Source organism: Suricata suricatta, chromosome 5 (genome assembly GCF_006229205.1).
Source record: "Suricata suricatta isolate VVHF042 chromosome 5, meerkat_22Aug2017_6uvM2_HiC, whole genome shotgun sequence".
NCBI lineage: Eukaryota > Metazoa > Chordata > Mammalia > Carnivora > Herpestidae > Suricata > Suricata suricatta.
Genome location: NC_043704.1, coordinates 82412757 through 82556935, shown reverse-complemented (window position 1 = coordinate 82556935; position 144179 = coordinate 82412757). Strand labels below are relative to the sequence as shown.

Here is a 144179-nt window from a genome sequence, read left to right as displayed (position 1 = left end):
TTTTGAGACAGGAAACGAACAGGGCACGGCAGAGAGAGAGGGAGACACAGAATCTGAAACAGGTTCCAGGCTCTGCCCTGTCAGCATAGAACCCAATGTGGGGCTCGAACCCACTAACCTCGGGATCATGATTGGAGCCAAAGTCGGATGCTTAACTGATTGAGCCACCCAGGCACCCGCCCCAAATTACTTTAGAACCAATATATTCAAAAGGAAACTCCGCCTCTATAAACAGCTCCATTTCCTGACATCCTCAATCTTTTAAAATTAATTTTTAAATTTACATTCAAGTTAGTCAGCATATAGTGCAACAATGATTTCAGGAGTAGATTCCTTAAGGCCCTTTATCCATTTAGCCCCTCCCCCCTCCCACAATCCCTCCAGTAACTCTTTGTTTGTTCTCCATATTTAAGAGTCTCTTATGTTTTGTCCCCCTCCCTGTTTTTATAATATTTTTGCTTCCCTTCCCTTATGTTCATCTGTTTTATATCTTATATTTCTCATAAGAGTTAGGTCATATGACATTTGTCTTTCTCTAAATTCTCTTAGCCTAATACCCTCTAGTTCATCCATGTCGTTGCAAATGGCTGGCATCCTCAATCTTTTGTAGGGACCACAGTTCTTTCAACCACTGAAGTTAAAAAAATCAAGATGTCATTTTGGAGTTCTCTCTCTCCTTTATTCTTTCCATCCAATTAAAAACCAAGTCGGTCAAATAAAAATGTTTTTCATTCCTCGGCCCTCACCTCATGCCTGGATTACAGCAACATTTCACTTAACTCCAAACGTTTTAACATGTTGTTCTTTCCTCCTACCACTTTTTCTCAAATATTCAACAGTTCCTCAAATGTCTTTTCAGAGGGCCAAAAATCTCTTCCTAATTCCAATACCACTCCTTAGTTCATCCCTTCTGACCTGGAATACTCTATTTTCTAGCAGGTCTCATTGCTTCCAATACTGCCCCACTCCAATTCATCCTCCACATTTTATTAAGCACAAATGTCATTTTCCTGCTCTAAACCCCACAATAATTTTCCATCCTTCCCTCAAACTCAGCAATTTTACTCCTTTGTTCTGGTACCTCCCTTTGTTAACATTTTTATGCCCTTCAGAATTCAGTTCATTTATCTCCTCCAAGAAGCCCCGGGTAGGGGTCTCCTTTGTGCTCCTAGAGTCCCAAAGCATCCTGTATAGACTCTTTTATGTATGTCAACTATTGCCTCTACCACAACTGGACAATTAATTTTGTATTCATTGTACCTCTACCACTAAGTCCAGCCTGTAACAAAGGACAATAATTATGGTAGAAGAACCAGGTAAAGAATGATTGTCAGTTTTATTATGAATAACTGAAACGAAGATGGTAGTATTCACCAAGACAAGGGGAATCAGAGGCACTGAAATAGGAAACTGGAAGATAAGACATGAAGAATTTCATCTTGGGCAGTGTTCCAAATGCTTGTGGTCATTTATGGTCAAAATGCTTGTGCTCTATTCTATTTTTTTTATGTCTTTATTTTATTTTGAGAGAGACAGACAGAGAGTGAGTGGGGGAGGGGCAGAGAGAGAGGGAGAGACAGAATCTGAAGCAGGTTCCAGGCTCTGAGCTGTCAGCACAGAGCTTGACGCGGGGCTCCAACCCACGGATTGTGAGATCACGACCTGAGCCGGACGCTTCACCGACTGAGCCACCCAGGCGCCCCCTGTGTAGCTCTATTCTAATAGCTAAAGAATTGAAACTTCAATTTCCATCAAAAGGGGAAAGGATAAACTGCGGAATAGTCATACAATGGAGTACTACTCAGCAAAAAGCAAACTACTGATCACACATCATGGATCAATCTCAGAAACACTGTGGAGCAAAGCAATGTTTATCTTTCAGTGATGGTTCCATAGGTGTATACATTTGCCACTATTCCTTGGGCCATACACACTTAATACTTACACACCAAGTATTGTTAACATTTGTAGGATACCTAAAGGGTATCCAGTAGGCATCTGGAAACAAATGAAACTCATAAAAATGGCATAGTGACTATTATTGCTATTACTTGCCGAGTATGCTCTTTCTTAAACACTCTGAGTTCACCCCACAACTTCTCAGAAGTCACATGGTGAGAGGATGGGCAATAGTGATAAAGTAATTTGCCTCCAAATCTTTAATAATTCATAATTTATACTCCTAAATAAGTGCTATTCCTCTCAAGGAAATCTATTTCTGAAAAGCAATGAACTTATTCAAACACAGCCAACGTTGCTTTAGCACTGAACTTCCTTCAGAACCCTGTTACCAGCATTATGATATCCTTTAGCAAATACTGTTAAACAGCTAATCCCAAATCTATGTCTATTTCTTCTTCTCTTGCCTTTTTCTGCAGAGACTAGAAAAGGTAAGTTCCTTCACTTTTCCAGCCTCCTTTATGGGAGAAGGTTGCCATATTACAGAATTCAGACGAAATGAGAGACAAGAATTTTTTTTAGCTCCTCCCACTCCCAAGCACTGAGTCAGTTAAGCATCTGACTCTTGGTTTCAGCTCAGGTCACAATATCTTGGTTTGTGGATTCAAGCACCATGCCAGGCTCTGTGCTGCTGGTGTAGAGACTGCTTAAGATTCTCTCTCTCCCTCTTTCAATATAAATAAATACACTTAAAATTTTTTTTAGGTACCTTCTGGGAAGATTTTGCTTTTCTGGTAAAAATGGGCATATCACTAAGGTCACACCCTTCCCCCTTCTGTTTGCCTTGAATAGGGATGTAAGTGCCTAGATTTGGGGCAGTCATCTTGAATGCCAAGAGAAATGTCAAGCGATTCAAATACTAACTTTGCCGTTTTTGACCCACTGAGCAGACAGTAGCCACTTACCTCCATCTACTTACACTAACTACTCCCCTCATTTAAACAATAAATTTACTTATAGTCGAATGCACTCCTAACAAAAATTTTAAAGGGGCAAATGTTGGGACACCTGGGTGCTCAGTCAGTTGAGCATCTGACCTCAGCCCAGGCCATGATCTCATGGTTCATGGGTTTGGGCCCCACTTCGAGCTCTGCACTGACAGATCAGAGTGTGAAATCTGCTTCAGATTCTGTATATTCCTCTCTGCCCTTCCCCTGTTGACACACTGTCTCTCTCTCTCTCTCTCTCTCTCAAAATAAATAAAAATATTTAAAAAAACTTTTTTAAGTGGCAAATGTTAACACTTTGCAATTAGACTTCATTTTTTAAATTATTTTTTAATGTTTATTTATGTGAGAGTGAGAGACACAGAGAAAGGGAAGGGGAGAGGGAGAGAGAGAAACACAAGTGGGAGAGAGGCAGAGAGGAGGAGACACAGATCTGAAGCAGGCTCCAGGCTCCCAGGTCTCAGCACAGAGCCTGACTCGGGACTCAAACTCATGAACCGTGAGATAATGATCTGAGCCAAAGTCGGACACTTAACCAACTGAGCAACCCAGGTGCCCCTGGATTTAATTTTTATTAAGCAATTCAAAGTAACATGGAGCTGGATTAGTAAATAAAGTAACATCACCACTTTGGGCCAAAAACCAAAGGTTTGACATAAAGTAATAGGAATATGTTCCCTTTAAAGACCATAAGCTGTAACTCAGTGTTGTTTTCTGGCATTAATTTTTTTTCTTATTAGACCAAGAAATACGAAGAATGAGACTTCTTTGTATCTCCAACACTGTAATAATAGAAAATACATACTCAATTGGCTTTAATGAAAGATTACTTCCACAGCTCATCAACTCATTTTTAAATTCTGAAGTACAATGTTTGAAAAAGGACACAAACACACCAGGTCTAACCTGAAGCAAACCTAGACCTTTTGCTGGGAATAATATTCACCTTAGAAATATGAGGCCAAGGACACCCAGAATATGTTACACGAGTTGGCTCCAGGGTTAAATTCAGATGCAGAATACATATACAAGAACACACACACACACACACACACACACACACACACACACAGGCGCTTGGCTGGCTCAGTCAGAGGAATATGCAACTCTTGATCTTGGGGTTTTGGGTTCGAGCCTGACAATGAGTGTAGATTTAAAATCTTAAAAAAAAAAGTATATATATGTATATATACAGACACACACACACACAAGGAACACATAGCTTTACTAACAGCCCTTATATCCATCAGCTCCCTCAGATACTGCATCCCCACAGTTTGCGGCCCTCGAAACTCAAAAGTCCTTGTCCTTTGTCTTCTCATTTCTCCAAAACTTTGTTGTTCTTTTTTTCAAATGCTATATAAGCCCAAATTCTGCATTATTCATCAGTGTATGTCACTCCTATGTGTACGGGCAACACACATGTACACAAGCTTGTTTTTTCTCTTGCTAATCAATCTTTTGTCAGTCTAATTTACAAGACTGTAGCCAATAAGCCTAAGATTGTTAGCTCTTCTTTTCCTATACTACACATTAGAATTACCTAGTGAGGTCTTAAAAACACTGTACTATGGGGAGCCTGGGTGGCTCAGTCGGTTAAGCATCTGACTTCAGCTCAAGTCATGGTCTCAGAGTTTGTGAGCTGAAGCCCTGCTTCAGGCTGTCTGCAGTCAGCTTGAAGCCCAATCAGGATTCGCTGTCTCCCTTCTGCCCCTCCCCCACATGCACATCCTCTCAGCAAGAATCTTTAAAAAAAAACAAACAACTATATTATGTTTCCACTTCATACCAATTAGAATCTCCTGAGGTCGGATGAAGGCATCACTAAAGAGTTACCCAGCTGATTTCTCATGTGCAGCCAGGGCTGGGGTCTACCACAGGTTTAGGAAAAACTTCTGTATGCATACAAATCACCTGAGGATCCAGATTCCAAATCAGTAAGACTGGAGTGGGGAAACTAGATTCTGCAGTTCTAAACAAGCTCAAGAAAGGACAAACTGGCCTGTAGGATAGATTTGGCCCTCCAGCTAAGAATAGCTTTTAAATTTTTAAAGATTTTTTTTTTAAGTTTGTTTAATGAGGGGGTGGGGGGAGTGTGCGCACATGGGTAGGGAGGGGCTGAAGAGAGGGAGAGATAGAATCCTAAGCAAGCCCTGCAGCCAGGAACCAAGAGCCAGAGACGGGGCTCCATGAACCAGGAGATCATGACCTGAGCCGAAATCAAGAGTCTGACCCTTAAAAGAATGAGCCACTCATGCGCCCCAAAGAGTTCAAGGAAAATAGAGAGTATGTGACAGAGACTATATAGGGCCTGGTCATTTTCATGGTTTTTTTTTTAATTTTTGAGAGACAGAAAGACAGAGTGAGCAGGGGAGAATCAGAGAGAGAGACACAGAAACTGAAGACAGACTCCAGGTTCTGAGCTAGCTGTCAGCACAGAGCCCCAAGATGGGGCTCGAACCCACAAACCATGAGATCATGACCTGAGCCGAAGTCGGACACCCAATGGACTGAGCCACCCAGGCGCCCTGGCCCAGTCATTTTCTATCTGGCCTTTTACAAAATAAGTTTGCCACCACCCCAGTCCGAGGTGATGCCTAAACTGTGTTTCGCGAACCACTTTCAATAGGAAGGAGCTAGAACCTAAGCCCTCTCTCTGCATTTCTACTTCAGTATTTCTACTTCAATTAGAATGGTTATGTACAGGAGAGCCTGCGTGGCTTGATCAGTTAAGCGTCCGACTTCAGTTCAGGTCATGATCTCATGGGTTTGGGATTCAAGACCTGCATCAGGCTCTCTGCTGTCAGTGTGTCAGTGCAGAGGCTGCCTGGGATTCTCTCTCTCTCCGCCTCTCTCTGTCCCTCCCCCATGTGCACATTCTCTCTCAAAAATAAACTTAAAAAAAAAACTGATTATGTACAGGTTAATCTTATTTGACTAACAAAATTTCAGATTTGTAACAAAGAATTTAAACATAAAAGTTTAACTAGAGCTGACAGTAATGAGCATTCCTCACTGACCCCCACCATCCATGCCCTTTTCCCCCTCTCCTCACGGTGTCCTAGCATTTCCAGGCATTTGGTGGGTGGAGGCACACCAAACTCTTTACTGGCTTAAGTCAGCCAACCTCTGCCAATTTCAAAGGATTCAAGGATGGAGATGTATCTAAAATCAGGCCAAGCTAGCCCACTGAAATTCAATTTCAAGACTTTGTTAGAATACTGGAGAACTTTTTCTCCTGGATGGGAACCTAAAATATATAGTCCCAAGAGCTGTTGACAGCCATCTTGAGAGATGAGGATATGAGAATGAGATAGCAGGCTGACAGAATAAAGCTAACATTGAGGAAGCAGAGCCAAGCCGTGAAGAAAAATGGAATCCTGATGACAATCTGAAACACCAAATCTTGCTTCACCTGAAGCCAGTCCTGCTTCTAGACTTTTAACTGCAAAAACCAATAAATTCCCCTAATCACTTAGATTGGTTAGAATGGGTTTCCTATTAGTACAAAAATGCTTTTAGATGGAGTACTTCATCACACATTATATGACACGGTACACTGGTCATTAAGGGAAGCTTTTGTGTTACATTTCTTAAAATGCAACAAGGAAAAGCATGATAAATGTCTCTAACTGCCAATGTTTGAGATATTTACAAGCTTAGGTTCTTTAGCTCTACCCATTCTTATCAGTGAAAAAGAATCACTTACCTTAAATTCAGAAAACAAAGAAACATGATAGAATGGATGGTGTGAACAGGAGAGTGGAATGGGAGGAGAGGGGCATTGGAGGCATATACCAACTCATCAAGATATGCCTGCCATTCCGCTCTGCTGCTTTGGTCCTTCCGCCAATAACCAGTAATTTGTGAAAGCAGTCTAATGCACTCAAAGTGGGAAGATCTCACGAATACCGGAGTTATTACTAGCCATGTACTTGTATTAGTTCAGTTTTTTAACATGATCCCATAACTTTAAAATAGAGTCTTATCTATGTATTAGTTGCCATAATGGTGAGTGAAAACAGTCTTGTGAATTGTTTTTAACATTTAACAGTGCAACTTGGCTGTATGTACAAGTCGGCACTAATGTCTATGTTACTACAGATTTTCATGAATAAATGGAGTATAAATGGCCCAATGTTCAAATGGGGACAGCATGTGTCCCAGAATACACAACAGTCATTCCACTTAAAAAGAAAAGAAATGAATTTAGGGGAGAGGGGATCGCTATATAAACACTTGCATGACCAATTATATTCTTAAAACCCGTCCTGTGTTAACAGACGGTAAAATTAAACAGGAAAAATAACTGAACAATCAACTATTCTCTTAGTCCATACAAATGAAATTATGCAGGCTTCTTTCAAGCCTAAACTATGTCTCAAAAGTGCTGCCAGAAATTTGATAATGGAAAAGCTTCTGAAGTCTGAGACTTTCTCCTTTTTCTGTAAAGGAACAGAGTGAATATTTTAGTTTTCATGATGAAACATCTGTCACGTATTATTTTGCTCTGTAACCCTTTAAAAATATAGAAATCGTTTTTAGCTGGTGGGCTGCCTTAGACCTGCCACGGTTTACAGAACTTTCGTATCACTACCTGTAGCACAAGCTCCCAGCCATGCTTCAGGCCTATCCTACCAGAATCACAAGGATCACGCCCAGAATTCTATTTGTTAACCTCATCTCTAACTTCATTCTTCTGTATACTCATCTTAGAACTACAGGAAGTCAAAGCAGACCTAATAAAGTTATGTACAAGGTAACCCACTCTTACTATTAATTTTAAAGTGCTTATTTCCAGAGGCGAATAGGCATATATTCTATTTCAGGCTTACATTCTTTTTTCTACACAACCATAAAAATGTCATTTTCAAACTTTGCCAATAAACACCAAACTTAAAAAAAAAAAAAAGATGAGGCGCACCTGGGTGGCTCAATCGGTTGAGAGTCCTACTCTTGGCTTGGGCTCAGGTCATGATCTCACAGTCCATGGGCTCGAGACCCGCCTCGGGCTCTGCTTGTTCTTCTCCCTCTCTGCCCTTTTCTCTACTTGCGTGGGCACATGCACACTCCCTCAAAAATGTTTTTTGCTTTCCCTTCCTCACACATATTTTTAATATTAACACACCTGCTGCTTCCTAATACCATATTCATTTTTCCTTCCCCTCGAATTCTGATAGGGATTTGGAATAAACTATGGAATCTGGACCAATGAAATCTAGTCCCACCTCCACCTGACCTTCTCATTGTCCACCTCCCCAGGAGTTTAAGATCAGTGCCTGAAGCCCCCTGTTAAGGTGGATCATGAAGTTAAACTACAGGGTGCAAGTTTTCACAAATCCCTAATCCGATTCACTTGCAGTCTTGTAAGAACTACAGGTTCTTCTACTCCCCACCCCCTGCTGAGCTGACCGAACCTGGTGGGGCCTGAGAAGTACACCCTACAAGCACTCCAGGTGATTCTTAAAATCGGGCAATGGCTCTACAGTATGGACCCTCAATATCTGCCACTGGCTAGCCCCTCTGTTGAATGCTCTACCTTTCCTTGCTACCAACAATCAGATGGATTCCAGGCATCTGGAACCAATTCCAACTCCAGCTGGGAAGGGTGGAACTCTGGATTAAGAACAGGAACAAGGGGCACCTGGATGGCTGTGTTGGCTGAACTTCCCACTCTGGATTTCTGCTCAGGTCATGACCCTAGGGTAGTGGGATCAAGCCCAGTGTCCGGCTGCATGCTGAGGGTGGAGCCCACTTGAGATTCTCCCTCCTACCCCTCTCCCTCCTCACTCTCAAACAAAAAACACACACTCACAGGAACAAATTTCAAGTGAAATATACATCGAAATCTTGGGCAGCTGAGGGATTTTTCTCTTAATTTATAAGTTAACAAAAGCAGCAAACACTGATAGACAACACTCGTCATACAGCTTCTACTCGGGAAAACCAGGACTGTAGTTTTATTTCCAAATCATCTGGAAACCCAATATTCCAGGGTCTCCATTCTTCAACAGAAAAGCCTCTCCTACGACTCTGCAGAAGGCAAAGGGTTGCCCTCTTCTGACGGTCTTCCCTTAGTTCTCTAAATGCTAAAGGAGAACCTCTGTAGAACAGAGGTTTATAAAGACTGATAGAATTCTCAATTCTGCTATTCTATCACCTGTGTAACTGCTTCGCTGAAAAATATGGACCAATAACTTCCTCGCGGGATTATGAGGGCTGCACGCAATTAGCCCTCAGAGACTAGTCCCTTCCCCTCACGTCCTTCCTGACGGGAAAGGGGACAGCCAGCGCGGGCTCAAAGAGAGCGGGGCCGGTCACTGTGCATCCCGGCTCGGGGCAGGGTGGCGCGGCGGGAAGCGACGACTGGACGAACGCGAGAGAGGAAAAACAGGACCGAGAGAGAAGGGACGGATGAGGAGACGGGTGAGCAAAGGCAGTCCCAGAGGCCCCGCGGCTTTGCGCCCCCGAGGATGCTCGGCCGGAGCTGAGGGGCCGAGGAGAAAGAAGCCCGAAGAGGCGATTTTTACCTGCGTCCGAGCAGTCGCGGCGGGGCCAGGGCCGCAGTGAGCTCCTCGCAGCCGCGGCTGCCCGCCGGCGGAGCCCACGCCTGCCCACAGCCCCAGCCTCTCTGCGCCCAGCCTCGCCACGCCATCTTCCCAACCTCTGCCCTACCATGGCCCGACCTTTCGAACCCCTGCCACGGAACCACTTCCGGGACGCGGGAAAACCATAGAGCGCCGAGGATCAGCCTAGAGCGCCCCCTCACGTCTGGGCTGAGGCCCAACACACCCGAGGGTTCTGCGGGCGCGCGGGAGAGCTGCCTGGCTTCCGCCCCCGTCTGCCCATGAGGTCCAGAGGAAAAAAAGAAAGGGAAACTAGCATTCATTGAGTAATGCCACGTACCAGGCACTTTACCTAAGTTTCTGCGTTTAATTCTCGCAAAACACTTGAGGCGGACCTTATCGCCACTGTTTTCCAGAGGCTCAGAGAGGAGTGGAGGAAGGGTCATTGCAACCCAAGTTTTCTTACATTATTTCTCTTTTTTCTGATCTCATAGTTTCATGTTATGACATATTTAAGAGGATGTGCCACTGATCTTTAACATAAAGTCCAAACCTGAAATGAAAATCCGGATTCTACGTGAAATACAAACTTCATGATTAAGCCTTGCCTACCTGTCAGGCAGCCTTATTTCCTGCCACCATCCTGCCCTGCGACCTTAGTTGCAGCCAAACTATATGATTTGCAGTTTCTTAAAGGCACCTGCTTCTCCAGAGTTCATATACCATTCTCATTGTCTGAAACATCTTCCCCTTCTCTCCCTTCTCAACCTACCTAACTTGTCCTTCAGGCCAACCTCAATTGTGATCTTTTCTAGGAGGCTGTAGGAGAGGGAAAAGTTGTCTTTTGAGTGGAGTAACATGCAGGAAGCCAGGCAGGATGAGAGACAGGAGGCTGGATGATGGTGTGAGAGGGTGTTGCAAGCTCCAGACAGAGGCTCTGAGGTGTGTTTTTCAATACCATCAAGCAATTAACTGGGTTCAGAAACTATCACCCTGGAAGTAGTGTCAGATTCCGTAGGTTAAGAGCTTTGTCTCACAAGACTGCACCCATGCCCCCTTCAGATGCCAGTCACATGTTCAGATGACCTGTGCATCTAAGCACCCAGCTATAGATCCAAGGTTTCCATGACTCTCTACTTGAGTTTAATTACTTTGCTAGAATGGCTCACAGAACTTTTAGAGAAACATTTACGTATGTTTACCAGTTTATTATAAAAGATGCAGTCAGATGACTCTGGAAAGATCCCCCACAGAAACTTCTGTCCTCATGGAGCTGTGTTGTGCCACCCTCCCAGAAAGTGGATGTATTCATTAATGTGAAAACTCATTGAAGATCATAGCTCAAGTTTTCTAATGTTTATTTACTTATTTTTGAAAGAGAGAGAACAAGCAGGAGAGGAGCAGAGAGCTAGAGGGAGACAGAATCTGAAGCAGGCTCCAGGCCCTGAGCTTTCAGCACACAGCCCAACACAGGGCTCGAACCCACAAACCATGAAATCATGACCTGAGCTGAAGACACTTAACTGACTGAGCCACCCAGGTGCCTCTCAGAGTTCAAGTTTCTATAGAGCTAATCTGCAGCCTCCTCCTCACTTCCCAGGGGTTGAGGGGAGGGCGAAAATTCCAGCCCTCTAACATCTTGGTCTTTCTTGTGGCTAGTCTCCAGCTGACTGCAGTCTAGGTGCCCACCCCGCCCCCATCATCTCATTAGAAAAAAACTCAAAAGGGCTTCTTATGAATGACAAAAGACAATCTTATCACCTGGGAGATTCCAAGGGTTTGAGGAGCTTTGTGTCAGGAACAAAACCCAAATATATCCAAATATATTTCTTATTATACCAGAGGGTCTCTAACAAGGCAAGAACTGACAGAGGCTTAGGAGAGGGAGGCTAAAGGTGATTGGATTATGGGTCCTGTGTCTCCTCTAACCTAGAGCCTGCCTGGGCCACAAAGAGCTGCCAGCCTTGGGGAAGGGATGGGGGAGAATCTCCCAGGCAGGAAAACCCCAGTCTTTCTGCTGCTTTCTGGGACCCAACCTGCTCAATGGGTCCCAGTCTGGACTCTCTAGGCCACAGGTATGGTTCCACACAGAAAAACGAGTTGTCTGTGAGAAAGCTTCAAGATTTCACAAAATCTAGAGGAACTGGTGGTAAGCTTCCCTGTGAAAAAGCCAGAGGCTAATACGTCAAGTTTCCTTAATCCTGATGGGAATTCTCCCAGCTCAGTGTAGCAGCAATGACTGATATCCTACTAACTTGAGATGTTGATGAATTCATATGTACATCTAAACACCTCAAAGGAGGGGCACCTGGGTGGCTCAGTCGGTTAAGCGTCTGACTTCAACTGAGGTCATGATATCATGGTTTGTGGGTTTGAGCCCCACATCCGGCTCTGTGCTCACAGCTAGCTCAGAGCCTGGAGCCTGCTTTGGATTCTGTGTCTCCCTCTCTCTCTGACCCTCCCCTGCTCATGCTGTCTCTCTCTCTCTTTCTCAAAAATAAATTAAAACATTTAAAAAATTTTTAAACACCTCAAAGGAGAAAGGTAAGACACGCCTTTCTCAGAAGTCAGATTTATTGAGATATGGTTTACATACAATGAAACTCACCCTTTTAGGTGTACAGTTCTGTGACTTTTGACAAATGCATTCCATTGTGGAGCCATCACCAGTTATGACACAGAACATTTCTATCACCGCAGAATATTCCCTGATGTTCCTTTAGAGTCAACCCACAGCCTATTCCCAGACCTTAGCAACCACTTACCTGCTTTATGTCCCTATAGTTTTGCCTTTTCAAAAGTATAATAAAAATAGAATCATACAGTATATCTTGGTATGAACATGTTTCCATTTCTATTGGGTAAATACCTAGGACTGAGATGGCTGGGTTTTACGGTATCATGTTTAATTGTACAAGGGATTGTCAACCCGTTTTCCAGTGTGGTTGTGCCATTCATTACCACCAGCAGCGTATGAGGGGTCCAGTTGCTCTGTACTCTTTCCAGTACTTGGGATTGTCAGGATTTTGTTTTTAGCAATTCTAAAAGATGTGTAAGAGTATTATTTTAATTTGCATTTACTTACTATAAGTCAATCTTTTTTAAATAAACAGGCCTTGTCTGGAGACACAATGTTTCAAAACTTGGGGATCCTTGGCAGGGAGCTAGGGAGAAGTCAAGGGAGTGCTTGCTAGAGAATTTGTTGAGAACAGTTGGCATTTGCCGCTGGTTTTGCCTGGTAACAGACAAGATCTGTCAGCAGTGACCTGCACTTCTTCCCTTTGGTCAAGAGAGGGCAGGAGAGGGCAGAAAATAAACTGCCCAATCTGGCTTCTTAGGGGCCAGCATCCATAGTATTTGCCCTCAGCATTATATTTACAGTTTTTCCTCAAATGTCTTTCCCTCTCAACCTATTTAGCTGCTACCTTGTGAGTCTTGACTCCCCAAGCTAATCTTGTGAAATGATTCAATGCCAAACCTTAAGTAACCTTGTAAAATCCTTTCCTGCCAAAGCATGCCATAATACCACTATATATCTTTTATAACTAACCTAAGACTGAGCTACTGAAACTATTGTAGAATCCTTATTAAATCTACCCTCTAATGTCACTCCATAGAGCCTCCATGAGGGGTCCTACGAGCAGCTGCTCTGAGTAAAACCCTGTTTTTCTTCTGCAACTTTGCAGGAGCTGAGAGAGACTGAGGAAGGACTTTGGGGCACAGGGAGGGGACAGGTCTCTAGACCCTCTGCCGGCTACAGACACTCCTCACCTAGGACCTCAGCTGGGGCAGCTCAGATGGGGCACTGCACAGATCTCCAGGGGCTGGGGCTGCAGACTGCCCCAAATGTACTCCAGCCTAAGCCCTGGGCTCTTCTGGCAGTTAGAACCAAAAGGTCCTGAAGAGGGTAGCAAGCATCAGGAAGAGCTCCATCTGACCAGCTGGTCCCCTGGGCACACTTGACGCCCTGGAAGCAAGGGAAAGTTTAAATGGTGGCACTTGTCTCTGTGGCTGTCCCATCACACCCCCTACTACCATCCATAACCCAATGTTTTGCCTAGTATCTGCAGAGAATGGCAGGAAAGCCTCATTGTCCAGGAAGTTTCCACTCTTGTCCAAGAAGTGGCCTGATTTGAACTGTTGGGGTGTCTCCCAACACTCAGGATCGGGGAGCACAGAGCCCAGGTTGGGCAAGATGATGGTGCTTTGTAGAGAGAAGCTGGTGTGGCTTCAGGAGCCCCAGCTGGTCCAGCATCTAGCCCTGACACTGGGTTGAAGTGAGCTGTGAGAACACCTAGTGTGTTGGTGAGAGTGACCCAGGGACAGGAGGCCTCCAGGAGATTCAGCAGGCATCTGTCTCCGGGTTTCCTTTGTCCAGGCTCACATAGATGAAGTTGCTGAGCATCACACTTTCCTGGCTAGGGGCCACCCATCTTTATCCTAAAGACTCCCATCCCAGATCTAGAGAGACAGCTGCTGCCACTTAATGGAGAAAGCCAGCAGCTGCTAGACATGCCTGAAAAGGACCAGGTTCTGCATAGGGCAACAAATATGGTGGGGTGGGGTGTGTGTGTGGATGGGATGAGGGGAGAAACAGAATAGTAGTCAGAGAAAGAAAGCAGAGTGGTGAGGCAGAGAAAGGGGGAGGAGACAAAAAGCTTCCCTCCTTAGGACTGGGGAGAGAACTTGAACCCTAGCCCTAGTTCTCACTCTAACCTCAAAGGAGGAGTCATTGGAAAGAGGATCAACCTGATCAGGTGAGGAAAGGAACCAAATGTCCTTACAGGGTGACTTCTGCTCTTTACCATGTGGCTCTGGGCTAAGAGAAAGGTCAAAGTGGAGCCAGGATGGGTTGGTTATGGACCCAAGACCTGGGACACCAGCTCCAGGGGTTCTGAGGAAGGCTTCATAACTCACAGCTCATATAACTAACACCAGAAAATTAAATGAGCCACTCCTGTGGGGGCCATAGGACTAGCTGTAGGATTCGTGGTTTCGACAAGGGTGTCTTGAAGTTGAAAACAAAAACAAAAAACTTCGCAGAGTTTAAAGCCTGCATCCCAAACAGAATCAAATTAAGAATGCAGAAATCCAACCGATGTAAATAGTACTTTTAGAAGTCACTTTTCTTTTCTTTCCCTTTTTATTTACTTAATGTATTTTATTTATTTTTGAGAGACAGAAAGAGACAGCGTGAGCAGGGGAGGGTCAGAGAGAGAGGGAGATACAGAATCTGAAGCAGCCTCCAGGCTCTGAGCTGTCAGCCAGAGCCCAATGTGGGGCTCGACCCACGAACCACCGTGAGATCATGACCTGAGCCAAAGGCGGATGCTCAGCCGACTGGGCCACCCAGGCGCTCCTTCTTTACCTTTTTAAAAGTAATCTCTACACCCAATGTGGGGCTCTAACCCACAACCCTGAGATCAAGAGTCATAAGCTCATGGGGTGCCTGGGTGGCTCAGTCAGTTAAGCATCCAACTTCAGCACAGGTCATGATCTCATGGTTTGTGGGTTCAAGCTCTGTGTTGGGCTCTGTGCTGACAGGTCAGAATCTGAAGCCTGCTTCAAATTTTGTGTCTTCCTCTCTCTCTGCCCCTCCCCCCCCAAAAAAATAAGTATTAAAAAAAAATAGTCACATGCTCTACCAAATGAGCCAGCCAGGTGCCCTTCTTTTTTTTTTTTTCTTTTAAGTTGCAGTACTGCAGGCTTAAGGAGGGTCTGACCCTTGCCATCTGGATCACCAGGCTAGTCTACGGCTTTTAGCACAGGGGTTGGGAGGCATATGTTCTGCCTGAGTGAGCTGTATATTTCCTAATTAGTAACGGGAGTTTCCTCCTGTTTTTCCCACCTGGGGGGAAGGAACCTCTGCATTATAGCACTTATTAATAATCATGTTTAGAGGCAGACGGCCCTGGCAAGGCTCTCTTTTCCATCTAGAATTATTTATTGCCTGCTCTGGGTGACATTCTGGATTCCTTGTGAAGTGACTGATCTTTATTCATGGAGCAGCCTCAGAGTATAACCTATCCAGTACACAGAAAGGGCAACCCAAATTACAGAGGCATCTGCCTGGTGGGCACCCCTGTGGACTCCATGTCGGCTTCTTCCCAGGAAATGGCCATTTGGAGCTGACAATCAAACAGAATGTCTGAGAAGACAGGCTTGACATGCCATCCCTGCATTAGGGATCGTGCTGGCGATGGTATCATTCAACTTGATGAAATAGTTAAGAACAGTTTAGGAATACCTGTAACATTTACTGATCTGCTGGCAGCCTTTGATTTCTCTTTCAGAAAGCATCTCCCACCCAAGTTGCAATAGCTCAGTATTGATCCCAGGCTATTAACAGCCCCCTAGAGCTCTTATTACAGAATGATTCCCAGAATGAAATTGGCAGAAATGAGCTCTTAATAAGGACAGTTCTGATCCCAAATGGCATAAAATAACTGAACTCCGATTCCCTCCTTTTTAACTTGACCTAATCTGACACAGCTTTTAGACCACCAGGGCTCAGGGTCTCCGACCTTGCCGAAAGCAAGAAGACCTGATGACAGGGTTCATGGGTCTGTCCTCACATTCTAGTAGACACTTGTCAAACCTATGAACTTGCTGGCCAGCTACTGCCAAGCACAGTTCAGTGTCCTTCAGTGAGGACTGGATGATACAATGGGTGCAGGGCACTTGGCACACGGTATACCTTCGCAATGAGCAGGAATCACTGTGTTGTCCAGCCCGTGTCAGAAACCTGTGTAGACACCTATCTCCAGCTGGGTTGCCAGAGAGCTACAAAGGTCAACGACATATTTTTTGACTCCGTGTAGAAATGTATTCAACTGGGGCACCTGGGTGGCTCAGTCGGCTGAGCATCTGACTTTGGCTCAGGTCATGATCTCACAGTTTGTGAGTTCAAGCCCTGCATCAGGCTTGCAGCTGTTAACACAAAGCTGCTTCGGATCCTCCACCCCCATCCCCCGCCCTCTCTGTTCCTTCCATGCGCGTGCTCTCTCTTTCTCTCAAAAATAAACATTAAAAAAAGTATTGAACTTGATGTTAAACTTTCATCTCTTGAAAGGTATTAAGATAAAGAGCAGCTACTATTTTGAAGAATATTTCTGCATCTTTCAAAAACTGACTTAAGGCACCACCCAATACACTGTCCACTGGCCTCAAAAGGATATTATGAAGAATGATCTTCATAATAAGAGTCATAACTAATTGGAGATTCTTTTTTTTTTTTTGCCTTTACTCCAAGGAAGCTCAGACTAAAGTTTTATGTACATTTACAGTAGCTGCTCTTGACCCAAATGTTTTGATATAACTCTCTTCCTCTATCATTATTTGGTACTTGTTATCTTAACCTTGTTATCAAATGAAAGAAACAGGGTAGGCATTTCTATTAGAAATCAGTTCCTAAAAAATAATGCAAAATGCAGACAAAGCCAAAGGCATATAAACTGCAAAAAGCCTAAATGTTCACCAATAAGGGTTAAGAATTATAAAACATCCATTTGGTGGAGTGTTATGCAGCCATTAAGAGTGATATTCTTTTTTTCTTTCTTAAGGTTTTATTTTTAAGTAATCCCTACAACCAACATGGGGCTCAAACTTAAAACCGCAAGATCAAAAGTCATACGCTCCCCGGACTAAGTCACTCCAAGAGTGATATTCTTAAGCAGGAATTTTCAGAATGTGCTCCCTGGACCTGAAGTATCAGCCCCACCTGGGACCTGTTACATCGTTGAATTCTCAGCCCCACATCTCATGCCCAGACAGTGAGGGTGGAGCCCAACAACGTCCATTTTAGCCAACCCTGTGGAGACATGGGTCCCGGGGCTGTGGAGAAAGCCCAGCTGGTCCCAAACAACCCTGGGACTTTCCTTTAGGCATGAATCTCCTGCCTTCTTGCACTCAACACTCAGTTCAAGTGCACCTTCTCAGAGCACACCCCCCCCCATTCCTCACACAAGCCAAACCCTGGGTTCCCATCGTCTGCATTGGTGCCAGCTGTACACTTAGAATAGCCAGGACCCAGCACTCAAACACATAGCATCTTGTTTGGATCCCAACAGTCCTGGGAGGTGATCTATTCTATCCAGTTTACAGATGATGTTAAATTGTAAGTATACTTTCTTCAGTGCTCAATGTCCAGTGTGGACTTTCCATATGTTACATGAATCCACCATCAGTGTAAGTGTTGAGGTAACTATCATTATCTCCATCTTATGACTTAGAAAATAGAGGCCTGGGGAGCCTGGGTGGCTCAGTCTGTTAAGTATATGACTTGATTTTAGCTCAGGTCATGATCTTGCAGTTTGGGAGTTCGAGCCCCACATCAGGTTCTGCTCAGACAGTGTGGAATCTGCTTGAGATTCTCTCTCTCTCTCTCTCTCTCTCTCTCTGCCCCCACTCACCATCCCTCCTGTATTGTCTCTCTCTCTGTGTCTCAAAAATAGATAAACATTAAAAGAAGGAAAGAAGGAAGGAAGAAGAAAGAAAGGAAGGAAGAAAGGAAGAAAGAAAGAAGATGCCAAACAAGAAAGCAAAAGAGAAGAGCCACCAAAAACCCAGCTTTGCCAACTCCCAGTGCAGTGCTTTTCCCGCTGCCCGAGGAGCCTGGGGGTCCGTCATCTAGTATGCTCCACCAAATCTTTAAAAAGTATTTAGTCAACATTGATTGAGAGCTGACTGCTGTCATGGGGAAGGGAATTGCACTTAGCAGACATTCATCTCTGGCTTGGATTTCAAACCCCACTTAATGTAACAGAAGCCCTCCAACCAATGAGATCCATCTACCCTAGAAGATGGCTTAGTATAGAGTTGTACCTTAGGTATGTGCTAAGGGGACCCATTCTCCCCACCTCTAATCCCAAGTGGCTTTTCAGAAAATTACTTCCATCCTCAAGGGTGGTCCTGAGCAGAGTCCTGTTAGTTTTCCTTTGCTGTGTTACATCCATGAGCAGCAGGCTTCCACCACCTCAGAGTCGTCTTCTGTGCAGAGGTAGGCTCTGCACAGTCTTACCTTCAATTTTTGCAATCCCTTCCAAATCCTACATTTGACTGGTCCTCAAGGTCACAGAGTGAGTGGCAGAACCAGGATTCACCCCAACGTTTCTGATCCCAGTTCCTTCCTTCTAGTGTCCCTGGACCGAGAGAGGGAAGCTCATCTGCCTCCCTTCCAGGGTCTCCAATCCAGGACAGAATTCCTGGAGCAGTGTCTCTGGGTGCAGCTGAAAGCTTGGCTCACACCATTTCCTGGTTTCCTACCATGGGAAGGGGAGGGAGCCAGCAGGAAGTGCTCTCCTCAGGAGAAGGTGCCAAGTTTCCAGAGCAGGAAGGCAATGTGAGTAAAGCCAGCTCGTTGAGCGGGGCTACATCTTGGGCCGGCACCTCTCCTCACCCCTCTGCTTCCTGGTCCCTCCCAGGGCTTCCAGTTCATTCCAGCCTTCTCCTTAGCCTCCTCTGGCCACCCTCCTTGCCCACCCTGCCTGACCTCAGCATTTATGCCAGCGCTCTCAGTCAGTGGTGTGGAGGGACTCAACTTCCAGAGTCCTTCGCAATGAAGCAAATCCATCTGGCCATACCAGTCACACCCGGGCCCTGCTGCTCAGCCTGAGATAGGTTGAGATATTCTCATTCCCACAGTAACCTCACCTCTGGCGCATGGAGCCCAATCCTAGTCAGGCTCTGCATGGATCTGCTCAGGGAGTGCTGGGGGCAGCCGCTGGAGTGGCAGTGTTTCCCCTCAGGATATGCTATTCTTGCTACGAGGAAAGCAGAAAGCGGAGCTCATGGTTCCTACTCTCCTCTGTCCAGAGGCCTCACCAGCATCCCAGTCACCATGCTCCAGCCAGCTCCAAGCTCTGGTCAGCTTGGACCCTGCACTTGCCTGGGGTCCCCGTGTTCATCAGTAGTCAGGTTCTGCAGCCTTTGCTCATGTCTCAGCTGCCCTGGAGCCAGACTGCTGGGTCGAGATCCTAGTGTTTCTCTTACTAGGTGAGTGACTTCACATGAGTTGTTCAGCCTCTGTTTAACTAGGGTTGCTCATTTGTACAACTGAGAAAGCCAACTGCCCTCACAGAACTCTGTACCTGTACCAGTGCCGGCAGGAGGTAGATGGCACACTCAAGTTGAGTAAATTGAGGATAGTTTAATAAAGAGAGAGTTTACAAAGGTATGTGGGCAGGGGTGAGAGGAACCACATAGCATAGCAGTGCTCAGGGCTAGCTGCAGTGAGGAGGCTTAAAGAGTCAAGGGACATTGTTTAATGGGTGCAGAATTTCAGTTTGGGCAGATGGGAAAGTTCTGGAGATGACTGCTGGCAATGACTGCACAATAATGAATGCACTTAATGCCACACATAAAAATAGGTAAAATGGTAAATTTTATGTTATGTATATTTTACTATATTTAAACAATTTTATTTTTGAGAGAGAAAGAGAGAGAGAGAGCTCAAGCAAGGGAGGGGCAGAGAGAGAGAGAGAGAGAGAGAGAGAGAGAGAGAGAGAGAGAGAGAATCCCAAGCAGGCATCACACTGTCAGCACAGAGCCCGATGCAGGGTTCAAACCCACAAACCGCCTCATAACCTGAGCTGATATCAAGAATCATATGCTTAACTGACTTAGCCACCCAGGCCCCCAAGGGATTTTATTTATTTATTTATCTGTTTGTTTAATTACTACTTTTTTTTTTAAACTTAAAGGACAGGGATGTTGGAAGAACCTGGAGCCCCTAGTTTGGTGGAGAGGGTCACAGGCAAGAGTTCTGGCCTTTGGTAGAAGGATGCTGCTGGTTCATGGCAATTCTGTAGGGATGAACACCCCATCCTTACTTCTCCTGCACTCTCTGATCTCTGTCAGCACCTCCCACTGACGAAATCCAACTAGCAGCTGGAGGGTAGAGATCCCACAGAGAATGTAAAATGGTGCTGCTCCTTCAGTAGCAGTTCCTCAAATGATTAATTACAGTTAACATATAAACCAGCAATTCACCTGCTAAGTATTTACTGACAAGAAATGATAATATGTGCACACAGAAACCTGTACACGTATGTTTATAGCAGCATTATTCATAATGTTCAAAAACTAGAAACAACCCAAATGTCTATCACCTGATGAATGGGTAAATAAAAATGTGGTATAATCATACAGAGGAGTGTTATTTGGTAATAAACAGGAATAAAATGCTGATACATCCTATCACAAGGATGAGCCTGAAAAATTTGTGCTAAGTGAAAGAAGCCAGTCACAAAGAACATATTGGTTCCATGTATACGAAAAGTCCAGCATAGGCAAATCTAGGGAGACAGAAAGTAAATCATAGCTTCTCAGCCTTTTGGCTTAGATCAAGTGCAGAGAGTAAATCAGTGGTTGCTTAGGACAGGACAGAATGGGGGGATTAGACCTTACATGTGGATAACATACCATGCTTGTACAATATTTGTTACTGTTGCCATTCCCTCAAAACTGCTACCTGTTTATTAGAAGTTGCCTTCCCTTCTCCTATAAATAATGTTGTTCTTCCTCATAACATTGTTTCAGAAACTAACCTCTCCTAAGACTTCTCTAGCCAACCCCACCAATCCCTCACCACTTTCTCCAAACATGCCAACCATCGTCTAGTCCTTGCCTTGTTCTGGGTTGATTCCTTAGCTCTGTTGACTATGTTTTGTGTCTCTACCATCTTTTCTACAATATGACAGGCTCCTAAAGGTAGGGACCAGGTTTCCCTTTTTTTTTTTTTTGGTTTCTCCAGCAGTGTCAGGTGCCCACTGAGTGATGTAGCAGAAGGATTGGTGGCCCCCAGGATCCAGTCCCACAGTGCACAACCTTCCTCTGTAGCACACCAGTGACCTATTTACAGGAGCTTCTACAGTGGGGCTCCTTTTGTACCTGCCCAGATTTTTTGACTACTTCCTCTCCTCATTGCAATGTGAGCTACTCAAGGCCAGCAACCATTCTCGACTAAAATATTACACAGGTAGCCTAGAATACTGTTCTAGCCTTCAGATGGTTTGGTGGGTTTGGTACATGAGGGTGGTGGTTTTGGGGGGTGCTGGTAGTCATGAGGGTTTTGATAGAGACTTTAGCACAGATGAAGGTAGCTGGGCAGGGTCTGTGATCGTGACTCCTACCTTTGGAGATGGCGGGAACGTAGAAAAATGGGTCTTCTGGGGCACCTAGGTGGCTCAGTCAGTTAAGCATCTGGCTTTGGCTCAGGTCATGATCTCATGGTTCGTGGGTTTGAGCCCCGTGTCAGGCTCTGTGCTCACAGCTAGCTCAGAGCCTGGAGCCTGCTTCAGATTCTGTATCTCTGACCCTCCCCTGTTTGCACTCTCTGTGTCTCTCAAAAATAAATAAAAAACATGAAAAAAAAAAAAAAAAGAAAGATGGGGTCTTCCATCTGTCTTTGACTCCACTGACCATGTTCCTTTTGGCTTCAGCTGTCATTTGGGTATCTTGGCCAGGAATGTTGCCCAAAGCCTCCTCAAATCAGATAGGGCATTTGAGGACTTTTCTTTAAGTTGCAGAAATGTATTACTCTCGTGGGAGTTTTGCCTACTCAATGTTCCCAGATGTGTTGAACTTCGAACTTCCTCTCCTCCTTCTCTTGCTCAAGGTCAGACTGTCTGGCTGCTGAGGGTGGGATGTTGCTCCTAAGCCAGAGACACATCCGGCACACAGGGTCTGACAGCCTTCAGATTCCAAGGGTGGCAGGTCCAGGGACACAGATCTGGAATGAGAACCCAGCAGGGTACCAAACCCCTCTTCATTTCTTGGCCAAGGCCCTCAGTGTCAGACTGTGTGGTGTGGGCTCCTGAGTGAAATGGTAGAGGTGAGCCACAAGGTTCCCACCTGAAGGGAAGCCCCCATGCAGAGTATATCTGACCTCATGGGAGCCCACCCTCAAGCTGTACTTTCACAGGCAGTGATTCTAGCCATCACTGCCACCCAAGCCATGGGGCTCCCCATTTCCTTTAGGATTACAGGCCAAGGACAGACAAAATTCAGACCCCTCTCTCCTGGTCCTCTAGGAACAACTCAAATTAACTAAAATGCTTTTGGCTGGGTACCTTCCCTGCATGAGGTATTTTCACATCAAATTTCTAAGCCAGTCCCCTCTGTAATACTGTGAAGAAAACTGCTTCCACTTTACAGATGAAGAGAACAAGGCTTAGAAGGGTGAACTGATTTGTTTAATAATACAGGTCTCTCCAAATTCAGTCTTCTCTTCCACAGCTGCCTCCCAGCTGGAACAAGTCTCCATACTCAGAAGGAAGTTTGTTAAAGGCTAACAGAAAACAGATGTTTTCTAGAAGCTAGTCATGGTTCTAGAGGTTCTGATGCAGCTGTCGGGAACTCTTTTGCAAGGCCCTACCCGTCTAATGCTACCTCCAGAAACCCCTTCTTCAGAGCCTAAATGCCCTTTCCTCTCCGCCTCCCTTGTCTGCCCACAGACCCCCATCCAGGTGAGAGACCCTCCTGTGGCCCTTGGAGAAACAGTGGATAAGGAGCGTACATCACAACCTCATCCCAGGGGCTGTGCCCTAGGCAGGAGCCATTTCCCATGATCTCTCAGCCCCCACCTCAGTAGATAGGGTTCAGGTGGCTTCTCCCACCTCCAGATCTACCCAAATCCAGTGTCTAATCCATGCCTAGCACCTAGAGGATATTCCATCCTACCCCCCACATCTCCATCCAGTAAGAATGGGAGAGGACACAAATATCAGGAGATACAGAGACCACTAGAGATGGAAGAAATGAAAGGTGAGGCAGGAGAGGTCCCCAAACTTATCTCCATACACCCGAACAAAGAGGGGTCTTTATTTCTTATATTTGTGTTTAACTTGCACAGTGTGTCCCAGTGTCGCACAGGAGTGAATGGAAACAAATACAGGTGGCCTGACCGGCCCTCAACAGTTAGGTAAAGTCCCCAAGGGACTGTAGCCATGACTAGGGAGGGTTGGGAGACCCAGAGACCCCTAAGCAAAGGAGGAATTCTAGGCTCAGACACTATATCCAGGCAACCAGAGCAAGAGTCCGTGCTAGAGGGCTTGGCACTGTTTTGCACACTTCATTAAAGATTTTTAAAATGTTTATTTATTTTTGAGAGAGATAGAGACACAGCACAAGCAGGGGAGGGGCAGAGAGAGAGAGGGAGACACAAAATTCAAAGTAGGTTCCAGGCTCTGTGCTGACAGCTCAGAGCTGTCAAATTCAAGAACTGTGAGATCATGACCTGAGCCGCAGTCGGGCACTTAACCAACTGAGCCACCCAGGCGCCCCTGTACATTTTATTATTAATTGTGCCTTCTTTCACTCTTGCAAGTATCCCCTTTGCTTCCTGTAAACACTCTACAACTGCTGACTCTAGTCTCCAGGCTTGGTAGAAGGGGAAATAGTGATGTGACATCTGACAGTTTGTAATGAACTTGGCATCTAGAATTCTGCCCAGTGTTCCAGGTGGGTTCCCCACAGGGAGCTTTTCTCTTTGAACCTCAGCTTTGAAGGGGAGGACAGCACTATCCAAGAATACGCTGAGTAGTATGGCAGTTATTAAGCATCTCCTATATGTAAAACATAGTATTTCAGCCCAGAATTATGCAGTATACAAAAATAAGATGATTTACTGCCTTTAAGTTTGTATTCAGGGATGTCTAAGTGGCTCAGTCAGTTAAGCATCTGACTCTTGATTTAAGCTTAGGTCATGATCTCACGGTTTGTGGTTTGAGCCCTGCATCTGGCTCTGCATTGTCAGAGTAGGGCCTGCTTGGGGATTTCTCCCTCCTTCTCTCTCTGCCCCTCCTCCACTCATATTCTCACTTTCAAAATAAACAAACTTAAAAAAGAAAGTTTATATTCATGGGCAGAAATAGAAGAAAATAATCTATTATAATATGCAAAGAAAACAGAAACAAACCTTAAAATAGATGTGTAAGGAAAAGGTTGTAGGAACCCAGGGGATCTGAAGAAGGTTTTGTGGAGATAATAGTTGATAGAGTTTTAAAAAACACTGCTTATTTATTTACTTTGGGTGTATTCCATGCCAATGTGGGGCTTGAACTCATGACCCTGAAATCAAGAGTTGCATGCTCTACCAACTGAATCAGTGAGGTGCCTGAAAACATGGCTTTTTTTAAAATAAGGGAGGATCAAGAGATTCCAGGCTAATAGCCAAAACTTAAAAGTGTGAAAGTATTGGCCTGTTTTTAGAAATACTGAGTAGAAAAGGAGAGTTGGAACCAGATAAAGAACACCCTCAATGCCAAGCTAAGGAATATGGCCACTTTCTAGGCAATTGTCCCCTGAAGATTTTTGGTGGGTAAAGTATTTGACCAACCTGCATTTTTGGTCAGCATCTGGGCAGTAGTATGTACAACGGTCTGGAGAAGGCCAGTGAGGCAAGGGGACTAATTATGAGCTATAGCTACAATATGAAAAAAGAATGGGGGTGGGCCTTAATTAGGGCAGAGAGAGAGAGAGAGAGAAGGGGATGGGGGTGGTGATATGTAGATCCTGGAATGATAGAATTTATTGGGGAAGGAACAGGAGAGCTGAAATAATTTAGGACTTCTAGCCTGGAAGACTAAGGAGGTCCTGGGACTGCTAATTAAGACAGGGAGCACTGTGAGACTCTCGAGAGGTGGAGGCACATGGAAGATGCCAGTGGAGATGCTTGGCGCTAAGAGACAGGCCAAGCCCGCAGCTGAAGGAGCGTCACTGGGCCTGCAGAAGTGAAAGATCCACGCACGAAAGAAAAGGCAGGAAATGCCTCCATTTATGAGGCTAAGGAGGGCAAGGGAGGTGAGAGGAGACCGAGAGAGGTAAGAGAAGAGCACCGAAAGGAGAGGCACTGGAGGAAGGGTCGAGTGCACCAGGGGGCTTCAACAGGGTGACCCCGAAGGGGCTCTTCCTGCTGACCCGGTTACCTTCTTGGAAGGTAAACCCAGGGATCAAAAAAAAAAAAAAAAAAGCAGCTGTTTACCTTAGTGCTGCCCAACAGAACATTCTGCAATGATGGGAACATTCCATACCTGCACCGTCCAGGCCACGGTGTGCCTACCAAGCACTTGCTACGTGACAAGAAGCTGAATCTTTTAAATTTTAAAGTATAATTTACTTATTTTGAGAGAGAGAGTGCAAGGGGGGGAGGGGCAGAGAGGAGAGAGAATCCCAAGCAGACCCTGCACTGTCAGCACAAAGCCTGATGCAGGGCTCGATCTCACAAACTGTGACACCATGACCTGAGATGAAGTCAAATGCTTAACTGACTAAGCTACCCAGGCACCCCCAAGGAGCTCAAGTTTTAAGGCAGTAGTTCACCAAAATGGCTAGGTTTAAGATATGATTTCCGTGGATGGTCAGCAGAGCCAATACAAATAGCTTAAAAGCATTCTTGGCTGCATTCAACACAATATTATTGAAAAACTTTAGAATGAGTACCTTTTGAATGGTACTTAATTCTCAATGAGTTAATCTGAATGAATTGGCTGAAAGGGCAAATTGCATTGTTTGAATTGCTGAGAATTCTCAACAAACTGTTCATATGGAATCTATTTCACCACAGCTGCCCCGCCGCCCCACAAGCATTCACCCTGCCCCCCGCCCACCCCCCCTCCCGCACCTCTTACCAGCAGCCCAGGAGCATTGTCTGGTGACCATGTCCAGGAACACAGGCCGTGGGAACTGAAGCCCACCAGATGATTCCAGGCATGCTGGGCCCCACCCGCCTTGCCAACCAGCCTGCTCCGTTCTGGGTCTTTCCGGCATGTGACTCCCTCGCTGGACATTCAGATCCAAGGCTCTTGTACACTAAACACATTATAGACATCTTACTCCCTTCCCAGAGAACTATTTTCAATACCAAGAGTTTTACAAAATCCAAAATAATTTTATTCACTTTTTCAGATTTTTGCTTCCACGAGGTGTTCAGCAAACATGCTAAGGCGACAGAATGTCTAGTTGGTCACAACATGCAACTCTGACCATTCAGTTGATGACAGCAGCGACCTCGCCCACCTGAGCTACTGGTCCCACAGCACAAAGGGGGTTTGCGGGCACACACGGAACCACACAGCAATCAGCAACCTGAGGTAGGTCTCTTTACAGTACAAAAAACTTCTACACCAGTGTGAGACACTGATTAGCAAGAGCTGCTTAAAGTCGCAGACTTTGGAGAGAGACAGAGACTGTGTGACAACTGCAGGGAGAGAGAAGAACAGACCCACAAACTCCTGAACCCTGTCACTGAACCGTGGAGGCGTGGGACCAGGCAAATGAAAAAGAACCACCGAGAAAAGCAGCAGCGGGCTCCCGGGTTTGGAGCCAGCAGGTGTAGGAGCTGGAGAGCTCTGTGCAGTGGCCAGCATTAGGAACCTGAGGCAGTGGGACACTCTGTGAATAGACTTGATTCTGGTTAAGAAACAACAGCAAAAAAGAGGAAGGCAGGAAAAAAAACTCCCCGTGTCCGAGGAATGTTCTTCTGTGATTCTCATTCCGGACAGAGGGAGTGAAAAGGGGTCTGAGGCTTTACCCCCACTGCTCTCCTGACAGAAACAGTGAATGACGACAGGACAGAAAGCAGGAGCCCTGAGAATTCACGGCGCTCTGCATGGCCTCCAGCGGCCCCTCCATCCCACCTGGGAGTGGCAGCGCGGAAGCGCAGAGGGGGCCGCTGGAGGGTCGCTATTGCCACCCGTCTTCCTTCTGGACGTCCAGAGAACCCGGCACCGTGAAACCACCAGCTGAAGAACAGTATGCTACCCTTCCTACAGTCTAATAGCAAAATCAGATCTCTAGTACAGCAAACTGTACAAAAATGATAGAAAGGAATTTGCACTGTTATCAGCACAGTGCTTATTTTAATATAAAATAAACAGCTTACATTTTCACTGTAAATATAGGCTATGTACAGAATTATATATAGATATAGCTACACGTATAAAGCTTCATTATAGGCCTCTGATACATTTATAATAATGGTTCCCTGAACCTTTTTGAGTGCAATTAAGAACAAAAACTAAATTTTGTTTACATGAATATGGAATAAATACAATAATCAAAATATGACTCTCCCTAAAATTGAAACACATAAGCCAATCCTGAACTGCTGTGCAAAAGATAACACTGGGAAAGGCAAGGTTTCGGCAGGAGGACGCAATGAGGGGCCCGCCCTAGGCAGGAAATGGCAATGCTCCAAGGAAAAGAGACGTGGCAGCAATGGGGAGGAGTTAGCCCTTGACAGCGACCTTGTTCTCCACAGCAGCAAACATGGCATAGAACCGGGAGCTGTCATTGGACAGAAGGACTGATGGGGTGTCGAACTCCACCACCTGCAAAGGAAGGAGACACATCACCTGGGGTCATTCAGAGGACCGCTGCCAGGAAGGGGGCAAACCCCAAGACCCCCTGGGGGCAGAACCACAGTGACACTTCAATGAATCCTGCCATGCCTAAATGGGTTCCACTTTTGGCTTTTTGTTTTTACTAACCAAGGTATAAGTAAAGGTTAGGGACAAAGACATCCAGACCTCCTTCACATTAATCTCGGGTGGGGAATACATTACAGCGCAAATCAACAGCATAGCAGGCAAATCTCCTCTTGTACAAACTGATGCTAACCCATAGGTGGAAAAAGAACAGCTCAAAATACCCAGTTGGCAGAATAAAAAAGGAAGCAAGGGGTTTATCCAGTCAATTATCCATTCCTATGACGGACTTGGGTGTAGCCACTGAAAATTATATTGTAGTAAAAAACTGAATGATATGCTGGCAGAGCCTGCCTTCCACGATAGAGGCAGAAAATGTCACATATTCACTTTCCCGGCTTTTCTTGCTACAGGGCCAAGACATGGGGCATAGCCTTAACCAAGGAGATGTTTCTGAGGTGCTTCTAGGAAAGGCTGTCCTGCCCGATAGATACAGACGTAAAGACAAAGCCTTCCACAGGATTGCCTGTGTGCAGATACGACACTGGGAGCTAGAGGAGACGTTCTGCACCATGAGGGGGAGGGAAGGTAGGCGCTGGCTGGAAGCTGACGGAGAAGCTGATGTTGCTGAGCTGCTGAATAACCAACATCAGGCCTCCTGCCATGGGATGATGAACTCCTACCACCCGAGCCTCTCCCATTCTGGTATTGTGTGTGTCTCCAGCAAAGCACATCCTGTCTGCTGGAGTCTGTGCATGCAGGCATGAAAAATGCTGGCAGGGTGCAAATTAATGTATTAATGATGCTTATCCCTGGGGAGGTAAATGACTTAGTTTTGCTTTTATGCCTTTTTTCGTATTTTTCAGGTTTTCCTAAAATTACAAGGAAATTTTAATGAGCACAAAAATCAAGGGAAGGGATGGATAGAGTCCCTCACTAAGAGCCAGTCAATCCCCATTCCAAAACATTGAGCTACTCATAGAAACAAAGTGGTCTGGATGGGTGTCTCTAAGAAAGAATTTCCCAGAAGGTGTTCTTGGTTCTTGGTCCCATCTACTTTATTTTTTATATTCTATTTAATACCTATGTACAGAGCAGCAGCTCTGCATAATAGAATCTCAGTAAACTTTTAGGATAATGCAAACAAAGATGGTAACAAAAAAAACACTAATGTTAACATAATTTCAATATGAGGAGAAAAATCATTAACCCTATCTATATTCTCTCAAACTCAGCTGTGAAGCCCCTAAATCTGCAGTGTTAGATGTTCTTCTCAGTACTTCTCCACAAACAGAGGGACAGTGTGGTCTGGCAGTATAAAGCTCTGGCTCTGGAGTCGCTGGCCTACCTCGGCTCCAACTCTCCCTTCTTATTGACTAGAGACAGGCTAAGTTCCCTGAGCTGGTCTCCTCTTCTGGAAGGTAGGGTTAAAACATCTGTATCTTTCTCAGTGGCTGTGATGATTAGTTACATATTGAGGGGCAGTATTTAAAGGCTTAGCACAGTGCCTGACATACAATACACATACAATGAAAGTGGCCATTATGGTAGCCATTATTATTAGTAACACAAGACAAGTTACATATTGTAAGTGGCTTGTTCCTGCTGCCAAACCATCAATTTGCTGCCATCCCAGGGGCACACAAAGGAGGTACCCATACAACACAAATCTACTTAACATCTTAAGTGACACACTTAACATCTACCATGTGCAAAGGATGTAGTACAGAGCCCTGCCAGGGACCCAAAGATGAATGAAGTAGGACCCCTGACTCTAGAGCGCTTACAGTCTAATAAGGAAGCTAGAGCATTAGCCAGGCACCATCAGAGGAGGCAGAAGAGCTACACCAGAGGTTCACAGAAAGGTGGCAGAGGCAATCAGGGCTTTAAGCCAGGTCTTTCTTAAGATATAGGCAGGCTATATAGAGACAGATGTGGGGATGTGAGCGAGGGGACAAGAGGAAAAGGTGCTGAAGGCAGAGGGAACCAAGGAGAAAAGACAGAGGAGAACCAGCTTAGGGGATGCAAGACTATTTAGAGCCACCAGCATGTGCAAGACGAGGGTGGGAAATGAAGGCGGCGAGGCTGGGCCAGATTGTGGGAAAGCTTGGAACAGCCAGATAAGAATTTAGCAACATGACATGATTGCAAAGAGCAAACACAAGGTGGCTGGTCTCAATATGTCTCAAGTCTTGCCTACATGAGTGACTTAGTATGAACATGTGTTCTCTGACCTAAGTCAAAGTGTCACTTTTACAAGCAACAAATGAGAACCCAGTAAAGGTGTTCCTACTCAATCTCTTGATTGGGAGGGCTGTATCCCTGTGTAGCCACCAGGTCAGAGCTATCTGAAAGCTAAGAATCGCCCTGAGATGGCAATCAGTCCAGTCCTGCCAAGGGCCAGTTTTCCTCCCAGACAAGGCCACATGCCAGGCAATGGTCCCTCAGGGGCTCAGTACCTGTCCCTGGGCCAGCACCATAATCCTATCGGAGCCTAGGACTGTATGTAGGCGATGGGCAATTGTCAGCATGGTGCAGTCAGCAAATGCTTCTCGAATGGTCTCTTGGATTAGTAAGTCTGTCTCCGTGTCCATGGCGGCTGTGGCTTCATCTAGAATCAAAATCTGCCAGAGGAGAGAGCAGAAAGAGAGATCCAACCAATTCCCTAAGCATTCTACTCAATCCAGGTTTCACTAAAATGTATTTCATTATTTAAATTTTATACCATAATCTGTTTTTCCTAAGTACACACATATGTAAAAGGACCATTTTGCTTAGAACAGAGACAACTTCAAACGCACATGTTTCCCTTCATTTCCACAAATAAGACGAAATGCATGTAATACAGATCTAACAAAATGCTTGCCCGTTTGCTCTGTGACTCTGAACAACATCTTTCTGGATCTTTCTCTTCCAGTTTACAAAACAAGGGGACTGGATTTGAGGGTCTGGATGTCTCTAAGTCTATGGTTTCCAACCGTACCACAACTACTCCCTAGTCAGAAACAAAAGTCACCTTTGGAAATTAAAAGCTCAGGGAAGTCTGAAGGCTTGAAAACACTTGTACACCCAGACCATGTCCAGGTGAATTTAGAAGCATCTCTGGGCACGCTCCTAAAATGCTCCACTGGGCTTCACGCCAAGAACACCTTTGGTTTTCACGTGACAGGGAAAGGCCGTTTTCCCTCCCTGCCGCTCCCCAAACCGCCTACCTTGCAGTGACGGAGCAAGGCTCTTGCGATGCACAGGAGCTGCCGTTCCCCCACCGAGAAGTTTTCCCCGTTCTCCATCACTTCAGATTCAAGTTTCAGAGGTAGCTGAGCAATCTAAGGGGAAAGGAAGTTGAGATTCGAAGGGTCAAGAAGTAAATTTTGGAGGAAAATTAGAAAAATCAGACTAAATTTTGTCAACAATCCAGTGGCAAAAATAAACTATTCTGAAATAGATGAAACAATTATTAGCCATGAATCTGGCTCATCTAGAAAGAAGGTACAGGGGTGACGGTCACATGTATGAGGACCCTCATTTTCTAGGACATTCCATATTTCAGGTAGATTATTCTATTAGCCTCATACCATTAAAAGATTCTAGAAATTCCAGTATTTTCATGTCCCCAAACCCTGTCAGTCGGTGGCCCTAATTTTTGATTCTGAAAATAGAGTCATGCAAGAGGTCGCTCTTTGTGAATTTCAAAGCTATAGGTCCAATTTGGCTTTATAAGCTATTGAGTCTATTCTTCAAATGAAACTGTTTGAGGAAGTGATGAAGGCAGAGCTGATGTAGTTGAATCAGGGCAGGAGATCCAGAGCTTTCCTCGACTCTGGGTCATGAGAGATCCTACTCCAGGTCAAGGGGATCACCTGTGGCCTCGGGAGGGTGCATGCTGAGCTACCTCAAAAGTCTAGGATTCCATATGCATGCTGCATGCTTTCTGCGGACTCGATACCTATTCAGATGCTTCAAAAATGTGTTATACTGTCATGATGAATAAAATAGAAATTAAAAGCATTACAGAATTCTGAGTGGTTGTCATTAATAACTTTTTAAATCAATAGATAGCAAAAGGGCAAGATGACCATGGTCGAGAGATATCAACTCCTATGCCCTTTCCAAAATGCCTGGGAAGCCTTATCTAAAGTGCTCCTTCACAGGATTTCACAGACATCCTGGAAATACAGCAACAGACCAGGCTGGCCAGATGCAGCTGGGCAGGCTGGAGAGAGACCACCACATCACTGGGTTTCCCCCCATGAAATTCCAGCAAAGTGCTTTACTTACACATTCTTTCATGTGTGTCCTTTCTAGGGCATCCCAAATCTGGTCTTCAGTGTACTGGTTGAAGGGATCCAAATTTGATCTAGAAAGAAAAACAGTAGGAATTTCTCAATGATCCAACATGTAAGTCACCATCCTGTAAAGGTTATCTGTCACAGGAATGTATATAAGAACAAGCTGGACCTCTGTCTTCTTCTTCTTAAGTTTATTTATTTTTGAGAGAGAGAGAGAGAAAGACAGACAGACAGACAGACAGATAGAGAGCATGCGGGCAAGCGCCCAAGTAGCAGGAGGGGGAGAGAGAGAGAGAGAGAGAGAGAGAGAGAGAATCCCAAGCAGACTCCACACTGACAGCATGGAGCCAGATGCAGGGATCAATCTCACAGCCCCAGGATACTGACCTGAGCTGAAATCCAGAGTCAGCACTTAACCAACCGAGCCAGGCAGGTGCCCCTTCTCTGTCTTCTTTATACAACTTTATTTGGTCTAACTTTTATTATTTTTATTATGTAAGTAATACAAGTTAGTTACAGAAAACTTAAGAAATAGATACGTGACACATACAACTAATACCAATGACATCTTAATCACTTCTAATCAGACCCCCAGAAACAAAACACTGTTAGCATTTCAACATATACATGTTGAAATACATCTTCTGTGTTCAAACTTAGAAAAACATCCTGCAGTGCCTGGGTGGCTCAGTCGGTTGAGCGTCTGACTTTGGCTTGAGTCATGATCTCATGGTTTGTGGGTTCGAGCCCTGTGTCGGGCTCTGTGCTGACAGCTAGCTCAGAGCCTGAAGCCTGCTTTGGATTCGGTGTCTCCCTCTCTCTCTCTGACCCTCCCCTGCTTGCGTTGTCTTTCTCTGTTTCTCAGAAATAAATTTTTTAAAAAACATCAAAAAAACATCCTGATGCACCAGAGTGAGAGCCTGTCACTGAGCAGGGACTCAAGGGCAGCCGGCTGACCAGGAGGAGGAGCCGATCCAGTAGAGGAGAAAGGAAAGCATGAAGAGCGTGAAGAGCAACTCAAGAGGAAGGAATTTACTGGAACAGAAAACCAGATTGGGGACTATTCCTGCTTACTGTACCAACAGTATCTACCTCAAGAACATCAAGGATGATACCAAAACAATCGGCCTAGACATTTCTGGAAATCTTAAAGACCGGGGAAACAGCTCTTTGTCCTGGAGGACGAGGGCAAAGTGGTGGGGTGGAACAGATAATTGATGGAAATTGGGAGGTTACATTAATCTTGTGGTTCCCTGTCTCCATCTAAACATGACATTTACAGGTCCAGTAACCTGAAGACTACTAGGTATAATCTGCTTTGTTCATAAAATTATACTTGGCATTCAGGAAATAGGAAAGTCTTTGGGAAAACTTCAGCTCCATGTCACACTGGTCTCTACGCCTGGGGTAAGCGATTCCAGGCACACAAATGCAAGCGGGACATTATCCCAGAACCCCACCTGACAGGAAGCACAGCTGGCACCTGCCTTGCTTATTCCTTTGGGCCACTTCTGGACTCTGCTAGGACACTCCAACTGGCTCTGCTCTCTTATGCCTTTTGAACATGTGCACCTCTCTTCATCCTTTTGCTTGAGAGACACTGGTAAAAGCAAGGGCTCAGGGGCAGACTTGCTAACTCCTGCACAGCTTCTGTTCCAACTGTGTGACCCTGACCCAGTTAGCCTAACTTCTCTATGCTTTGGTGCCCTCACACATAAGACAGGGATAAAAAAAGTACTTCCTTTGGTGCACCTGCGTGGCTCAGTCAGTTAAGTGTCCGATTTTGGCTCAGGTCATGATCTCACAGTTCGTAGGTTCGAGCCCTGCCTTGGACTCTGTGGTGACAGCTCAGCCTGGAGCCTGTTTCAGATTTGGTGTTTTCCTCTCTCTCTGTTCCTCCCCTATTCATGCTGTTTCTGTCTCTCAAAAATAAATATTAAAAAATATTTTTTTAAAAAGCACCACCTCATAATGCTGCTGGGACAGCTGCATTTCACATGTAGAAAGTACTTAGAGCAGCCCCTCAGGGCACGGTCAGCACTGTGTACGTGAGAGCTGGTATCAAGATGATGTTATTATTATCATTACCATTACTCCTTGGTTATGACTCCTACTTGTCCTTCAGGTCACAACTTAGACGCAGAAAGTCTCCTGTCCCTTCAAGCCTGATTTAGGTGTCCTCATGCTCACCTTCATTAAGGTACTTGTGTCTCTGTTCATTTGTCTCCATCAGTGGATCAGGATCCTTGTCTGGATCTTATTTATTGTTGAAACCCATGTACATTGTCTACTATTTGTTGTAAGAATAAAGGAACACACATCCTTATTTGACTTCCTTGACATCCTTATTTTTGATACAGAGAGAGACAGAGCAGGAGAGGGGGAGGGGCAGTGAGAGAGGGAGACACAGACGCAGGCTCCAGGTTCTGAGCTTATCAGCACAGAGTCCGATGTGGGGCTTGAACCCATGAACATGAGATCATGACCTGAGCTGAAGCCGGACGCTCAACTGACTGAGCCGCCCAGGCATCTTCCCCACCACTCTGCTTCTTACTCTCTGCATGATCTTAGTCAAGTTATACCTCAGTCTCTTGCTCTATAAAATGGGGACACAGTGACAAGACTCGGTAGGTTGCTATACATATTAGAGATAGTATACATATGATGCCTGGAACAAGGCAGACATTCAATCACTGGCAACTGTTAAAGAGACAAGGTACCTGTGGACACATTAGCTGCATCATTCCAATGCTTGGTAGTGTTCTGATTTATATATTCAATGCATTCTCCAAGTGGACATAATAATCCCAGGATCCGGTATACAGGCTCAGAAAGAGTTCGGATAAAGTCCTAGCTGTGAAAAGTCTGGATGGGGAAGACTAATCTTCTATAGGCTTACCATCTAATATCTATTATCTCTGTGAGCATACCTCTTAAAGACAAAGGTAGTCCAGGGGACCCGGGTGGCTCAGTTGGTTGAGTATCCAATTCTTGATTTGGCCAAAGTCAAGATCTCACTGTTCATGGGTTTGAGCCTCCTTGGGATTCTCTCTCCCCCTCTCTATGCCTCTCCTCTGTATATGCATGTACACATGCACGCGCATGTGCTCTCTCTCTCTCTCAAAATAAATAACTAAAACAATAGCGGAAAAAACTGTACAGTGATGCCTATTGTTATGGGTTGAAGTGTATCCTCTCCAAAAAGACATGAAGTCCTAACCCTCAGTATGTAACCTTATTTGGAAACAGGGTCATTGCAGATATAATTAGTTAAAATGAGGTCACTCTGGAATAGCGAAGTAGAGTGGGTCTTTAATCCAGTAAGACTGGTGTCCTTATGAGAGAGGGTCGTGGGAAGGCAGAACACAACGGTGAAGGGAAGGCCATATGACGATGGAGGCAGAGATTAGAATGATGCACCTATAGGTCAAAGAACACCGAAGATCACTGGCAAACCACTAATGGGTAGAAGAGACAAGGGAAGGATGAGAGGAAGCATAGCATGATCCTGCTGACACCTTGATTTCAGACTTCTAGCCTCTGGAACTGTGAGACAATAAATTCCTGTTGTTTTAGACCACCCAGTTTGTGGCACTTTGTTATGACATCCGTAGGAAACAAATACACCTAGGGAGTTCATCACATACCTCTTATCAGACACAGAGCATGAGCATAGGGATACAGTTACCTTCTCACTGAAGAGCCTGCCCCAGCAGATTCTATGTGGGTGAAGGCTCAGCGGACACATGGGGAAGGCTCAACCCTCTAAGGCTCATCACACCAGCTGACGGAGCTGCTGAAGACTGAGCAATGAGCTCCAGATATATAAGGAATATTTACATACACCAGTAGGTGGTGTACATACACATTAAGGCAGACAGACCAATCTCAACAGGGAGCTCAATCAGGAACAGAAAAAAATGCACTCTCATTAGAGAAGCCAGATGGCCCTGAGTCTGAGCCACAAATGGAAGTGAAAACAAAGTTAAGCCTCGGTAACATCAAAAGTTATAGCTCTGTGGAGGAGAAAAAAAAAGCATCTGAGCACAAAGGCACCTATTTTTAATAGTCAGAACTCCTGGAGTCCTGGGGTATCTGGGTGGCTCTGTGGGTTAAGCGTCTGACTTTGGCTCAGGTCATGATCTTGTGGGTTCAAGACCTGTGTCAGGCTCTGTGCTGCCAGCTTAGAGCCTGCTTCAGATCTGTGTCTCTCTCTCTCTCTGCCCCACTCCTACTAGCACCATCTATCTCTCTCTCAAAAATAAATAAACATTAAAAAAAAAAAAAGAACTCCTAGAGTCCTAATGTTGCCAGAAGTGCATTTTCATCATTGGTCTTTCGTGTTTTATTTTTAGCAGTATTCTAAGCTTGCCTGTTGGCCACAGCTAAATGAGCCAAGAATATCTCCAAGAGTGTGAGAGGATATAGGAGTCCCTTCCACCTCCATATGTGGGAAGACACTGCTACACCCTACTGTCCTGCCATGGCGGGGGCGGGATGAGGGGGGCGGGGGGAGTGCCTCCTGAGCAGCCTCAGAGCTCAGGGCAGGGGACTCAGGGCCTGCAGACCTTCTGCTATCAGGAAGCTAAAGGAGAGCTTGAGATAGTTATTCAGCAATATGGACTGGCTTGGGTCTTTAGTTGTTAAGAATAAAATTAGATAGAAAAAAAGATCAGAAGTGGAAAAAGAGATATGGGTAAAGGAGAGTAAATGAAAAAGACTCAAGAGAATAGCAGAGAGTGTATGATATTTTTTTCAAGATAAGGGAGGCCTGTACAGATTTGGAAGCAGATGAGATTCTGAAGATGCTGGAAAAGAAAGGTAACTAAAAGTAAGGCCCCTGAGGAAGCAGGCCTGGTTTTTGGGAAGACAGAATACCTCCCAAGGTCACGATTATTAGCGGATGTTGTGATAACTTCAGGAGGCGATACCGTGAGTGTGGTACGTAAGAGCCCCGACAGCCCAGGCGCAGCTTCCTACCTTTGGGCAAATTATTTAACTTTTCTGGGCTTCAGGTTTTTCATCTATAAAATCGGCATAATAATAGTACCTACCTCATGGAGTTTTGAGTATTTGATCAATTAACACAATTAAAATGAGGGGCACCTGGGTGGCTCAGTCAGTTAAGTGTCCGACTTTGGCTCAGGTCATGATCTCGTGGTTTGCAAGTCCGAGCCCCGCATCAGGCTCTGTGCTGACCACTGGGGGCCTGGAGCCTGCTTCAGGTTCCTGGTCTCCTTCTCTCTCTGCCCCTCCCTCACTTGGGCTCTGTCTCTGTCTCTCAAAAACAGTCTTTCTCTCTCTCTCTCAAAAATAAACATTTAAAAAAATTCGAAATGCTTTGAACAACATCTGCCACATATGTTCTGCTGTTCTTTAAGAGCAGCAGTGTCTGGCATAAAATAACCTTTTTGCTTTTTTTTAAAAAGGTAATTTTTTAAGAGCCAATTTACGTTCATAGCAAAACTGAGAAGAATGTAAAGATTTCCCACATAACCCCTCTCTCCAAGATGACTTCGGCAAAAGCTAGATAACATCTAGTGTTCTTGATACAGTTATTCTAGACTTAACATTACTTCCTGATATTGAGGCCAAGGAGCTTTGGGGAAATCTCAAGTTCCACAGGGATTATCAAAAGAAAAAAATAAATTTTATTTATTTATTAAGATTTTTAAAAATGTTTTATTTATTTTTGATAGAGAGAGAGAGAGAGACAGAGCATGAGAGGGGGAGGGGCAGAGAGAGAAGGAGACACAGAACCAGAAGCAGGCTCCAGGCTCTGAGCTAGCTGTCAGCACAGAGCCTGACGCGGGGCTCGAACCCAGGAACGTGAGATCTGACCTGAGCCGAAGTTGGAGGCTTAACCAACTGAGCCACCCAGGCGCCCCAAAAATAAAATTTAAAAACTAAGGAAAGAGACACCCTTTCTTAAAATTTATTTCATTTTTTTTTAATTTGAGAGAGAGAGAAAGAGAGAGAGAGTCTTAAGCAGACTCCATGCTCAGCACAGAACCTGATGTGAGGCTCCATCCCATGACCCTGGGACTATGATGTGAGCTGAAATCAAGAGTCAGCTGCCCAATCGACGGAGCCAATCAGGCGCCCCAGGCTTTTTAATAGTCTCAGAAAAGCAAAAGAACACCAAAACCTGAATGTTCTTTGGGATCTGTACAAGACCCAAGAAGATCAAAGGAAGAATATAGTAGGCCTATGATTTAATTTCACCTCAGCATCTACTACTGACTTAAAAAGCCAAAATTACAGCTGGCAGAAAATGAAACCTTATAGATTTCCAAATAGCACTGTGAGCTCAATAACTAAAAAACCCAGGGCAGTAGCACACCAGCATAACCTTGTCCAGCACGCAGCAACACGTCTCTGGAGCCGACAACAAAGGGCCCCAACACGCACAAAAGCTGCACGTCTGTGATGGGTTACAAACACCACCTGCCACGCCAGCCGGTCAGTTCTTAACAATTAATCCTAGTACATGTGCTGCCAAAGCTAGCACTTACCCATCAACTCTAGAAGCCCCTGATGCACAGCCCCAAATGAAGAAATTTAGAGATAATAAGTGAGGCATGTTGGTGGCAGTGAATTTAACAGAGTCCAGTTTAACACACTTTGTTTCTTAATTCTTTTCCAAGTGATGATTAAACAAATGGTTCTTTTTTCCTGAGCAAAAAATTGTAAGGTCAAGTATATTCTCAAAGGCATTCCTGTGGCATCTAAAAACAGATTTATGGGAAGCAAGAGCAGATTTGGCAACAACTCTCAATTTTTTAGTTTTAGACCTGAGTCTCCAATAAATTCTAATTCTCTTCTGACCTTTGTTTGACTTTGTTATCTCAGCACCTAAACGGGAATGACTGATCCATTCTATGCTGCCCAAATTATTGTTGGTTAGAGAAAATGCCAAAATAAACCCCCCAAGAGTGTTGACCCTACATGAGTATAGGTGAAAATTCATTTAATCTACCAAACCTCCTTGAATCAGTGAGTTCAGGTGTCATTTCTGAAGAAAGGCAGGAGACCTAATTTTTAAACAAATGTTTGTTTGTTTATTTATTTATTTAGAGTGAGAGAGCATGCACACACACCTGGGAGAGGGGCAGAGAGAGAGAGAGAGGGAGAGAGAGATAGAATCCCAAGCAGGTTCTGCACTGTCAGCACAAAGCCTGATGGAAGGCTTGATCCCATGAACTGTGAGATCATGACTGAAATCAAAAATATGATGCTTAATTGACTGAGCCACCCAGGTGCCCCAGGAGGGGCCCTAATGATAAATCTGTGGTCATTTGAAATCAAGTTGGTACCAATTTTTTTTGAAGGCCACTAAAAATGAAAGAAATGGCAATACTACTTTTAGAGTGATTTAAAAAAGAAAAAAGAAGTCCAATCTAGCTCAACTATATAGTTACAGATATTTTTAGTTCAAAGGAGAGGCAACTTGAATAGAAACGAACATGAATTATGGAAAGCCATTATTTCCAGGAGGCAAAAGCTTAAAGCTAAGGATAAGGGTAGGATAAGTTATAAGGAAAGATAATGGGATTAAATATTATTTCCTTCTTCGTTACTATTTAAGAAAAGGGATTTTATCTTAGACATCCTGTCAGATTTCAGAGAGAGGCATCATTCCAGGGACAGAATCAAAGGTGGGGGAAAATACTGGAAAATGAAAAAACCTGAGGAATAATAATGCCTGAAAACCATCATGAGAAGTGCAACTTGGAGCACACCTAGGAGAGATGACACTACGGAGTGGGAGGAAGATGCAGGATGATGAGGCTGACGAGCTGCTACGGTTCATTTGCCGGGCTCAGTGCTTGTATAATTTATATGAACTCCTTCGATCTTCACAATGACAGTTCTTAATAATATCTCCATTTGGGGTGCCTGGGTGGCTCAATCAGTTAAGCAACGACTCTTGATTTTGGCTCTGGCCATGATATTATGGCTGGTGAGACTGAGCCCCACACTGGGCTCCGTGCTGAGCGTGAAGCCTGCTGGGATTCTTTGTCTCTCCCTCTCAATGCCCCTCCCCACCACACGTGCATGCTCTCGCTCCCTCTTAAAAAATAAATAAATGAACAACAAAAAAAATTTTTTAATCTCCATTTTACAGATGAGGAAATAAGCTTAGGGGTGCTCAGGTAACTTAGTCTGAAGTCACAGAGCACAGATCTGAGCCCAGATCTCACTGACTTCTTCCCCACCATGCTGCGAGGCCCCTGGGTCCCATTACGTTAATAAGGTGGCTTGCACAGGGGAGCTGCCCCTTCCTTCTGCAGTAAGAAGCCCAGGGGGCTCTACCAGGCCCAGCTGGCCTCAACATGCAGCACGAAGCACATGGGCGCTCAGGTCCTCACCTGACAGTGCCACTGAACAGCACTGGCTCTTGAGGAATAATGGAGAGCTTGCTTCGGAGGTCAGCAAGGCCAATATCACTGATTCTCACTCCATCAATCTTGATGCAGCCTCCAGATAACTCCACCAGACGGAAGAGGGCCATCCCCAGAGAGGACTTCCCTAAGGAGTCGAAAGACATGCAGAGAAGTAGCTCAATTAGCAAATTCTGTGAAGACAAAACTGATTTATTCTCAGGGCAAAATCCTCTATATTTCTAGTTCTATTCAATCACTATTTCATCTGATTAGCTAAGATAATGTAAAAATGATAGCCAGAGAGGCGCCTGGGTGGTTGTTGCCTAAGCAACTGACTTCTGCTCACGTCATGATCTCATGGTTGGTGAGTTCGAGCCCCACATCGGGCTCTGTGGTTGACAACTCAGAGGGTAGACCCTGCTTCAGATTCTGTGTTTTCCTCTTGCTCCATGCCTCGCCTGCTTATGCTGTCTCTCACTCTCTTTCAAAAATAAACATTAAAAAAAAGGAAAGAAAGAAAGAAAGAAAATGATAGAAACAGAAAAAAAAAGCGCTTTCCTGAGCTACCAAGCATATACATTTAAATCACACAGCTTCAGGAGCGCTTGGATGGCTCAAATGGCTAATCATCTCACTTTGGCTCAGGTCATGAGCTCACAGTTTGTGAGTTTGAGCCTCACATTGGGCTCTGTGCTGACAGCTTGGAGCCTAGAGCTGCTTCAGATTCTGTGTTTCCCTCTCTCTCTCTGCCCCTCCCCCACTCATGCTCTGTCTCTCTCTCTCTCTAATAAACAAACATCAAATAAATAAATAAATAAATAAATCACATAGCATCAGCCTGAGAAGGAGTTTGAGGAACTACCATAATTTCATGAGAGTAAATTGGAAAAATGCCTGCTTTTCACCTTCACAGGCTTTAAGGCATCTTAGGCAAAATGAGGAGAAGAGAGATTTTACAACAAGGAGCTAGGGGGACAAACTAGAGGACAAGGTGTTTTCTCTCTCTTCTGTCCCCTTATCATAGCTAAGAGAGAAACAAGACAAGGCCTTCTACCACCGCTACAGCAGCTGGGAGCGGAAGAAGTTCTAGGGCAAACACATAGGAAAGGGGGTTTCAGATTGAGTAGGTGGCTGTCGATGACTCCACCTAGATGAGGAACTATGGTAGGAAAGCAGGTCTGAGAGAGAAACTGATGAGATCAGAACAGCTTTTCTCAATTGAATCATTTTAAAAGTCATATAAGTAAGTAATCCAAAGAGATAAAGACAATCTCCTGTAACCTCACTACCGTTATTTTTTAAAAAATTTTTAATATTTACTTATTTTTGAGAGAGACAGAGAGAGAGAGAATGAGTATGGGAGCAGGGGAGGGGGGGCAGAGAGAAAGGAGACACAGAATCTGAAGCAGGCTTCAGGCTCTGAGTTGTCAGCGCAGAGCCTGATGTGGGGCTTGAATTCACGAGCCATGAGATCATGATCTGAGCTGAAGTCGGACACTTAACCAACTGAGCCACCCAGGCACTCCTCACTACTGTTACTTTTGATATGTTTCCTTTCAGTCTTTTTCTGAGAATTGAGATCACACTAGAGATACAATAGTATAATTGCCTTTTCCCACTTATTATGTAACAAGCACTCAACCATTTTGGGACGCCTCGGTGGCTCAGTTGGTTAAGCGTCCGACTTCGGCTGAGGTCATGGTCTCACAGTTTGAGTTTGAGCCCCAAGTCGGACTCTGTGCTCACAGCTCAGAGCCTGGAGCCTGCTTTGCATTCTGTCTCCCTTTCTCTCTCTGCCCCTCCCCTGCTCATGCTCTTTGTCTCTCTCTCTCTCTCTCTCAAAAATAACTAAACATTAAAAAACTAATTCTTAAAAAAAAAGCATATAAACATTTTAAGAGCTATCTCCATAGTTCCCCCAACTCCCCCAAAACTTAGACATAGTCAGGTCTGCCTTTCCGTAACTCAGACCTGTGCTTTAGATTCAGGACCACAGGTTTTTACCTTTTCAGTGACTTTCCTTAGCCAGATGCCTGGTTCTCGACCCTGCCCCCTGCCCTCCCTTACTCTTTTTCTGCGTTGATGTTCTGAAAGGCCTCTCGTGAGAGCTTCATGACTTTGTCTATTCAGCAGTCACTGAGGGCTTCATGACTTTGTCTATTCAGCAGTCACTGAGGGCACAAATATCCTGCCTTACCCCCAGTGTCTGTAGCCACATCTGCACTGTCAGGATTTGTCCCCTGGGCAGACCCATGATAAATAACTAATGGGGACCCTGAGAAATGTCCACCTTCCTAAAGCAGCAATCCTCGCATCCACCTACTAGAAACAAGCTGGGAAACTGAGTCCACAGAGCCAGGACTCTTAATGAGGCCTTCTCCTCCAGCAAGTGAATGGCTTTATTCAGAACTGGGGGAGGGAGAGTTTGGTTAGTGGCTCTGTACTCTCATACAAGGAAGGCAGGGAGGCTCTCCCTCAGTGTCAAGGCAGTGCTTTGTTTTAAGATCTAAACTAAGGAAGGAATTATCCTCAAATAAATAGATCCAGTTTGTTCCACTTTAACAAAAGATGCTACCTGGACTGGAAAGTCCTACAGTTCTCTGAATCCAGACCACCTTTGCACTGATGGAATGTGCTAGTAAAAGAGACCATGAAGTTCTTATAGTGATGTCCTTGACTACAGCCATGACAGAGTCAGGGTCTAAGAGTCTTTGAAGAAACTTGGTAGGATTAGAGTCTAGACTTTTCAAGTCAGGCTATTTATAATTATTTTATTTTTTCTTATTTTTCTTCTGTCACTACCTATGGCTTAATAAAGTCTCAATGAATACTTCAGTCTGTCTTCCCTGTGTTAAAGGGAATCCCAGGAGGGGACAGCAGTTACAGCTTTCAGGAGAGCTGAGTACCCCTGGAAGCCAGTGTAGCAGACGGAATTTGAGGGAAGAAAGTATAGGAAGAGCTTTGGGACAGCCACCCTCCTTGGCTGGACCTCCTCCTGCCAGTGTAAAAAACCTATGGACAGTGGATTGTTCTGACATGAAATAATCCCTTCAAGCAGGAAGCAGGAAATGACTCCCCCCCCCCCTTCTTAGCAGATTAGTTAAAGTAAACTGGCCAGAAAAGATACAAGACTTTTTTTGTTTTGTTTTAAATGGAAAGAAACAGACCTAGAAGAGTTCTGATGCCAAGAAGTATGGAGCCCCAAAAGCTAATGAGAACTGAACAAAAGAGACTTCTTAAACCAGGTAAACCAGTTAGTAAAACAAGACTCAATGTTTTGAAATGTTATTCAGGAAGGAAAGAAAAAGAAATGAATTACTCAATTCTTGATCCTGGAAACCTAAAGGGCATATAAATGATACTAAGTGCAAAGCAAAATGCCTAAACGAAGGCCAATTCTCAATTTCTTTGCAATTAATGTCAGATTAAGAAAATAAATTCTGTCTTCAAAGGAACGTTTAGAGCTGTGTTATGGGGCGCCTGGATGGCTCAGTGGGTTGAGCGTCTGACTTTGGCTCAGGTCATAACCTCGCAGTCAGAGGGTTCGAGCACCGTGTCAGGCTCTGTGCTGACAGCTCAGAGCCTGGAGCCTGATTCAGATTCTGTGTCTCTTCTCTCTCTCTGCCCCTCCCCCATTCATGCTCGGTCTCTCTCGAAAATAAACATTAAAAAAAACTTTTTTTAAAGAGCTGTGTTAGCTTCTAATAAATATAAGGCAACACTGGCAATCTGTCACAGACAACTTAAATTTTTTGTGTATTTTGACCTCATAGAAATAAGGATGTTCACTTCAGTACTATTTATAATAGTAAAAAATTGACAACCACCTCCATTCCTCACAACTGCGGAATGGTTAAATATAAATTATGGTACGTCCATAAAATAGAATTTTATATCATGCTGCACAGAATTCATGTCATAGGCTATTAATTGACCTAGAGAAATAGCTGATAGATCTAAACGCAGGTCATAAGATGGTGTGTATAGAACGTCCCTATTTTTGTAAACATATTTGTTGACAGAGAAAGCCTGACAAGGTACCCACCAAAATATTAATAGTAATTATCACTGGGTGTGGAGTTATGGGTGCTTTTCCCCCTTTTGTACTTTGCTATCTGCTCCAAGTGTTCTGCATTGAGAATGTGTACGTTTATGATTAGAAAAAGCACTAAGTATTACAAAAGCAGGGTTGAGAATGTACTTAGAAAACTGGCTTCAGAGAGACCCCCTCCTCATTACTCATCTAATACAGAATGTGTTTGAAGGGATGAGAGGGATAGTCAATAAATAGCAGCAAATCATGGGCCTGAAACTTAGAGAGGTTCAAAGGTTTCTCCAGAGGCCTTTGCATTCCTACCTGATCCAGTCCGCCCCACAATGCCAATCTTCTCCTTAGGTTTGATGGTGAAGGATACCTTCTTCAGAACCAGAGGGAGATTTTCTTGGTACCTCATCTCTGCATTCTCAAAGGTCACCTCTCCTTCCTGGGGCCAATCAGGGGAGGGAGCCTTGTTCTTAATTCTGGCAGGTGCTTCCAAAGAGAGAGTCTGAGGAGACAGAAGGGGCTGGATCAGACTGACCAGATTCTGTGGGGGCTGCAAGGTTTTCAAAGAGAAGTAAAATCAGGACAACCATAGCAGCCACACAGAGGCAGCTGCTACCCTGTCCCCTTCCTATGTAAGGCAGTAAATGCTTATTACCACTAAATCAGATGGCGCACAATGGCTACTAACTTTCCACTTAGCAGTTTACAGTGGCTACCAAGCAGCATCTTGGGGAGGGCGGCGGCTTTCAAATTGTTTTCCATCTTATGGAATTTCTCCACAAAACCAACTTGTAGGCCAATTGTGGAGCATCAGGCCTTCCATGGCTCTTCAAACACAGCTGTTTTGATTGGAATTCTTTGCAAATATTTGGCTCAGGTCATGATCTAACGGTTTGTGGGTTGGGGCCCAACATCGGGCTTTGTGCTGACAGCTCAGGGCCTAGAGCTGCTTTGGATTCTGGGTCTCCCTCCCTCTCTCTGCCCCTCCCCTGCCATACTCTGTCTCTCTCAGTCTCTCAAAAATAAATAAACTTTTAAAAAAATTTTTAAAAAATTCTACTTGAAACAAGATTCCACCATTTGAAAGCCAATGGCCTAAACTCAAAGGAAGGAAACTACTGAATACTTGATCAGATCCTGGCATTCTGAAGTACTGGTCAGCCCAGGAGACATGAGCTGCAATCCCGATTTGCCACCAATAGCTGTGTGACCCGGATATATCACTCCTTCACTCTAGGTCTTAGTTTCTCATCTGCAAATCATGGGAACTGGATTAGAGAATCGTGGAAATCCATCAGTTTTTAAATGCTGTGTTCAATGTAACTGCTTGGGTGATCTTTCTTCCCAACAGTCCCACCTTGCAATGTTCGGAAATTCTCTGGCGACTAGTCATGGAGCTTTCCAGCCTCATGGGGAAGTGAGGGCCAAGGGCTGTGGTGCTCTGGGCAGCAGTGGGGGTGGGGGGAGTGGGTGGAGACTGAAGTCTCAAACTCCAAGCTGGAAGGACTCCATGCTGGGACAGGCATCCAGGTTTGGGGCTGGCAGTGGAGTCAGTCCTCAGAAACAGGACTGGTTTGTGCAGGGTCCACTCTAGTACGGCTGACCATCACCCTGACCTCTCCGGCAAGAGACTCACCCACAGCAATATTAAATCACACACTATACACCTGTATACACACCCACATACTGTCCACAGACATGAGCACTGGGCAGCGAGGCTAATGGATAAACATCAAGGAACAGCTGTGAGCAGCTATGTTAGATGGCTATCTGCCATTCTGAGAATAATTCTTCCCATGCAAACAATGATACACATGCTGATAAAGTCTCTGGGTGGTTCACAAAACAGGTGACTCCTGAGAATGGAGTTAACTACTCATGACTCTGCTTCTGTCTACATAAAACTGCTTTCAGAGTTTCAGAGTTCCAGCAAGGACACCAGCAAGAGGCTGCCCCATGGCTGCCCTGTAAGGGTTACTGAGGGAAGGTGGGAAGAACTAGACCATCTCAGTATAAACTAAATTAACTGGTTTCTAAACTATGAATGCAGTTTAGAATTAGCTACAGGGCTTCTAAAACTTTAGAAGCCGGGGTCTCACCCCAGACCTACTGCATTAGAATCTCCAGAGATGAGGCCCATGTCTGTCTCTGCCTAAAGCTCAGTGGGGGACACCAGTGGCCCTCCCTGGTTCAGAGTAAGTGAACTAGAATAAGATTTAAAAACAATATATGGTTTCAAACAGGGTAAAGAAAAATGTTACAGGAGTCAGCTTAACTGAACAACAAACTCCTGAACATTTTGGAAGTTAGCTGATGAACCTATGTTCTCAGACACAAGTCACAAAAGCATTTAGAAACTCTTTTCCTATTCTCTTCTCCATTCTACACATGCTGGAGAGACTATGAATCCTCCCTGTGGAAGAAGACAGAGAAAACAAGCATCCTCTCTGCACTTCCACCTGAGGCAGTAAAAGGGCAAAAAGATCCCATGAAGGGTCCCATCACAGTAAAAGGCGTTAGCAGCCTGACCTTGATATAGTGGTTGATCCTCTCCACCGAGGTGAAGCGGGCTTCTGTCTCAGATGCCAGTCTGACGGTAAACTGGAACAGCCCCGTTAGCTGATAATGGAAAGCAAAATCCAGGAGAGAATTCATTGTGAATACATGCCAGGCCAACACTAGAAAACCTCCTCTATTTAGGGGATTATAGCTCAATATATGAACTAACTGGGCACCTATAGCAGCTGGTTTTAGGGACTGAGTCATTCTGTCAACATTTAACACAATACCTATCATCCCCCAATCAACAGCAATTCTCAGTGAATGTAGGTGGCATGGTAGTACTGCAGGCACTAACTTCCCTATATCCAAAGGCTTTCCATCCACCTTTATATTTCCAGTACACATATCTGCAGTTGAGTAACTTCTGGGCTTCCTACTTGCACCTGCACCTGCTCTGGCAGTCACAACAAATGGAGATATTTATGAACCTGAGAGGGACTAGTGAAAATGCAGAGTCCCTGTGCATCTCAGACTGAGGACCCTAAAACACAGAACATAAAACACATATTCTTCCCCATCCAACAGCCACGTAAGTCTGCATAATACAGACAAACATCTTTGAGGATCTGTGAAGATACACATCTCCTGTTGATTTTCTTTTGCTACTTATTTATTTCGATCTTTCCAATAAGGAAAATGTACAGGAGTACGGAAACACATACAGGAGTAGAAAAGGTGGTATAATGAACTCCCATGTACTTAAAAAACTGTCAACCTACAGACATTATTGTATCATTTATACCACGCCACTCCTCTGTATTATTTGAAAGCAAATCTCAGACATCCCATCATTTTATCCATAAATATTTTAGCTTGCATCTCTCTAACATAAAAAGATCCTTTAAAAACACAATACCATTGTCCAACACCATGATGACATCTAAAAAAATTAATAATAATTCCTTAACATCTTCAACACTTAGTGCCCAAGTTTCCAACCGTTCTCTGAGCTTTGTAAAGACCTTAGATCATTCCTAGGGGCTGGGTTTACATGTTTAACAGTCCTGGGAAAATCAGGGGACTGAAAATAAAACACATATAAGAAGCATACTGAGGACACAGTATTTCTAAGAAGACCAATAAGAGGCCAGAGATGGGAGGGTGGTGAACGTAGAAACCTACTTAAGAAACTATTTTCAAAATCATGTTTATTTAAGAAGAAACAGCACCTATTTCTTAAACACATGCAACAGACTTAAATCTCTTTGTTCCTAAATAGCACTGCTTCTCTCTCCCATCCTCCTGGCCCCAGCCAAGTCCAGGATGTTACTAACAAAGAGATGGGCAGAAGCTCTAGGAGTCAAAGGCTTAGGGAGGGCCCCCTAAGCCCTCCTAGGCCAACACAGGACTCAAATGACGAAAGGTAATGCTCCATCACAGAGACTGACCTGGATGGCATAAGAGATGGCAAGACCTGAGTAGGCGGGGGGAATCTGCCCATGCATGAGAACAATCATCAGCCCAGTGGTGGTGATCAAGGCAATGCTGATCAGGTCCAGCCGCACAGCCAGCCACCGCATTGCACATGTGAACAAGAAGAAAGGACCTTGGTTGTTATCCAGTAGCTCCTGGTACCTGTGAGGGAGACAGAATACCGAATAGGTAAACAAAGCACCACACAATCCTGGTCATGGGTGATGTCAGAGTGCTGGTGGATTATGGACGGAGGGCTGACTTTTAAGTACTTCCTGTTTGTCACCAGGAGAATGCTATGGAAACCTAAGGACTGCAGAGTATTCCAGGCTCCATACATAGGACGACTTGAGGTTTTCTAGTTTTACTCTTTCAAACCTACTAAATTTGTTAGGGAAAAATATCTATGTTGACAGCACAAGAAATGCACAGGGAAAGGAGACCAATAAAGAAGCTGAGTAAGCTTTAGCAAAATGTCTTAGGTCAGGGATCATTTCCTCAAAGAAAGAGAGGTTACAGAGGCAAATGCAGAAATGCCTTAAGACCTAGAAAAATAAACTCGCAGAGTGAATATGGTAAACTGGAAAATGCCTGCTGGGGCACTGCTGTTGGGCAAAATGGTGCTTGTTTCCCAAGGTAGCAGAGAACCAGGAGCTAAACCACAGCAAAAAGACACGGACAACCTCTACCACTGAAGAAACAAGACACTACCATCCCCTGGGGTCCTAGAGTGCAGATCAGACCCCATCCAAAGGGTTGGGTGTCACATACAACTCGACCTTCAGAGCAGGGAGTCTTGCCAGGTAAATGTGCTTTGTTCAAAAAAAAAATCACTTTTCTTCTTTATGTATTTGGAGAAAATCTAGGAAATGTAGTAAAAAAGAAAACGTGGTATTCTCACCACTCAGTAGTTAAACCAGGGTTAATATTCTGTTGTATCCTCTCTCAGCACTTTTTCTAACACACTTAAATTTATGTGTGCATGTATATACATATGTACAGTGTATTTTACTGTTGTTCTATCAAAGTTAGGTTTACTTTTTCTGAGTCATTTAACCTGAACTTTCCATTCTAGATTTTCTTTTAATTAATTACCTAATTTTGGAGTAAACAAGATATGCACAGGATAGAATATTTAGAAGGCATAAAATGTGTGTGTGTGTTTTTTAATGTTAATTAATGTATTTTTGAGAGAGAGCACAAGCAAGGGAGGGACAGATAAAGAGACAAAGAATCTGAAGCAAGCTCCAGGCTCTGAGCTGTCAGTGCAAAGCCCGACAGCGGGTCTGAACTCTTGAACTATGAGATCATGACCTGAGCTGAAGTTGGACACTTAATTAACTAAGCCACCCAGGCGCCCTGGCATAAAAAGTTTTACCATGAAAAGTCAATCTTTTTCCTGCCCATCCTTTAGCTCCTTAGTTCCCCTTTCCAGTGGCAATGAGTACTTCCTTGTGCATGCTTTCAGAGATATTCTAAATGTTATATATACAAACACACACCTAAAAGGGAGCACACCATGTGCACACATCTGCACCTTGCTCTTTCACTAATGTATTTTATTTATTTTTTAAATGTTTATTTTTTAGAGAGAGAGACAGAGTGTGAGCAGGGAAGGGAGAGAGAGAGAGACAGAGTGTGAGCGGGGGAGGGAGAGAGAGAGACACACACACAGAATCTGAAGCAGGCACCAGACTCTGAGCTGTCAGCACAGAGCTCAATGTGGGGCTCAAATGCACAGAATGCAAGATCATGACCTGAGCAGCAGTTGATGCTTAACCAACTGAGCCACCCAGGTGCCCCTCACTAATGTATTTTGGATATCATTCCATATCAGTACCTATAGAACTGTCTCATCCTTCTTAAGGGCCACATAGTATTCTATATGGGTATACCATAGCTTGCTTGATCAGTTCTGTATTGAAAGACATTTAGGTTGGTTCCAATCTCTTGTTAATACAAAGCTCCACAATGACTATCTATGTACATAAATTTCTCATATAAACTATCTTCAGCAACTAAAATAAAAATGTCAGTCTAATGTCAATGACCACCTTTTACTGTTACAATAAAAAAAGGAAAACTCCTTCATATATAGCCATTTAGAGTCCAAAGCCAATAGATTCCAAAATCTGTATTTTGTCTTTTCATTTGCTTAGAAGGGAGTTCCAGCAAGTGAGTGAATTTTAATCAGAGACCATTAAATCACTAATACTTTTCGTAATGAGCTTTACAATCCCCAACTCTGGCCTTGGAAGGCCTCTTGGGCTTATTAAATGCTAGTATGGGTGACTCCCCTTCGAGCCCTCTGGCCGCCATCAGCACTGACCTGTGCAGAAATTCCTGCCCCTTGTTGTAGGCATGGATGGTGGCAAGGCCCTGGATGCTGGATGTGATGTGGGAGAGGAAAGGTGACTGAGTGATATTGTCCAGACGCTTCAGCTCTCGAATCAGGACCCTGGAGAGAGAATGGGTTCCAGGTCAGAGTGGGAGACAAGTGGCTTCATTCCTGGAAGATGTAAACCCTTCTTGTTTACCTGGAGACAACGTGCAGAACTGAAAAGAGGATGAAGAGGGGCCCCACTGCCACCAAGAGCCATGGGAAAACTCCGGCAATCATTCCAACACAGAAAAACACCAGGATGACATTTTGGATGAACATCTCAGCCTGGAATGGCAGGCGTACATCGACTGCAGAAACCATAAAGGAACAGGGAAAATGAAACCAAAAAATTTAAAAACACGAAGAGATTCCACAAATTTTCTGTCTGAAATGTGCATGTTGTCTTTTAAATCAAAGAAAAATCGAAAAACCTGGTGGCACTAATTTTTCTTGCCCCAAGAAAATCTTAAGCGATCTTTCTCCAGTCCCGCTTTGGGTTTACTATGCTACCCAACCCCTATAAACAATTTATTTTCCCTTTACAAAGTAAATATGCTTATTGTAAAACATTTAGAAAATAAATATGCAAAATGGAAAATAAAAATGGTCTTTATTCTTACCAGTACCAATAAACTGCTGCTAACATTTAAGAAATTTTTCATTATGCAAAAATTTACACATACACAAAAATCAAAAGAGTACAGAATTTTCAACAATTAACAACATTTTCTTCATCTCCTTTTAGCTGTATCCTCTCCCAACCATTTTTTTTTTTTTTGGACTGGAATATTTTCATAAAGATCCCAGACATATTGATTCCACTGATTTTTTTTTCTTTCCATCTCTTCTCCATCTCTGTGTGTGTGTGTGTGTGTGTGTGTGTGTGTGTGTGTGTAGCAGAAATGGGATCATGTCATGCATCAGTTCTGTGTATTAGTGATGGTCTTGATCCCTTATTACTACCTCTGGCCATAGTTTTACATTGGCTTATCAACATCTGAAACAACTCTTAGGAGGCAACACAGGGTGATGCAGTTAAAAGCATTAGCTCTAGGGTAGAAAGATCTGGGCTCAATTCCCAGTTTTGTTATCTAATAGCTGTATAATCTTGGGCAAGTTATTTAACCTTTATAGACATCAGCTTTCCCATGCAGTCAGTGGATGAAGCAATACCCCTCCCCATAGGGCTACTCTGAAGATTAGGATAATCCACTTAAAACATTCAGCACACTGCTGGTTACACAGTAAGCCATCAATAAATGTCAGGTGCCATTACTATTATTCTGGGCTATGAGAAGTATTTAAGCTCTGCTGCTGGCACAGCCCATGGGGCATCCAGAAAACCTGCCAGAGGTCATAAGTGCGCAGGAACCAACGCACTGCCCTCAAAGTAAACATGCTTTGGAACCTCAGTTGCTCCCATCCAAAGCATTTATGCTAACTCAATCCTTGGAACATATTTTCAGGTTTAATGAAATCAAATGAGAACTTAGATGGCAGGTGAAAAATCAGATAGGCCCTTAGCCTAAGTACAAGTTGCAACCTGCAGAAAATGCCCAAACTAACATGTTCCTGGTGCAGACAGCAGCAGCCCTGTGCTCTCAGAACCTAAGGCTGGATAGATGGGCACACCTGGCAAGTCATCTACAAGGTGGGAGAGCACAGGAGGCTGCAGCTTGGGCTCCAAAGCATTAAAGAAGAAGTGAGAAATACCTTCATCCATGTCTTTGGAAAACCTGTTGAGAATCCTCCCCGTGGGGGTGGTGTCAAAAAACTTCATAGGGCTTCGAAGGATCCTTCGGAAAAGTTCATCATGGAGCCGGGAGGAGGCTCGCAGTGTGCCCTAAGGAGCAGACGACAAAGTGATCATGGCCCAGAGACCCAGGGAGACTCAGTTCCTATTTATCCAGGTCACAACTCCACAGGAGACTCACTCCCAAAGCTGGAGACTCACTCCCAAAGCTGGAGAAGGGCAAACGGTCGTGGAGAAAAGAGGTGGGTACTCAGAAAAGGCTGGGGTTAATGGGATACAGGTCATATCTGCTTCAGAGGTGCTCCCCTGCTCAGACCTGACCCAAGAGAAGCCACGCCGAAGCCTGACCATGCAGTTACCAGGGACAGGAGGAGAAGCCACCGCTGCATACCTTGACAAAGGCAACTCCTCGAACGGCTTTCAGGATCAGCATGACTGCCATGGAGAGGGCATAGATGCTGGCATAGTACTGCATGAGAGGATTGTCCTTCATGCTGCTGCTCATAGAGGTCTTGTTCCCGTGTGTCACTGTGGTGTTCTGTTTGGAGGCAAGGCTCTGTGAAGCAAGACTTCTACAGACAGCGAAGAACTCCTACTCAGGGCCATTCTCAGTTCAAGGGAGGGTGCAGGATAATGACTATGGGATCTGGCTGTGACAAACACAAGGCAGGCTTTGCCCCCCACTTCTCTCTTTTCTAAATGAGGGCAGACAGCTTTCAGGTGCCCTATTGCTGCATGAGCTGGTAAGGGAGCAACTATCTTGTGAGGCTCCATTAGGAACTTGTCTTTTTTATCTTGGGTAATCCTTGTTCATTGGTCCTTTCAATTGAAAACTGAGCAGTTTCCCCAAGAATATCCAGAGAATACAAAGAAATGGCCACCTTCTTAGACATAATTTTTCCATTAATGGGTAACCTTACCCCACTTCCTTGCTTGATCCAGTAACTCAACCACCAATTGCTGAAAGCCATGCTGCCCACGTTCAGCATGAAAAGAGATATAATAACTAGGAATGCCAAGGGGCCCCCAGCAGCCTGGATGTAGGCACCATATACTGACCAGGGCACTGAACCCTGCCCCTTTTCTTCCAGCTGCACCAGCTGCCCTAGGTAAGGAAACAACAACAACAACATAAACTCAGCAGGAAAAGGCTACTTTTCTATAACTGAGTCACCTACAGAGGAGCAAAATCAAAGAAAACCAATAGTTTCATATGGCTTTAGATTAGAATTATTTCATCCTTACTGGAATATTCTTCCCTTTAACATTTACTAAGCACCTATTATCAACCAGGCCCCAGATGAGTCCTTGGCACAGTAAAGAGGATTAAGACTGTCTCTGCCCTCAAGATCTGGCTGAGGATCCCACCACAGCCTGGTAGGACAGAGATAAAATAAACACATGATCATAATAAAATGTGCTAAATGCCATGCTAGAGACACACGCAGGGCAGCATGGGAACGTCCACATGCACCTAAACTACTTGGGGGAACTGTTTCAGGGAAGACTTTCTGTATAGTCTCAAAAGCTATGCCAGGTTTGACCAGGTGGGGAAAAGATGGGCACTGGCCCAGAGGTGGGACAATAGCACAACAGTATGTACAGACAGCCAAATCAGCAAGGCTAGAATATTAAGTGCAGCTAGGAGTGGCAGGAGATAAGGTTGATTATTAGGAAGGCTGTGGTCAGAGGATAAAGGCATTTGAACTTCATCCTTCAGTTAAGAATTTCTCAGGCACCCAGGTGGCTCAGTCAGTTAAGCAGCTGACTTCAGCTTAGGTCACCATCTTGCGGTCTTTGGGTTGACAGCTCAGAGCCTGGAGCCTGCTTCAGGTTCTGTGTATCCTTCTCTCTCTGCCCCTCCCCCACTCACACTCTGTCTCTGTCTCTCAAAAATAATAAATGTTAAAAAAAAATTAAAAAGAAAAAAGAAAAGAACTTCTCAAGAGAATGGGCTACAGGTTGTGTGGCGATTTGATTCCCACTGGGGCTATGGGTGGCCATATCAGCTGCTCGGGTAGCAAGCGGCCTCGTCCATGCATCCTGTGGATCCTGTACAAACAATGGCATTTTCTACATGTGCCCTATCAGGACAAGAGTTAGGAAAACACTGCTTTGAAATGGGAGGCCCCTTAAAGACTTCCTGAGGGAAAGTACGTTAGTTGGTCTCCTGTTTTTAACTAGATCTCTCAGCTGTCTGTATGGAAGACAGATTTAACAGGAACCAGCTGTAATACTCTAGGTACAAGAGATAAAGGCCAGAATCAGGGTCGTGGCAATGGGGATGCAGTTTCAGGAGGCACAGCCATTAAGACATGGTGACGGGCTGAGGAGGAGAGAAAGGTTCAAGGGTATCTCCTAGAGGCTCTCAGGGATCAGGGGGCTGATGCTGATGCACTAACACAGAGAAACAGCTCTACAAAAAGCCAGCGCCTTTACATACTGGTCAATGTTTAATTATCTTGGAGCAAGCCTGGCGTGCCTGGAGTACTTGAAGAGTTATGAGTAACCAGGTCAGGGGCTTGGCAGATGAGAACAAATGTTCCCTAAGGGTATTCTGCGTTTTTTTTAATACTGCCTATGGCAAGAACTGACAGATGACTCAGCTTCTGTGGTAGGTTTGTTTCCTGTGTAGAGGTATCTTTCTTACATCACACCCCAATTCAAAGTCTAATACATAGTTTATGAAAAGGAAGAAAAGCTGCAGAGTGTACTAAATCCGGGTGTTCATTTCCCAACACCACATATCCACAGCTTTAAGAACAAGGAAGTGAAAACAGGCCCAGGACCAAAGCTGCAGCAAACCCAGGAAAGGTCCTGGTGACAAACCAGAGCTTTAAAACAGACTACATTTTTTTCTTTCCTAAGGTAAATTGATAGGCAGCTGGAAATTCACAAAGGTGAAAGAAAATACCTCAGGTATTTGTAAATAGCTTTCCTAACTCTCAATGTTTGTTTTAGTTGATAAGATAAAGGGTAGAAATAAACAAAAATGTGACCTTGGACTCCCCCTGGGAAAAGTGCAACAGGAAAAACCTGCGCTGTAGATGCACAGCACAGCTCTGCTGCAGCCTCCTCTGAAAAAGCCACGAGTGTATCATTCTAATGAGGGAACTACTGAGGATGTAGGCTCTGCTTGTACCAGAACATCTCTGTCTAGACTGACCTTTTTTTTTTTTTTAATGCTTTTTATTTATTTTTGAGAGACAGAGAAAGACAGTTCGAGCAGGGGAGGGTCAGAGAGAGGGAGATACAGAACCTGAAGCAGGATCCAGGCGCTGAGCTAGCTGTCAGCAGAGCCTGAGGCAGGGCTCGAACCCACAAACCATGACCTGAGCTGAAGCCAGATGCTTAACCGACTGAGCCACCCAGGTGCCCCTAGACTGACTATTTTATTTTTTTTTTATTTATTTTTTTCCCCATAATATTTTATTGTCAAATTGTTTTCCATATAATACCCAGTGCTCTTCCCCTTAAGTGCCCTCCACCATCACCACCACCTCATTTCCCCCCTCCCCCTCCCCTTCAACTCTCAGTTCATTTTCAGCATTCAATAGTCTCTCAAGTTTTGCATCCCTCTCTCTCCCCAACTCTCTCTCCCTCCTCCGCTCCCCCAAGACTGACTATTTTAAAGAGCAGGAAGAAGGGTGTATCTCTGGCCATCATTCCATTTTTCCTTACTCAAGATGACAGCTGATTGCTGACACCTGACCCACACTACACGCACAAGGCAGAAGATTAAAGTTCCTTCTTACTGTTTTGGTCTGTTTAAGCAAACAGAGGGTGCCTCATGGTCTCCCAGTATTATATAGGAGTTTGTTAATCCAGAGATAAAAGGCCAGAGACTCTAGAACACACAATGCTGTCAAACATTATGAATTACCACTGGCATAAAGTTTCTGATAAACTTTAATGACAAATCTAAAATGTCAGAAAAGGTCATTACCTTCCTCTGGCTTCGCTGCTTTCTCCTTCTTTACCGATCCTGTTTTAGGACCCTTGTCTTGTGATTTCTTCTGTGAACCGCTGGTTTCTTTTTTTGAATTAATCTAGTTTTTTTAAAAAAGTGTCTCCAGTTACAATGTGTCCATTCAGACAAACATCCATAGGACATACTAGACAATCATCTGACAAGCTGCTGCTATTCTTGAGAAGACCTCTTAAAAGGGCCATCTATACTCATTTCTTGTGCTTCCTCAAGTCATTCAATCTTTGAGATCTGGGTTCCTACCCTTGTCATTCCATTGACATTGCTCTCCCCAATGTTCTCAGCCACTTGCCCAAAGTATTAGGGCTGGGGTCATTTCCATTCCTCTCACCTTTGATCTCCACATTACTAAATCAAATCATAGATCTGATCATTTCCTAGGGCTACCACAGGATAAACCTGAACTTCTCAGCCTGGTTTTGCAAAACCTCCATAGTCTCGCCCTAGCCTGATTCTACATGTTTCTCTCCCATTCCCGTGGCTTCTACTCTCCAGTCACATTGTATTTCACACTATTACTCATACCACACTGCCGTCCCCCACTTCTGGACCTTTGTCCACGAGGGTTCTTCACTTGAAATGCCTCTCTCCTCATCCCAACTCAGTTAGTTCTTCCCATTCAGAGGGATTCAATCTTAGGCAAGTCCTCCAAAAGAGAGCTCACCCCACCCCTGTTCACCCAGGCACTTGGTAAAGTACTCTATTATAGCATGCTGCTGTAGATGTGACCTAGTGTTACAGCTCCCTGTAAAAGCAGAAGAGCATTGCTCTTCCCTAGGAGACTGTGAGTCCCTCAGGAATGGAGGGGATGTGTGACTCATAGTGATAATCCACATCAGGGCCCAGCCCTAAGCACTGCTCATAATAGGGCACAAACGGATTTAATATAAACACTCATCAGGGGTTCCTTGGGTGGCTCAGTCAGTTAAGCATCTGACTGTTAGTTTTGGCTCAGGGCATGATCTCATGGTTCATGAGTTCGAGCCCCTCACTGGGTTCCTCATATTGGGCTCCACACTGGCAGTGCGGGGCCTACTTGGTAATCTCTGTCTGTACCTCCCCTGCTTGCATGTGAGTGCATGCTCTCTCTCTCAAAATAATAAACTTGAAAAAAAAATGATGAAACCAAAGCTCAGGAAAATTAAGTGACATTTTGGAAGCATGTTCTTTCTGCTGCAATACACTGACTCTCAATATTCTTTTGCTCCCCAGATATTTCCTATTTTAACTTGTCTCCCTCTCATTTTCCCCTTCAGGTCTACAGTGAGAAGGAAAACTTCTGGAGAGTCTAAAGTACCCTTAGGGTCATAGGAAGAAATCATAAAATCCAAATCTGGATTCTGGTATCCCTATGGAAGTTCCTGGTGACACCCTGGAATGCTTGAGTTATCCCCAGAGGCCTGAAATACATTGGTCATGAAAAATTAGTTGTTCTGTAACTGAAATCAAAGAGGATGACACCCAAAGACTGAAACAGGGCTCCTGGAAAAGGTTCCAATTACTCTGCTTTTATCACGCACAGACATCAAAATGGTAGCTAAGAAGTTGCTTTTAACCCAGCCTGAGAGCACCCCCAGGACCCAAGGTGACCACAGAACAAGTTCAATATGAGAACAAGACAAAAACAACCTCTTGATGTTTGCCTGTATTTGCTCACCTGGGTGAGGGGTGAAGGAAAGGGGAAGAAGGTTTTGTGGTTTTGTTGCCTGACCTGGCAAACACACCCCGTGTCTGCCTAACTTGGAGCCCAAGAGTAAAGCCATGGAAAGCTGCCATCTTTCTGTGCTGCTACAGGAGACAGGGTAGCAGGGCAGAAGCAGCACCGTGGAGTCAAATCACCCCCTTGTTAGTGAGCTGCTTAACTTTTTGGGTCTTCCATTCCCTCAGCTGTAAAAGCAGAGGAGAATCCCATTTTGCCACAGAACTCTATTAACATGACTAAGTGGGATGGCATCTATAACGTGTCTAATCCAGTAATTGGGACACAGTAGGTGTGAGTTAATGAGTGCCAAGTTAGCAGTCAAAGCACCACGGATCATTTTCAAATGTATACAGTATTTCATTTCTCTTTCCTCGTGCCTTATTCTCACTTGTTCATTTAAAAAGGAGCTTCACAATGCTTCAGTCAGGATTGGTAGTGTTTATGAAGCTGAGCCCGTGTATCTTCCTTCCTGTCACTGCCTTACTAATGAGTTCTCAGTGGCAGAAGACACCGGCTCATCAGCCATAGAATCCTGCTCTCCTAGCACAGAACCAGTATGTGAACCAGCACAGCAGTCTGTTCACCAGAAAACAGGGCCCTTGCCAACAAGACACAGACACTGAGTTCAGCTGAGATCTCTCTATCAATCACTACAGTCCTGTCTCCCTTGCTAGAAAAGAGGAGGTGCACACAAACACCATGAGAATCTTACCTCAACTGGGGGTGTCTCTCCCAGCAGCAGGTTATTAAAAATGGTAGCATAATCACCATTTAGGTTCATCAGCTCCTCATGGGTGCCTCTTTCTGTAATACAGCCCTCTTTCATGAAGATCACTTCATCACAATCAGCCAGGTACTGAGGACCAAGGCAGAGGCAACACAGTATTAATGAGATTTGTGCAAATACATTCAATCCTAAACTTTAGTTCAGAGGTTCGTAGCTGGAGGCAATGGAGCCTCCCAGGGGACATCTGGCACTATCTGGAGACCTTTTTGGTTGCTACCTCTGGGGGCAGGGTACTGTTATTATCTAGTGGATAGAGGCCAGGAACTATCTGGCCCCAAATGTCAATAGTGCCAAGAGCAAGAGAACCTTTGCTTTAGTTTACTGTGGCTTGTGATGTAGTTCAAAAAACATCTCCTCCCATTTTTGGCATAAATCTGATGATGGAGCCACACGAGATTTGCATTAAACTTCACAGCCTTTTGCCACACTCAGAAGTGCATGTAATTACAGACTTTCTGTGGCAGAATGGGGGATTAGCCCCCTAAACTTGATGACATATGCAAAGCAGACGGCAACATCCTGGAGCTGCTCTCCAAAGTGGCTGCTTATCTTGGAATGACAGAGGGAGAAGAGCTTGTTTTCCTTAAACAGTTCCCACTTGCATATAGATATTAACAGAAGCTTTCCAAACGATCTCATACCCAAACTCCAGTTTCAGCCTACTCCTCTTAGCCCTTTTACTTACTGATTTATGTGCAAAGCTAACACGCTCCAAGGATCTCTAATTCAGATGGCCATCTGGTACCTCAGTACAATGAGTTTTATTGGTACACTGGGCCAAGGGCTATTTGCTGAGGAAATAAACACTGATGCCTCTAGGAACCTCTAAGGAGCATGAAGGTACCTGGACCAGGCCCACCTCCCTGTTTCTGTTTTCCCAAGCCAAAGTGGGCAGCCTGAGGAAGAGTGCCCCATACCTGTAACTGGTGGGTAACAAACAGAACTGTCTTAGACTTGAGGTGCTTCTGGATAGCGCTGTTGAAGATGTGGTTGCCCACATGGGCATCTAAGGCACTGAGGGGATCATCCAGGATGTAGATGTCCCGGTCACTATACAAGGCCCGGGCAAGGCTGATCCTTTGGCGTTGTCCACCACTCAGATTCGCTCCTCGCTCACCAATCTACAGGAGTCCAGAAAGCATAGTGAAGCCTCCAGCTCAAGTCTGGTCCCATGCTTAGTGATTACCCCAGTCACTGTTCCTCTGTTCCATCCAAACCAGCTCCTTCTACTGAATTCCCCACCTGGATGAACTACAATTCTTGATCCTCCAGGGCCCACACCAGAACTGGGGGAGCCAGTCCAGAGGAAGACAATTCGTCCTCTCCCATAACCAGCTGGTTACTAATCAATCTTACTACCTCTGGCTTTACACTCCCCCTTGACATAACACCCCAATCCATTATCTATGGGCAGAAAGATCTTTTCAAAACACAAAGCTAATCATGTCCCACTCTCCTTAAAACTCTTTCAAGGGGCACCTGGGTGGTTCAGTTGGTTAAATGTCCAACTTCGGCTCAGGTCATGATCTCACAGTTCGTGGGTTCAGGCCCCATGTCGGGCTCTGAGCTGATAGCTCACAGCCCAGAGCCTGCTTCGAATTCTATGTCTCCCTCTCTCTCTGCCCCACCCCTGCTCACACTCTGTCTCGCTCACTAAAACAAATAAACATTAAAAAAAAAAAAAACCCTCTCTTTCAAGAGCCTAAGAAATAAAATCTAAACAAACATGTCAGAGAAAGCAGGCCCTTTGCCACCTGGAACCGTGGCAGCTCTCTGCGTCCAGTGCCAACCTTTCTGCTACTCTTTGGGATCTACGCCATTTTAAATTGTGTGTGCATTCTGAACTCTCAAGACTACTGTCATGCCTTTTCTGTACCGTATCTGCTCAGTTCTGGCAGCCTCTCCTCTGTGAAACCTCCCCCACCCTCTTCTCTACTACTACCCAAAAGAAAGGGGATGCTTTTTTTTTAATAAAAAAAATTTCTTTTAAATTTAAGTTTTGTAAAAGGACTCTTTCATCAGCTTATTTTATGCCTATTCAGGCATCTCATCCTCTTGACTCTAAGCTTTTTGAGGGACTAGATCATTATCCTATTGCTTTATATCCCCAGTGCCCAGCAGTTTCTGCATATATGGGTGGCACATAACAAGCATCTGATAAATATTACTAAATGGACACATGAATCAATCGTCAAATGGTAACTGGCTCTGTAATTTAAAACAACAACAACAACAAAAAACCCTTGCCCTTAAAAAAACATTCACTGAATTCAGAGGTTTCAAACTTGAGCCTGTATCAGAATTACCTACAGGGCTTCTTAAAACAGATGGTTGGGCTCTGGGCCTAGAATTCCTGATTCAGTAGGTGTGGGGTGAGGTGTAAGAATCTGCATTGCTAACAAGTTCCCAATAACACTGTTGCTGCTGATCCACTATGAATCTGGGAACTAAGATTCGAGAACCAGAGAACTAATGAAACCATTCACCAAATCTGGTTTGAAGGATTTAACTGAAGTCAGCTGGATAAAAGTGCAGAGACCTCAAGGTAGGTCCTTAGAGACAAATGTCAACAGGGAAGGACACAAGCCAGTTCCAAAGACAAACCTTGGCAAACTGCTCCAGGGCAGAGGGCCAAAGAAAGAGGCCTTTGTGCTAAGGCCTCTTTCCTTCTAACTGAAAAGGGATCTCTAAGACTGTATATCAGTGAGGAGGTTGGGTGGCAGAATGAAGTTCAGAGAACCTCAACAGGCACATGCTTGACTTATGGTTTTTAAAATGAATAGTGTAGAAAACATGAACTCTGAACCAACAATGAGATTTTGTTTAAAATTTACATGACATGCTAAGCGAAATAAGTCAGGCAGAGAAAGACAGATACCATATGTTTGCACTCAAAGGTCTAACAGGAAAACAGGAGAAACCTAATGGAGGACCAGGGGGAGGGGAAGAGGGAGAGTTGGGGAGAGAGAGGGACGCAAAACTTGAGAGACTATTGAATACTGAAAACAAACTGAGGGTGGAAGGGGGAGAGGGAGGGGGAAAAGAGGTGGTGGTGATGGAGGAGGGCACTTGTGGGGAAGAGCACTGGGTGTCATATGGAAACCAATTTGACAATAAACTACTTAAAAAATAAGTAAATAAATAAATAAATAAATAAATAAATAAATAAATGTTTAAAAAAATAAAATAAAATTTACATGACATACAGAATGGCTAAATTAACAATACAGGCAACAAGAGATGTTGGCGAGGATGCAGAGAAAGGGGAACCATTTTTGCATTGCTGGTGGGAATGCAAACTCCTGCAGGCACTCAGGAAAACGGTATGGAGGTTCCTCAAAAAATTGCATGACCCAGTAATTGCACTTCTAGTTATATATCTGAAGGATACAAAAATGCTGACTCAAAGGGGCACATGCACCCCAGTGTTTATAGCAGTCCTATCAACAACAGCCATAGTATGGAAAAGAGCCCAAGTGTCCATCAACTGATGAATGGGTAAAGAAGATGTGGTAGATGCATGTATATATATAGATACATACACAATGGAATACTACTCAGTGATCAAAAAGAATGAAATCATGCCATTTGCAACAACATCGATGGAACTAGAGGGTATTATGCTAAGTGAAGTAAGTCAGTCAGAGAAAGACATCCTATGATTTTACTCCTAAGTGGAATTTCAGAAATGCAACAGATATACATATGGGAAGGGAAGCAAAATTAAGATAAAAACAGAGAGGGAGACAAACGATAGAAACTCTTAAATACAGAGAACAAACTGAGGGCTGCTTGTGGGGTCTTGGGTGGGGGGATGGGCTAAATGGGCAATGGGCGTTAAGGAGGACACTTGTGGGGATGAGCACTGGGTGTTATACAGAAGTGATAAATCACTAAATTCTACTCCTGAAACCATTATTACACTGTATGTTAATAACTTGGATTTAAATAAAAATAAATAAATAAAATTATATGCAGACGGGAAAAAATTCTAAATAAAATATTTATACGCTTAAAACAAGTAGTGTTGATAACCCTGCCCTAAGGAACACATGCTTTCCTAACATAAAGTCTCAATGAAAGCAAAACTCCCTGTATGGGTACTCCTGCATTTAAGATGCATTACTAGGAGGTGGGTCTGGCACAGCCTTGCAACCCATCTTCCAGAATCTTCTCTGTTAAACACAGTGCCCCAACAGGGGCAGGAGGCCTGTACCTCAGTCAGGTCACTGTTGGGAAGAATGGCCAGGTCAGGCCTCAGGCAGCAGCTGTTGAGCACAGAGTTGTATCTGAAGGACATAAAGAGACTTAGCATCAGGGACATGTTTGGAGTAGCGGCTACTGACTTGGGCTGCCTTGAGTCTCAAACGGCCCAGACGGGAGAGCATGGGAGAAACCAAACATTCCTTGCCTTTCTTCATCAAATTCCTTCCCAAAGAGGATGTTGTCTCTCAGAGTGGCATTGAGGATCCAGGCCTGCTGGGCCACATAAGCGAAGGTTCCACTGACTGCAATGCTGCCCTCTAGAAGTGTCATCTAGGGAGACAGACACCATCCAATGGCATCATGATGCAAAACCACCACCCTAAGCCAACAGAACCCCCCACATTCCGCAATGGAGTTCAAAGTTTTGGCAATCTCCTTGGATGTTTTTGGACTCAAATCCAGACCTTGCCTTTGTTCCACAGAGAGAGCTACAGCAGCAAAGAAAATCAAAGTTCTCTTTGCTTATGTGTGATGGGAACCCAGCATAACCCATGACCTGAATGAACAAACACTTCATTCAGCAACCCATAAGCTACTCTATATACTGTCTCCCTAATTGCAAACTGTTTTAACTAAGGGTAGCACTGAAGCGGAAGGCCCTTTCAGAATCCCCCTGAGGAGGATGCTGTAAGGATTTATATCTAGTCCCTGCCCGGAGGCAGGCCAATTCATGTATAGAATTAATTAATCCAGGCTGTTGGCTAAACCAGCTGCTTCTGTAAAATGAGGACCGAAGGGAAAAAAAGTTGTTAGACGTGAACCAGTATCACATAGTATCCATACGATGAGGATGGACCCTCTCGTTCAACACGAAGACACTGCGTGATGAGCCATGTGTTTCGAGTTGTGTTTTCAGTCACAGTGATTGATATAATTTATCCATTTTATCCTCCTTCGGGTTCCTTTTGAGACTGGCAGTAGACATCTGTCTTGGGTTAGGGATGGTATAGCTTGAAACAAAGGTTCATTAGCCAGCCTGCACATCCAAGCTTGTCCTTTCAAACACTGTTAGCATACAGTGTACGGACAGAGGTGCACCCACCACAGACCGTAACAGTGGTGTTAACTGTCCAGAAACTGGGAAGCACGCTGCTATGCACCCAAAGTGTTCCGAAACCCACGGAGGCTATACCGCAGAAACTCCACACCCACAATGCAGACTGCCAACACAGTTCAACTCCAAAGAAGCCAGGCCCACCAGCTTTACCAGCCTCCCTGTCAGAGAGATCACTGTCAGGATTTGGCCTAAAAGCAAAGCCCTACTCTGTTTTCAATCTAACCATCGCCCACTCAGCACCGCTGCTCCCTTCATTTCCTCTGTGTCTCTCATCACTGACCCTTAAATCTGACCCCTAAGTTATCAGAACATCTAGAAGAGGTTCTGGCATTCTGCGAAGACCAAGGGCTGAGGCCAACCAGTAAAGAGTCTCATACAGCGGAAGGTTGTGTGGGCTGTCACTCCAGATGATGTGAATGCAGCCTTTCTCTGACCACACAGGGTGCCACTGCTCTCAAAGAGAGCCACACTCTACCAACTCTGGCAGTGACACTCAACAAAATGAAACATTCCATAACCTGGTTGCTCCAAAACACTCTTCCCCAACTCCATCTCACATGTGTTTAATTTTCTCAATATGGACAAATGACTTACTGGACCTCAACCACCAGTGGGTAAGAAGAGGCCTAAGTTTATCCTCATCTCAACCTTGTAAGTTGAGCTGGTTCAATTCAAGATTAGAAGCACGTGGGAGCACCTTGTGTTTTGTCCCTATTGTTTGGTTTTAAAACATAGTAAAAGATAATTTGTCTTAGCTGAATGACCTTTGTCTCTGAGAGCCCTGGGCTGGGCTCTTTGTGAATCATTCACTCTATGCTTAGGGATATGCTTGCGTGCCTGGAAAGCATAGCTCCTCAACTACACTGCCAGCATAATCCTTTCAACGGTTAGTTTGAAAATGGAGTGGGGCTTTGCTTCCAGATCAAATCCTGACATCAACCTCTCGGAAAGGGCAGACCGGCCTTACCACCCGGCTTCTTCATCTTGTGGGCAGTCTGCAGTTGGTTCACCTCTTACATCTGACATTTCCCAACACACTGTCTGGCATCATACAGCACTCAATAAATACATGCTGAGTAAAAGAAGGCAGGAAATATAGATGACTTCAGCTAGATATCAACCAGTCATTCGTCAGGAGTGCACTGAGCCTGCTTCCAGATCCAACACTGTTAAGGTGCGGAAATGTGGGGGTGGGGGCAGGGGGCATAACACAGACCAAGGGTTCATTTTGTTTCTGCCTTTCCTGATTCTCTTCGGGAAAAGTAGTTCATTTTCCCCCAGACTCTTGTTAAGCTGATTCCAGAGAAAGGAACAGAAAATGCCAAGGACAATAAAATATTACCTGGCCTAAAATGGCTGAAATGAGAGAGGTTTTTCCACTTCCCACACTGCCACAGATTCCAACCAGTTTACCCTGCAAAAAGCACACAGAGAAAGGAAGGTCATGAAAGGGCCACTGACCACTGGTCTCTAGGGACAGCTGATTCCTTCAAGGAAAAACATAGCAACACCAGGCCAACAGTATGGGAACTATAATCCTGATGACTCTGTCATGCACTTACCTGTGTCCTCCCTGTCAGCCACCTACTTCATAGGGCTTCTGTGGGGATACACAGAGGTAACAGATGTGCAAGCCTTTTAGAAAAGCTAATTGTGCCGCACACATGAACGTATCCCACATCCCTTCTAGAAAGGCTCCGCATCTTTCCTACTTTTTTTGCCATGTTTCTTGATTATTTATTTTTGCTGTTGGAAATGAGGGCAGGACTCTTGAAAATTATTTTACTGATTTTCATTTTGTGTGACTTTTTTTGTCTCTGCGGTCTATAAATTATTTTCAATAATTATCGAAATGTGCACTGTTGTTTCCATTTTTCTACAAAACAGTTTCAAGAATCTGAAGAATATTGATACCACCAATCCCACTTAACAATGGGAGGAAAGCCTGTGATTAACTGAATAGCCTCAGGCAAAATAGTGAGTTCTCTCAACAGGTGGTGCTAAAAGTTTTCAAGGGCAGATAGGTGATTTTGAAAAGGTCACTTATTTAGCAACCCTGAACTGGCTCAAGCCTTGCAGTAAAGGAAGAAAGAATGGTGTGGAGAAGAATGTGGATTTGGGAAGGAGACAGGTCTTGCTGTGAACCCCAGCTCCATTAGCACCTGCCAAGTGTGTGACCGAGGTCTGGTTACTTACACTAACACTGTCTGTCTCTCACTGGGCTTTGAGCAACTTGAGGGAAGGAGTTATCTTGCAGAACCAAGTACTTTGTACAACCAAGGTATCTCTGTCTTGGACAAAGTATGTTGGGCAAAGGTTTCGAATCGTCCTGGAGTTTGAAAGATCGGAGGCTGGTGGTGATGAGGAAACTAAGTCATAGGTTTGATCGCTACTCAAGTCAATTAGGTTTACACAAACAAAACCCTGTTCCCATGACTAAGTAAATGGTGACTAACAGAGATATCAACAATGAAGTGAGTGCCTGGGGTGCAGGCAAACATTAACTTCCCTTCCCCTTCCTGAAGAGGGAGGCTGGAAAAATTAAGGTATCCCTCTCCAAATAGCTAAAGGTCTGTCATGTGAATGTGGGCTTTAAAAGGGCAGAATGAAGATCAAAAGTTAGAAAGTATAAGAATATATTTCAGCTGAATATGAGGAATAATCCTCTAATAGGGCTGTTTAGAAATGTAACAGAGCTTCCTCAATATTCAAGAAAATCATTATTAAATAAGAAGTCTGTTAAGTGTTATCTGAAGTAAAGAACTGACATCAGTGGCCTCCAGGGATAAACTATACTAGTTTCAGGTGTTTTCACGAAGGACAGTCTCTTGCTCTTGTTTATATCTTTCAAGACCTGGGAGCTTTTTGTTCCCAGCGTCTATCTCTGGGTCCATGTAGCATACATTAGTCAGTGGCTGACTCTGATACACACCACGTTAAAACCCTCTACTCCCCACTTCTAGTGAAGTAGGTAAAGTCTCACCAACACCCCTGGTTCAAGACACACTTCTGGGTTAACTGGTCTCCTTCCTCGTTTCCCTACATACTCTTCTGAATCCAGAAGCTAGAATGTTTCTCTTCATACATAAGTCAGATCATATCATTCTTCTCCAAACCCTCCAATGGCTTCTCTTCCCACTCAGAGTAAAGCCAAAGTCATTACAGGAGGCTCTGGCACCCCAACTGCCTGTTTCTCTGCCCTCAGCACCTACTATTCTCTTCTGCGCTCACTCAGCACACTGCAGACTCAGGGCCTCTGTGCTTCTGTTCCTTCTGTCTGGAATGTTCTTCTTCCTCCAGATAGCCATATGGTTCAGTCCCTTACCTCCCTCCTGCTTTTGCTAATATCTTAGTTTTTAAATGAGGCCTTCCGTCAGGCAGGCTGTTAAAATTGCAACCATACCTTCTCCAGGCCCCAGCATTCACTATCCTCACACAGCCCTTATCACCATACCTATATGGTATGTCAATACCATATATTTTTCTTGTTTACTATCTGTCTTTGCCCACTAAAACATAAGCTCCAAGAGCACAGGCACTTTTGTAGGTTTGGTTTTCCACTGCTATAGCCCCAGCCCCACAACAGTGTCTGACAAAAAATGGCTAATGAATGAATGTATGTATGTATGGTGTATAAACAAACATACATACACACACACAGAGGCACCCTTCTGTGACCCTGATACACTCTTATACGGATCCTCTGAATGGTGCAGCCTTCAATATGGGGCTGGTCCCCAGTCAGAGAGTGTATTTGCAAAGCCCTGAACTGGAGTCTGTTCCAGCCACTCTGTGCAGGAGCCCCAATGAGAGACTCTAGTCCTGTGCTGCTTGGGCTGTGACATCATACACCATAATGATCCTTCATTTACATTAAAAATAAACTATTACAGAATCATATGTTGTACACCTGAAACAAATACAACATTGGTTGTTAATTATACTTCAGTGAGAAATACAAATAAATAGATAAATAATTACAATGGATTTGTCGCTAATAGCAGCACTGAGAGTTCTTCCTATACACAACTGTAACAACTAGAATCTATTCAGGCCAAAATCTTGGAAAATCCACTTGAATGCTTCATTTCCTTGCTTGTAAAATGAACATCTCATGAGATCAGTTGGTATTAATTTCTATTGTTAGATGCCTAAATATGCCTTTGTAGAGTTGGAGCTGGCCAGATTTACTCTTTATCTCAAATAAGTCCCAGCGACAGAGGACTCTGTTGTAAGGAAAGCAGCTGTCTGCTCCAGGTGGAAGAGATACCCGCAGACATCCGCAGACGGACAGGGTGCAGGTGGGGAGTGGGGAGGCAGAGGGCTTACCTCTTCAATCTCCAGGTCAATGTTGTACAGGGTCCTCTGCAAGCGGAAGATCCCCAGGTGGATGTGCTTGCCCTCCTCCTCCTCAGGACTGGGCCGCTCGTCGCTGTCCAGGAGGAGGTGGCCTTTCTGCTCTGCCAGCACCGCCTGCTGCTCAGTGCGCTGCAGCTGTCTCACCTTCTCTTTCTTGCCCCTGGCAGCCCTCTTGTCTTTTTTCGTTTTGGGGGTCAGCTTGGGTGAGTTCTGGACACTGCAGTGGGAGGAGTCCCATGCCAAGGTGGCATTTCTCACCTCTATCTTGATGTGAGGGCTGGCTGGTTTTTTCTTTATCATGTGAACCTCTTCCATCAGAAACAAACTCTGATAGGAGTTGTGAGAGAGGTGCAAAGATGAGACACTGGATCAAGACCAGGGGGACAAGCCTAGGGCCACACTCACGTAGCAAAACACATCAGGCTATACAGTGGATGGAAGCTGAAGGGCAAAAGGTAGCTCATTAGTGTAGCCCAGCCTCAGACCCCTTGAGAGGTCGCAGGGGTGTGGGGACACCCTCAGGAGGAACAGCAGCCATCCCAATGGCCCAGAACTCCACACTGCCAATCGCATCCTAACCTACCTTTTCTTTCCTACCAATATATTGTGGCCAAAGACAATTAACTAACCTGCCTACAGCCCCTCATTCTCACCCATGACTTGCCAAACAGCAGGTAGTAAAATGCAAGCAGAAAAACGAAAGGGCAAGCTTCTCTCCTGGACAGACAGACAGACCCTCATCATTCCATTTCCCTTCCAGAACACTCCTGGGAGCCTCAAAGCCTGTGTGCTTCCCTCTCCTACAACATGGCTCATGTCTGGCAGGGAGAGGTGAGCTGAGCTCAGGACCAAGCCTAGCTTGCTTGGGTTGGAAGGGAGTACCTAAGGCTATATCATAAGCAGAATGCCTCTTCTTGGCAACAAGTTCTCATGTCTCCAAGATCCTGCCTTGAAACTTGAGAGGATTCAAACAACCAAAGGAACAGACCTGGGAGGAAGTGAAGGGTATCTCCTTCCTCAGAAACATCCTTGGGAAGACAGTAAGATTTTTCCTCCCACTCATTCCCGGAGACCCTTTGCATTATGCTAGGGGAAGAAAAGTGGAATGATTGAAAGGCTGAGTGTTTCTGAAATTAGATTTGAAATACTGACTGTAATAAACCTTACATGTGCCCATGATTTTGAACCCACTTCTGACAGCTCTCTTAAACTGGAGATCACAGAATGCTATCCCAGGTGGATCATTAATATGATAAAAATACACATTTTAGTAAAAAAAGTTAAACATTAGAAAGAAAGAAAACACCTTTTAGAGAAAAAAAGTAACTTATAGGATCAGGACTCTGCTTCTTTACTAAGAACCCCTAACTATTTTAAAGTTTGTGGGTTTTTTTTTTTTAGTTTATTTTATTTATTTTGAAAGAGATGGAGTAAGAGTGGAGTGGAGGGGTAGAGAGAGAGAGAGAGAGAGAGAGAGAGAGAGAGAGAGGGAGAATCCCAAGCAGGCTCCACACTGTCAGCACAGAGGCACAGAGTCCAACCCAGGGCTCAAACTCACAAAGCTGTGAGATCATATGACCAGACCAGAAATCAAGAGTTGGACGCTTAATCAACTGAGCCACCTAGACACCCCTTCGTGGGTGTTATTAAATGTAACATATAATCCCCTTCCCCTAGAGCAAGCCCTTTCCCCTGGACTTAAATGTGTAGCTTCTTCTTTTCCTTCCTTTGATGGCCACACCTCCTTCCCATTCCTAATCTCCAATCTTCCCAGAAGCGTCATGGTTCTAAATATCCTCACAGTCTTCACTCTTGATCAACCTGAGGTTTAATTTCCAAAAACAGCTGTTGGTTTCATTTGTTCAGAGCCTTCAAGAAAGACTGAACTAAGAACATGCCAAATATGTTGACCACCTTCACAGAGTACAACCGTATGCTGACAGAACTCCGACCATTGCTCTCCCCTAAGGAATTATTAAAACATTCTTTCAGGCCTCAATGGATGATTAAAAAAATAAGCCTGTGCCTCTAGTTTGCACAGCTCCTTCCCCACATTTCCTTCCCACGGGCTCCCTGCGCCCTGCCCTCTTCCTAAGACATGCTGAGTCACATAAGGGCCTCACAACACTTGAATTTGTGTCTACCTGAACTGGCATCTGCCAGGACAACAGACTCACATAAACCATAAACCTCAGGGTGCCTGGGTGGCTCAGTCAGTTGAGCGTCTGACTCTTGATTTCAGCTCTGGTCATGATCTCACACACAGTTCATGAGATCAAGCCTGGTGTTGGGCTCTGCACTGTGAGTGCAGAACCTACTTAGGATTCTCTTCCTTTCCCTCTGCCCTTCCCTTGCATACACACTCTCTCTCAAAATAAATAAACATTAAAAAAAAAACCAAAAACATAAAAACCCCAAACCCATAAACCTCAACTTTACCATAGGACACTGTCAAAACACAACCCTCATTTACTCGAAATGTATCTATTGAGCAGAAGAGGGGACAGAGGGTTACCAGGTAAAATACAGGACATCTAGTTAAATTCTGACTCTGTATAAACAATGAGTAATTTTGTAGTATAAGCATGTCCCATGCAGTTATTAACTAACAGTGTCTTTCATTTGCTGAAACTGGCAACACTATACTCATGACGATCTTACCAGAAAAGTCACAGGGTGGCTTCTTACTATCTTTCTACATGTTATCCTCCTAGAAGGAGAAGAAGGAGGGGAAAGGGGAGTGTGAGGGGAAGGAGGAGGGAGAGGAGGGGCAGGAGGAGACTGCCAAGAAGAATAAGATGGAATGGAGCTGAAGTCTCATGGGGCATATAATACAGCTGTGGGTGATTCTGCTTCTATTATTAACTCTGAAGTGCCCTGGATAGCAGAAGGAGCCATGACATGAAAAGCCACCTGCTAATGCCAAGTCCTCAGCAGTAAATAAGAAAAACCCTTGGAAAAACATGGGAAGAACAAACCTATACTAAAAACTCTTATTCTTTCATCCAAGATGCTACCAAATCTATCCACTAACAAGGAGAGGGGGACAAACTTATGGTCAAAACATTTACTTTCTTCCAAGACTAGATACTGTAGATTCAGCAAAATAAAACTCTGATTATAATTAGATCATTTCTTCTAAATGATTTCTTCTTATGGCTCTGGCTCTTAGCCTTCTAGCAGCCAGACTGGAGTGAGGGAGGGCACAGAGCTGGGAATGCATCTTGAGAATTGGCTTTCTTGCCTGAACAAAATTCACCTTGTTAACTGTAAACAAGTAGGATGTAAATAAATTGCGGAGAGCTGTTCTCCATTCTTCACATTCTCCATCATTCCAATTACTTTTCTCCTGAACATCTAAGGTGATGATATGAATGCCTCAAACACCTGAGTCTCAAGCCTTCAAGCAACCAACGTTGCTTTTGCATTGTTCTCACTAGCCAAGGAGACTTAGCAGGAGTCTAGGAGCTACTCCACACAGGGGCACTGTCAAGCAACTGCAGCTCACACGGGTGCTGTTCCTTTTTAAAAAGTATTAACCATGATTTTCAAATATCCTTCCACCCCCCCCAATATATCTCCCTCTTGTACCATCTATTCATATTATTCTGAAGACACAAAGACCACAACCGAGGCATGATCAACTAACCACCCCCAGAAAAACCCTGCTATCTCCTTAGTTGCACTTTGCAACATGGTCTTATTTTATGACTATTCCCATGTCCCTGCATTCCCTGCCTCATGAGTGGCAACTACATGGCAGGAAAAAGAAAGTATCAAAAAAAAAAGTCTTAGCATATTGACCGATCAAAATGACAACAGCATTTTGGTAGAGGTAGATGGTAGACAGAGGTGAAGAAAAGCTGACAGTCACCTAACAGTTCTGATCCTCCAGGTTTGAATCACTGAAAGGCCCAGGAAGTTAGGACATATACCGATGTCAGGCACAGGAAGAAAGGCCCAGCTCTGAAGGGGAATACAAATCCTGGGAGCCCAGAACTAGGTGGGTCATCAACAACAGGTAAAATTTCACATTCACTTGAGAAGGTAACTAGTCTCATCCCTTAATTCACTCTCCTCCACTACCCCTCTCTTACCAACTTGCCAAAAGGTGAACAAAAAAAAAGCCAGCTTTGTGTGGCCCATTGGAATAAAGGCAGCAGTTAGCTTTGCCAGGGATGGCTCCTGACATTGAGGAGGGGAAGGGGGCGGGCCACTTACCTTAAATCTGTCAACAGCAACTGATGCTTCTGAGAGGGATTTTACAGAGAATGGTGTTACTTTCAAAGCAAAAGTCATGGAATTGAAGACAGTCACCACTGTGAAAGCCTGAAAATAAAAAAGAAATAGCTTGATTAGCCTCTGTAACAAAAATAACAAGACATCATCATTTTCCTTTCAGGTTTAAGGCAGGCTGCAACTCGACTGTCAAGATGGTATGAGTCACATATGCTTTTTTTTTTTTTTTTTTTTAAAGGTAGAGCTTTTATGAGACCTTCAATTAAAATTCTCAGTAAATCTGAACCAAAGGATGATCTGTATTTTCACAATTAAATCAAAGTTGGGTTGATTTAAAACAACCCATAACTTCATGTGTGCTTAGACCTGAGTCTCCACTCTTCTTACTTCTCAGCTTAATCACATGAAAGAAAAAATACTTTCTGATTATTGGGGGCACCTCCAAATCCAAAAACAAAAGAACCAGAGTATCTCTATATGTGGTATTTCTAAAACCTCCCCAAGCCCTGAGGACTCACTGACCTGTGCTGCTGTCAGGTCAAAGCCAAGGGTCATGTGAACAGAGAATGTCACCACACTGGCAATCACCATCACGATGGGAGCTACACCAACAGTGATGCTCTGGAAGTATCCAGCTTTTTCCAATATCCGACGTTCTTCCTCTCGGATTTCTAAGAATAAAAAGCAAGCCAGTTGGTGAAAAGCAAGCCAATTTTAAAGCAAGTCAAAAGAAACCATGGGATATTGCTTCTCTGTCACCAAAGACTTGCTAGGTCTTTAGCCACATAGGTTTTAAAACAACTCTTTGGGGTGCCTGGGTAGCTCAGTCAGTTGAGCATCTAACTTTGGCTCACGTCATGATCTCATGGTTCATTCATGAGTTCGAGCCCCACATCAGGTTGTCTACTGTCTGTGCAGAGCCTGCTTTGAAAGCTGTCCCCCTCTTTCCCTGGCCCTCTCCCACTAGCACACTCATGCATGCTGGCTCGCTCTCTCTCAAAAATAAATAAGCATTAAGGGGAACCTGGGTGGCTCAGTTAGTTAAGTGTCCACCTTTGGCTCAGGTCATGATCTCATGGTCTGGGTTTGAGCCCTGCGTCAGGCTCTGGGCTGACAATTCAGAGCCCGGAGCCTGCTTTGGATTTTGTGTCTCCCTCCCTCTCTCTCTGCCCATCCCCTGCTTGTGCTCTCTCTCAAATATTTAAAAATAAATAAATACATAAATAAGCATTAAAAAAACCAACTCTTTAATGCCTATGATGCAAAACCGAGGTCAACATGACTATCAATTATTACCATTAATGCTGGTACACAAGCCTGAAATACACAGGAACACGCCTAACAGAAAGCAGTTCCTACATATCAGTGCAATGATCATCTTCTGCCTTAGTCTGATTTTTCTTGCAAACATCTTACATCTAGAAGGAATGAGCACAGTAATTGTATCTGCAATCAGCAGTTTTGTTTGCTTACCTGCTCGTTGTTTATTTCCTGCCTCGGTAATTGCAGAAAAGACTACCACAGTAATGGTAGAATTAAATAGAATAAAAAACTAACTCAGATTTATTAGAGTGCCTACTGTATGTCAGTACTGGGTAAAGGCTTTCACACAAAAAGCAGTGAGGATGACTGAGAGAAAGTGAGTGAAATACAACTTGGTAGGTAGAAAGATTTTTCTAAAATATTTGCAAAATTGCAACCTATATTAACAGAGCAATGCTAGGGTACTGAAGACCATCGAATAGGAAGTATGAAAATAAAGTGATACGTTTTCTGCATGTGGGTTTTTTAATGTTTATTTTTGAGACAGAAAGAGACAGGAAGAAAGTGCACATGCATGCGGGTGGGGGAAGGTTATGTGACATGGAGAAAGAAAGAATCCCAAGCAGGCTTTGTGCTGTCAGCATGGAGCCCGACTCAGGGCACAATTCCATGAGACGTTAGATTATGACCTGAGCCAAAATCAAGAGTCAGATGCTTAGCCAACTTAGCCACCCAGGCACCCCTGTTTTTATTTTTTTAAACATACAAGCAATTCTGAGAAGCTTTGCACTGACTTTAATGGTATTATCACTGTCTGAGACATTGGGAACTATCTTCAGAGCTAGCTCGTAAGTCGTCTTTGTAAAAATCTAATGCTTTCACATTTACCATATACCTTGCCTAAGTCCATAATGAGCAAGAATACTCTTTTCAAATTAGCACACACAGGTTAAGACACCAAAGTCAGGGGCTGAAAGAAGAGTGGACTCTCAGAAAGAAAATTATAAAACTACAGAGTGAGAGAGGCAGAAAGGACCATCGGCAGTCACCCTGCGTACAACATGCTTGGCAGATATCCAGTTAGCATCCATTTGTTCCATTCTATTGGCAGTGAATTCACCACTAAACGAAGCTGTCTAACCCACTGCTGGACACCTCTGAGTGGCCGCCTCCTCCTGATGACCACTGATAAATAAGCTTATGAACTGGACACAATGTTCCTGAAGGTTTCATTGACAAACCAAGCAGTAAAAATAAAATAGCTTCCTTGCTCTGAACACTGTATTTCTATTCAACCTAAAATCGCATTAACTTTTGTAACTGTAATGAATTCAGGTTAGCTCACTATGAGGTGATGGTCAATTAACAGCCCATATCTTTTATACTTAAATTAAGTTTAAATGTAAATATGTCTTCTTTTTTTTTCAACTTCAAAGTGCCTTTAAATATATCCTTCTTAAATGTCACTTTTTTTTTCAAAAGTTTATTTGTTATTTTGAGAAAGAGCGAGCGAGCACTCACAAGTAGGAGAAAGGCAGAGAGAGAGATGGAGAGAGAGAATCCCAAGCAGCCTCTGCACTGTCAGCGCAGGGTCCAAAGTGGAGCTCGAACTCAAGAACTGTGAGATCATGACCTGAGCAGAAGTTGGATGCTTAATTAACTGAGCTACCCAGGAACCCCTAAAGATCACCTTTTTAAAAAAAATTTTTTTAAATAATATTTATTTATTTTTGAGAGAGAGAGAGAGAGAGAGAGAGAGAGGCAGCAAGTACAAGTGGGGAAGGGGCAGAGAGAGACACAGAATCTGAAGCAGACTCCAGGCTCTGAGCTATCAGCAGAGCCCAATGTAGGGCTCGAACGCATGAACTGCGAGACCATGACCTGAGCTGAAGCCGGACGCTCACATGAATGAGCCACCTAGGTGCCCCAAGATCACCTTTTATAAGGTGCATCATTTGGCATTTAAATATTAGACTAGTTTCTGTCTATGCTGAGTTTATTGATCAGGATAACCAGGATAGGGCCAGGACACGCCCTGTGACTCCATGTAAGTCAACTGTTTGAAAAGATACAAATAAAACAACAAACCAAAAACCCCAGTGAGTGAGCAGCTGAGCTAGGCCTAGAGTCCTGCTTTCCTAACTCCCCACCTGGCACTTCTGCTCCCCCAGAATCTCACACTTCACTCACTACCTGTGGTGTATGTGCAGCTGTGGCGGAGAGGGGAGGGAGAAGCCCTCAGAAGCCACTTGATACTGTTTTCTGTAGTGTCTTCATGGCCACGCCACAAAATAATGTGCAGGATGACAGTAAAGATAGGTAGCTTTGAAACTGAATGAATTACTCATCACTAGCCTAGTTATCTTAGGAAAAATTACAATTTTCTGGTCTTAATTTTTTCCTCTTGTGTAAGAAGAGATTATGGGTTCAAGTCTCTAAGATCCATTTTAATATAAGATCATAAGATACTATAAGAGGAGTGTCTGGGGGGCTCAGTCAGTTAAGTTTCTGACTTGGGCTCAGGTCATGATCTCATAGTTCGTGGGTTCAAGCCCCGCATCAGGCTATGTGCTGACAGTTAGCTAAGAGCCTGGAGCCTGCTTCGGATCCTGTGTCTCCCTCTCTCTCTGAGTCTCCCCTGCTCACACTGTCTCTCTCTCAAAAAAATTAAAATTAAAATTAAAAATTTAAAAAAAAGGGCGCCTGGGTGGCTCAGTCGGTTAAGCCTCCGATTCGGCTCAGGTCAGATCTCACGTTCGTGGGTTCGAGCCCCGCGTCGGGCTCTGTGCTGACAGCTAGCTCAGAGCCTGGAACCTGCTTCCAGTTCTGTGTCTCCCCTCTCTGCTCCTCCCCCTCTCATGCTCTGTCTCTCTCTGTATCAAAAATAAATAAAACATTTAAAAAAAAATTTAAAAAAAAGATACTATAAGAATATGAGACATTATGATCCTATGACATTAGGATTCCTAGCAGCTTATGTGCTCAGGAAGCCAGGACACTAAAGCCCTTCTACCAAACACACATATAAAATCCTTAAACTCACTTTGTACAATTTGAGAAAATGCTTTGACCCAGGCATACATTTTAATAAATTTAATGTAAGTGACGACTTCATTCATCTTCTGGACACGTTCATCAGTGGTGGTCACACATTTTCTCCTGAAATATGCAGTGATCCGGGATACAAACATCTGAAAGGAAAAGTAATGTCGTGCCAAGTCAGGGCTTGTTCAAACTTAAGAACCGTCTAGCCTTTCTGGGAAATAAATCTGCTCAAGATTATTATAAATAAAATGAGCATCAGGTAGGTGTGCTGCTTTTTAATAAAAGTGGTCTATTGAATTATAATAAAATATTGTTTAATTCTTATGTCTTTGTAAGGAAGTCAAGTATTTGTTCTCATGCTCATTATGGGTATTGAGTGCTACCAAAGGGAAGCAGAAGAGCCGTATCAGATAGCAGCAACTGAAGATAAAGAGACTCAGACACTCCCGTGTTACTTGGGGGCAGAGTTCACCTGCTGGCCTTCTCCTTCACTCAGATTCTCTTTTTTAAATCTCATTAAGAGCCACGGCCTTTATTCAAGTGACACCTTAGACTTTTCCAAACCAGGTACCTGCTTTGAGGAAATTTCCAGTCAGAGATGTGATGCCTCAGTGGTGCCTACTACATAAAACCTAACAGAAGCAACTCATTTTAAGGAGAAGCTGCTAAAATACGGGAAGGGGTCTTACTCACCATTGATGGATAAAAGAGGATAAAAACAGCTGATCCTAGGAAGCCAGTTGGTCCTAGAATAATCACATTATAAATCATGCCTAAGATGGCAACAACGGGTCCTCCAGCCAACAAGCTGCCAACGGCGGCTGCCTCAAACATCCTCTGCCCATCGCTGGAGCACAGGTTGATGAGCTACGAGACACAGAGAGCAATGAGAGGACCCCGCGAGGACGCTGGCCACTCAGCCACTCGTCTCAGGAGGAAGAGGCAGGACAATGCAGAGAGAGCTGGGAGCTTTCTCTCTACCCTGAAGCAAGCACCCCGTACTCACCTCACCCACGGATTTCTCTTTAATGTTCTTTAACTTAAGGATCTTCTTAAATGCCATGGTTAGGATGGCCCCTCGCAAGCGGATACTAGTTCGGTAATTCAATGCCCAAGTCAGAGCAAGTGACCAGGAGCGCACGATTTCAGTCAGGAGGAGGCCCAGGACTAACAGCAAGCTGTACTGGAAGTTAGAGTCTGTGACCTGGGTGTATTCCAAGAGGTGTTTCACCACGAAGGCCTACAGGGAGAAACACACCCCGCCGTCAACATCTCCACAGCACCCACACGCCACGCCACAGTTTTATGTTAAGTTAGAAAGAGGAAGCAGCCCCACTGTACAGTGGTATGTATGTCCATAAGCAGAGAAAGACCTTGAAGGACCAAATCTACGGACTACATGGCCTGCGGGTATTTACTCAGGGCATTTTGCAGGAAATACATCTAATCTGAAATTTTCTTCCTTCAGGATGCCACCAAAACCGTTACTCTTTCTAATGTAACATAAACCTGTCCATGAGCTGAAATTAATTCTAAACACACAGTCATTAAAAAGTATATATTTGACCTTATTCCAGTATCTCCACACACTGATACATTTCTTTTAATGAAATTAAGACCTTTTTTTTTTTTGGATCGTTTCAAACGTGCTTATTTGATAAAAAGGAACAGTGTACCTACAGTTGGACTGGGGAAGAGTGAGAAGTGCATTTGCAAAACATTCCTGAAAATAAACATCAGCAGTTTAATAGTACAGAAGACAGCAAACAAAGCAGACTATCCAAAATCCAAAAACCCTCCCACGGGCCCTCCCCACTCCCCACTCCCTCCCAAAAACAAAAACATGTTACCTCAGGTAGTATATGTCTAACACCACCTGCAGTGAGGGAAGGCAGCCAGCCCCCAAGAACCACCGAGTGCCACCTCCAGCTCTGAGGTCCTGCAACGCCGGAGCACACACTCACACAAGGCACATTCAGCAACAGGATTAAATACCAGGAAGTGGGAGGTAATGTACTTTTATTGAAAATGAAAAAAAAAAAAATAAAAGTACCATCTTCAAAGAGCATCTCACAGACACTGTACAACAGGAGGAGCATTGCGGTAACATACATGGGAACATACAGAGTCGAGTTATACAAGGCTAGCCGTCTAACAGGTCATCGGGCCTCCGACTGTTGTTTTAGCTACACACAGTGGAAATACAGAATAGAACCGATATCTGTTTCCAGAGTCCGGAGTAGTACATCAAGCTGACAGCACTTAATCGATTAAGGCTCCTGCAGCTGCAGTGAGGCTACAGTGGAGTAGATTCTCCAGGAATAAGACCTTGCTGCTAAGGAAAGAGAATTAAAAAAAAACCCAAAAAACTAAAAACTAAAAAATCCCCAAAGAGATAATTCTGCTTAAAATCACTGGTGCTATTGGTTCAGCAGGCTGTGATGAATGACTTCTGCTCAGGACAGAATACGAAAATCTAGGCCTCAAGGAAAAGCTGGTGGGATCCTTCAGAGTCTTTTCAAGTCCTTGCAGCTAAAATCAATCTTGCCAAAAATGAAACAAAACAAGCCACGACAAAAGAAAGCCAAACCAATCCCCCACCCTGAAGGAAGGGAAAAAAAAATTTAATGAGAAACCCATCCACCCAACTACCCCGGATCCTTATAGCAAAAGGTACTGTTGATGGAAGCCAGCTCCGAATGACAGACAAAAATGGAGGCCAGACACAATTGTCCTGAGGCGGCTTATACTGAATTCCAGAACCCAGATGTTCTTGGGTTAACTGGCATTTCTCATTTTTCCTGAAAGGAAATTAATACCAGATGTCCACTAGATCCTAAGAGATCCCCACCAATCAGATTTCTGTCAAGTATCAACAAATAACCTGATCAAATAAATGAGATTTCAGATTCTGAGAACTATTGTATTCCACCTCTCCCCTCCCTCAGATTTTTAGGTTTATATCCATTGTTAGGGTCACCACATACAGCTGGGTTGTTGGTTTACTAGCAAGAAGATTGGCTTCTTTTCCAGTATGTAATCCAAAATGTGGAACTGAGTCACTGAGTGGCAGGGTCAAAACCCCATTTTTCCTCACGTGAAGCAACTCAGTAAGATGGCGATGCAGTAAAGCATTTTCTCACACACCTCGGCACTGATGGAACAGTCTCCAAAGGAAGGCGTGAAAGGACAGCAGGTTGTAGTTTGGGGTTCCTTCCTTCCCATATCTTTACAGTGCCCTCTTTCAGCACCAGGTAATAGCATTAGTACCTCCTGGCGGTGGTGAGCCAGGGGAAGGTCAAAGACATAATGAAGGCTTAACATTATGTAAAACTTTCAGAGGGTGGGGGGAAAGAGGAAACAGCAGATTAAAGAATTTCCAACACATCAGGTTTTTTTTTAAAACAATTACATTTCAAACCATTTTTCATGGGATAAAGAAAGAAAGGTTTTTCATGAGAAATCCAGTGAGAATTTAGTTTTAAAAAGTTACAAACTTATCATTTAAATGCAAACAAACTGGGAGAAAAATTCGAGATTGTCAGCATAGCTGTCTGGCTGTGGAAAGCATTCCCAGTGAATAAACATTACCTTACCTGAACTCTTGGCGAGAGATTCTGCCCAGCTTGACTCTCTCATTCTGACCGCAGAATACAGCCATCCTGAAAATTCTAAAGAACAGCTTCTGTCACTGGTTCCACTACAGAGAGACTCCCCCCAAATCCAGATCCTGACAGCACCAAGCAAGCTGCAGCTGGGGAGAGGTGGGGAGGAGGGTGGGAAACTTACCTCTCTAGAGGCTATTCACTGCCCTTTCCCCAAAAGGCCCTGGAGCAGAGTTAGCATTCACCGAGATCTAGTGCTGCAGGAGGTAGTCTTCTCTTGCAGATCTACAGGGTGGATGCTAATTCTTTACACAGAAAATCATAGGTCAGGCCTGGTCTTTTTAAACTGTTTGAATCCAAGGAGGCCACAACTTTAGCAAGACTTTAGCAAGTCCAGTCACTCATGCTAGGCCAGGACCATACCCACTTATCTGGTACTCTGTTAACACTGCTATGACCTCTGGCCACTCTGCAGAGAGCTCTGGTCCACTAGCATCACTGAAACCTTGGATCATCTCGATTACAAGTGTCCAGCCAGTTAAAAAACATACACACACATTAATTTCATTGTTTCATATATTCTGCATATGGCTACCAAGGTTCAGTGAGGCCTGAGAGGAGATCAGAAATATCCTCATATTCGGGGAGTTGATTCTTACATAGACTTCTATAAGAACAGACTGAGCCAGTTTGAAAGTTGTGCCACATTAGAAAATGTGCAAAAATCTAAAATGGATGCTCCTCGAAAGGATTTAAATCCACAGAACAGAAGGTATGCTCATTGCTAGTACTAATCTCAAAACCAGCCTGATTCTTCAATTTCCAATTAAAAATAAATTTATAAGAACTGGAGCTCCAAAAAAAGAAGTTTACTGTGCTTATAATTTTAAATCTTTTTATCATTTAGAAAGATGATGGGTGGGATCATTGCTTTCTCCATTGTTCTAGGATGGAATCTCGTGAAATAACACAGGCCGTAAGTTGCTCTTCCCCAAGACGATAGAGAGAAGGAAAAGCATGCTGCTGTTTTCCTATTAAAGGAAGGCTCTCAGTGTTCCCTCGCCTCTAGAAGAGTTTACTAGAGTTAGCGATCCAATATGCAGTGCCTTAAAAGAGAGATGAAGGAATATGCAGATGCTCAAGGGAGTGACTGTAGGCCCCAAATTAAACATGCATAGGTAGCTTTTTTCCCCCTCAAATAAAAAATTAAAAATCTCAATAACCTATGGAATTTCTTTTCTTCCCTTTCTTTCTTTCTTTTGTTTTGTTTCCTTTTTTTTTTTTTCCCATGGGGGGAGCCATCTTGCACTGGCCAAATGGAATCATGAAAGCCTATATACTGTGCTATCCAGCTCAATGAATTCCACAGAATATCCAGAGCAGCCACCAGCCCTGTAGTGAAACAATGACAGAAGCTCTTCTTGGGGGAAGCTGGTCCTATGAGAATGTTTGCCATTTTGGTCAATAAAATAATATTCAGTTACGTGGTCTTTCTTACTTTAAACTTATACAATAGTGTGTTAGTTGGTCAATTAATATAGAAACCTAATACCAGGAAAGTAGTTTTCTCTGCTTCAGAAAAGAGATCAGAGCTTTTAAAAAAAATTTCAAACATTTAAAAAAACAAAAAACAAACAATAACAACAACAAAAAAAACCCAAACACAGAAAAACTGCGAATTAGTTTTACCTAATCACCATGCATCTTAGGCAATATACTTACCAAAACCATGAACCTCCAGCTTACCCACACACGGAAAATGCACAGTATAAGTAGCACTACTGCTCCGATGCCTCAAGGCAAATATGCAGAGAATAGATTTAATCAAAGTCTCAAGTGTAAGGAAGCACAGCAGGTGTAAGAAACAGGTGTCCAGAGAAGAGCGTGAACATCACTCTCTTACCTACTCTGCTTCAGTACACACTAGGCAAAAACCATGGCTTACCACCCCAACACCTACCACACAGTTTACAATATAAACCGAAACTCAAAACAGACACCAGGTTAGACTCTAAAAACCTCAACACTCCTCTAGTTTCTTCAGGCTCATTTGCCATAGAACCACCAAACATGTGACAACCCTGCCTCCTGGCATTCGGTGTGTCACCAGCATTTGGTGTGTCACTGGCTCAGCAGCCTATGCCACCCAGTGCCACTCTCGCCCACTCACAGCACGGCGAGACACCATCTCCCCAAACCAAGACTGTTGTTTCATGTCGCCATACAGCAAAGAAGCACAGTCCTGCCCAGAGCTGGAATCGTTCATTGTCACCCGCCCCAGGAAAGCAAGCCAGGTCCAGCTTTCCTCTGGCAACACGGCCCCTTCCTTGCAGCTGCTGACAAGCCACCATTCATTCCAAATCAATTATTCCCTTTCAATAGACCTAGAGGCAACTCTAAGGCTGCTAACTAGCCCAAAGGTGACACAACTCCTGCAACAGAACAAGAGTGTTAGAGCTGGCCATGGCCGGGCCCCTGGAGACTGTCAGAAAGGATGGTTAGAACTTACTGGTCCACTGAAGGCAGCCAGCTGTGTGATCATCAGGCACACGATGGAGAGGATGAGCCTGGTGCGGCAGAAGATCCACACAACCCTTCGGAGGGAGGCGGCGTCTGGCCCAACTTCATTCAGCTCTTCTTGCCACAGTCTCTCTAGTCTTAACAAGGGCACATGTCCTCGTTACACATCTCCACACGTGAACAGACACTCCCTAGATTCCCTCCTGCCATGGCTTTTTGTCTCCAGGCTTTGATACCACTCATGTGAGCTTCTCCTTTAAACTATGTACACAGACTTCACCTTCTGAGAAAAAATATCCTACCTGGGTAACTCCATATTTACCCTGTACAGAGAGCCCCTCCTGATATAGAAAATGATGAGAACCAAAGTCCTTCCTTCCTTCCGCCAGAAAAAATTATCCCTGAATAGAATTTGTTCATGGCTAAGAACTTCCTTTCTCAAGGGTCCCCAACCCTTTCTGAAGAATCCTGTAGTCAAATGTAAAGTTGTAAGCTAGATTTTAATCATGATAATCAGCTACCACAAAAATGTATTCTGTCACAAGGCAGCAACATAATTTCCCTGTCGACTCAGGAAGAGAAGCGGGGCTGAGAGAGAGAGAGAAAGCCCGTGGTTAAAACAGGATTAAAGGTGAAATAGGAGATAAAGCAGAAGAGCAAAGAGAAAGTCATCCCCAGGTTACCCTCCCTCCGTAGAACAGCTCAGATCCTAAAAACACAGAGCTGAGGGTGTCACACTGCCGGACCCATCCTCCTAGCTCAGGCCCTACACACCCAGTATGTGGGAGACCAGGGTGGATCAGAGACGCCTACCTTCTGCAGTTCACATCAGAAGACTCGTGTTTGGACAAAGACCAGACGTCCTCCATTGAGAGCTCCCCCTTCTTGTGAGCCATGCGGGCCAGAGGAGAAAGCCAAGAAAAAGTCATGTAGGAGAAGAGCCCAGCATTGTCCACTGGGTGCTGGTGTCTAAGGAGAGAAAACCCAAAGTACAAAATTGTCAGTGCACACAGACAGGCTAGCCAGCATTTCTAATACAATGTTTAGTAAACGGTTCCTGACTATAAATGGGTCCTCCCAAATGTTCTAATCTTAGCCCAAATTTTCAAAAGTGCTTCTGGTGCTTTACAGGGAAGTCATTAACTGGCAGAGCCTCTTACTTGGAAGTGGTCCGGATGGGCTTCAGAGCACTTAAGCTATGGTGGTACTTTCCCTTGGGATGTTCCTCATCCAGCATTCTGAGCTGAGAATGCATGGAGGCATCCAGGGAAAGGCCCTCAGCTCGGGCTGCTGTTTCCAAGGCATCTTGGCATTCCAGCTGTTTTAACAGATAGAGAAGGCAGAGACACAGTTAACAAACATTAGAACAGAGGGGCAAATCTACCTCTGACATAATAGCTCAAAATGCAAACCAGATTCATCTTACCTGAGAAATCTCAAGGCTCAGGGTTAAACACTAACTTGTATGATAAGAACTTGCTAAGGAACATTAAACCAGCTATGTAAAATTTCCAAACTCTTGAGCACTTTTAGGTTCAGAAAAACTGAACAGAAAGTACAGAGAGTTCCCATATACCTCCTCATCTCATCGCTTCCCCATCTGTTTCCTCCATTAGTCACATCCTTCCATTAGGGCAGTGCATTGGTTACAACTGATGAACCAATATTGATATGTTACTATTGACTAAAATCCACTGTTTACATTAAGATTCACTCTTTGTGTTGTACATTCTAAAATCTGTATGTACTTTAAAGTTTATTGTATTTATTTTTGAGAAAGAGAGGATGAGCAGGGGAGAGGGGTAGAGAGAGAGAATCCCAAGCAGGCTCCACGCCCAGTGCAGAGTCTGATGTGAGGCTTGATCTCGAGGATAATGACCTGAGCCAAACTCAAGAGTCAGAGGCTTAACCAACTGAGCCACCCAGGCATCCCAACACACTTCTAAATAATATGAATTAAAGATATAAAATGGAAATTAGTAAATATTCTGAATGAAATGCTAAGAAACTATAGCTCATGCAAATTTGTGGGATGGGGCTAAAGCAGACCAGAGAGTGAAACTGTGATCACTTTTAAATCATATATAGGAGGGGAACCTGGGTGGCTCAGTCTGTTAAGCATTCAACTTTGGCTTAGGTCGTGATCTGGCATCATGAGTCTGAGCCCCACATTGAGCTGTGCTAACAGCATGGAGCCTGGAGCCTGCTTTGGATTCTGTGTCTCCCTTCTTCTCTGCTTCTCCCTGCTCAGACCCTATCTGTCTGTCTCTCTCAAAAATAAATAAATATTTAAAAAAATTTTAATCATATATTAGAAAAGAAGAAAATGTGAAAAATTGGGGAAAGGGGCTAGGCCATATCCAGCTGCAAAGGGGGCAGGAAGAAGTCACTGAAGCAGCCCAAGAAGCAGGCTGAGGAGATGGATGAGGTAAGGCATTCAAGCAGAAACAGAAAGAGGAGAAGAAACACCAGAAATAAAAAGCAAAGACCAGGCCACAAGAAAGGGTCCCCTGGCCACAGGTAGAATTAAGAAATCTGGCAAAAAGTAAACTGTTCGTTGTGCCTGAGGCAATGGTGATCCTTAATTCCATTCCCGTTTAAACATCTGGATTCCCTGTGTCATAGCACTGTTGCCACCTGTAGCTAGAATGAAGCGTTGTCTTAGATTCTGTTGTACATTTAAGAATAAACTTTTGCTTAAAAAAAAATTGGTCATTGGGTGCCTGGGTGGCTCAGTCGGTTTAATGTCTTAACTTCAGCTCAGGTCATGATCTCGAAGTTCCAGGGTTCAAGCCCCACATGGGGGTCTCCACTCTCAGTGCAGAGCCTACTTCGGATTCTCTGTCCCCCTCTCTCTCTGCCCCTCCCCTGATTGTGCTCACTTACTCGCTCCCTCTGTCAAAAAATAAAATAAAATAAAATTTAAAAATAAATAAATTTTAAAAATTAAAATAAATCGATCATAAAAAAAAAGAAAGAAAAAGAAAAAAAGAAAAATCAATGCTCTAAGCTAGGGGTTGGCAACATTTTCTGTAAAGGACCACATAGTGAATATTCTAGGCGTTGTGGGCCAAGAGGCAAAACTGAGGATATTATGTAGGTATTTATGTTAACAAAAGAAAACAAATTTCCACAAAACATTTATTGACAAAATTCAAAATACAGTAATAATTGAATACATTTTTCAGTAATACAGATCTACTAATGAGAAGAATGGGATTCTTTTATGAGGGAATAACATTTCACTTAACTGGGGTTTTAAAGTAGTTTTCCCTTGAATTAAAATCTATCAAAATTTTCATCTCTTAATGCTGATTTATAATGAGATTTTACAATTTCATCTTTGAAAATGTCTTTTCATTCAGACAGATACTGCTAAATACTGAAAATTAATCCATAAGTACATGATTTTAATTGAACGTATTTATCTCTTGGAAGTCATCTGACATTCTATTAGACTTTTCTCTTGACATTTGCTTTTATTATATCCTTACATTCAGACTAACCACTTCCAACTGAAAATTAGGTAAGAAGCTTTTGCAAGATACAATTAAACGGATTTGTTTATTGTGGTAAAAGATATATAAAACTGCCATTTTGATTATTTTTAAGTGTACACTTCAGGGGCATTAGTTATATTCACAATGTTGAACAACGATCATTATTATCACTAATATAAATGGATCTTGAAACATGTAAATTTCCTTTCTATTTCATTGAGGGTCTGGAAATACACTGCTAGAACTGTAATTTAAATTCTGAAAATATCTCCACTAGAAATCTGTATGGGAATGGAGATTTCACTTCTAATTTTAACTTTTGAAATCATGAGCATATATAAAGTGGCTTGACATTACTTATGATTCAAACATTAGTTGTCACTGAAATTACTTTATTGAAGTATCATTTTATATTCCCACTAGCAATGTATGTGAGATCTAGTTTCTCCACATCCTCACCATCATGTGGTATTATCATTAGTTTTTCATTTTAGTCACTCCATTAAGTGTGGTTCGGTTTCTCATCTTGGTTTTAATTTGCGCCACCCTAACAGCTAATGATACTGAATATCTTTTCCTATACTTATCTGCTGCTTATACTTCTTTTTTGGTGAAGTATCTGTTCAAGTCTTTTGCCCATTGTCTAAGTGAACTATTTTCTTAGCATTAGGTTTAGAGAATGTTTTATCTACTATGGGTTCAAATCTTTTGTCAGATGATTCACATATATTTCCTCCCTTAATAGGGCCATTTCCATAGCAAAAGTTGTAATTTTGATCACTTTAAATATCTTGATTTTTTTATTTTCTGGCTTGTGCTTTTTATTTAGTGTCATGTCTGAGGAACTCTTCATCTAACCCTAGGTCATGAATAATTTCTGTATTTTCTTCTAAAATTTCATAGTTTGACATTTAGCTCTTTCACCTTGAGTTAATTTTTATACAAAGTCTAAGATTTAGAAGATTTAGATGAAGACTTTTTTTTCCCTATAAATGTCCAATCGTTCCAACGTCATTTGTTGAAGACTACCATCTCTTCATTAAATTACTTTTGTATCTAGTGAAAATCAGTTGACTATACTTGTGTGGGTTGATTTCTGGACTCTATGCCATTGACCTTTTTGACTATCCCTCCACTGATACCTCTAACTTGATTATTGTAGCTATATAGTAAATCTTGGGTTTTTGTTGTTGTTGTTTTGTTTTGTTTTTGTTTTTTGAGAGAGAACGAGAGTACGATCAAGTAGGGGAGAAGAGTGGAGGGAGGAGAAAGAGAATATTCAAGCAGGTTCCATGCTCAGTATAGAGGCCAGTGGGGCTTGATCCTACAACCCTGGGATCATGATCTCATGACCTGAGCCAGTATCAAGAGTCTGACACTCAGCTGACTGAGCCACCCAGGTGCCCCTACAGTAAGTCTTAAAATAGGGTAGTATATTATCTCTAACTTTATTCTTCCTTTTCAAAATTGGCTTACCTACCCTAGTTCTTTTACCTATCTAGAACCAAGTTCAAGAGTTAAGAGAGTTTTATAAAATCTTTTGACATTGTAGCATCAGAAAAAGTGAACTTGGCATGCCATCTATTAATATTCTCACATGAGAATAGCACAGTAGTATTAAAAAGAAACAAAAATCTTCACATCTTCTTTTATTCATTTTTTTGAGAAATGACTTACTGAGCACCTACGTGCAAGACTGCTCAAGACTTCCAGATGCTTGGGCACCTGAGTGGCTCAGTCGGTTGAGCATATAACTTTGGCTCAGGTCATGATCTCATGGTTTGTGGGTTCCAGCCCTGTGTTGGGCTCTATGCTGACAGCTCAGAGCCTGGAGCCTGCTTCAGATTCTGTGTCGTCTTCTCTCTCTGCTCATCCCCCATGTGTGCTGTGTCTCTCTCTGTCTTTCGAAAATAAATAAATGTAAAAAATTAAAAAAAAAAAAGATTTCCAGATGCTGAGAATAATAACAACATACCAATTTCTATGTATATAGCATACTACTTTTATTTTCTTCATTTCTAAAATGCCAAGTTACAGTTTTCAACAAAACCTATGAATAGAAAAGTGAATGGACTCAACAAAATTACTGCATGAGTTTTATTCCTTTGACTATATAAACTGATGTCATGTTCCATCACTTCCTGAGTCGTGACTTCCTGTATTGGAGAGTGCCAAATTCAGAGGCGCTTTAAAAAGACTCAGATGAGAGTTGGCAGGCAAGGTTTCCTTTCCCCAGACTATATACTATAAGTACTATATACTATCTATACTATGAGATCTATATTACCATTACCAAATACCTGCAACATAACGGAGACTGAGGGCTCTTGTACTGCTTAAAAAAATTTTTTTTAATGTTTGCTTATTTTTGAGAGAGAGACAGAGGGCGAGTGAGGAAGGACAGAGAGAGGGAGACCAGAATCTGAAGCAGGTTCCAGGCTCTGAGCTGTCAGCACAGAGCCTGATGCAGGGCTGGAACTCGTGAACCATGACATCATGACCTAAGCCAAAGTAGGATGCTTAGCCGACTGAGCCACTGTGGGGCCCCTGCTTTTGATTTTAGAACAAGGCACTCAGCATAATTTTATCCTGACAAAGGTAAAACCCCATTTTGAAATTGGTTGGAATTGCACTTACCCTCAAATTTTCACATAATAATGAAACATGGAGTAGAAATTCCCTACATCCATAGTGTGGGAACAAACAAGTCTATTTTGTTGACCTAAGAGAATCTGAAAGTTGCCACTCTAAGTGACCCACTCTCCAAGTCATATCCCATTTTTCCTAAACTGCCTACCTTGTCATATCTTACCACCTAGGTGAGGACAATGAAATATCTGACAGATAAGAGGATCTATGTATATCTGCACCCAACTCTTTCAGAGGCCTCTCAAAACAGTAATAAACAGATGGTTTCGCTGTTGGCAAGAATTCTTGAATATTAAAATAACATTATCAAGAAAATCAAGGGAAAATCCTCTTACTCCACTAAAACTATTTTCTCTTTGGTCATAGAATATTAATACCTTCATAGGTAGACTTTTCTCACAGTTGGAGGCCATTGTGATGTACATTGATTTTGAACGTGGATTTTAGAAGACAGACATGACTTCACGTGCTGATTCTGCCAGCAACCTTCAACATGTTACCTAGCCACTTTGAGCTCCATTTACTCATTTTTACAAAGATGCATGCACGTGTCACACAGTGTTGAGAGGAATTAATGGAATAAAAAGTGCTTAGCAAAGTATGGGTATAGAATAAACATTTAATACTTATTAACTATATTACCAATTTATTCATCTGATAAATCTTACAGCCTACCTCAATTATTTCCTCTTTCCTTTAGCTTTCACTGACTTATTTATTTTTTGCAGTTGTTATTCTTTTCTTTCTTTTTACAAACCCTTGTGTCAAGTGCTGACTCTTGAAAGATCCCAGGGAGGGAGGTGCTGTGTTGGGTACAAACCCAGACCCAGACCCAGAAGCAGCTCATCTAGGAATGGTCTAGCACCAGGTTCCCCACCAATGTACATGGTGTAGTGACGGGTGGGGGTGGGGGCAGGCATGTTTCCCCTCTCCTCAGTCCCAAGGCCCAGGCTGGAGGCTGGAAGGGGTCCCCTGTAGGGAAGGTGGGAAACTGACTACCCCAGTCCAACTGAGGCCCAGTGGTGTGGTCCTATACTTTTACCTGAGCCAGATTCTCACTTAGAGGCATTCAGTCAAAATCTCCCGACTCTTTTAAGATCAGAAAATTTATTTCTTCCCTATCTCTTCTCTGTACCTGTACCATTGCAATGGGCTGCTTGTGGTAAGCATTGCTGTAGTGTAGGTTATCTTACTCTTGTTTGTGTCCCTGGCCCCTAGCATAGTATAGAGCTTGGGACCTATTATTCAAAGGTCAATTAAAATATCTTCATGTTGGCTCACAATCTGCATTATTTTTTTTAAAGATTTTATTCATTTTTTAAGTGGGTTTTTTTTTAGTTTATTTATTTATTTTTGAGAAAGAGAGAGAGAGCCTGCACACATGTGGGGGAAGGGCAGAGAAAGAGAGAGAGAGAGAGAGAGAGAGAGAGAAAGAGAGGGAGACACAAAATCTGAAGCAGGCTCCAGGCTCTGAGCTGTCATCACAGAGCCCTATTGGGGAGTTGAACTCACGGACTGTGAGATCATGACCTGAGCCGAAATTGGACGCTTATCTGACTGAGCCACCCAGGCACCCTTAAGTGTATTTATTTATTGGGGGGGGGGCAGAGAATGCACACAGGAACAGGGAAGAGAGAGAGAAGGAGAAAGAATTCTAAGCAGGCTCCACAGTGTCAACATAGAGCCTGACACAGGGCTCAAATTCACAATCCAGGAGATGATGGCCTGAGCTAAAACCAAGAGTTGGATACTTAATGAACTGAGCCACCCAGTCACCCCTAAAGATTTTATTTTTAGGGGCTCTGGGTAGCTTGGTCGGTTGAGTGTCCAACTTTGGCTCAGGTCATGATCTCTTGGTTTGTGAGTTTGAGCTCCTCACCAGGCTCACTGCTGTCAGCGCAGAGCTGGCTTCAGATCCTCTCCCTCTCTCTCTGCCCCTCCCCTGTTTGCTCTCTCTCTCTCCCTCAAAAATAAAAAAAATTAAAGGGGTGCCTGGATGGCTCAGTCAGTTAAGTGTCTGACTTCAGCTCACACCATGATCTCACAGTTCATGGGTCCGACTCCCGCACTGGGTTCTGTGCTGACAGTTCAGAGCCTGAAGCCTGTTTCAGATTCTGTGTCTCCCTCTCTGCCCCACCCCCACTCGTGCTCTGTCTCTCTCTGTCTCAAAAATAAGTATCCTATAAAAAATTTTTAAATTAAAAAAAATTTTTTTTAATTTTATTTTTAAGTAATCTATATATCCAACATGGGGCTTGAATTTAATCCCAAAATCAAGAATCTCATGCTTTGACTAAGCTAGCATTATCATTTAATGCTCCATGATATGCCACTGAGGAATCTTCTTAACCATTCTATTCTTGTTTACATTCTCCACTGTTTTGCTTATGATTAACGGTATAATGAACTATTATAATTTATTTTTCTCTTTCTGGGTTATTTAGGATAAATTCCTAAGTAATACAGGGATTACAGGATTAAAGAGTGCAGCTTCTAGCAATTAGACATCTATCCAGTTTGCTCAATTAACCTTATTATTGAATATGTACTCCAGTATTATTGAAAAAGAGAACCATGGCTTTGCAAACTGGTCCCTGTACATGCAGGGAAAGGAGAAACTGCAGAAAGAGGCAGACCACTCCAGACTGGTAGGTGGCAGGGTTAATACGCAAGGGAATTTACATGAGGCTTATCTTAGGCAGCCACAAATCAAGTAGAGCTCCGTGCCTGTTCACCAAATCTTAAAAGTTTATGTAGATACCTTGACTGATTTAGTCACATATATCATCCAGATGGTCTCAACATCATATTACTATCTCAAAGCTGTGTCCTTGGGACAGTTTTTTGGAGTGGGGAAGGCAAGCAGAAGCCACATTTCAAGGACAGGCAGGGAGGTAAGGAGCCTCTGATTGCCTAGGTCCAGCTTGCAGATCAACTGGCAGTCACAGCCTCCTGACCTTCCCCAACACTCCACTCTTTGTGACCAGCTTGTACAATCTCGCATGCCACCCTCTTCTACAATGTGCCCTGAGCAGTCAGCAAGGAGTTTCACTAGCATGGAGGCAGCCTCTTTGGTGGCTATCTGCTGCACTGGAGGCAGATGCCACAGCACTTCTATAGGCACATATAAGAGAAAACACAGATTAAGACAATAATTCCCAAAGTCAGTGGTAACTTTTCCACCAAGAGCCCCATGATCCGAACCACTGATTTGTTAAGTCCCCTAGGCAGGGGGTCAGATCACTCAGGGCATTTACTTGTGTCCTCATGTGATTTAATAAAGATGATACATTAGAGACTCATCATGTGTAAACACACATTTTGTTTGGATAATGGCACAGTAATGATGGCATTAATGATGTCCAAGGCCATTCACTTTTAGAGAACAGCTTTTCTCATTAGAGACATTCAGTGTTCAATAATGACAGGCATTGTTGGCTGTCATTTCTATACTGTTCTCCAGGCGAATGGAGGGAACAAAGAAAGCAGACAAATGATTGTATTGGTGGAAAACAGAACATACCAACCCAGCCTTGAGGAGAGGGAGGTTGGCAGCTTTGGGAACCTGACCTAGTTGTACATACCGTAAGTACTGCTGCACTGTAAGACACAAGGGGATGAACCAGAGGTGGGACATGCCAGACCAGGACCAGGACCCCCACCTCTTCCCCTCCTTCAGTGTGGCATGTGCCATTCCAGGCATAGTGCATTTTGACAACAGGATCTCCATGGAGACTAAGGGATGTGAACTAACTCACCAATCCAGGTGGGACATCTCATTGCAAATTCCAGTAGATGATATCTTTCCCAAGCATGATGGGATGTGGTGTTCTCTGCAGCACAGCATGTTGATCCATGGTAAAAAGTTGGGGCAATGGCTGTTTACTATGCCTTCCAAAACCTTACATTGTTGGGTGCCTCAACAGGGGTCCCCAGTATGGCATTTGGGACAACAGGCACTACCGGTTGATCATTCATATGTAATAAAGCCTGGACAGTACTTTAGTCCACCTGGCCAAGATGGTTTTATATATTAGTAATTTAATCTGCTGCTACAGGATTCCATTTTCCCTTTCTACCAAACCTGCTACTTGCAGGTTGTAGGGGAGATGGAACCTCCATTCGATGTTCTGTTCTTTGGCCCAGTCTTTAACATCACAATCTTTGGAATACGACCCTTGATCACAGTCTAGTTGATGACGGTTTCTGTACATGGCACTCAGCTTCTTTAATTCCCTAATGGTGGTAGTCAGGTTTACATGGTAACATAGGAAAGCGTGGGGGTAGTCCAGATGCAGTGATCACAGAAACCAAAGCATATTTAGAATCCTCACTCTGACAGAGGGGGGCCAATATAATCAATTTGCCAGTCTCTCACAAGTTGGAAACCGCAGTGGATGGCCCCAGATTTCTCTGGCAGTTGCCTTGGGTATTGTTTAGAACACAGAGAACATGCTGTTACATTAACCAAATCACTGTACTTCAAGGGCAACCCAGCATCCTTGGCAAGATACCATCCCATCTGGGCACAATGGTGGCCACTCTTCCTATGAACACAATCTGCCATATCTACTGAAGAGCTCATACCTGAGCTAGGGCACCAGCTCCTTAATTGTCAGGAAGTGTCAGAACCTTATAAACTGGGACATGGAAGACATTGAGGACTGCCTCAAGCTCTTACAGGTGAACCCAAATATCCCTCCACACTTCCTGACCACATAAAGGTCCACTTATAATTATCTACCTCTCAGCTTCCCATTGTCCAAGCCACAGGGTTAATTCCTTTAGAGCAGTCCAACTGTTAGCACAAAAGGTTAACACTTAGGGCTCGTGAGTGATCACCAGCCAAACCACTCTGAACTCAGCCCACTGGCTGTTATACTGGCTGCTGTCTGAGAGGCTTTACCTGGAGGAGAGCTGTATATACTGCAAGGAGCTACTGCTGTGTGGGGTTATATCAAGTTTCTGCCGCCTCACAGAACGGAGGCCAAAATCCTAGGAGTATTGTCTCCTGTTGTCTCTGCCACAACACCTGACCCATATCTTCCAGAGTCACAGACACACCCAACGCAAATGGCAGTCCTGCGTGGGAGATGCCCAGAGTTTTAATCTACTTCACTAGATTTTTGTCTTCTCAAAGGAGGCTTGCTGCTCTGATCCCCAGGTAGATCTTTATCAGGTAGCATAAGGGGTAAAGGCACTATGTCAGGTGGGAATTAAAAGTCCTCTAAAATTCCCAAATCTCTCCATAGGCTTGTAGCTTTTTCACACTCTCAAAGGACAGAAAGGCTTGCACCTTATCAATACAGCTTCTAGGACAATGGCCATCTTGACTCCCAAAGACTTTGTGGCAGTCCCTGGGCCTTAAGTTTTCTGAGGGTACATTCCTATTCCCTTACAGATATTCCAGCAAAATCTGCAGAGTGCCCTATAGCAGAGGCCAGTCTTCACATGTTAACATTATCTTATCAATGTAATAGGCCCATTTTATGATGGGGAAGAAGAACAGGGAAAGGTCTCAGGCTGCCATCCCATGAGCTTGCAGAGCTGTGTATGTGTAGCCTTGGGGAGCCACAGGAAAGGTCCATTATCGCCCCTCCCACATGAAAGCAAATCGATCTTAGTTATCAGAAACCTGTACTTGTCAGAGAGCCTTTTCCAGGAATGTCTTTGAAGATGAAGCACTTTTGCAGGAACACTTTTGCAAAAGCATCAAAATAAAACAATAACTGTCTGTAAATGACCAAAGACTTAAAAATGGCCATAGTTAAAGATCTGGTGAGAGTTCATTATTACAAAATTGACAAGTATATTTGGTTATTTCTGTGACATCCTTTTAAAAATAATAACTAGAATTATGACTGAACCCGGACATACCATATTTTTAGGAATTGTATACAATTTCTGGAACAACATAAAGAAAGTTGACTATCACTTATTTGACAATGCTTCCCATGAAATTTAACATACAAATTAAGCCTAATTAGTTCAATGTCTTCTTTTACATATACAGAGAACACATCTTTTGAGATGTTTCCAGGGACCCTCCAAAAAATCCCAAAGTTCGTTCAAGGTCAATAAGACTTTATTAGAATTTGATTTGGAGAGGGGTGCCTGGGTGGCTCACTCAGGTAAGGTTAAGTGTCTGACTTCGGCTCAAGTCATGATCTCACGGTGCGTGGGTTCGAGCCCCACATCAGGCTCTATGTTGACAGCTCAGAGCTTGGAGCCTGCTTCAGATTCTGTGTCTCTCTCTCTGTCTGCCACTCCCTGTTCATGCTCTGTCTGTCTCTCTCTCTCTCAAAAACAAATAAACATGTTTAAAAAACAATTAAAAAAAGAATTTGATTTGGGGGAAGTTTGTCAAAAATATCAAAAGGCTTAAGACACTTGATTAGATTACAGACTGCCATGAAACAACACTTGGTTATCCATTTTGCCAAGGTGACAGTTACAGACCTCAACAGCTAATACAGAAAGTTACAGAGTTGTAAGAAACTTAGCTCTTTTAATAGAGAAAGTCGACTCAGTTTTCTAAAATAAAGATAACATGAGGTGCAAGAATGTTTCATAAAACATAGAATCTTTGTTTTCTAGGCAGATTACTTAAAAGGTAAAGAAGAACATTTCACAATCTCCTCCAGAACAGACCAACAGTTCAAGAAAACTTTGTCCTTTTAGCAGATAAAATAAAATTGTTTCAGTTTTACAGAAATACATTATTGATATTTAAACTTATTTTTCCTTGAGCCAATTAAATAGAACCCTTGTACATAGTAATTTTGGCAATGCTCCCTGGGGATAAAACATCACATATGTAATACATCCATAGACCTACATAACATGCAGACACAGAGACCCTGTAGCTTTTATTCCAAAACTCTAGCTGTGAATCAGGTACTTTTCACATGGCCAAAGCTTTTTTCTTCTTCTTCTTTTTTTAATGTTTGTTTATTTTTAAGAGAGAGAGAAGAAGTTGGGAAGGGGCAGAGAGAAAGGAACAGAGGATCCAAAGTAGGCTCTATGCTGACAGCAGAGAGCCCAATGTGGGGCTCAAAACTCATGAACTGCGAGATTATGACCTGACCTGAAATTGGGCTTAACCGGCTGAGCCACCCAGGTGTCCCATGGCCAACGCTTTCTGAGGCAAGGGGACTTTTATCGCAGTCAGCAGTAGCAGTCAGCAGTAGTCGGTAATTTGAAAAGCCTCTATTTCCCTTTTTTTTTTTTTTTTAATTTCCCTATTTTTAAACTCACTCTCTGTGGGCAGTGTTTTGGTTATCTCCTGGGGTGTTTACATTTCAAAGACATGATGAGATTTACAACCTCAAGGGACAGAGAAAGAGTACAAGTTTTCTCCTAAGAGTTTTCAGAGTAACTGCTATTTAGAACCTTCCTCTATATTAAGGGTTAGCACTGGGCATTCTATTTCACTGCCAATCACCACAATATTCTCCCCTTCATTCTCTTCACATCCCAGTAATTCCAAGTCTTAGATCCCTTATTTTCTTTTTTTTTTAAAGAAGGCTCCATGCCCAACATGGGCCTTGAACTCAAGACCCTGGGATCAATAGGACCCTGGGATCCAGAGTAAGATGCACTACCAACTGAGCCACCTCTTAGAGTCCTAATCAGGGTTTGTCACAAGTGCTCAGTCCTCAATCCACAGCAGCCTACACCCTACTAGCTTGCAAAGTTGCACACTAAGGTCTCCAACGTATTATCCTGCTCTCTCACCTAGTCTGCCAGTCCCAAAACTGAGTAGTGGAAAACTACATGTCCTTCTCTAACTTCAGCCATTACCCAACCTTCTGATCTAAGCATTAGCCTCTAGTTAGTTGGGTGTTGGTGGCTGCCCAGAGTAGAAGTCAGTTCACTGGGCATTCACTTCCCTCCTTTGCTACCATGTGCTATATGTAGTTTGTCAAATGTACACCAGAGCCCCTAGCATTTTCAGGGTGTCCGAGTATTCACATGGTGGTCCACAAGCATCTAACATAGAGGACACCACTCCGAGCCAACCAGGGATTTCCTCTTTCCCTAGGCCATTTCTTTGGTCTCCTGGCTGGCTTACCAATTGTTGGTTTGTAAACTGGCCCCCATACATGCAAGGCAAGGAGAGAACAAAGAAAGAGACAAATCACCCCAGACTGGTAGGTGGCAGGTTTGAGAAGCAAGGGAACTTACATATGAGACTTTTCTTGAGTGACCACAGGATGAGTACATCTCTACACCCACCTACCAATGTTTATCTTAACGTTTATATAGAAGCCTAAGCAGGTTCAGTCATGTATACAGTCCAGATGGTCTCAACAACACATTATTATCTCAAGGCTGTGTTCCCAGGGCAGCTTCTGGGAGAGGGGATGGCAAGTGGGAGCCACTTTCCAAGGAGAGGGGAGGGAGTGAAGAGCTTCCAATTGTAAGGGTCCAGGTCATCAGTCAACTGGCAGTTGTATCCTCTTGATGAACTTTCTTTCCCCAATACTATTAGCTTTAGTAATTTCAGTTTTATTTTGTTGACCTAAAGCTGCCTCTATCCTACCTACCCTGGGACTTTAACAAGAAATATAAGAAGCTAGAGCAATCGTCCTTGTTTATAGCCAGATCTCGTGACTAGCATGTATCTGTAAAGGCAAACTGCTTACCTGAAGATGACAGAAATATCTGGGCAAATTAATTTATAACAAGCCAACACAGCATTTCCTATGTGCGAAGCATTGTTTCAAATACTTTTTAGATACTAACTCATTTAAATCCTCACAACAATCCTATAAGGTAGGTACTATTTTTGCTCCCATTTTATAGCTGAGGAAATGGAGGCACTTAGATTTAAAAAAAATTTTTTTTAACATTTATTTTTTGAGAGACAGAGCATGAGTGAGGGAGGGGTAGAGAGAGAGGGAGACACAGAATCTGAAGCAGGTTCCAGGTTCTGAGCTGTGAGCATAGAGCCCGATGTGGGGCTTGAACTAATGAACTGTGAGATTATGACCTGAGCCGAAGTCAAAACAGTTAACCAACTGAGCCACCCAGGCCCCCTGGTGCTTAGATGTTGAGTGCCAGCAGGGATTTGAATATAGGCTCCAGAGTTGAGCTCTTAATCACTATGCTATGATCCTTTCAAAAAAAACAAGCAAATAAACTATCACAGTAGAAGATGACCTTAAATGTACCCTTATAAACAGCTCTCCTTTTTCTCCAGGGTGAGTATCAGGTTAAAATAAACTATGACTCTCTAAACTAACCTCATGATAAGCAAATGGTAGTTCCAAAGTCAAAGTCACAAGTACATGATTAGAACACTAGAATGCAAATAAAATATTTTATTTAATTGCAAAAATTAAAAAATGTGCTTCCTGATTATTTTTAAACCAAAGATGAACAGATGTTGTAGACACATTATAGACTTATACTGAAACAAAATAAAATTATCTTTATGCCACCCTGCCAGTAACCGTACAGATGTCTCATCCTTCCAACTATTTGATTGTAGGCCTAACTTTTCCTCCTCTCTAAGCTTCCTAAAAAAGCTTACCTGGCCAAGCATTCTAGGAAAAAAGAGTATGTCTGTTTAAAGATAAAAATAAACTTACCCTACCACATTAACATTCTGTAAAGTGAGTTATCGACATTCTAAGTTTAAAAATGGAAATGAACCAAGAGAAAAGACTTAACATACTCAAACTATAAGAGCTTGCTATACAAGAGCTTAAATAACAGGATAGAGAAACATGATTCAGTGAATATCGTTGGGAAAAACAAAAAAACAGATTAAAGATGAATTCATTGAGATCCAGGTTTTATACCGTGATACTGTGATTTATAAGAAATGTATATTTGGCCACTCAGAATACCAAAATACATTTCTCACATATAATTGGTCTTCATCCATAGTTAATCATAGCTCCTAAACCCCTCAGCATTTCCTAAGTGCTGAGAGTGATGAAGGTGTCTTTTATTATCTCAATGGAAAGTGACTTTTGGACCTCACCGAAGGGCTGGGGCTGGTTGCTGGGAGGACCAAACCTGCAATTAAAGCATTGGAACTTCCAGGCTTGCCCCCTACCAGGAGACTGCAGGCTGAATCAGCCAATGGCTGATAACTTAGTCAATAATGACTATGTAATGAAACCTTCATAAAAACTCAAAAAGACTAGGTTTGGACAGCTTCCAAGATTGTAAACACATGGGGATTTCAGGAGACTGGTGGACCTAGAGATCCATGCTCTTTCCCCACACCTCGCCCTATGTTTCTCTTCATGTAGCTGTTTGTTCATATCGCCTATCATATTCTTTATAAACTGATAAATGTCAGTAAATGTCTCCCTGAATTCCGTGAGTTGTGCTAGTGAATTTAAAGAACTTTAAGGAGGAGGTTGTTAGAACCTTCAATCTGTAGCCAATCAGTCAAAAGTAAAAATAAAAACAACCTGGGCCTGGCGACTAGTGTCTAAAGTTGAGAGATGGAGGGCAGTCTTATAGGTCTGAGCCCTTAACATGTAGAATCTGGTGCTGTCTCAGGATAGGGTGAGAACTGAGTTGAACTCTCAGACATCCTGCTGGTATGCAAGAATTGCTTGGTGCTGTGGGGGAAGGAGGGAATGCCCCCCACATTGGAAATTGGCAACTCTAACATCTAAAAGATATACCATATATTAACCCATCTGGGATTAATCCCAAAAAGTTACGTTAAAAAGATGAAATAAATAGAAGAAAGAGAATTCAATTGCTTATTTAGTTAAGCTATTAGAGGGAGATAGCCTCCATTTACCCCCAAAGCCAGAAACTCATCAAAGGCAAGATGGATGAGTTTAAATATAAACAGGAAAATGTTTGCATCATGAAATTAACATTAAGGGTAAGGGGAATAAAGCTAAAGAAATGACAAGGTAACTCATATATTTGAATAGCCAGCTTTTACTGAAAAATATATGACTAAAAATTTTTTTAATGTTTATTTATTTTTGAGAGAGAGAGAGAGAGCAGGGGAGGGGTAGAAAGAGAGGGAGACACAGAGTCCAAAGCAGATTCCAGGCTCTGAGCTGTCAGCAAGAGCCCAATGTGGGGCTTGAACACATGAACAGTGAGATCATTACTTGAGCCAAAGTCGGATACTTAACCTACTGAGCCACCCAGGTGCCCCCAAACATATGATTTTTTTAATCTATTCATCCAATAAGTAGTTATTGAAGGGCCTACTATGTGACAGCTACTGCTCTAGGTGCTAGGGATGCAAGAGTGAACAGATCCCACATCTCTAAATCACTACCTTCATGTAGGTTATATTCTAGTGTTTACAGAAGGCCAAAATCCAGAATAAGTTGCTAAATTGGTTCAAAAGCTTCTTTCTCTTAGCCTCTAAATTCAATATTATCAATTGAGAAATATATTAAATTTTAAGAAACAACTCTATATACCGCCAATACAAGAAGGAGGGAAGTGTTAAGACAAGCATACATCTTCTGAACATTGAACTGATTTTTAAAAAATCAGTTTTCCTTTTGCTCTTTTTTTTTTAATGTTTATTTGCTTATTGAGAGACAGAGAGAACACATGCGAGCAGGAGAGAGGCAGAGAGAGGGAGAGAGAGAATCCCAAGCAGGCTCCACATTGTTAGGGCAGAGCCTGACCCTGGGCTCAATCCCACAAACCATGAGATCATGACCTGAGTGGAAATCAAGAGTTGGATGCTTAACTAACTTAGCCACCCAGGCACCCCTGAACATTGAAATGATTTTTAATATGCCACTGGCAGGTACTCAGAGGAGCAAACTGGTAATATATAACACTCTACATATTCTCTGTCTTTATGATAGTAGTGTATGAAGGAAAATTTTCGTAAGAAAAAAATAATTTCAATCCAATGGTTTATTGGGTACTAAATACCTAATACAAAATTAATGGCTAAACTATATTTGATCAATTAGATCAGCTCAGTGCTGTCAATAGAAATATAATGCAAGTCACAAATGTAATTCAAGTTTTTTTAGTAGCTACATTAAAAAAATTAATAAAAACCCGTGAAGTTAATTTTAATAACATATTTTATTCAATCCAATAGATAGAAAATATTATCTTATAAATACATAATCAATAACATTATAATAATGTAATGCTATTTACATTTCAATGTAATATATAATAAATATTAATTTTGTAATGTGAAAATATAATAATAAAAATTACTAATGAGATGTTTTGCACTCTTTTTTTGTGCTGAGTCTTTGAAATCTAGTGTTTTTTTTTTAAGTTTATTTATTTTGAGAGGGAGACAGTATGAACAGGGGAGGGGCAGACAGAGAGGGAGAAAGAGAGAACCCTAAGCCAGCTCCAGCTCCACTCTGTCAGCCGCCATGAGATCATGACCTGAGCCAAAACAAGAGTCGGATGCTTAATTGGCTGAGCCACCCAGGCGCCCCCACTGTGTATTTTATATATCCAGCACATCTCAATTCAGACTGCACATATTTCAAATGCTCAGCGACATGTGGCCGCAGTATTACACAGTGCGTGTAGCCCCACCGCTCTCAAGAGAGGGTGATTTTGCTTGCCCAGGGGGCATTTGGCAATGTTTAGAGACATATTTGATTGTCACAACTGTTCATCCAGTGGGTAGAGGCCAGAGATGCTGCTGAACACTGTACAATGCAGAGAAGTACCCCCACAACAGAGAATTATCTGACCTCAAAATGCTAAGGTAGTCCTAGAGAATAGTTTATATCATTAGTATTTGGTGCATGCTGACCTAGGAGGGGGAGCATATTTTATGAGGCCTATTTGTTTATGTTACAGTAGTTTAAATCCTTTTCAGGGGGCGCCTGGGTGGCTCAGTTGGTTAAGTGTCCGACTGGCTCAGGTCATGATCTCCCGGTGCATGGGTTTGAGCCCCGCATCAGGCTCTGTGCTGAAAATGCTTGCTCAGAACCTGGAGCCTGCTTCAGATGCTGTGTCTCCTTGTCTCTTTGCCCCTCCCCCACTCATACTCTGTCTCTGTCTCTCAAAAATAAATAAATGTAAAAAAAAGTAATTAAAAACAATCCTTTTAAGGAGTAACTTTTTACAGTTTCTCCTGAGAAGAGATAAGGGCGCCCATTTCTTCTTATTTCTCTTGACAGGCACTGCAGACAGAGAGCCCTTCCAGGGCCAGATGACTCGGCCAGAGAAAGGCCTCTGCAGCAGTCGATGCATTCTAAAGGGAAAAATACTGCTTGATCCAGGAGTTACGAAAACATTAAACAAGGAAATACTACTGCCATTTATATCTTCCTGAGGATTATGTAGCTACAAGTTACTGAGCATTTTCTGTCCTACCAAGGCAATGGTGATGGGCACAGCTGGGGGTCTTGGGGGAGCTAAAAGGGGTCAATGAAATCCAGGTTCCGCTATGGTTCAAATAAAGGTCAGGGAAACACACGGTCATATTCATGTCCGTCTGGTGAGGGAAACAAGGAACATTTGATCCATAAGCAAAGGGAGATGACTGCACACAAGACTTCCCCTCCCCTGTGCACACTGACACCATCCCCGTGGCTGTGATAATTAGCACACCTATCGCACAGCATGGCCACCGCTTAACTGGTTGGTCAGTCTCATTTTAACAGGCTGCCAGAGTGGAATGTCTGCTGACAGGGCAACCATGGGCTTCCCCCTGCATGAGGCCCCTGGGACAAGATATCAGGGGCCAGAAATCATTCCCCAGGCTGAACAATCCCTTCCTGACAGCAGGACAACAGCAGGGCAGGCTTCCTAAACCTGGGGGCTGAGGATTCATCCAAGTTGTTCCTGAATGCGAGGATGGCAGGAATCAGCTGGCAGTGCAGAGGTGCCTCTCAGCTTTCGAGGGGATTAAAAGGCTGCAGCACTCCTATCTGGCACACTGCGCAAAGACAGCAGTATTTGGGGGCACCTGGGCGGCTCAGTTGGTTAAGTGTCTGACTTTGGCTCAGGTCATGATCTCACGGTTCGTGGGTTCAAGCGCCGCTGCTGTCAGCACAGCATGCTTCGGATTCTCTGCCCCCCGCCCCCGCCCCCGCCGCATCCCTACCCCACTCTCTCTTTCAAAAATAAATAAGTTTTTAAAAAGGCAGTATTTGGGGTATAATCAGAATAGATTGGCCTCAGATGCTACAGCATATTCTCCCTCTCCTCGCCTTAATTCACAAGATCTTAACACAGACACAGAATGGGCAGCTCTTATAAACTTTTCTGAGTAAAAGTTTTTCTGAGATGTCCCTCCTCTGAAGTGGCCTTTATGACAAACATCTAGACAGATAAACTTTTTTTTTTTTTTTTTTGGATTTTTTGCTCTGACGCTCACTGGAATTTTTTAAAATAGTTTATTGTCAAATTGGTTTCCATATAACACCCAGGGCTTCTCCCCACAAGTGCTCTCCATCCATAACCATCACCCCCTCCCCCCCTCCCGTTCGCCCTTCAGCCCTCGGTTGTTCTCAGTATTCAATAGTCTCTCATGATTTGTGTCCCTCTCTCTCCCTGACTCTCTCTCCCCCTTCCCCTCCCTATGGCCCTCTGTTAGGTTTCTCCTGTTAGACCTATGAGTGCAAACATATGGTATAGACAGATAAACTTTTTAAGGAGAACTCTTGTATGATAAGACACAGGTTTCAAGAGACCCAAAATATTGAAAATTAAATCAAAAAGTGTTTTTAAATTAGAGAAGAAATTTAAAAAGTTGATGCCCTCCCAAGACCAGCTGACTTCAGGCATTCCCATCCTCCCGAACTCCAACAAGTTAAAGAAAACTACAAAGGGCACGCCCTCTCCTAATTCCCATCCCATCCTTACTCCAGTGGGTTAAGAACATGATCCTGGCTATCTCAAGCTCTTCCCTTAAGAAGATACTGGCTACTTCAATCAAGAGGGATAGCAAAATTCTAGAAGGCAGCCTTCATGGGTTCATCCATAAAACCAATGGATATAATTTAACACCAATAGGCAATTTGCAAAATAGGTATTTTTTTGAATTCATAATCTAGCATTACCCAATAATTGGCAGGAATTTGAGAGCTTTTAGTTACTTCATATAAAGCTAAAGTCTAAGGAACTTATTCCAAGTTCCTTTTACACTGGGGAGTGAGATTGACTTTGTTATTACAGTGATAAGGTTTCAAAGGATTAAACTAAAAATGAATTAAAAGGTGAGAAAGACTTACAGGAAACACTTGGAACCCCATTGGTGGAGGAGACAGAAGAAACTATTTCATGAGATCCAGAGCAGAGATTCTCTGTGCTGGCTACATTACGATCACCAGGGCAAATTTAAAACAACATGGAGGCTGGAACCCTACTCCAGAGACTGGTTTAATCAGTCTGGTTTGGGCCCTGCATAGGTACAGTTTTTAACATTCTTCAAGTGACTTTCATATGCAGCCTAGACTGAGATTTAGGTTTAGATAGTAGAATTTTGATCTTTTGTATTTGACAAAATCTCAAGACTATCAGGCTTTAGCTTAAAAAAAAAAATCTTGGGTGCCTAGGCAGCTCAGTCTGTTAAGCACCTGACTCTTGATTTCAGCTCAGGTCATGATTTCACAGTTTGTGGGATCAACTCCCTCGTAGGTCTCTGTGCTGACAGCACAGGGCCTGCTTGGATTCTCTCTCTCCCTCTCTCTCTGCCCTTCTCCCCCCGCACTCTCTTTCAAATAAATAAATAAATGTTTTTTTTAATCCAAAGTATAATTTGTAAATAAAACTTCTTTCAGGGGTACCTGGGTGGCTCAGTTGGTTAAGTGTCTGACTTCAGCTCAGATCATGATCTCATTATTCATGAGTACGAGCCCGGCTGTCGGGCTCTGCGCTGACAGCTCAGAGTCTGGAGCCTTCTTCAGATTCTGTGTCTCCTCCTCTCTGTCTCACTCACTCTCTCAAAAATAAATCAACATAAAAAACAAAAACCTTCCTTCAGTGCCTAGTACAATGCACACACCCATGTTAAAAGTTTAGTATAAAATATTAGTATAAGACTTTAGGGTTCCGTCATGTGACCTCTGTGCTGGCTACAACTGCTGACAATGGTGAGAAGCAAACACAGAAGTGAAGATTGGGGCAGTCTGGCTATCTTCCTACTGCGAGAATACAACATTTAAGAAAACCTAGTGTCTGCTTACCACCATATCTGCTTTGGTAAACAGAAGTTTTCATCTGATATCTAATAACAGAGTTAGGTTGATTCCTTGAAAAGCTAATTTACCAAATAACCTTAAATAACCAAAACATATGTAAGAGCTAATTATCTAAATAGGCTAACTCCCTAAAGAGAAGATAAGAAGGGAAGGGAGAGACAAGCTTAATTCTGCAAATTAGTGAATTTCAGTGCACCAAATTAACTTCACATTAATCTGTAATTTTGATATGACCGGTTTGATCACTGACAAAGACCTCTGAAGGCCCGGTTTCCTGTTCCTGGCATTACCTTTGAAAGCCCGGTTTCCTGTTCCTGGCATTGACCTGTTTATTTTTTATTAAAAGAGGGAATGAATGGTGAGACATTAAAGCATTAACAGAAGGCTACCTAAATGCAGAACCAAGATTTCACTGAAATAAAGTTTTCATTAACCATTTGTAACATCCAGGTTATGCATCTTAACAAAATAAAGGCTTAGGCATTTAAAACTGCTTAAAATACAGGAAGCTGGTTCTAATACTCTTCTTCCCTTTTGACAGGAAGCTCCTTCAACTCAGGCCAACAGGATATATTTATCCCCCTGAAGCGGCATTTCCTAGGAAAGCAGCAACAGCCCTACTGCAGACAGAGTAACAGAGCTCATGATCACGGCCGCAGGCCAACCTCAGGAGACCCGCCGCACTGGAGACTCATTTCACCCCTGGGCTCTGCACCAATAGCACTGCTGTTGTCCTCTCCCGCAGAGGACTCTGGGCTGCTATTGGAAACCAACATCTGGAGCCAAGCCAGAAAACCGTATCACACACCCGTACTGAGCTTTATAAAGCTTTTTGGATGCCCACAGGGAAAAGAAAGGGCGGGGTGGGGGGGAGCAGGTGTTCTTACTCATCCTATCACTGGCTGTCCAGAAAATCTGCTGAGTCACTGAGTACCAATCAAGAGAAAAATAATGCAGAGCCTGCAAATACTAATCTCGCTCATTCTGCTCTCCTTCCTCACAGCAAGTAGACTCACAGGTAATATTCCTGACTCTGAAAACACAAGGCCATAGACAAATTCACATACCCTTAATCCGTACAGAAAATCTTTCAGAGCCAAATCTTTTAAAGTATAATGTACTAGACAAAGCTCTTTTGTTTAAGTAAAAAAATTTTTTTTCTTTTAATTTTAACATTTACTCATTTTTGAGAGACAGAGCCCAAGGAGGGGAGAGGCAGAGAGAGATGGAGACACAGGATCCAAAGCAGGCTCTAGGGCATCAGCACAGAGCGTGACGTGGGGTTCAAGCTCACAAACCATGAGATCGTGACCTGAGTGGAAGTCCAATGCTTAACTGATTGAGCCACCCAGGTGACCCCCCAAAATTTTTTTAATGTTCATTTTTGAGGGAGAGACAGAACATGAATTGGGGTGGGGCAGAGAGAGAGGGAGACACAATCTAAAGCAGGCTTTAGGCTCCTTTCTGTCAGCACAGAGCCTGAGGAGGGGCTCAAACTCATGTACCATGAGATAGTTATCTGAGCCACCCAGGTGCCCAGTATGTGAACTTTAAAAAAAAAAAAAAACAACACTTAATAGTTATGCATTCATTTTAACATATATAAAAAAAAGGCAGCATAAACTTAGGGTTTTATTTATTTATTTATTTATTTATTTATTGCTTAGGTCAAAGCTGAGTCAAAAGAAAATACCTAGTAGATAGATTAAAAGAAATACTTCAAGTAAAAAAAAAAGTTCAGAGGGCACAAGGATAAGATAAAAATCATGAAAACAGTACTCAAATTTAGAAGTCTGGGAAACATGAAAGGATAGTGAAAATAAAGCTCATGTGGACTCTTGAAATTTTATAAAAGTAGTAATAGCCTTCCTGTTTCTTTTAAGATAAGACTCGATCACATGAAGGAAACTTGCTGTCTGGCACGTGACTTAATAAGTTAGGGGACAAAGGGCACAAGAATGACTCTATTTCCAGTTCTTCTCCACCTGCAGAGGAAAAGCTGGCTGCTGCCACTGCACATCCTAATGACAATTCTACTCTAACTAACCAGATGGGAACCCTGTCCCCAGAAGTGTCACCAGACCACACACAATAGCTTCCCAGGTTGCACCTGCTTCTGGGCTATAAGCCATCCTTGCTCACTCTCAGGCTTCATCTACATGGATGCACTAATGACTTCAAATTTGTCTTCTCCTACTCTACCTGCCTGTGCTCTGTCTACTGATCATTTTATCTGGATGCACTCAAACTCAATATGTTCAAAGCAAACTCATTCTCACCTCCTGAATCTTCTTCTCTTCCTATACATGCATTAACAGTTTTAACCTCTTACCACCAATCCCAGACCCCACAATACTTCCTTCTCTTCCAGAAATGCCCTGTCTCTCCTCTCTTATCTGTCCTCTCTGTTATGCTTGGTTGGATGCAGCCTCCCGGCCTGGCCTCTGTCTCACACAGAATGGCACCAGAGCCTCCCGACTGCTCCCTATATTTTCTCTCTCTCATATGCAGGTTTTTTCTACACTGTCTCAAAACTAACCTTCCTAAGATAAAAATCAAGTCTTAACAATCCTTTCTCAGCTCCATATCATTAGCCCTTGAGTAACACAAATGAAAACCACAATGAGACATCAGATATACCTATCAGAATGGCTAAGATAAAAATCACAATAACACCAAATACTGCCAAGAATGCAGAGAAATCGGATCACTCATATATTGCTGGTGGGAATGGAAAAGTGTATAACCACTCTGGAAAAAGAGTATTGGAGTGTCTTCTACAGCGAAACATGCACTTACCATATGACCCAGCAACTGCATTCCTGGGCATTTATCCAGACAAATGAGAGCTTATTCACACAAAATCCTATATACAAATGTTCAAGGCAGCTTTATTTGTAACAGCCACATACTAGAAATAACCCAAAATGTCCTTCAACAAATGAATGGTTAAACAAACTACAGTTCATCTATAACACAGAATAGTACTCACAGTGAAAAGGAAAAATCTAAAACATGGAACACTACTCACAAAAAGAAAGTACTGACACACACATCAAATGAGATGGATCTCAAGGGAATTATGCACAGTGAAAAAAGCCAATCTCAAAAGTTACATACTACGTGATTCCGTTTATATAGCATTCTTTTTTTTCCCTATTTTTAGAGACAGAGCAAGTAGCAGGGGAAAGGGCTAGAGGGACAGAATCTCAAGCAGGCTTCATGTTTGGTGCAGAGCCCGACGTGGGGCTCAATCCCACAACCCAGGGATCATGACCTGAGCCAAAATCAAGAGTTGGGCACTCAAATGACTGAGCTAGCCAGGTGCCCCTATAGCATTCTTAAAATGACAAAATTATCAAGGTGGAGAACAGATCAGAGGTTTCCAGAGGCTGGGGGCAAGGAGCAGGGAGGTAGCTGTGTGAGGGAGGTGAGGGTAGCATGAGAGATCCTGATGACAGTGCTGTTTTGTGTTCTGACTGCGGTGGTGGTCACACAAATCTACACATGTGAGAAAACTGCACAAATATACACATGCAAACCAGTGCACACAAAACCACAAAACTGGGTAAGTCTTAATAAGGTGGGTGGATTGTATTGTTGAGATACAGTGCCATAATGGGTTTTTTTAAATGTTTATTTTATTTTTGAGTACAAGAGAGCATGAGCAGGGGAGGGGCAGAGAGAGAGGGAGGCACAGAATCTGAAGCAGGCTCCAGGCTCTGAGCTGTCAGCACAGAGCGTGATGCGGGACTCGAACCCACGAGCTGTGAGATCATGACCTGAGCTGAAGCTGGACACTTAACCAACTAAGCTACCCAGGCGCCCCTATGGTGCTATAGTTTTATGTAAGAAGTTACCACTGGGGGAAGCTAAATAAAGTATATATGGAATCTCTTTGCATAGTAATCTCAAAATAAAAAGGTGGAGGGGCAGGGGGAAACCCTCTTCAATAACTTCCAATAGCTCCCCAGTGCCCATAGTAAAAGATTCCTTAGCATGGCATGCAGAATTTTCTGTTTCACATTCTAAGCTCTAGAGAACTAGTTCTAAGATCTAACATTTAGAATGGTAGAATGCCATCTTGGAATGGCAGGCATCAGTCTAAACATTTTATATGCATCATCTCATTTAATCCTCAATAATCCCATGAGTCAGGTTCTACTATCAATACCATTTTATTCATAAACCATCAAACCACAGATGACATAGTAACTTGAAAGCATCCCTACTTAATCATCCTTCAAAGTCCTGCTCTAATGTTACCTTTGTGACTTTTTCTAGAGTTAAGTGCTATACTGACTGTGCCTGGCACTCAGAAGATACTCAATATATGGCTAATTAACATAAGGCCTAGACACACAACACAACCAAGCTATAAAACTGGCACCTTAAGGATTTGACAGTGATTACATTGACTGTTTTCCAAAGTTAAGCTGGACTAGGAAAGCACTGTATAATATACAGTGAGGACAGGGGAGCCTGGGAGGCTTAGTCAGTTAAGCATCGGACTCTTGATTTTGGCTCTGGCCGTCGTCTCATAGTACAAGCCCCATATCAGACCCTGAGCTGGCAGCACAGAGCCTGCTTAGGATTCTCTCTCACCCTCTCTCTGCTCCTACCCACCCTCCCTCTCTCTCTCTCAAAATAAATAAACTTTAAAAAAATATATATATATACAGTGTGGACAGAAAACACCTATTAGTGAGAAAATGTTGTTTAATAAGGCAACGGCTTTCACATACCAAAGAGAGACAGGTAATGTCAGGCTACCGAAACTCCAGTGTCAGCTGCAAAGTTTTTCTGATTCTTAAATTTTCACGTAACAAAGAGTGTATATAAATACAAACCTTACCTTCCTAAACCCAGTCACCCCCATTCTTCCTTATTAGTTACTTTTGCAATTGAAGAAAAGGTGTAATTTTTTTTCCAGAAGAAAGATATTTCTTCCACTTTAAAATGTATATTCATGGGGCACCAGTTGGTTAGGTGTCCAACTTCGGCTCAGGTCATGATCTCACACTTGTGCGTTTGAGCCCCACATCAGGCCCTGTGCTGACAGCTCAGAGCCTGGAACCTGCTTCGGATTCTATGTCTCCCTCTCTCTCTGCCCTTACCCTGCTCACACTGTCTTCTCCCTCAAAAGTAAACAAACATTTTAAAAATTAATTTTAAAAAATGTTTATATATATTTTCATTATTTCCCTTGGAGAAAACGAAATTCTTACCTAAAGGCTCCTTCACATCCATGGATTTTCTTGGAAAACTTATTGATTACACTACAACAATCTAGAATTGTTCCAGTACTCTGAAATCTACATGAGTCCCTCCAAGGGATTCACGTTTTAAACACAAACAACAAAGGCAGAGGCAAAAAACCAATTTTAAGTATATGAATGAAGTTTGGGGGTATTTTGTTTTTGTTTCATTTTTTTATTTGAGAGAGAGAGACAGAGAGAGAGAAAGAATCTTAAGCAGGCTCCACACTCACCATTGAGCCCAATGAGGGGCTCGATCCCACAACCCTGGGACCATGAGCTGAGATCAAGAGTCTGACACTCATTCGACTGAGCCACCCAGGCACCCCTAAGTACATGAATGAAGTTGAATGGTTCATATTCCCTCCCTTCCCTCTCCAGCACCTCCACCCCCACCTCTACAAGGTGACTTCTCTTAAGCAGAGCCTTTTCAGAAGGCACCAAAGGGCAGTACAACCAAGAGAGAGCACTCAAAGGAGAAATAGGTGGGAGGCTGAAGCCAGTCTCTCCTCCTTTATATGTAACCACAAATTCTTACCAGTGATCTAAAGCCAACTACAAAAATGAAACTTCTTTTTAATTATGCATTATATGAAAAAAGAAGGTGTGGTCTAATGCAACAAGCAGGTAAGAAGGGAGATTCAGGAAAAGAAACACTGACCGGTCGAGTTCTCTTATATTTGGAGTCCTCACGGTCTCTGTGCTGCCCAGAAGTGCTGGTTCTCTCCCTCACGCTTCTGTAACCAGGACTGGGGATGATATACTCTTTTCCTATATCGATATCCTTCATCTTCTCTGCGTAGCGGTGCCAGGGCTCACAGACTTTTGGTTTCACTTGAAAATTTCTGAAATTAAAAATTCATCAAAGAATAACACTATATGTTAATTATACCAAAAATTTTTTAATGTCTTTGTATCTTCAAGGAAAGAGATTACCTAAATTGTGCTTAATCATATGCAAAAGTACTTTAAAGTAGAAAAAAAGACAAAAGCATTGAAGTTTCCTACCATTATATCTATAAAAACAATTTTTCAGAAAATTTTCAAGTGCCATTCATTTTATTTTACAGAGAAAAGTATCAGTGTAATAGAATCAAGAATTACCACCTCCCATCCCTAAGGGAGGAAAAAAGATCAGAAAAAAAATAAACACACTAGTAAAGAAATAGGGCAGAAAAACATTAGAAAAAAATAAACACACTAGTGAACAGATATCACTGCCTTCAACTAAGCTCAAACTCATGTATAAGGCATTCAGATAAGTCTTTCAAAAAAAAAAAAAGACAAATTTTAAGTCTGTTCCAAGCATTATAAATCCACAATTTTAAAATGGACATCATTTCTCTTACTAAATGTTACTATATGAAAATTTACAAGGCACTTATTCTACCAATGATATATCCCATCTCTGCATTTTTATAAGTAGGTAATAGGTTAGTTATCTTAAAACTCTATGAAGTTACATAAATACAAAACAAATTTATACCTTAAATGCAATACAGAACAATATTATTACACCTTAACTTAAACATTTTTTTTAAATGTTTGTTTATTTTTGAGAGAGACAGAGAGCATGAACAGGGGAGGGACAGAGAGAGATGGAAACATAGAATGTGAGGCAGGGTCCAGGCTGTGAACTGTCAGCACAGAGCCCGACACAGGACTCAAACTCACGAGCTGTGAAATCATGACCTGAGCCAAAGCAGGATGCTTAACCGACTGAGCACCCAGGCGCCCCAACAATAGGACACCTAACTTTAAAAACAAATTCCCTTTGGGGTACTGAAAGTATTCTAAAATTAGACAGTGGTGATGGTTGCCTGATTCTGTGAATGTACTAACCCAACACTGAGTTGTAACACTTTAAAGGGGTGCATTTCATGGTGTATAATTTATATCTCAACAAAGCTGTTATTACAAAACAATAACAAAAACAAATTCCCCATCCTGTCCTACAAAATCTTACCTAGTATCTACCTGAAACTCTGTACTAACCCCCTACTCGCCTGGCTCACTTTATTCAATATACTATCTCAACTCTAGTTCCTTCTGAAAAAATAAAACCCACGCATTTCCTCCACTCCAAGATGGCTCAAAGTTTCCCAGATACAAGCTGAGAAAACACCTTTCACACCAGCCTCACTAGAAACTAAAGAAGCATAGCTGTGTTGCCTTTTGGATTCCATAACTTCCTAGCTATCACTGTGTCTTAAAAGTACTACTCTGCAGACAAAATTCTGACAACTACAATTCATTTTTTACAGTATTAGAGAAAAAGAGAATACTTACTAAATAAAAAAGAACTAAATCTCCTCCATACAGAGAAAGCTCAACTTCTTGCCTTTCAGAAGTCTAGTTCAACTACCTTGAGTTGATAATGCTAAATTACAGATCTTTAAAAAAAAAAAAAGTCACCTTGTCCAAGGACAAACCGCACCATAAAGAACACCGGCTTATAACCAAGAGCACAGCAATCACGTCACTGAGACCTCATTAAGCCTAAACTATAAACAGACTTGGCATCTGCCGGTGTCCCCAATGTCGGGTTGCAGCTGCAGATCAGAGTAATCCTTCTTGTTAGAGGGATCACCTAAGTCCAACCTTCCTCTCAAAAGGCTCCCTAACCTAGCTGATTATATGGAAGCTGAATGGCAAGAGGAAGGAAGTGGGTTTGAAAGGGACGTGGCCCAACGAACTAATTCACAATTCCAAATGCCATGTCAAGAAGAACATAAAGTTCATCTCAATTGACTAAGAACTCATGATAACCAAGGTGCATTTCAGTCATTTTATTCCAACTTATTCTATGTATGAAGGAAGCGGGGAGAAGGTCTCCATTCCCTCTAACACTCTTTAATTTCCTGGGAAAAGAGGCATAGCCATGAGAGTAGGCAGGCCTGGAGTACACACAAAGTTACTATCTCTTGGCCTTGAACATAAGAATTCCATCTTCTGTGTATCAGGATTATAAAACCCGGCACCCCACAGAGGCCACCCACGAGCTTGGAATCCTATGGGTTTTAGAAAGAAACAAGCCCAAATCTGAAGAAAGCAACCAAGAAAGGATCACTAGGCTTGACTCTTTTTGACTCTATTTGTACTTCCCTATTTTCTTCCGTTCTCCTTTCGGGTGTTAAAAAGTTGTTTTTCAATGCTCACTTGACACAGCTATCAAGAAAGGAAAAAATGAAAGGATTTTTTTTTTAGTCAGAGCTATACAAGGGCATTAGCAGAATAACCAAAGTGGTAGAACCCCAGAGAAGTGCCCAGACTGAAAATCAACAGAGTTGAGGCCAGTCAGCTGCCTTTTTTTTTTAAATCAAGATTCTCCTTCCAGTGGTAAAAGTGTAGACATTCTCCCTGCACAATAAAGCAGAGGAACCTGCATGGGGGGATGGGGGACTACAAGAATTGTAACTAGCCAGACTAGTGTTTCCAAATTGCCTTCATTACAACATTCCTTAGGTATCCAACCTCAGGAATTTCATTCTGGCCCTGAAGCTGCACAGGAATACCTGAAGCTATTTACCACCCTCTGGTAATCCACTTGTTGTGCCTCCAACCTTCCGCACCCTTTACTTAGGCAAAAGATTCCAGGATAACCAATTCATCTGCCTTTGGAAACCTTCTGAAACTGCCAATCATTCCGGTGCCCTTCTGCCTCCCGCCTCCCCACATCTGTGCAAAAGCCAGATGACCCCTCTGCACTAAACACAAAGCAACATGCAGCTATGTGTGATGGAAGTGGAAAGGCACTGATGACAATCAAGACATCAGGACTCCATTCCTGGCTCTTCCCAGGGATTGCTGTGCGTACTTATGTCACGAACCTCCATTTACGGGTTTGCAGGAAACGAGAGGATGACTTCTAAGGTCGTTGGCAGCTCAGAATCGCCGGTTTAAGACTTGAGCGGGGGGGTTGCCTCAGGGCGCCCTCCCCACAAGCATGAGGATGGGGGCTGCTCTCTCGTCAGCTTCACCTGGGATGCCTTGACCCTAGGACGTTCCCACCGCCAGTTTGGGCCTGACGAGGCCACAGCTACCCACACCCACGGGCCGCGAGCGCGGCACCCCCTGGTGGCCGCATCCGGTAATGTAGCCAGCACTCTCGACCACTCATCCCATCCTACCTGCCCTGCGACGCCAGGACTTCAACAAGAGCCAGCCCTCGGGGACTGTGTCCCGAGGAAGGGGCGGCGGGAGACTAGAAAGAGGTCAGGCTGCACTTCTCAGGTCTCTGGATTCGCCCCGAACCTCCTCTTATCCCCGATCCCAGCCCGCCACCCCAGGTGGGAACATACAGGGGTGACCTCCGTAACAACCAACAGAGAAGGAGCGGGTGCAACGGAAGCTGCTACCTACCTGTGCCCCGGCTACAGAACTGCCGCACCGGCCACTCGACCACGCTCCCGAGCATCAGCCCCGGAGCAAAACAAGCCTTTATAGCGGCATTGGCCGCCAGACTGCGCAGGCGTGCTGCACAGACTCCCCAAGACTGAAGGGAATTGTAGTCCTTCTTCCGGGAGTCTGAGGCTCGATAACGCAGCGGAGGACTATATTTCCCAGAAGCGCCGCAGACCCCTGGAGGAGGTGCCGGCTGCTCCTCCTTTCTACCGCGCTCTTGGCTCTGCACCAGCCTTCTCAGAGCTTCTGCGAGCCTGTCTGGAATCTTCTCTGAGGCCGTGTGCCCCAATGGGTGGCCGAGAGGGTTGACAGTAGCCCTCGGGCGGGGGGCGGGGGGGACTCGGTGTTTGCAGGCAGGGCGGAGCCGACGGTGGGTGGCCGTTTTATGCACCAGAAAATACAGTGAAAGTCATCAGCAGATCAACTAGCCCCAATTCGTGTGTTTTATGGCACTTAACATTTTACGATTCTTTGCTCAGCATTCGACCTGCATCCTGCGCTGAAATCACCTTTATCAGTTTTATACCATTGTCCGTCACATAACTTTGTGTTTTCTAGATAATAAAACTCCAGGATCACAATTTCTACAGTAGCAAGAGCCTTGGAAACGGTGTGCCAACTCACTCCTTTTTGTAAATCAAACTAAGGTTCCCAAAGAGATTGATCACAGTATTTCTCTGTGTATTTCATCATACTTTCAACATGATCATAACATCACTACTCTCTGTTGAGTGCCTACCTACTCTGTATGTGGTGCTTTACATGACATTCTTGTTTCTTTAATCTTCCTAATAACACTGTAGGTATATCTTTTCCATTTCAGAGATTATATATAAAAAAAAAAAGGTAAAGTGACTTGCCCATCTTTACACAACTAGCTAGTGTGAAGACACTAAAGTATCATGATTAATTAACACAGTATTCCTGCAAAAGAATGGATTAATGGGCCTATGAACAGAACAAAGAGGCTGGGAACAGACTCATGCATATATGTAAATATGATCTGTGACCAGGAAAACATTACAGATCAGTAAGGAAAAGAAGAAGTGTGGATAAATAGGGTTGGGAACAATTGGTTATCTGTATTTTTAAAAACTCAGGGATTGCTACTTCAGCCCACACAGAAAACTCTATTTCAAGTAGAGCAAAGACCAACCTTTGAAAGGGAAAACTTTAAAATGTTTGGAAGAGGGGTGCCTGGGTGGCTTAGTCAGTTATGCATCTGACTTTGGCTCAGGTCATGATCTCACATTTGTGGGTTCAAGCCCCACATTAGGCTCTGTGCTGATAAGCTTGGAGCCTGCTTCTAATTCTGTGTCTCCCTCTCTTTCTGCCCCTCCCCCTCTCATGCTCTGTCTCTGTATCAAAAATAAATAAAACATTAAAATAAAATAAAATGTTTGGAAGGAAATGTGAAATAACTTTATGACCTTGGGAGTAAAGAAGAACCTCTTAAACAAGTTGCAAACACAAATAATAAAGGAAAGATTGATACATTTTTACTATATTTGATTTTAAATTTCTGTACAAGAGCCATAAAATGAAAAAAATGAAACCACAAGCTATAACCAACAAAGTTTCTTGATACAAAATATATAAATAATTTCTACAACTCAAAAAGAAAGGGCAAATGACCCAGTAGGAAAATAGGCAAATGATATGAACAGACAGTTCACACACTGTAAAGGAAACCTGAACAGCCATTCAAACATGAAAAGACACCCATTCAGGAAAATAATCAGGGAAATTATAGTTAAAATAGCAATGAGATACTGTTTTAGGCCCTTCTCGTGGGAAAACAGAAAAACCTGACAACACCAACTATCATCAAGGATCTGGAAAAGCAGGATATTCCACACATTGCTGGCAGAATATCAACTGATAGAACCGTATTAAAAAGCAGTTTGGCCATATTTAGTAGATTAGAAATAGGCTATAGGGCTGTATTGTTAGATCCCTAGCAGAGCCCTAAAATTTAGTGGCTTGGAATCAAGAAGTTTATTTCTCTCATAAAAGTCTTAGTTAAGTATCCCAGATCAGTAGTCAGAGACTACCAGGGTGATGGTGGCTCTATCAGGTTCAACATAAAGCTCCAAAATTGTTCTACTCGTTGCCATCACCAGTCACCCAGGTGGAAGGAAAAAACTAAAATATGGAAAAGTGTGACCTGGTCTTAAGGCACCAGCAGGGAAGGAATACACATCATTTCCATTCACATTCTACTAGTGACAACTTAATCATCTGGGCCCATCTAAGTGAGACGGAAACTGGGAAATGCAATCCTCAGCTAGGCAGCTATGAGCTGTCTACAATTCCATTACAATGGAAGAAGGAAAGAACAGATCTCAGTGGAAATTAATGGTTTCCACCTCATATGCCTATCCTTGAACCCAGAAATTCCACTTCTACATATATGCTAGGGTAGCCTTTCTTTGTGGAGGCTTCTGCAAGTGATTTAAGCCCTAAGCAAAATTATTTCGTTGACTATCTTCCCAATTCTCCCAAAGATGACACATATCTAGTCTCATTCTAGATGTCCAAGGGAGAAATTAATTAATTACACACAGCGAATACCTTAGGGCATCAGGGCTTAATGCTATTAGCTGAGAAAAGATGCTCTAAAGGGCCTCCCACACATGTACAAAAGGAGATATATTCATTCTGCATGGTCTATAGTAATGGAAAGAATATAAATTCCTTTAACGAGAGAACTGATAACTAGATTATGGTATTTGTACAATGAGCTACTATATAGCAGTTAAAGAACATGGGCTATAATGTATCAGTATGTGTAAGTTTCAAAAACAATGTTGAGCAAAAGTAAGTTACAAAAAGATTCAAATTGTATAACCTAATTTGTATTTATTTTGTAAATATGTGAAAATGTGATATGTTTGTTGGTTTATGGATACACATATAGGTACCTAAAAACATAAAAAAAATACCTGGACATGATGAACAACAATTTCAAGGTACAAATGGAGGTATAGCTTGTGTTGGAAGTACAAAAATAAGATCAGAGAGGGAGACAAAAAGGGCTTCATCTGTTTCTGTAATATTTTATTTCTTTTCAAAATGACTTATAGGGGCGTCTGGGTGGCTCATTTGGTTGAGCGTCTGACTTCAAATTCTGTGTCTCCCTCTATCTCCGCCCCTCCCCTGCTCATGTGCATGCACGCTCTCTCTTTCTCAAAAATGAAAAAACATTAAAAAATTTTAATGACTTATACATGTTAATTTTAACAAGGTTTGGAGTGGGTGGACAGGTCCTTTGAATATCATTTGCTGTACTGTTTGGTGGCTTTAAGTATTTTGTAATAAGAATGTTTTAATGTCATAGGAACAAATCATTTCTCCTCACACTGGGAATATATGCACTTGAGCAGAAGAACCTTGCAGGTCACTGTATCTATATCTGCTGATGAGAATTCCTGAAGCACCTGTGGCCATCTGATTGCATAAAAAAAACTTTTCCTCAGCACACCTTAAGCCACCTTGCTGAGGTATACTACTACTTCCTACTATGCCTCAAACACTGTAGGAACCTAAAACTGCAAATCTGATACCTTGATATAAAATCAAAAGCATCTAAACACCTCCCGGAAATACTCCAGATATATTGATTATAGGCTAAAAGAAAAAAAGATACATGAGCATTGTGCAGCCCTGGTGCCAAGCCTCAATACCCTAAGGTCCTGTCTCTGTCTGTCTCCAGATAGCCTGGGCCAAAGAATTATACTTAATGTATACTTATTTATAAGTATAATAAGATTTATACTTATTTACAGGATAGTGATTGCAAAGCATCCCCTCCTTAAAATGTGTTTGTGTTGTGAGATGTTTTGGGGAGTGATATTTTCCAACCCTCAGACAACAGGCTAGAGTAGAATATCTATTTAAATCCACACTTGTACATATTTTAAAAATAATAATTTGTGTAATCTACTAAAAATACTTGTTCATTCAATATTTGATGGAGATACAATGGAGCTAAAACAGACAGGTTTCCTGCTCTCATGGGACTTAGAATTCCAAATAAACATGAGTCCACATCTAAATTATAACTGTGGTAGGTACAAGACAAAGAGGGTATGAGTTGCATCTGAAAGACAATGGAAGTTAGTAAGGCGAACATGGTGGAGGCGGGCAGAGCAGAGAGCACTCCCAGCAGAGGGAACAACAGAGACCAAATGGAAGGAGAAGGAAAGGAACATCTCCAAAGGCCTTGTAGACCATGTTACAGGTCTTAGAGGAAGAGCAAATGGCAACCACTGCAAGGTTTTAAATGGTGAGTAGGTTAAAGGTTGAAAATTCAAATTTCCATTTTGAAAACTGCACTGTGGCTGGTAGACTGGAGAAAAGAATTAGAAGTAGCTAGAAGAGAATCAGCAGACCTTGGTGATGAATTAGATAAAGTGGTACGAGAAAGAGAGGTGTTGAGGGTACCACATAGGTTTCTGGTTGCAGAACTGGATGGATGGTGGTACCATTGCTCATTGGTTACCAGGACCTAATGCCAAATGGTAATGGTCACTCCACATCTGCTGTGGCATTCACAGCTGAATTCTTCTGCCACTTATGAAGACAAAATTTCACTTTTGCAGATCAATTTTACTATGAAAGTCATTTTAAAAAAATAAGACTTTTTTCAAGTTAGCTAATAAATTGAATATTTTATTTGCCATCACAGAAACAACAGTGTGAGAAAATAAACCTCTTTAACAGTCTCTGGCAACTTAAAAAATTTTTTAATGTTTATTTATTTGAGAGAGAGAAAGAGAGAGCATGCGCAGGGGAGGGGCAGAGAGAGAGGGAGACAGAATCTGAAGCAGGCTCAGAGCCCTACGTGGGGCTGTGCTGACAGCTCAGAGCCCTACATGGGGCTGTGCTGACAGTTCAGAGCCCTACATGGGGTTCGAACCCACAAACCATGAGATCATTATCTGAGCCAAAGTTGGATGCCTAACTGACTGAGCCACCTAGGTGCCCCTAAATATTTACTTTTGAGAGGGAGAGGGAGCCAAGGAGGGGCAGAGAGAGGAGGCAGACAGAGGATCTGAAGCAGGCTCCACACTGACAGCACCAAGCCTGATGCAGGGCTGAAACTCACATTTGTGAGATCATGGTCAAAGCCAAGTCAGACACTCAACCAACTGAGCCATCCAGGTGCACCCTTGACAATTTAGAAAAGAGAAAAGGATTTAATATGTCAACAATTCCAAAACTGGTGCATCCACTGTGAATAACAGAATGGAGTTTCCTCAAAATATTAAAAATAGGGGTGATTGAGTGAGGCCTATATGTATATATATACATATATATATATATATATATATATATACACACACATATATATATGTATATACATATACATATATAAGGGAATATTGCTCAGCAATAAAAATGCATGAAATCTTGTCATTTACAACAATATGGATGGATCTGGAGGGCATAATGCTAAATGACATGAGTCAGTGAAAGACAAACGGCATATGATTTCACTCATATGTGGAACTTAAGAAACAAATGAACAAAGAAAAAAGAGACCAACAAAAAAAGACTCTTTTTTAAATATTTTTTTATTTTGATATAGAGAAATAAAGTGAGCACACAAGTGGGAGATGGGCAGAGAAAGAGAGAGAGAGAGAATCTCAAGCAGGCTGCACGCTCAGTACAGAGCCTGACATGGGGCTTGATCACACGATAGGGAAATCATGACCTGAGCCGATATCAAGAGTCAGCTTGATATCCCAGGTGCCTCCAAAAAACCAGACTCCTTTTTTTTTAAGTTTATTTATTTATTTTGAGAGAGAGAGGGAGAGAATCCCAAGTAGGCTCCATACTGTCAGCATGGAGCTGGATGTGGGGCTCAAACTCATGAACAATGAGATCATGACCTTTGTCAAGGCCAAGAGTTGGACACTTAACTGACTGAACCACCCAAGCACCCCCCCCAAAAAAAAACACAACAGACTCTTAAATATGGAGAACTGGTGGTTGCCAGAGGGGTGGTAGGTGGGGGGATGGGTGCAATAGGTCAAGGAGATTAAGGGCATGCTTATCATGATAAGCATGGAGTAATAATGTATAGAATTGTTAAATTATGATATTATAGCCGAAAACTAATAGAGTACTGTATGATAATTATACTGGAATTAAAAAAAAATTTTAACGCATAAAAAAAGATGTCAACAATCCCAGATGAAAGCCAAATGGCATCACTGCATATTATATAGACAAAGATTTCACAGTATTTTCAATAGAGAACTGCAGTGGGTTAAGCTGAGTGTTCATACAATACACAGCAGTATGGGTACATTATGATAAGTCATATCACATAGTCACTTTACGAAAGAAAAAATTACACACTTCTCACCTTCATAATAATAACACCCCAAGTAATTAGCCATAAAGGTAGTAGTGAGAAAGAAATGAAGAATTGCTTTAAAAAATTTTTAAGTATTGTTATACTGAGATGCACTATCATATTGGCCCAACAAAATAACAGATAGGTGTTCAAAAATTAGCTCCTTGTAAAAAAAAAATGGGGAAATGGACAGCAATTATATAATTTTAATAAAATAATACTATCTACCACATTAAATTCATGTGTCGATTCTATAGTCTTATATGTACATAATTTATAAATGTATTCTAATTTTATGGTAGTATAAGAGCTTTAGGTATAAAGACTTTATACATGTTTTTATGAATGTAAATATTTAAGTGATAGAAATAATTCAACTCAACATCAGGGGTTTAGGAGTTCTGTTTATCTTTTAAGAAAAAATTATTTAGTGTTTATTTATTTTGAGAGAGAGAGACAGTGTGAGCAGGGGAGGGCCAGGGAGGGAGGGAGACACAGAATCGGTAGCAGGCTCCAGGCTCTTAGCTGTCAGCACAGAACCCGGCATGGAGCTCAAACTCACAGACCATGAGATCATGACCTGAGCCAAAGTTGGATGCTCAACTGACTGAGCCATCTAGGCACCCCTTGTTTCTCTTAAAAGAGGTCTAAACCTCATTCAACTTCGGGAACCATTGAGTGATAGAATAAAACCAAATTTCAGCTAGGTATACAAAGCCTTCCGTGATCTGGCCCCACATAATACCACAGCTTCATTTCCTGTTACTCTCCTACTCAAATCTGAGGTCCTCACAACAGTGATTTCCATGTTTTTACTTAAGCTGTTCCTTCCACCATCTAAATCTGCTCAGCTAAAATAAGCATCACAGCCCATAGACAGGCATTGGGATTTTAAACTTCCCAGAATGACAACTAATGGTTACTTAGTCAACTGAATAAAATCATATAGTATGTCTACCGCCTCTTCTGGTAAGATGTGCAGGGGGGATTCTCCCACATTATTGAGAAGTACGAAGTGGGCACCTGTCAGACTGCAACATGAGCGGCAACAGGGTCCCATAGGGCAGAGGAGCCAAACCAATAAAGAATGCAGCCAAAATGGAGCCTTCTCTCTAAAACAGGCTGTCACAGGCTGCAGGAGTCACTCCCAGTCACTCCCCAAAACATCTCACATGTTTTTGCTTTATAAATATGGGCTTCTGATGAGAAGAGATAAACCACTTCAGTCTATGTTTGTGATAACCTTTTTGGCATGAGTATTTGTTTAGGAAAATTAGAAATCTATAAAGACTATATTTATTTTCACTCAAAGTAACTAATTTATTGAATACCATGAGGAAAAAGTATGTACTCTTAAAACACAAATTATATACTTGATTGATTATAAGACCACCAATAATAAAAATTAGCATTGCTTTTTAGCTACCAAAATGCTACTGTTTGGGGCGCCTGAGTGGCTCAGTTGGTTGAGCGATCAATTCTTCATTTTGGCTCAGGCCATGATCCTGGGGTTGTGAGGGCAAGCCCCACATCAGGCTTTGCACTGAGCGTGGAACTTGCTCGAGATTCTCTCTCTCTCCTTCTGCCCTTCTCCATGGCTTGTTCACTCTCTCTAAAATTAAAACTATAGTAAATTGAATAAAAAATTTAAAAATAAAATATTAGTGTCTGAGCACATTTGAGAAGTAATACCAAAACATGTTTTTTTATTTTATTTATTTTTTAAGATTTTATTAGTAATCTCTACACCCAACATGATGCTTGAACTCATAAACCAAAGTTCAAGAGTTACATGCTCCCCTGACTGAGCACACCAACTGCCCCCCAAAATATGTTTCTAAACTCTCATCCTAAAATTGGACCTAGGTGGATGACATGTGAGATACAGCTGGTAGATCATCGATCTAAAGGAAAAGAAAGAAAGAAAATTCCTTTTCAAGCTGGTCTAAATTTATATTGCTCATGGTATCAGAAACAACTTGAAATTGTATCTGTTTTTTACTTCCTATTTGCTTGTAGGTTCTTATAGTTCTAAACAAACTTCAGGTTTTAGAATACCTACCTAAGGGGCCCCTGGGTAGCTCCGTCAGCTCAGGTCATGAACTCATAGTCATGAGTTCAACTCCCACATCAGGTGACCTTGACCCTCGCTTTGGGTAACCTCAAGCCTTTTTGGGTGATCTCGAACCTCACTTCAGGTGAGCACGAGCCTCACTTTGGGTAAGCCCCCAGTTCTCTTCCCGCCCCCCCCCCTTTCTGCCATTTATGGGATTCTCTCTGTCCCTCCTCGCTCATTGCACCTTCTCTCTCAAAGAAAGAAAGAAAGCCACCTTAAAAAAAAAAAAAAGAAACTTTTTTCTGCTCCTGCAGAGTGAGGGATGACCCTTATGGTAACCTAAAGCTGAGTGAGGCTGAGAGAAAAGACTGATGCCCACAGCAGCCAAGTTTGTTTCATTCAACCCAGACATTTTAAGTCCAGAAGATTCCATTCAGGCTGAAACAACCTGAGCAATCGCAAGAGATCCAGGGTAACAATAACAGCTGCTATTACTGCCACTTTTACTGTTATTTTGGCTTCAATTTACTAATTGCTTAGAACAGGAAAGGTACCACACAAACATTATCTCTAACCACATAAACTCTAATAGTAGAGATAGGAAAGCCTTTGTTATGTATCGTTCCAGCTCAGTCTGAAAAGCTTCTTCACCAAAGAAGCTTTATACTCTAACTTTACGCTCACTTTGCTCTCTAAGCCACTCATGACGCTCTCTGGAGCCTTCTCTAATGGAATTAATTCCAGAATAAAAGAGGCTAAGCCCTCCTGATGACTTTGGCCCACTTAACCATATCATGTTTGGTTTCCACCATGAATCTAATATTTGTACATGCTAAATCTGACAAGACCTGTGATCACCTAGGCATGGCATGGTATGTTGAAACTACTTCCCAAGGCTCTTTTAAAATTACACAAGAAAGTAAATCTTAACACTCAGAGGCAAATTCAAACACCTACAGAGGAGAAGCAGGTAACATAAATGAGGGGAGCTGGTCAGGAATAATCGATAGTTGGTGACAGAGACTGATGGTCGGGAGAGAATGTTCCATCCAAACGGCATAACCATTAGCTTTGGCAGATTGTTGCCAAGCAAAACCATGGGTCCAGTATTGCTTGATCTTATTTTTCAAATGAAGCCAGAAATACAGGTATTGCATGAAATCTTCCAATTTTTAATATGTTGACAACTAACTAATTTCTTAAAAACATCAGCAGAGCCAAAACATGAATTTGCAAGCTTTCCTCTCATATTCTCATCAGTCAACTTCTACTAAAAATAGCATTGCCTCTACTCCTCCCCTCTACCTCACTGATCATTCCCTCCATCCAGGAGCTCTGGGTTGCTTTTGACACACTCAAAAAATGAAAAACTAAGACTTGCCAGTACTGAAGTCGTGTTTAAAACCTCGAACTCTGAAGTTGATTACAAAAAGGAGGCCCCGTTTTTCTGGGAGATGGTAGCAAGGTTAAAATAAGTGCATGAGCCACCTGAAAGCAATGGCAGTTATTATGCACCTTGTCTATGATGCATTGCATGCCACAGTGATTCTAAAGTATGAACAGACCATTAGCACTGCCCCAGTGACCAAATATTTTTTCTTCCCCCTCTCCAAACTGATTTTTCAGATTACTTTTGGAGATGAGATTCAGGCCCAGTTAGGGCACAAGGTGGGGTAGGCCTCTCTGACACTCTCTTGGTCACCAGCGGTGCCTGGTAGAAAGATGGCTAATGCCACCTGATACATGTATTATTCAAAGTTAGGGTTCAAGGTGTGGCCTGTGGTCTTTTAAGTTCAACATCACCACTAAGTCCCCAGAGATCAACATTGTCTCAGAGAAGAGCCAAAGTGAAGAAGATGGAAAGAGGTTGGCTCCATGAGCATGGATTCTACCTTTTCCTCATTCACCTGTTGCTTCAAGGTAAGAAAGGACAAGAGCAAGAACAAATCAAACATATAACTTCTAAAAAACAGACAAACCAGACTAGTTTTTATTATTCCTAGATAGTCAATGTCTGGATGTTCATTTTGGTAAAAATGAAAACTCAAGACACTAACAGCTTTGTACCTCTTTGTAAGATCCTTCTGTCCCTGTGTTTCTATTGGGCCTCTTCTCTTTGCTAATGCCTTTCTCTTTCTAGGCACATAATCTAACTACATGGTTTTTGAATATCAACTAATGTTAAAAAGAAGAAAATTCTTTCTCAGCTCTCTTGAGTCAAATTAAATGGAACAGAGAAAAGTCTAAAGGGAAGAAGGTGATGAGAAGATTGGTCATGAAAAAGGGAAACATTTTCAGTAAAAATTTTCAGTGTAAATTATTTTTCTCATGCATTATTGAAAATTAGTGATGAGGGGGCACCTGGGTGGCTCAGTCTATTAAGCATCTGACTTTGGCTTAGGTCATCATCTCACGGTCCATGAGTTTGAGCCCTGCATTGGGCTTTCTGCTGTCAGTGCAGAGCCTGCTTTGGATCCTCTGTCACCCTGTCTCTCTGCTCCTCCCCCTTCTGATTCTCTCTCTTCCTCTCTCTCCCTCTCTCTTCCTCTCTCTTTTTCTATGTATCAAAATAAATAAATAAATAAACTAAAAAAATGATAAGGGTTAGCACAATATCAGAGATAGTATGAATACACTCTACCAGACTCTACCACATAATTCTCTGTTTATGCATTACAAAGTATGACTAGAAAAGGGTTAGGTATAAGATGAGTATCAAGGAACTCTCTTCAAGGTAGTCTCAGTGGTGATAACCACTGTGTTTTAGATGAGAACAATCATAGCATATAGTAGAGATACAGTATATCCTTATTAACCTGAAAAACTTAAGTTCCTTCCTTAGGGTCCCACATATCTCTGACTACCTACCTGATTATTGCTCTTGTCATTAATTTATGATTATCTATGCTGCATTAATATAGTGAGGAGAACTGTGATTCCAAATATTGTCACTGATATCACCCAAATGGCTCAAGGACAGAGATAAGCAATGGAAGGACACTGAGTGAAGGTGGAGAAGTTTGTGGTGAGATTCAGCAGGACACTGAAAAGTGGCGGTCAGGGCTGAGTTTGCCTACATGTTTGGACAAATTTTGCATGGGGACAGAAACAAAGGCATTGAGGATGGAGTCCTGACTCAGCTCACCTCATCAACTTCAACCATTTGCCTACCAGCCCAACCCGCACTCCCTGGCCCCGGAAGGAGAAGCTCACACACTTCTCCCATGCTCCCTGTTTTCTCTTTGTGAAGAAACGCTGCATAGCCCCCAGCCCTGATACTGTTCTCACAGGGTCTCTGCTCTCTTCAGGAAGAGGAGATACATTCACCGTCAATTGCTCAGGCTTTGACCGGCATGGGGTGGATCCTGTCGCCTTCCAAGCAGTGTTTGACAGAAAGGCCTTCCGTCCAGTCGTGAACTACAGCATCCCCACTCGTGTCAACATCTCCTTCACTCTGTCTGCCATCCTGGAAGTGGTGAGTCCTGGCTCAACACTGCAACGTGCTGAGCAGCAGCGAGTGGTGGGCTCCTCGCCTAAATTATGTAAAATGAAAATCCCATTCCATGGGGTGGGAAGATATGACAGGGAATACTTCAGTGACATCATAGCAGGTAAAATCTGTCCCTTTTTCAAGTACTCCATAAGAAACATGACCCCAATGTGCTTTCATACTGTTCTTTTTTATGTTTTCCACATATCCTGGAGTATTTCACCTAAAATTTTCAGTGGTTTATGATTAAAAATCATAATTGCGATGCAGAACAGCCATGAAAATGAGAAAGAGGTGGGTGGTGACATTGGACTTGACTTCATGGAGGCAATTATCCCAGATGAAAATTGTTTTTTAAGGATGCACATCTTCAACTGATGACATCTTTCCTGTGGCTGAACATGGTATGATAGACTTTTTCCCTTTACTGTGGTACCTCCCTTTTCCCACGGCTGGGTCCAACTTTGCAGTTTACAATGGATAAAGCTTAGAATACCCACAAATTAGACAAATTCAAACCGAGCCAGACCAACAATGAAAACACACATTTTCCCTATTATTCTGCCAGTTGTGGAGTACAGAGATGGGGCACAGGGAGAAGGCAGCATAAACCAAGGTCATAGAAGATGATACTTAAGTGGCTCCATTCCAGGGACTCCAAAGCTGAGGTCAATGTCTCCCTTGAAAGCAGCAAGGTAGAAGTAGAAGAAAGGCTTTGTTAGTGCATTGTGATATCTGTCACCAGAGAAGGGGTAGGAGAGCAAAGAAATGAGAAAAAAAAAAAAGAAATATAAAGTGCAGGAGACCAAGAGTGACTGAAACAAGTTCACATCCTATCTGTCTCACACCATGTTTTCCTATAGATCTGGTACAATCCATTCATCACGTGGAACCCAGAGGAATGTGGGGGCATCAGGAAGATCAGTATAGCGGCTGAGAATCTTTGGCTTCCGGATATCTTCATTGAGGAGTTGTGAGTATCAGCACTGAGGAAACAGCAAGAAGGAAATGCTATCTCCAGGAAATGGAATGATATAACCAATAGGGGGCATACAAAGACTCAGTTTAGAAGGAGCAGGGTCTGAATTGGGTTTATAAAAACCCCAGTACATGGCCATAGGTGGAAGGGGGAAGTCAGATGAGTGGGGTTGGAGCACAGGAATGGTGTGACCTGAGAGAGTAAGAAGGCCCAGACTGACAGGGAAGTCACAGTACCCACCTTCCCATCCTTCTCACATACAGCATGAATATGGATCAGACAGCTACAGGTCTCATGGCTTATGTCAACAGTGAAGGTCTCATCAAATACGATAAGCCAATGCAGGTGGTCAGCATCTGTAACCTGGACATCTTCTATTTCCCCTTTGATGAACAGAACTGCACACTCACCTTCAGCTCATTCATCTACACAGGTAAATGAAGCTCTTTATAGTAGTCAGTTGAGAGGCAGGGAAAATGTTTTGAGAAAGAAGTGGCCGGGAAACTGGAAACAGTGAAGAGGGTTTCACCGAAAAGGTTGTGGTAAGGAATGCAACAGTCTGGGTAAGGGATTTGGGAACATTTGGGAAGCTGAGTTGTCTGGGTCTCTTTTGCAGTGGAGAACATGCTCTTGGGCATGGAGAAGAAAGTGCAAGAGATTTCGAATACTTCACAGGACCTCATTCGGAGCAAAGGGGAGTGGGTACTTCTGGGTATCCACCAGAGAATGATGAAGATGACTGTGGGCACCAACCAGTATGACCAAATTATTTTCTATGTGAGTTCAGAGGCCATGGGGTGTTCTTCTCTAAGATGCATAAATATGTTCCCCGCCAGAATGTAAGCTCTCCCACTAGAAAATAAGTTCCACGAGGGTGGATATTTTTATCACTTTTTTCAGTCATAAATTTCCACTACTGAGGACAGTACTTGGAACTCAGTAAATATTGATTGAATAAATGCTCCCTGGGGATAAAACAAAGCTCCTATGGCAGTGACTCATAGTGAGAGTGAGCTTCCCATCTCCCATAGCTATCACAACTCTTTAGAGGCAAGAATTTTTAAGTTTATTTTTAAAAGGATATGGTGGAAACATTATGAAACATTGTCTTAGGATATTATGCCTTCAAATCTTGGTGACCTCAAAATTATCTGCCACTGTCTTGCCTTCCCTCCACTGGTCATGAATGGCCACCAGCAAAGTCACTAGCAATTATACCTTGAGAAAGCAAGCAGAAATACAGGGATAAAATGGACATGATACCTAAGAATCTGGTCCCACAGTCCTGCTAAGAGCACACTGATAGGGTTAAAAGTGGAAATGGAGAAAGTTGACACCTTGGGTCAAGAAGGAATGAGATGCATTTCAGTGGTAAGCAACATGGCAGAGTCAAACCCTGGAAAGGCAGACAGTGGGGATCAAGATGACTTTGTTGAAAGACAGGACAGGGAGTTGAGGTAACATTTCCTTCCTAGACAGTTTGATCTGGGACATATCTCAACTCTTGCTTTTAACTGGCTCAGCAGCCTCCCAGCCTACTCCTCTCTTGCTCCCCTCTTTTCCTCCCCCAGGTGGCCATCAGGCGCAGGCCCAGACTCTATGTTATAAACCTTCTGGTGCCCAGTGGCTTTCTGGTTGCCATTGACGCCCTCAGCTTCTACCTGCCAATAGAAAGTGAGAATCGTGCCCCATTCAAGATGACGCTTCTGCTGGGCTACAACGTCTTCCTGCTCATGATGAATGACTTACTCCCTGCAACTGGCACCCCCCTCATCAGTATGGTTGCTCCCTCCATCAAGAAAATGAAAGCAAAGTGGGTGTGGGGTAGGGAGATAGACCAGTGGAACCTGGTCAGAATGAAAAGGGATCTTGGAAAAGGACCCTGGGATGAAAGAGGAAACACAAAGTCCTAGGAGGTACCTCTGGCCCTCACATTGACCCATCTTCTCTCCAGGTGTCTACTTTGCCCTGTGTCTGTCCCTGATGGTGGCCAGCCTACTGGAGACCATCTTCATCACCCACCTGTTGCACCTGGCCACCACCCAGCCCCCACCTATGCCTCAGTGGCTCCATTCTCTCCTCCTCTACTGCACTAGCCCAACAAAATGCTGCCCCACAGCACCCCAGAAGGGAAACAAGGGCCTGGGCCTCAACCCCACCCATCTGTCTGGTAAGGGGCGTCAGCACTGCCCACACATTCTCTTCTCACACCTCCACTCCTCTGCTCCTGCCTCCTTCCCTGTCCCCCTTGCTTCCCAGGTAAATTTCATGGTCCATGGCTGCATCTCTGTCTCTGTAGGTGTGAAGGAGCCCGTGGAGTTGGTGGGAAAGGTGCCAGGTCCCAGAGAGGCAGAGTTAAATGGGTGTCCTGGGTCACCAATGACCCATCAGGAAGATGAGACCCAGAAGCAGCACTTGGTCGACCTGTGGGTGCAGTTCAGCCACATGATGGACACCCTGCTCTTCCGCCTCTACCTGCTCTTCATGGCCACCTCCATCATTACAGTCATTGTCCTCTGGAACACCTAGGCAAATGCCCACCAAGCTCTAATCTTGCCTCTGGAAATCATCCAAGCTCCCTTGTACATTCAAATCCCAGCCTCACAGCCCTGTAAACCACCTTGCTTTCTGCTCAATCCTTCTGTGCAGTTTCAGACTAGACCTGGATAATTGCCTATGCTTCCCAGGGTTAGGTCCTTGCTCCTGCACTCCATCAGCTCCCATCAGCCTTCCCATAAGTGATGCTTGCCTGGCTCCTCAAGCTCCTGGAATACTTTCTTGATTTGAATTATCCCCAATAAACCCCTTTGCAGACAGCATGGGCTCTTCCCTACCTTATATTACAGTATCAAATATCTTGGATTGAGAGTCTTCTTGGAGAAACTACTCATTAACAAAGTAAAAAGGATTTTATAAAACTATTAAGCAACTTGTGAAAGTGAGGAAAGGGGAGAGAAAGGCTCAAAACCCATTACAAGGAATTATAAGAAAATAGAGATTAATCTCCTAAATCCAATTTTCCCAGATTTAAGCTCTAGAGATTAATAATGTGCTAGAATCAGGCATCTCTTACTTAAAGAGCAAAACATTTCATCACAGCCTGACATATGACTCATTCATCCTTAAGCATCTGGATTTTAACATAATCCCGAATTACCATTAACTGTCTACACTGTAATCAAAGTGTACTGCCCTTAATTACGCAAAGGAAAGAGCAGAAGCCAAGGAAAGCACCTATGAAAATGGCATCTGCCTTACTTGAGAATAACACAAATGCCCCCATATGAACTGGAAAATTCCTCTTCCTGGAACTTGCCTTTTGATTTTGCAAGTGTTTGTCTTTTGGCCCATCTCTCCCACTAACTGTCTGGGGGAGGTAGAGGTTCCATGGAGCCATGACATGATTTGCTGGACACCCCAGGTTCAGAAAAGCACAGATGTGAGAGAAAATTAATTACAACTCACACAAAATTTTTTATTTTTATTATTTTTTTTAATTTTTTAATGTTTTATTTATTTTTGATACAGAGAGAGACAGATCATGAGAGGGGGAGGGGCAGAGAGAGAAGGAGACACAGAACTGGAAGCAGGCTCCAGGCTCTGAGCTAGCTGTCAGCACAGAGCCCGACGCGGGGCTCGAACCCACGAATGTGAGCTCTGACCTGAGTCGAAGTCAGAGACTTAACCAACTGAGCCACTCAGGCGCCCCAAAATCTTTTATTTTTAGCAACCATTTCTTTTTTTTTTTTTATCTCTTCTACTACTTTCTAACATAAGCCTAAGAGATTAATGGTGGCCTTTACTGAACAATATTTCCCTGATTCCTCCTCTCCACTGCTCTTCCTCAAACTTCTTTGGCTCCTTCTGCTCACTATAGATGCCCAAAGGGTGTCAAGACTACCAATGCTCACTAGAAAGGTCACTGTTGGTGGTGCGGGCCCAGGGTCCTTCCCCGGTGTTTGCTGTAGGAGCATCTGCCCCAGAGTCCAAGCCAGTAGGGGCAGAAGTCCCCAGCTGAATGTTGAGTCACCAGGACCAGTTATTACTTGTTCTTTCTTGCAGTCTCCTTCCACAAGGACTCAGGCCGGAGTCCATGAGAATCTGGGAGTATTGAGGCAGAAATACCCTGCTAAACTACGAATCATTCCTTGTACATGACTATGGTCTTCCAATTCAAGTTGTCTTCCTTAATTCTCCTTTTCTTTTCTCTGCATTTTCCCCCAGAAAGGTCTTCAGTTGCTCAGCTTCTAGGACCCTGTCAAGCACCTCCTCACCATCATCAATCTTCCAGGAATGTCCCAAACCTAGCATCTACATAATCTAGGCTCATATCAGGACCCCTGACATCCACCTAAATAAATTAGTGTATCTGTTATTATTTCTACAATTTCTCAACTCACAGCTTGCTATAGGATGGGGCCTTAGAAAGGATGAGTATGCTAATAATAACAACCAACATTTATTAAGTTATGAATATGTGGCAGGCACTCTCCTAAGTGTCTTAGATAAATAACCACATTAAATCCTTACAATAACTCTATGAAGTGGGAACTGTAGATCCACAAATGCTTGAAGTCAAATGCATTTTGGAAGTTGTAATTTTTCAGATTTTAAAAAGGAAATAATTATGCACATACTGTATGAGATAGGGGACAGCACCCTGAAATCAAACATATTACTATTTCTGCAGTGAAATCTGAATATTCACAGTAGGGCACAGAAATGAATAGTCAGTCTCACATCAGTCCAGGTCAGCTTTTACCTCCAAATAATTTGTGAAAAATCATCTGGTTTTCAAAGTTCTTTAAATTTTAGTACTGTGGTTTTGTATTATTATCCCCATTTTATAGATTCAAATAAAGGGGATGAAATAAATGAAGCAAATGAAGCACAGAGAGGTGAAGGGACAGCCACTGAGTGGGCTCCAGGGTTCCGAACTAGTTACATGACAGAGCTACAGTTGGAACCTGGGCAGCTGACTCCGGACACTGGCCTCTGAGCTTCTCTGCCACACTGCCCTCCAAACTGAAGAAGTGGGGTGCCTGGGCGGCTCAGTTGGTTGAGCATCAAACTCTCGATTTCAGCTCAGGTCATGATCCCCAGGTCGTGGGATGGAGCCCCGTGTTGGGCTCTGTGTTGAATGTGGAGCCTGCTTGGGATTCTCTTTTTCTCTTTATCTTCCCCTCACCCCGGCTCATGCTCTCTCTCAAATTAAAAAAATGAGGTTGAAAACTGGACAGGCTCTCTAAGAGTCCCATGTTGAGACATCCGTTCTGCTGCACATCTTTATCTGCTTACACTTGAGGAGAATTAAAGCAGAAAAAGGAAGGCCCTGATCAGGGTCTCAAAGACAAACTTTCTTTTACATTTCTTTTAACTCCCTCCCTCAGTCTTCCCCACTCCTCTTCCCTCCCCTCCACCTCTATCATAACAGCCAGCAAGTTCACTACTTGGACTTTTCCCGCTCCTTTCTGTAGCATGTATTTCCCCAGATCTCACCTGGGAAATCCACGTTCCCTTTGTATTCTCTATGGATTTAGTTTTTTTGCTGCTGATACATATTCTATGATATTTTTTGGATATCTACTCCTATGCCTTCCTCCAAGATAATCATCTCACCTGGAAACTCATCCTTGACTTTGCTAAACAGGCCATTTACCCAGCTTTTGTGAGGTTCTGAAATTATTTAAGATCAATTTATGGTATTTTGGCTTTCCCACCCATCTTCATGGTACATATTTTTCTGCTTATTTTCTTCACATGTTTTCTAACACATAGCTTTATGTTTTATTTGAATAGAAGATATCTGATTTGTCTTTTTTGACATGTGAATTAAGAGGCTAGATCTCTTTCTAGCAAGAGAAGACATGATACAGCGATTTTATCTTCTCCACAAGCAAAATATGAACACACGATTTTAACACACAAACGATAATCATGCAGAACCTTGAAACCAGAACTCTCCTAGAAAATTTACAATATGGTTGCTGCCTTTCTATTCCACCTATAGCAGAACCCTATAGGCACACTTAGTGCTAATGAGTTTCCTCCTGTTATGGAGCAAACTCTGAAAGGCTTTGAAAGGTAATTTAGAAAATTTTGGAAAATCTTTAGAAAAATATGCTGATAGGTAACTGCTCCTGCCTGGGCTTTCTTGCATCTGACGGCTGTGTCTGGATGATCGCTCTTCACCTTGACCATTTACCTGCAGTGCTACCTGTGATTCTTGCACACATTTGTACTCACTCCCTTTTTCTCTAAACTATTAGAAGCAGTGTTTCTCTGTGTTTTCTACATTTTCTCTTGGCTCCATATTAAACTGACAATTTTATTATCTCCTTATTATCTTTGTTATCTCTCTTTCTTCAGGTCTACTCTAGGATGTGAAGTCACAGACTTCATTTCAAGCGTATTCTTTTCCTCCTCTCCAGTTTCTGGTCCTCCCTTTGGTTACCTCTCTTATTTAGTCATTCATCAGTACGGGTTCTTCTAAATGGCAAGTATGAAAATAGTTTAGCAGAGAGACTTTGGAATCTGGCAATCTTGGGTTCCAATCTGACTGCATTACTTGTTGGGTAAACCCTTATACAAGTGGCTTCACCCCACAAGTTTAAATTCCATTTGTGAAAAAAATAAATTCCATTTGTGAAGTGGAGCTAACAACACAGATTAAATTATTTTTAAAATATGGATTTAAAAATCATTCACAAGCTTACAGAAACTAGAAAACCAAACATGATACACCAGAGAACATCTATTTATCATGCAGACCGAGACTTAGTGTGCAAAATCTACTTGTAGGTGAGAGGCAGTAGACATAAAGAATTACTGACTTTCTAGTTCAACCCACTCATTTTTTAGGTGAGAAAAATGAAGTGGAGAAAAAGGAAGTGGTAAGTGTGGGGTTGTCATATTTCAAGGAGCCTGAGATCAGAGCCTGAACCTGTCAAAGGGGTAGCCTCAGGTGAGTGCTGTCCATGGGACTGTTTTCCCAGATGCATTTCAGAGTCCCAGAACTTTCTTTCTCTCCTACTGTAAGTAATATAGCCAGCCTGACCCCAGCGAGTGACCCACTCTGAAGATTGGATGTTTCAGCTGCCTCTGTACTCTTGGATCCTTAGTCCTGGCCAATGGCCTCTGTGTGTGACTGCAAAACAATGGCCCTCATTTCCCCCTTCCACCATTTAATTCTTCCCTTGCTAGGTTACAGATATATTCCCAAATCCGATCCACCAAGGTCCTAGATGAACGGGATCATGCAGCATGATCCTACTCAGAGTAAGTTAGGGAGAAAGTTTCTGGTGTCTGACTTGCAAAGTTACAGCTCCTATCCCCACTATTTGCCTCTGAATCAAAGCATTTTCTAGGCCTAGGGATTTCAGTAGTAGGAAACTCGGGGCCCAATAATCCAGATCATAACATTTCTCTAAAAAGAGCAAGGAAAGAACAACAGAATCAAACATGGGTTTGAATCTGGATTCTACCTATTTCTACCTGGGTGGACATTGAGCAAGATATTTTGACCTTCTGCACGTCGGTTTTATAATCTGTAAAATGGGAGTGATACCACTTACCTCATAAAGCAGTTGTGAGGATAAGAATACTAGGTGGCTCAGTTGGTTAAGCATTGACTCTTGATTTTAGCTCAGGTCATATCTCAAGGTTTATGAAATCAAGCCCCATGTCAGGCTCTGTGCTGACAGCATGGAGCCTACTTGGGATTCTCTCTCTGCCCCCTCCCCACTTGCATTCATGCTCTCTCTCTCTCTCTCTCTCAAAATAAATATATAAACATTAAAAAGAAAGAGAGAGAGAGAATACTGTAAGTACCTAACACAGTGTAGGGCACATGACACAAACTCAATAAATAGTCATTCTGGTTAGACCTTTATTGGAAACTTGGAGGGCGGCAGTCAGAAATGAAAGCCTGGGCCCTGGCTCTAGCCCTCTATATCCCACCTGCTACTTCTGCCAACCTCCATCTCCTGCAAACCGTACCCAAGATGGAGCCCACACCTTAGCTACACCATGGGAGCAGCAAGTAACATCTCTGATGCGGCCTCAGGACCCCCGTTAGTTTCCCAACCACCTTTCTTACATCTGTCCAAGGCTTGTGTGTCTCTCCCCATCCAGAGTGAACTGATGGGCCAGATATTTAACTAACATTTATTGATTGCTAACTACTATATGCCACACACTGGGCAGGGGCTGGGGAGTGCGATGGGGAGAAGGACAAGATGTGCAGGAGAGGAGATGCCTTACTGCTTTACTTCTCCTGCCTCTATCATATCCACTTCCTAGCAGCTAAACCTACTTTTAAGTCCAATCTATATATTTAGGCCCAGTTTTTCCATCAACTTCAATAGAAGCAAGATGCACAGTTGTCTTCAGCTACCTTTCATTAAGGCTTGAAGTTAACCCTCATTTCCTAGACCCAAGGTCTGGTAGCCTAGCCTACCTGTGGAACTCAAGTGTACTTAAAAGACCTTCACTCTTAGCCATTCTAGGAGTCTGGTGTCACATAAGTGTGTCTACGGGGATATAGACACAGTAGTACTTTGTTCCTACATAGCATTATGACCCAGTCCTCTAGCCAAGTTTCCAAAACAGGGGGGAAATGCCTTACAGAGTTGATGGGGCTGAAGTACTGCAAATATTTCAAACCTTAGACAGAAAATATCTCACTGCTGTGCTGTGCTTTCCTACTTTGGGCCTCTCAGCCATTCCTGTCTTCCTCAGCACTTTCTATTTAGGGCTGTCATGATCTTCCATCTAAACAAAGTTTCTTTTGTACTCTAGGTCTGATACTTTCCCCTTTATAAGAAAAAAATGTCCAAGTCTTTCTGGAAATGTAACTCAGCTACTTAATGGTGGGAAGCTGCAAAGATTCAGCTGCTTGGCCATTTACTAGCCGGTAATGTCACTCCCTGAGGGGAGTTGCAAAAATAGGCAGGGGAGCGCCACTCCCTGTCAGGAGAAGCCAGAAAAACAAAGATCAATCGCCTACCAGCAGGGTGGTATCAGCCCTTCATGTGCTGTGCTAAAAACTTTAGTTTGTTTCCTTCTTTACCCTAACTTTGACCCTGTTTCCTAGCAACCAACCCTGTCAGTTTCTCACCCTAAACCCTATATAGGTGTGGGTTTTCTTTTCTGTAAAAAGAGAGTGTGTGAGGAGAGTGTGTGAAGAATAAAGGAGGCTTGATCAGAAAACACTTGTCTTGCCTCACTCTCTGTGCTCCCCTTCCTGCCCTACTCTCTCTTCCTCCCTCAGGAATGAACCTGCAAGGATTTACCGCCCACCGGCCACCGGTCACCGGCAGGGGCAGGACATGACAAGTGGCATCCCAACGTGCGGCTGAGTGAGGGAACATGACACTTAATATAACAATGCTCCAATGCATTCATTCGATCCAATTGTGTTTTCTATAGAGATGCCACATAAGACGTAATATTGATACATGCCATTAATATTGATGTTATCTGCAGTTACTAGTTTATGATCATGTATAACACTACCGACAATACAAAGACATTAAAAACGTTCTGCTACCTTAATTTTGTAACTTCTATTACTTTGCAATCAATGCATAAAGTAAAAAATGTATAGAAAACTTGGTTTAGGTAAAATGAATCAGAAAAAGCAGAGAGACTGAAAGGAGGAAGTCTAGTTAAGGGCTGTTGGAGAAAATATAGACAACAGATAATGAGAGCATGAACAAAGCTTTGTAACTTGGTGTTTGTAGTTATCCCTAATGAATACATAACCAAATCACTATATATTGTCACCTTTCCAAATCTGCAAATTCCCTGGCCTTAAGAGAATTTAATTCTTACTTCCCCAGCCCACACCTTCTCATGAAGGCAAGTTATTTTGTTATTGATCTCAGCACAGAGCTGTCAAACAGGTGCTTCTCCCTTAGTCTTGGCTTACCTTCCCCCCTGCCTGGAGCCCGGAAGGCATACTTTACACAGGGGCAAAGCAGGACACTCTGCTGTGCCCTCTCTGGCCACAGCCTCTCACCAGGGAGTGGTCACCTGTCATGCACACTATTCAAAACCAGGAACCAAGGTGTGGTCTGAGCTCCTTTAAGCACAAGGGTTTGGGGGCTCCTGGTGAGTCCCCAGAGAAGAGTCCAGAAGAGGAGGATGGAAGGGGGTTGGCCTGCTGGGGGGGGATTCCTCCTCTATCTCACTGTCAGCCTTCTGCTTCCAGGTAAGATGGGCAACAAGAGAAGACCAGAGTGGTTCTGAGGACATCTAGGAACTTCTCTGCAGCACTTGGAAGACATTAAGAATTAACATGTTAAATTTTTTTTCCCTAATACCTTTGTCTTGAGTGTGTGTATGTGGTATGTGTGTCTGTGTTTGTGTGTGTGTGTGTGTGTGTGTGTGTGTGTATCAGATAGAAAGACATTCTGCTGATGAGTACACAGTGACTTCTCTATTCCTGTCTGCCTGGGATCTGCCAAACTGTCCCACTTCACCACCTCTCCAATTACACTTTTTCATCCACTTCCAATGCCCCTCCCCCAGCACCCTCATCCCACTCTCCCTGTCTTCTTCCCTTGATATAGTATCTGTGAGAAGAGTAGCCAATGACTTTAAACATGTCATGAAGGAGTAAGTAAAACACTGAGGGAGGGTAGGAATCAATCTGAGGTAAATAATTTGCTTCCATGAGGCAATATTTGTTCCTAGCCTGGGTATATACCTTAAATATTATGAAAAGAGATGGAGTTGTAGAGGAGCAAGCAGAGCAAAAAAAAAAAAAAAAAAAAGATCACACAAAGCTGAAATGGGGCTAAGATTCTGCTCAGGTACTACCAAGATGGTTCCCTGGTCATGGTCAAGGAGGTCATGGCCTTACTATATGATTGGCATATGGTGCAAGCTCAGTGATATCATCTAGTTATCCCAATGCTGGAAATAAAACCCAAGATAACTGAGGTCACTAAATCTGAGAAGGGAAAAATAAATGCATAGCACCAGGGTACATACCCATTCAGAATACCTACTACATGTTATCCATATCTACCTAGGAAGCACATTTGTTTACTTCCCTTATTTTCTTAAAAGATCAGTTCTTGTCTTCAGTAAACAGAGGTCCCTGAGAATGAGGAAAACACATTATAGCAGAGTTCTAAGTGACCCAGATAACACATTTAGGACAGTGCTGAGAGGTTCTACTAGGTAGACCCAGAAGTCTGTGACATACATTTGAGGATTTGTTGAAGTGGTTGCCATTGCACCAAGGCCAAGTTTGAGTATAGATTTGGGCAGGTTTTGCATGAAGATGAAACAATAGAAATGAGAACAGAGCCCTGACTCATCTTACCACATCAACTTCCACCATTTGCCTACTTGACTAGCCCTGGCAGGAAGGGCTTTGGCCTTGGGAAACCTTGGCCCAGGGAGGAGGGCTCACCCTTCCTCCCAGTACGTTACCTGTTTTCTCTGTACAGAAAGGCTTCTGCCCTGGCAATAGAGGCCCTCTCTCACAGGTCTCTGCTCACTACAGGAAAAGGCGACACTTTCACCATCAATTGCTCAGGCTTTGACCAGCATGGGGTGGATCCTGCTGCCTTCCAATCAGTGTTTGACAGAAAGGCCTTCCGTCCAGTTGTCAACAACAGCATCCCCACTCGTGTCAACATCTCCTTCACTCTGTCTGCCATCCTGGAAGTGGTGAGACCTGGTCCCCACTTTCCATTGCTTCTAATAAGGAACAAGGATTCTCTGCCCTGTCAACCCAATACTGGTCTAGTGGTGAACATTCTGTCCTCTGAATGGGTTCCTTACAGATGAGAGGATTTTCGTATGGGCTGGGGAGACATAAAGAAGAATGCTACAGTGATATTTTTTCAGGAAGGATTTATTCTTGTGCCCTGTCCTTACTAGAATGCTCCAGAGAAAGAAAAGAGCAGTATGTCAGTTAAAACTGAATTGTCCCTAGATACAAGGGGAGACAAATAAGGAAAGACAGTCCAGATCTAGAACTATGCCTGTCCCAATATATTATTAAATATTCATAAGAGTATGAGGTGGGCATGGGTCAAGTCTTTTGTACTAACAGCCCTGGATGGGAATTTCTTTATCAGAATGCACAGCTCCAGCTTCTGACATCATTCCTGTGGATGAATTTGGTAAGGCAGCCTCAATATCTCCCTCCCACTTCCATTTATAAGTATAAATTTGAGGAGTGACCTAAAGGTTTCCTAGTCCAAATCTCTACCCAATATATAAGTCTTTCTGTAACCAAATAACTCCATTTAGAACTGGACTGGCCTTGGGGACACAAATCTCTCTGGGTAGCTTATGAAGTTGGAAATGGTGACCCAAGAAAATGTCCAAATGGTTACAGGCCAATATATTGGTGTGGTCCTGGGACCAAGGGATTTTAGGCTATATTTAAGGTCTGCTTGGAAAAAAAGGCCGCTAAAGGGGACTTTATCCATGACACTTGGCTAGATAAAGAGGGGGGGGAGACAGGCTGTGGTCATTAGGGACATGAGTGGGAGAAAGAAGATCAGACTCAAGGAAGAACAGGAGGGGAAGGAGAGGCTGATTGCATAAGCTCCACCATCACTCACCTGTTTCCCATTGCCCTGGCAACAGATGTGGGACAATGCCTTCATCAGCTGGAACCCAGAGGAGTGTGTCAGCATCGATCAACTCACTGTATCAGCTGAAAACCTGTGGCTCCCAGACGTCTTCATTGTGGAATCGTGCGTATCTGGGCTGGGGAAAGCCAGTATGAGCCAATCTGCAGAAAACAGCCTAGGGGCAGGGCACCGGAACATCAAAAAATTCAGACAGGGGTACTGTCTCAATTAATTGTCTCCCACAAAACATTATAAGGAGTACAAGAAACAAGATACAGTGACATTAGAGAAAGAGCCCAACAGGAGAGCACAGGAGAGGAAGACTTGGGAAGGGAAACAAACCTAATGACAGGAAGGGAAGCAAAACTAATGAAGGCATCACAGCACCCACTCCCTCCCTTTCACAAGCAGCATGGATGTGGATGGAGCACCTCCAGGTCTCACTGCAATTGTCAGCAGTGAAGGTCGAATGAAGTATGACCGGCCAGTGCGGGTGACCAGCATCTGTAATCTAGACATTTTCTACTTCCCTTTTGACCAACAGAACTGCACCTTCACCTTCAGCTCCTTCCTCCACACAGGTGAGCAAGACATGTGTTGGTAGTTACTCAAGATTTGAAGAAGATATTTAAGTGGTATAGGTATGGTTAGAGAAGGTTTTAGATCAGTGTTTCTCAACTCTGGCTGCCCACTAAACCTTTTTAAAAATGCCAATGACTATGCATCACTCCGGAGATTCCAATTTAATCATTCCAGGTGGGGCCCAGGTACTGTTAGTTCTTATATGTCCTAAGGTGATGTTAATGTGCAGACAGGATTAAGAATTACTGCTTTAGGGGCACCTGGGTGGCTCAGTCAGTTAAGTGTCCAACTTTGGCTTAGGTCATGACCTCATGGTTCATGAATTCTAGCCCCACATCAGGTTCTGTGCTGACAGCCTACTTCAGATTCTTTGTCTCCCTCTCTCTCTGCCCCCCCCCACAGCTCATACTCTGTATCTCTCAAAATAAATAAACATTAGAAAATACAAATAAAAAAGTAAACTTAAAAAAATAGAACTACTGCTTGAGATCTTGGATGGCCCTTGTGCCAAATGAGGTCATTCTGATCCTGAGCTACTGCATCTCCACAATTTTTAGCTGAGATCTTTTATTTTTTTTTATTTTTTTTAAATGTTTATTTCTTTACTTTGAGTGAGAGAAAGAGAGAGAGCACACATAAGTGGGGAAAGGGCAAAGAGAGGGAGAGAGAGAATCTTAAGCAGGCTCCATGCTGTCAGCGCTGAGCCTGATGCAGGGGGAGATTATGACCTGAGCTGAAATCAAGAGTTGGACCCTAACCAACTGAGCCATTCAGGCACCCCTAGCTAAAACCTTTTAATTTTGATAGCTAACACACTTAAACCAGTAAACACCCTGAATGCCATCAGGTGTCATGTGGCAGATTTGGATAAATTAATCATTATAATGGCCCTACGTGTAATTATAAAAAGGTTGAGCTCTTCATGTTTGATTCCACCAAAACAACATCATAAAAATGGGGAACAAAGAAGGGAAATGGGAATGATTGCAGAAGTTCTCGACTCATGTTTGAGTCATATCCAACATTCCCATAACAACTTTGACTCATTCTTGTTTTCAACCAAAAAAATAAAAAAATCAATGCTGCAGCCTGCACACACATGAACTGTGGTCCTGTAATCCACTTTTGAGAAAACTTGGATGCCTTGCCTTAAAGGAGCAGGGAGGAAAATTTGTTGAAGAAGGTCAGTAAGGGAGGAATTAAGTCTAGAGACAAGAAGCTGGGAGAATTTCTGCCCTTGGCCTCTTTTGCAGTGGACAGCATTCTCCTGGGAATGGACAAGGAAGTGTGGGAGATAACAGACACATCCCGCAACCTCATCCAGACCCAGGGAGAGTGGGAGCTCCTGGGCATCAACAAGGCCACCCCAAAGATGTGGGTGGGCAGCAACCTGTATGACCAGATCATGTTCTATGTAAGTCCAGGGATCCCTGTTTCACTTCTGATCCCAGTTGCTCTTTGATTTTTCTCTTAAGCTAAGGGTTTTGGGGATGTAAAAAAGAATTTCCAGGCGGTTAAGCACCTACTCCCCACTCCACCCTCTATCCTAACTGCCCTGAAGAACGATACCCAGGGCCTCGCCCTTCCCATCACCTCTTTCCCATCCCCACCCTGCAGGGAAGAGGGTGGGCTGGGCTGTTACAAGCTCTACTGCTCAGAATGACAGCCATCTCTGATGTTCCAAAGGGCCTACTTGCCCCTAGAAGTCTACAATTGTGTTTCCAGCAGGTTCACAATTAAATGCATGTGTTACCTAAAGTGATCATCCCACAGCCAGCTTCAGCACCTCGGCAAGAATTAGTCAAGTATACAAGTTGAGCCCTCTGACATCAGTTTATTTGCCACATTTCCACAATCCTTCCCACAGGTGGCCATCAGGCGCAGGCCCAGCCTCTACATCATAAACCTGCTGGTGCCCAGTGGCTTTCTGGTTGCCATTGACGCCCTCAGCTTCTACCTGCCGGCAGAAAGCGAGAATCGTGCCCCATTCAAGATAACACTTCTGCTGGGCTACAACGTCTTCCTGCTCATGATGAATGACCTACTCCCTGCAACTGGCACCCCCCTCATCAGTATGGTCCCTCCCACTTTCCAGGGAAGCAAAGGCAGCAGGGCACAGGGAGGTAGACCAGGAGAACAGGCTGCCTCTCACTTAAGGAGGGAAGGGATTCCGAGGAAAGATGGATTTGGAGAGTATTAAGACGAGTGTAGAAAAGAATCTGCCCTAGTTTACTTAGAATTTGCTTTGTCTTCAGGTGTCTACTTTGCCCTGTGTCTGTCCCTGATGGTGATCAGCCTGCTAGAAACCATCTTCATCACCCACCTATTGCACATGGCTACCACCCAGCCCCCACCAATGCCTTGGTGGCTCCACTCTCTGCTCCTCAACTGCACCAGCCCATGGAAGTGCTGCTCTGCTGCACCTGGGAAGGGAAATAAGGGCCTGGGCCTCACCCACCTGCATGGTAAGGGAAGTCAGCCCTGCCTACACTTTCTCTTTCCACATCTCCACTCGTTTACTCTTTCTTCCCTCCCTGTCCCCCTCATTCCCCAGGTGAACTTCATGGCCCAGGCTGGGTCTGTCTCT

The 144179-nt window shown here is 43.2% G+C and overlaps 4 protein-coding genes across 8 annotated transcripts in view; 2 read left to right on the top strand and 2 right to left on the bottom strand.

The window, feature by feature from the left end:
• Positions 1-9586, bottom strand: part of PARL (presenilin associated rhomboid like) — a 53077-nt gene extending 43491 nt beyond the window's left edge. For both annotated transcript variants that reach the window (XM_029939787.1, XM_029939788.1), the window contains exon 1: positions 9437-9586. In XM_029939787.1, the coding sequence (XP_029795647.1) occupies positions 9437-9561 (125 nt within the window). In that variant the 5' untranslated portion in view covers positions 9562-9586. The remainder of the gene's footprint in view (positions 1-9436) is intronic.
• Positions 9587-26339: 16753 nt separating this feature from the next.
• Positions 26340-115562, bottom strand: ABCC5 (ATP binding cassette subfamily C member 5). Of its 4 annotated transcripts, none has more exons than XM_029939782.1 (30): positions 115475-115562; positions 111774-111957; positions 84721-84878; positions 84374-84529; positions 83550-83697; positions 78442-78675; positions 78129-78302; positions 77434-77581; positions 73650-73798; positions 73110-73217; positions 68859-69215; positions 65872-65943; positions 63618-63742; positions 63423-63495; positions 60124-60327; positions 59132-59275; positions 56676-56778; positions 53650-53834; positions 53121-53267; positions 52690-52819; positions 51131-51284; positions 50923-51051; positions 48569-48755; positions 47148-47237; positions 44931-45120; positions 40559-40718; positions 32176-32254; positions 31110-31223; positions 30357-30521; positions 26340-27801 (listed from the first exon to the last, which is right to left on the bottom strand). In XM_029939782.1, the coding sequence occupies exons 2-30, from the start codon at positions 111900-111902 to the stop codon at positions 27700-27702; spliced, it is 4314 nt and encodes a 1437-aa protein (XP_029795642.1). In that variant the 5' UTR covers positions 111903-111957; positions 115475-115562; the 3' UTR covers positions 26340-27699. The 4 variants fall into 4 exon arrangements, with proteins under 4 accessions (XP_029795642.1, XP_029795644.1, XP_029795645.1 ...); XM_029939784.1 differs by lacking the exon at positions 115475-115562 and adding an exon at positions 114943-114980; XM_029939785.1 differs by lacking the exons at positions 83550-83697; positions 84374-84529; positions 84721-84878; positions 111774-111957; positions 115475-115562 and having other exon boundaries at positions 78129-78181; positions 78442-78459.
• Positions 115563-125795: 10233 nt separating this feature from the next.
• On the top strand, positions 125796-131197 carry LOC115292732 (5-hydroxytryptamine receptor 3D-like). The gene is given in 10 exon segments (XM_029940766.1): positions 125796-125856; positions 127787-127833; positions 128293-128402; positions 128672-128707; positions 128709-128845; positions 129038-129091; positions 129094-129185; positions 129980-130232; positions 130363-130578; positions 130708-131197. Coding segments are annotated over 10 exon segments (1236 nt in total). The 3' UTR covers positions 130938-131197.
• Positions 131198-138554: 7357 nt separating this feature from the next.
• The window catches only part of LOC115292731 (5-hydroxytryptamine receptor 3C-like), a 5861-nt gene continuing 236 nt past the window's right edge, over positions 138555-144179 (top strand). Inside the window, exons 1-8 of the mRNA XM_029940765.1 lie at positions 138555-138621; positions 139927-140093; positions 140507-140551; positions 141024-141133; positions 141422-141591; positions 142846-143006; positions 143460-143664; positions 143848-144057. Coding sequence (XP_029796625.1) covers positions 138555-138621; positions 139927-140093; positions 140507-140551; positions 141024-141133; positions 141422-141591; positions 142846-143006; positions 143460-143664; positions 143848-144057 — 1135 coding nt within the window. The remainder of the gene's footprint in view (positions 138622-139926; positions 140094-140506; positions 140552-141023; positions 141134-141421; positions 141592-142845; positions 143007-143459; positions 143665-143847; positions 144058-144179) is intronic.

Coding starts and splice junctions, on each gene's coding strand:
- ABCC5 (XM_029939782.1), bottom strand. CDS start 111,902: ATGAAGGATATCGATATAGGAAAAGAGTATATCATCCCCAGTCCTGGT. Junction 48,756..50,922: donor GGGCAGGAATTTCTGCACAG/GTCAGTGCTGAT, acceptor TCTCCCTCACAG/GTACCAGGAGCTACTGGATA. Junction 30,522..31,109: donor CCTTGCTCCGTCACTGCAAG/GTAGGCGGTTTG, acceptor CTCCTCTGGCAG/ATTTTGATTCTAGATGAAGC.